The sequence below is a fragment of the Bos indicus x Bos taurus genome, chromosome 15 (genome assembly GCF_003369695.1).
Source record: "Bos indicus x Bos taurus breed Angus x Brahman F1 hybrid chromosome 15, Bos_hybrid_MaternalHap_v2.0, whole genome shotgun sequence".
Classification (NCBI taxonomy): domain Eukaryota; kingdom Metazoa; phylum Chordata; class Mammalia; order Artiodactyla; family Bovidae; genus Bos; species Bos indicus x Bos taurus.
Window position 1 is genome coordinate 24,527,050 of NC_040090.1, and position 144,179 is coordinate 24,671,228.

The following is a 144,179-nucleotide window of genomic DNA, read 5'->3' on the forward strand; positions in this document are numbered from 1 at the left end:
GTCCATAAGCCAAGGAATGCAAATGACCTCTAGAAGCTAGAAAGGGCAAGAAAACAGTCTCCTATAGAGCTTCCAGAAGGGTCCAGCCTGCAGATGCCTTGTCCTTATCCCAGTGAAATTGATTCCAGAATTTCTGGCCTCCAGAATTGTAAGAGAAATAAATTTGTGCTGTTTTAAGCTGCTAAGTTTATGGTAATTTTTACAGCAACATTAAAAATTAATATATGTTGCATTTCCTTAAAATGTGGGAATAAAATTTGTGTGGCTTATAACTTAATATAAAGTTATAAATAAATTACTTAGAATAATATTATGATCTGATTTTTTAAATTAAAAGTTGGCCATTTACTCAAGTGACATTGAATGAATAATAACATTGGTGGGCACATGATAACAAATGGAGGATGTTCAAAATAGTATCATGAAGAATACATAAATTGGGGTAAAAACTATTGTGTTCTACGCCTGGCTGTACTGCTTACTAATGGAATGATGTTATGCAAATTATTAGCTTCTGTAGGCCTCAATTTTCCCATTTTTAAAATTAAAAATTAGTTACCTCCAATAATGCTACAAGAATTAAGTTATAATAATGACAATTTAAACATAAATAGTAACTTTTATGTGCCAAGAATTGTTCTAAGCACTTTCTGTTTATGAACTACTCAATATTAACAAAAACTATATCAAGTAGGGACTATTTACATTCCCATTTTACAGAAAAGGAAACTAAGCAACTCTTCCAAGCTCACCAACTAAGTAACAAAGAGAATTCTATACAAAAGTCTGGTGGCATATTCCAGGCTATTAACCACTGCATTAAACTTGGACCATGGCCCACAGACAGAAAATAACTAGCCTAAAGCTCCTATGTATGAACTTAAGAGTTCTTTATCTTTTCGTCTGAATCTACTTTAAGGGAAATATTTACAGAAACAGAGAAATCTTAAAATAATCCCTGCTAGGTTGATCACAAAGGCCTTTTCAGGCCCAATGACCTATAAAATTGCCACTGTTGCTGCTCCAAGGTACTGGATTGTCCAAGTTCCTGATCCAGAAGATAAAACTCTTCTATGTCCAGATGTTTTGATTAACTGACCACTTCTAGAACTTCCCATGTGGCTCTGAGGGTAAAGAATCTGCCTGCAATGCAGGAGACTCAGGAGATGTAGGTTCGATCCCTGAGTTGGGAAGATCCCTTGGAGGAGGACATGACAACCCATTCCTGTATTCCTGACTGGAGAATCCCATGGACAGAGGATCCTGGGGGGCTACAGTCCAAAAAGTTGCAGAGTTGGATACAACTGAAGTGACTGAGTGCACATGACTGCTTCTATCCTTCTCATGCCACTGAATCTCTAATTAAATTACCAAGGAGAAATATTTTTTTTTAATCTTAGTTTAAAATATCATTATTCCAAAGGATAACAATATTTGTCATTAGAAAAGTCCTTGGTCATGAATTAATTCCAGCTTGTCCTTTCTGGAAACATGTTTATGTTAACACAAGTCAAAGTTTCTGCTTCAGTGCAAGATATAGAAGGAAAAATACAACCACTCCTAAAAAGGTCTTAATGGGATTTTTAGCAGTTTATTTTTATCTTCAAAGGAACTGAGAGAGTATTTCTAAAGGAAACCATAAAATGTGTCCCATTCTACCCAAAGCATTTGCATTTTCAGAGTGGCACTTTATTTAGCCCACTGTGTTCATATTAATTTTCAGTGCTGTGAGCAAGCATGTCAGTGTATATTAACACCTGATCTATAAAGGGAATGCTTAGCCTTACTCAAGGTATTAGTCACCGCACCTTGGGAAGCTGTTGTACTTCTGCTGCTGGCTTCAGTGAGGCAGGATGCACATGCTTTGATTCTTAATGAAACATGTATATGATCGAATTTGTCATCAAGAGCCCAGAAGCTTCAACAACTTTTCCAAAGTTCAGAAGGATTTTCCAGGCATCTTCTGTTTTTTAAATACCATTGGTCTATGCTGTATAAAACCCCACTTCCCAAATAGAATGTCAGAAAAAGAATTATAATGTGAAGGAGAGAGTTCTTTCTTAAAGAGTCTTGTGTGTTTAGTACCCTTATTGAGACGTTCAAACCCAATATTCCCTGATGTTTAGGCTTCACAAATCAGAACTTAAAACTTCAGCTTATTTGTCTCTCATTTTCGAGGTTATACATTATTAAGGGTAAAGACTATACCATGTTCATCTTTGTAACCCAGTCACTAGGAACTGAAGATTCCCCTGTAAACATCATTCAACATTAAGTGAAAAGAAGAAAGAAGCCAGGAATCAAAGAAATTTCTCTTCCTTAGGTAACTGCTATATATTCAGTTCAGTCGCTCAGTTGTGTCTGACTCTTTGCGACCCCATGAATAGCAGCACGCCAGGCCTCCCTGTCCATCACCATCTCCCGGAGTCTACCCAAAGCCATGTCCATCGAGTCGGTGATGCCATCCAGCCATCTCATCCTCTGTTGTCCCCTTCTCCTCCTGTCCTCAATCATTCCCAGCATTAGGGTCTTTTCAAATGAGTCAGCTCTTCGCATGAGGTGGCCAAAGTATTGGAGTTTCAGCTTCAACATCAGTCCTTCCAATGAACACCCAGGATTGATCTCCTTTAGGATGGACTGGTTGGATCTTCTTGCAGTCCAAGGGACTCTCAAGAGTCTTCTAACACCACCGTTCAAAAGCATCAATTCTTTGGTCACAGCTTTCCTCACAGTCCAACTCTCACATCCATACATGACTACTGGAAAAACCATAGCCTTGACTAGACAGACCTTTGGTGGCAAAGTAATGTCTCTGCTTTTCAATATGCTGTCTAGGTTGGTCATAACATTCCTTCCAAGGAGTAAGCGTCTTTTAATTTCATGGCTGCAGTCACCATCTGCAGCGATTGGAGCCAAAAAAATAAAGTCTGACACTGTTTCCACTGTTTCCCCATCTATTGCCCATGAAGTGATGGGACCAGATGCCATGATCTTCATTTTCTGAATGTTGAGCTTTAAGCCAACTTTTTCACTCTCCTCTTTTACTTTCATCAAGAGGCTTTTGAGTTCCTCTTCACTTTCTGCCATAAGGGTGGTGTCATCTGCATATCTGAGGTTATTGATATTTCTCCCGGCTATCTTGATTCCAGCTTGTGCTTCTTCCAGCCCAGCGTTTCTCATGATGTATTCTGCATATAAGTTAAATAACACAGAATGGCCTCTGTTCGTTTCCAAGGCAAACTGTTCAATATCACGGTAATCCAAGCCTATGCCCCAACCAGTAACGCTGAAGAAGCTGAAGTTGAACGGTTCTATGAAGACCTACAAGACCTTTTAGAACTAACACCCAAAAAAGATGTCCTTTTCATTACAGGCGACTGGAATGCAAAAGTAGGAAGTCAGGAAACACCTGGAGTAGTAACAAGCAAATTTTGCCTTGGAGTACAGCAGGGCAAAAGCTAATAGAGTTCTGCCAAGTGAATGCACTGGTCATAGCGAACACCCTCTTCCAACAACACAAGACAGGACTCTACACATGGACATCACCAGATGGTCAACACCAAAAGCAGATTGATTATATTCTTTGCAGTCAAAAATGGAGACACTATATACAGTCAGCAAAAACAAGACCGGGAGCTGACTGTGGCTCAGATCATGAACTCCTTATTGCCGAATTCAGACTTACATTGAAGAAAGTAGGGAAAACCACTAGACCATTAAGGTATGACCTAAATCAAATCCCTTATGATTATACAGTGGAAGTGATAGATAGATTTAAGGGACTAGATCTGATAGACAGAGTGCCTGATGAACTATGGATGGAGGTTCGTGACATTGTACAGGAGACAGGGATTAAGACCATCCCCATGGAAAAGAAATTCAAGAAAGCAGAATAGCTGTCTGAGGAGGCCTTACAAATAGCTGTGAAAAGAAAGAAGTGAAAAGCAAAGGAGAAAAGGAAAGATATTCCCATCTGAATGCAGAGTTCCAAAGAATAACAAGGAGAGATAACAAAGCTTTCCTCAGCAATCAATGCAAAGAAATAGAGGAAAACAACAGAATGGGAAAGACTAGAGATCTCTTCAAGAAGATTAGAGATACCAAGGGAATATTTCATGCAAAGATGGGCTCAATAAAAGACAGAAATGGTATGGACCTAACAGAAGCAGAAGATATTAAGAAGACGTGGCAAGAATACACAGAAGAACTGTACAAAAAAGAGCTTCACGTCCCAGATAATCATGATGGTGTGATCACTCACCTAGAGCCAGACATCCTAGAATGTGAAGTCAAGTGGGCCTTAGGAAGTATCACTTTGAACAAAGCTAGTGGAGGTGATGGAATTCCAGTGGAGCTATTTCAAATCCTGAAAAATGATGCTGTGAAAGTGCTGCACTGAATATGCCAGCAAATTTGGAAAACTCAGCAGTGGCCACAGGACTGAAAAAGGTCAGTTTTCATTCCAATCCCAAAGAAAGGCAATGCCAAAGGATGCTCAAACTACTGCACAATTGCACTCATCTCACAGGCTAATAAAGTAATGCTCAAAATTCTCCAAGCCAGGCTTAAGCAATACGTGAACCATGAACTTCCAGATGTTCAAGCTGGTTTTAGAAAAGGCAGAGGAACCAGAGATCAAATTGCCAACATCCACTGGATCATTGAAAAAGCAAGAGAGTTTCAGAAAAGCATCTATTTCTGCTTTATTGACTATGCCAAATCCTTTGATTGTGTGGACCACAACAAACTGTGGAAAATTCTTAAAGAGATGGGAATACCAGACCATCTGACCTGTCTCTTTGGAAACCTGTATGCAGATCAGAAAGCAACAGTTAGAACTGGACATGGAACAACATCCTGGTTCCAAATAGGAAAAGGAGTACGGCAAGGCTGTATATTGTCACCCTGCTTATTTAACTTATACACTATCTGTTAGATATTGATTTAAATGTGCTGTGCTTAGTCGTTCAGTCATGTCCAACTCTTTGTGACCCCATTGATTTATATATTTCCTGCCTAAATAAATATTTGGATAATTCCAGTCTAAAATATATTCATAAACTTTCCTCAACACTGACAACTTTTGGTTGACTCAGTTCTGTTTCTTTTTCTTTTCACTATCAAATTCCTGAAAAAGCAATCGCTATTCTCTGTTTTCTTCTCTTCAAAACATTTTCACTTCTTAGCTCCTGCCAACTGTTTCCTCTTCTCAATTTTCTACACAATTGTTCTACTCAAGTTTACCAGTTACCTGGTTATCATTTTTTTTTTCTACTCCTTAATCATCCCTTCATAGCATTTTACATTTGCCAACACATGTCTCTTGGAAAAATTTCCACCTCTCTCTTCATCTTTGCTCTCTCAGTCCCTCTCCAACCCCAACTTTCATAAAATAGCAATCTTTCTACAGGTATTTTTAAAGCTCTTACTTCAGTCTTTTGTTCTTACTCTGCAATATCTGCCTAGGCAATCTAATCTATTGTTGTCTATCTTCTATCTTTTTCTACCAAGTTTCAATGCCATATTGAGGGAGAGATCAGGAACTGGATACTCCTCCTTTGCTTCTCCCAGTTAGAGAAGCCAAAACAGTACAGCATGCATCTTGCATAGTAACTGTGCTTTTTTTTTTAAGTGACAATCTCTGCTGACACATCTTTTCAGCTTTTTCTTTCCTCCATCTCCCTTTTTCTGCTCTAAATATTGACATGGTAGCTGAAGACAGAGTGGTCATTTTGTGGCCATGCAGGCAAAGCTTAGGAATGGTGGAACAGGAAGATATATATTACCTGTGTCCTAATATATAAGGTAAGGACCACTCACCTTTTAAGCCAGTTCATATATTTGAAAGCCTTTCAATCCATAAGGCTTGAATAACAAAATTAGTTTAACACTGAAGCACTTACATCAATGACAAAGAATTTTTCAAACAAAGAATATGAAACTCAGTGATCTGTTTTGAATTGGTTACCCAAGCTGGGGATTGTGTACTGCAAATGAGACCCGAGTCATTTAGCTCAGTACCCATACAGACCAAGTGAACATTTACATACGAAAAATTGTATGTCATATTTATAGATTAAAGTTATACCCAAGCTTGTCTTCTTCTCCTTTGTTAAAAAAGTTTCTTCATTGATCAAACTTGTCTTCTTAAAAGGTTGTGCCATTGACTACAATGAATGTTACAGATTATTGCATGTCTCTAATTTATTCATAAATTCCTTCAAAAAACACTGAACACATGTCATTAGATTATATGCTAGGTAGTGAGGATACAGAAATCAGTCAAGCATGAACTCCTCAAACACAGTAGGCAACTCACTTTACCTTGTGTAACACATTGATAAAGTGATGCAGGAATATTATTGACTGAAAGTTAATGTGCTTGTGTAAGTTCTTGGATTAGTGCATGACTATGCATAATAACCTGGTACTGCCAAGGGACCTTTGTATTTCCCCAATAACATTCATTCAGCCCAGATAAGTCTAAATTTACTATTTCTGCTTAGCTGTTTTGTGAGAATATCAAGTTCACATACCAATAAAAGATAAAGAGTTGGATTGGGAACATATTTTGGTTGGAGAAGAAAAAGCAATTGTTATTTATGAAGATTGATCTATTAAGGTTTGACAGAAAACAACAAAATTCTGTAAAGCAATTATCCTTCAATTAAAAAATAAATATATTTTAAGAAAAGATTGATCTATCTACCCATTTATCTATCATCTATACGCCTACAATGTGGGAGACCTGGGTTCGATCCCTGGGATGGGAAGATCCCCTGGAGAAGGAAATGGCAAACCACTCCAGAACTCTTGCCTGGAAAACCCCTGGACAGAGGAGCCTGGTAGGCTACAGTCCATGAGGTTGCAGAGTTGGACACGACTGAGCAACTTCACTTCACTTTCATGTACCCTATAACTTCTTGGGGTCAGTGTCTTCCTTTACTCTGTTATGCATATGAAGAATTTTAAAACTTCTCACTACTTTTCATTTTCTTCATCGCTGTGTGAAATGATTTGCTGTCACTACTGGAGTTTTAGGTCTTTTAGACAAGCTCACTCAAAATGTTATCAAGAGAGGAACTTGACTATACCATGAACTCTTGATAGATAGATAGATAGATAGATTCTCAGCTTGCTACTATAGTGGCTAATGCTCTAAAGAGAAAATAGCCACATTGATATGCTATCTTCCTGGCACAGTTTTTTATGAATGAGTTTATGCCTTTTAGTATCAGGTCTTGAATCAGAATGAGTATTGCTTAGTAATTAACAATTGCAAGTGAAAATTTATTTTTGATTATGGAGATGAAAATGATGGTCACTATCTTATTTGTTCACCTCTTTCATAAAGCTTGCCCAGTAATGTCAGTTCCAAGTATTTTTTCTCTTTTCTGACTTCATGGCACAGATTGCTTGTAACTTCTCACTAACAACTGCAGTTATTAGTATTCCTTTTCTCTTCAAACCAGTGAATATATATTTATTGTCAGTTTTAAGCAAGGGAGTTTCTAGGTATTATGGGGAATGTGGGTTGACCAATGAAGACGTAAAGTGACATATTCATAAGTGATTAATGTAAAAATGGATTATGAGATAAGCTATAAAATACACAAAAGGAGCACTTGACTTTCTAGAGAAAGACATTGTGGAGTCAAAATGTACACTTACAAAATACATTTGTTGCAGATATAAGATTCCATTTCCTGAGAGCTTTACTCTAAGTATATTTAGTCTTATGTTAAACACAGTCATAAGTAACTGGTTCACATGAAATTTGGATTGGCCAAAACTCATGATAGACTTCTAAAATGGTTGAGAATTAAAACTGCCAAGTCTCTCATAGCAACTAAGTGAACTAACTGGAAACTTTATAAGTGGCTGATAGAAATCCTAAGACAAAAGTAGAGAGTAAGTGATAGGTCAAATTGGCCAGGTTCTTTGAAGGAATCCTGTGGAAGAGAAGGTGATCAAGTTCCTTAGCCCCCAGAACTGTTTTATATCATAAGTGACTTGCTAATTTCTAAGCCACTTTCTTGTCTTTTATTGCACAAGTGTTCGTACATTCGCTTAGGCATGATCATCTGGAAAACATTTCTGCCTTTGTTATTTCAACATGCATCTCCAACATATATACACAAATACATACACACACACACACAGAGAGATGCTCATACGTTTATATATATACACACTCACTTCCACACCATACCTTATTTCCTATTCCAAAGACCAACAAGTAGAAAATATTCAAATAGTGCATCAAGAGAGAGAAAAACAGAGAAAGTACCACTACAAAATTATCATTAGGAGTTCCTAAAGATCTAAAGAACACAACTCTCCCTGTTTTGTAACAGTTAACATTTGCAACCACAGTTTTGAATCACCAAGAAAAATGTAATTTATTGATATTGTCATTGATATGGTTAGTAAGGGAGAAGTATATGTATAACACTGCAACTAGAATACCGTTAAACTATTTTTTAAAATCCAGAACACTTCAGTACTTAAAATAATAAAAATCATTTACAATTTTTAGGAGATTACTTCCCAAATTTTTCACAAAATAAGATATTTTAATATATTCCCTTGGAGCTTATAATATCATTTTGAATTTTTACTGACCTCCTGTGTATTTATATCTTGGTTCTCTAAAAGAGATTTTGAGCTCTCTAGGCAGGAACTAATATACATTTACATCATTCTTCTTTCGGAGAAGGTATAGAAGTGTTCATTTTTCAATATCCTCTTAACAGAGATGTAAAAACATAAACCCCTTATTTTGTATTACTTTAAAGCACACAACTCTGAAACACACTCCAGCTCAAATATAACAGAGAACACTTTTTAATCATTAGATTAAGCCTACTCATTGTCAATGACATGAGGATGAGATTGGAAATAGAATATCATTAAGTCAATGATTTAGATGAGGGATAATAATTTGCATGTGTAGTGCAGAGCACATTTCATTCACAAAGGGGATGAGTAACTAGATTTGTTTTCCTTCCTCATAAATTACTAGAATTCAAGTGGCATAGTAATTATGAGTGGACTGATTGCTTTCCATGTTTGCAGCCTGGATTTTCAGAGCTACTTACAGCATTTAATCTAGCATTTATATGAGCTCCCCAACTGGGCTTCAATGATACTTTCCATGTTTTGAAAAAAATCCAACTTTAAGTTAGTTGTACAGTAAAGTATTTGGTCCCGAGGATCAACTACAGGCTTTGTTTATATAGTTTAGACTGAGCTTTTTAAGGGCCAGAGTGTTTAAATAACAAAATTTATAAAATTCTCTCTACCTTCTTAGTGTAGTGAGGTATGAGTGAAATTAGAATATTAAGAGAGACAAAAATTGGGTCATCAATGCACAAATAACCCTTTTGTAATTCAAAAACATTTTCCAAAAGCAGTCAGAACATCAAGCTTTGAACTGAAATCAAATGACTTGGTTTTCCAAGGTGAATTGAATGTTTGAGAGATATTTGTAAACCTCTACCATAGTTTTTCGCCTGTATATTTTACTAAAATTTTACTTTGCATGCCAAAAATAGCAAAAAGCTTTTGCATTTGGGTTCCTGGGGTCAGTCAGATGGCATTATAAAACATATCTGCAAAAGTAGGATAAACAGGTTCACCCACAAAAGGAGGTAATTATCTCTTGATCCTCTTCTTTCTCAAATTATTTCTTAGCTTCTCTGAAAAGTAGAGTTACATGAAGGTTTGCTTTAATTTCTACTATCATTTCCAGTGGACATCTTTCATTATCATGTTGCTCACACATATGACGTACTACATGTATGTTTTGTGTGCCCAGTCATGTTTGACTCTTTGCAGCCCCATAGGCTAGAGCCCACCAGGCTCCTATGTCCATGGATTTTTCTAGGCAAGCATACTGGAGTAGGTTTCCATGCCTTTCTCTGGGCAATCTTCCCAACCCAAGGACTGAAACTGCTTCTCTTGTGTCTCCAGCATTGACAGGCAGATTCTTTACCTGAGAAGTCCCACTATATTACATGGTATGATTTGAAATTACATTAATATAGAAGCTATTGTTTTACTTAAATAGGGCTTTCTGACATGGGCATTTCTCATTATTTTCTTCTCTCTCTCTAAATATATTATATATAATTGACTTTTTTATAAAAACTTTCCTCTTTGAAGTCTGAGATAGTCATTTTCAAACTGCTTTGAAATCTGCACACCTTAGTTAACTGCTAATATCAGTTAAAATCATGATTGGGATAAATCTAAAGATGAATTTATAAAGTCATCACAAGAGAATCTATTCTCTTAAATTTACTGAACAATACACAAAATTTATATTTTCCTATTTTTTTTAATATTTGGTGAGAAAAGAGAAATAAATGTGTCTGAGAGGAAAATATTTTGAAAATAAAATTTGTGCAAATAATAAATTGATGTAAGTAGGATTAACTTTATAAAAAGGTGATTTTTAAATGTTAGTTTTTAAAGTGTTGTATAAAGATCATGTTGTATCACCCCTAAGAAATCATCTAAAACAAAAATAATAAAAATTAGAACTACAATTGCATCTTTAATGAAACTAAAACAAATTTATAATTCTCAGTGGAAAAGGTTGCAAATGTAATGAAGATCAAACAAATAAGAAAACTGCAGCTTCAGATATCAGAAAAACAAAGGCATAGAATATAATCTCCCAAGGCTGATGACATACCATGAGGGGACAAAACTAATAACTCCTTGTTTCATACAATAGGAATTAAATTTACCAGGCAGCAGTGGAATCCTCACAAGCTTCAACTTGATACCAACATAAAGCACAGGGAGATGGTCTGAAAGAAAACTCAAAACTGCCCTATTTGCCCAAAATAATGTCAATAGACTGGATATTAGGTAATAGATATTCCTTGAGCCAATATCTTTGGACTGAGAGGGCATAATGACTTCGATAATTCATTATGAGTCAATGCTCTATCCTGGAGAAGTTAAGTTTAAATACTTTCTATCATAGAACACAGTCCTGGATTTGAAATAGCAAATAAAGCCAGCCCTATGTTACCTATAAGAGAGATACCTAAAACATAATAACTCAGACTGACTGAAAATCAAAAGCATATCTGAAAAATATAACCACCACCACCCCAAAAAAGCATTGGCTTCCCAGAGGATAAAGTGGTAAAGAATCCTCCTGCCAATGCAGGAGACATAGGAGATGAAGGTTCAATTCCTGGGTCAGGAAGATTCCCTGGAGGAGATGGCAACCCACTTCAGTATCCTTGCCTGGAAAATCCCATGGACAGAGTCTGGCTGGCTACAGTCCATGGGGAGGGAAAGAGTTGGACACAACTGAAGCGGCTTAGCATGCATGCACACAAGATGTATTTTGATAGATTACATAAAAATAACATTGGGGAGGCAAATAGTGTGGCTTAGCAAAAGGGAAGGAAGAGAGACTTAACTGTATACCCTTTTACAACCTTCAGAGTTTTGCACTGTATTTACGAATTAACAATTAAAAGGCAATTTATTAAAATACATATAACATAAAATATATAAAGTACAAGTAATAATACAGGCAAGTTTTGTATATGATATAAATTAAATGATATTCTCTCTGAAGGTGGCAGTTTCCTCATCTACATAGTAATTTTTATCCCTGTGTACTTTCCAACTATAAATTTTATCTGTATCTTATGAAATGTTCTTGAGAATGATACATGTACATTATATTTTTGGACAACATGTAATGTGCTGAGGGAGTTAATTTTGAAATAATTAATTTCTTGTTATATTTTGTAAATGTCAATCAAAAAAACTGTCAAATGCAATATAGGCTCAAGTGAGTTAAAATTAAAATAAAAACTGAAGTTCTGATCTTGATATGTTCACTCAGAATTTTTAGCTGGCTTCTAATAATTTGGGTTCAAAATTGGGAAAGGAGTACATCAAGGCTGTATATTGTCACCCTGTTTATTTAACTTATATACAGAGTACATCATGCAAAATGCCAGGCTGGATGAAGCACAAACTAGAATCAAGATTGCCAGGAAAAACATCAATAGCCTCAGAGATGCGGGTGACAACATCCTTATGGCAGAAAGCAAAGAGGAACTAAAGAGCCTCTAGATGAATATGAAAGAGGAGAGTGAAAAACCTGGCTTAAAACTCAACATTCAGAAAATGAAAATCACAGCATCCAGTCCCATCATTTCAAGGCAAATAGATGGGAAAACAAAAGAAACAGTGACAGACTTTATTTTCTTGGGCTCAAAATTCACTGTGGATGGTGACTGCAGCCATGAAATTAAAAGACACTCATTCCTTGGAAGAAAAGCTATGAAAAACCTAGATAGCATATTAAAAAGCATAGACATTAGCTTGCTGATAAATGTCCATATAGTTAAAGCTATGGTTTTTCCATATGGATGTGAGAATGGGACCAAAAAGAAGGTCAAGCGCCAAAGAATTGATGCTTTTGAACTGTGGTGCTGGAGAAGACTCTTAAGAGTCCCTTGGACTGCAAGGAGATCAAACCAGTCCATTCTAAAGGAAGTCAACCCTGAATATTCATTGGAAGGACAGATGCTGAAGCTGAAACTCCAATACTTTTGCCACCTGATGCATAGAGCCAACTCACTGGAAAAGATCCTGATGCTGGGAAAGATAGAAGGCAGTAGGAGAAGGGGATGATAGAGGATGAGATGGTTGGATGGCGTCACAGACTCAATGGACTTGAGTTTGAGCAAGCTCCAGATGGTGAAGGACAGGGAAGCCTGGCGTGCTGCAGTCCATGTGGTCATGAACAGTCGGACACGACTGAGCAACTGAAGAACAACAAATGATTTGGGGTCTAAGAGAAGCAAATCTTATCAGATACTTGAATTAAAAGGGTTTATTTGGACATGACTAAAATACACACTACCATGCATATGTTAGAGAATAAATGAAAATGAACGAGCAGGTGGGTCACAGATAAATGTACCTTATTAATTAGTTAAAAGGTAAGCTAATTAGTTGAGTCAAAGAACAAGAGTTAAGAGGCCATTCAGAGTCAAGATTCTAAATGAACAGAGCTCCGTCTTGCCTCCCTAGAGGCCCCTAGGAATCAACCTCAAGTGCTTTCCAAACCTTTCAATTTGTTGAATGGTTTCTGTTGTTAGGACAAAGTCCAAATTTCTTAACATGGCATTCAATGCCTTTGTGACACTACTTGTGCTTACTGTGGAGACCCATTACAGGTTATTCTCCTTCCAAAATGTACTTTAGCCTTTTTAAATTTTCAATTCCTTGAATGCAACAAGTTCTCAGTTCCTTCTGAGTCTTTGAACTGGTTTTTTTTTTTTTTTTTCCGGTGCTGACCCTCAACCTACTTCACTTCTCCTCTGGCTTATATTACATTTTGGCCTCAGAGTTAATATCAACTGACCCATGAAACCATTCCTGATCCCCCTAGACTATTCAAAGTCTCCTTTTCCTATGTCCTCATTCATAGCATTTTATATACATACATACATATATATATATATATATATATATCTTTTTCTAATGCCACAACTTAATGTAATTACCTGTATAATCACCTTTCCTCTCCAGTAGTATGCTACATGAGTATGTTTGTCTCATTTATTACTTTCTCTCCAAAATATAATGCAACTATCACTATCTATTTCAAAATCACTACCTCTAAGACACACACACACAGAAAATATCCCACTTTTTTACCTTATTTTTCTCCATGTTTTTTTTTTTTTTCATTTAATTTACTATATACTTTAACTTCATTTTATCTACATAGGGCAGGAATTTTTCTCCATTTTACTTACAGCTCTATCCCCAGAGACTGACACAGTGTCTGGCACAAAATAGACTCTCAAAAAATGTTCCCTAAATGAATGATGAGAGGTGCTCAAGAAAACAAGTGTGCTTTGAATGAGTGCATCATGCCAACAGGCAGGGTTGAGAAGAGGGCTGTACTTCAGATGAGCTAGGTTGGATCACCAAGGCTAACAGATACCATGTTCTCACTTAATCAACAGCTAGATTCTCCTTAAAAGATAAAAAGTGATTCCACTTCATAGTGTCACTTGATTCTACTTTAAGGTCAAGGCTTTGGTCCTAATCCTGCTGAACCCCAAGTGTACCAGCACATTGCTTTGCATGTATTACACAAGATACTCAGTAAATGGACAAAAGTAAATGGAATCACCAATAAACTTTCGGCATTGTTGTAATTCTAGGAGTTACTAAAATAGAATGATTGCCTATAAGACCGTTGGGTGGGAAGAAGGTAAATCTAAACTTTGGCCCTGGCTGAAAGGTTCCTTGAGGGCAGCTTATGTCCTCATAATTCCCACACAAACACTGGAGAGGCTAAATGATGACATGAGACAGTTTTTTGACTATATATACATAGTCTTTAACATACAGTTAAGGATATCAACAAGCAAACATCCCACTGAAGGTTATAAACCATGTTGAAATCCAAGGGCTATTCCCATTGACCGGTGAAAGAATTAGGAAAGAGGAGAAATTGATTCTGAGCTGCCACTAGGCACAGTTAAGACTCTTATGTGATCCTTTAATCAGTTATTACTAAATACTGAAAAGAGACCATTCATCACTAGAACCCAGGTTTGGAGTGTCTTCTTAGCAACGGGCAGAAAATAGTTATTCTTCTCACAGATCCTATCAGCTCGTTATAGTCATCTGGAACCGGTCTCATTCCAAAGTTCCAGATGACTCGTTCCCTTTGGTTTGTTGTCCCTTTGAGAAGCAGAAGAGATTACAAGTTACTAATTACAGGTCACAATTTGTGTTATCCACTGTTAACATGGAATATCCTTCTATTGCTTTTTTTCCCCTATTGATACAGGCAATCATAAATGAGAAGAGTTTAAGAGACTATATTTCATTGAGACACCTTTGCTTCCTGCTGCCTCTATTTCAGAAATCAATGGTTTTCACAAGACATTATCAGAGTTAACAGTAGCATTTTCAATAAATGCTTTAAATGCTTATTTTGGAGGAAAATGTTTGGAGAGAATTTGGACCGAATTATCCAGAATAAAAGTATTCACAGAGTCTGCTGACTTCTAAAGAAAACTGTGCATGTTATGTGTCACATCCAAGGGGTGTTGAACTAAAAATGATGAGACATTTTGCCTGAGTCTTATTCTTAATCATTTAAAATTTTCAATCTATGAAGAACTCTTACCCATAGTTATTTAAAACCAGCTTCCATAAGAACCATTGTGACTCTATTCCCACTTTGCAGAGAACACTATGGTTCTACATTGAATCTGGGTATTTGATTCTAAAGCATGTAATAACAAAACTGCTATATGCCTAGTCTCAAAACTAGCACTCTCCAACTTCACCATGGTTCCTAAGAGGCAACAACTGAAATAATTGACATCACAATACCAGACCAGAGAACTCCAGAACTGTATAAACAGCTTATTTGCGTGACCCCAAAGCACTATCACATTACTGAAATATGATGATAAAACAAAAAAGAATTTTTTATAAGTACAGATATGAATATATAATTAGGCACGATCTTTCTGACCATGGATTACCATGCTTTGCCATTTTTCCCAAACATGTCTGGCCAATTTTCCTCCAGAAAATTATTTCCAAGGCACAGAGAGGAATAGCAGAGGAGTAAGACATAAATATATGCATGTGTATGTACACATATAAATTAACAACTTTGAAAGGGGACCAAGTAGCACAGTCAAATCAGATGAAAATTCTGAAGAGAACTCTGTGTGTGAGGACAATAATTCCCAGGGAAAACAGAAGATGAGTTGTTAGAAATAGCCTGAAGGTGGAAGAGAGAATATGTGAATCCACTGGCCCTGGGACTAGGATAAGATACAGCTTAGAATGATAGGATTTAGAACAAAATGTCTCAAAGAACTTTATAAATTCTAAAAGTAAATTGACCTTTAGCTCCCATCAGGAAGACACTGTGTAGCTTAAATGCTCCTTTTCTCTCTGAGACAATTTTGCTTCCTTTTGCCTTTTGCATTCTTCAATGCCAAACCAAATCCATGTAGCAGATTAACCCTGAACAGTTGAGAAATTACTTGCTTTGCAACAGTTTTAAATTGGCTGATGTTACCATGTTTTTACTGTATATGTTACCGTGTTTGACACCTGTATCATCGCTAGATCTAAAAATAAGTCGACATCTGATGTTTTCATTAACAACAATAATGCCTGAATCTAAAATAATGAAAACCAAAATGTCGAAAGTCAGTTTTCTTTGAAAAGCTGTGGAAAGGGTATTAGCAATCTTTCCCAGTGAATCTAAGGAAGCATTCTATTCGCTGACAATTAGTGGTAAACCTGATGAGTTTTTATAGATTATCCTCTGTTTTTGATTTTAGTCACTAAGTCGTGTCTGACTCATGGGATCCCACGGACTGTAGCCCTCCAGGTTCATCTGTCCATGGAATGGTCCAGGCAAGAATACTGAACTGGATTTCCATTCCTTTCTCCAGGGGTCTTCTGGGTGAAAGATGATGAAACCAGTAGGGTATATTTTGCCACTTAAAAATCCACCCCAAGACTTCACATCTTAAAACAACACAGATTTGTTATTTGTCATGATTCTGAGAGTTGACTGGGCAGTTCATAGTGGGCCAGCTCAGATGGGGCTGAATGGTGTCATATGGCCTTGCTGACACACCTGATGATCGACTCTGTGTTTACTAGAGTGATGGAGATAATTTGGTGACATATCTCTCATCATCGAAAAGGCTAGCACAGACCAACTCATCTGGTGGTGGGCTCCACACTCCCCAAATAGCAAGATAAACCCCAAAGTGCAAACACTTTTCAAGACTCTGCTTGCATCATATTTGCTAAGAACCCTTTGGCCAGAGCAAGACATATGGCCAACCCAGAAGTAAGGGGCAGAGTAATAAACTCCACCTCTCTTGATAAAAGTTGCTTTTTGTAAAATTTATTTATGTATGGTTGAGCTGGGTCTTCACTACAGGCTTTTCTCTAGTTGCAGAGAGCAAGGACCACTCCCTAGTTGCCATGTGCAGGCTTCTCACTGCAATGGCATCTCTTGTTGTGGAATACAGGCTCCAGGGCATGCAGACTTCGGCGGTTGCAGCGCATGGGATCAGCAGTTGCAGTGCTCAGGCTCTAGAGCAGGGATTCAGTAATTGTAGCACAAGGGCCTAGTTATTCCATGGCATGTGGGATACTCCAGGACCAGGGATCGAATCTGCATCTCCTACATTGGCAGGTGGATTCTTTACCACCGAGCCACCAAGGAAGAATAAAAGTTGTATTGTTAAAGACCTGCATACAGGAGGAAGAGTCTTTTTGCAATCTACCAGAGGAACAACAGAGGAAAAATGGCATGTGAAACTGACCTTGTTCTAGGTACCCTACAGAAACCCATGTGTGCTTTGTCAGTAGGTCATGTCCAACTCTTTGTGACCTCATGAACTGTAGCCCACCAGGTTCCTCTGTCCATGAGATTCTCCAGGCAAGAATACTGGAGTGGGTTGCCCTGCCCTCCTCCAGGGGATCGTCCCAACCCAAGGATCAAACCCTCATCTCCTGCGTCTCCTGCATTGCAGGCAGATTCTTTATCGCTGAGCCACTAGGGACAGCCAGTGTCCAAAAATTGATTTAGAAGACTTTTTGTGGTTTCTTGGTACCGAAAATTATTCTAGAATTAGAAAAATGTTTTCCTGGCATGATTCAAGGACATATTGCAAGTCATTATTATTCCAAAAAGAAACTTTGATGTGTAGATGAGTACAAGCATAGCCCAATGAAAGACAATGGAAATCTTCTGAATGGAGAAGAGATGCTGTTAGCTAGTTGGAGACTGGCAACTTCTGGACTGCAGTCATTCCATCTGCTGTCACTTGCCCTAAATTGCAAATCCATCTAGCTTAGGCTTGAGATTTTAATGCAGGATCTAAATATGAAGTCTCACTAATAAAATGGAAAAACAGAACACTACGAAAGATAAATATTTATTTCGTCACAATAGCTAAACCTGCTATTAGGTTTAGTAAAATACCCTAGTGAATTATAGGACAGATTTTTGACCCATTTCAGATCCTGTACTCTATAAATTTTAAAAGACTAAACAGTAGTTCCTTTACCATTAACAATATGGTAATGGTCATGTCAGTCATGTCTAACTTTTTGCAACCCCATGGACTGTAGCCTGTCAGGCTCTTCTGTGCATGGAATTTTCCATGCAAGCATACTGGAGTGGATGTCATTTCCTTCTCCAGGGGATCTTCCTAACCATCTCCTGAATCTCCTCCATTGGCAGGCAGATTTGGAGCCACCTAAAAAGATACCATTAACAATATAATTCACAGTTAATGGTAATTTCCTTACCATTCACAATACAGTGTTATATTCATTTACCCTCAATAATTTACAGTTTTAAATCTCAGACCAATACCTTGTTTTTCTACTGTTTGAAGATTAGTCTTTATTAGCTCAGGACTTTCTTGGATTGATGACAGAGAATGATCAGCACATTCAACAAAGAAACAAAGGGTTCCTTCCACATCTCGACATTCATTATGAAAGTGAGTCAAATTTGAAAATATTTTCTTTCACTTCAATCAGCTATTACTGGATTTGATACTTCACGAGTCTATTCACACCTGGTCTAGTTTCCTTCAAATTTTCTAAAATAATTCAACTAATAATACTTCTTAGACTTGGAACTTCAAAGAATATTAACACTTTAAGAAAATATAATTAACCTCTAGTTCAGAAATATTGGCAACATTTACCTCATTTGTCAACTCTAATAATTTAGTAACTGCAGCCAAAACACTGTGTTAAGGATTCTGAGGTCATGTCTGCTCTCAGGAGAAAAGACAACAATGATTGATTAATGATGTCTGCTATGGAAACTAGCATAAAGACATTGTAAGTGTCATCTACCCCCAGTCTTGCTCTAAATCAAATTTGTTATTTTAAAGACTGAGGAACAGGCAACAAAAGGGACTTATCCAAGGTCTCCTAATATTCAAGGATAAAAAATGTTCAATCTAAAAACTACTCATTTGGAATAGAAATTTATCATTCTTCAGCTGACCATAATCCTCTTCCCACTACTTTTATTAGTCCCTCACTCTGTGCCATCATAGTTGGAAGACAATTCCCAGTGCTTGCTTCCTACTGCTGTTCCCCTCTGTAACCACAGGAGCTGGGACCCTCCTCTACCTCTCCTGGCTGCACCACAGAACAAGTCAATGAGCTAGTATTTGCTCATTTTGCTGATCTTACATTTGCTCTGGAACTCTGAATCTTAAATGGACAGTACAAAGAATGAGGAAATGTAGGGGAAGTCAGATGATTCCAACTATTGCAAGAGCCCACAGATCACAGAGTTGCAACAGTGTGACTTTGACTGCACTTCCTGCAGCCTGGTCTGCAAAGCTCCATTTTCTAAGCTTTTAGCTCTGAGTCAATTGTCAGTTATGGGCATCCCTATTGTTTTCCCAATGCATCTCCTTTTGACTAAGGCCAAAGATGTTTTTAACTGCGTCAAACCAGGGACCCTGACCGATGCTTTATTCAGCCCCACAGTCATGAGCAAGTATTAGTGATGGAATGCTTTCCTCAGTCAAGTCATACATTTATACATGTAACTTCCAAAATCAAGTAAAATGTGTTCTATTGAAAAAAAATGGAAAATATGGCCATATGACAGTTAAAAACATCTACAACTATGTCATCTCAGATGGTGAAATCAGCACCATTGTTCAATGGTATTGATCTTCGAATCTCATCTTCTTATTCTTTCAACAATAATCTTTTAAAAAGCAAAAATTAAATAACTGAATTGAAACAAAGTCTTTCTATGTTTAATGAGAACAACCTGGGGAAAATTCCCTCACTTTTCTCTACCCTATCTATATTCAGAATATATCACATCTGTTAGCTATAGGTTGTTGTAAAGACCGTGTATCTCTAAGATTAGAGGCTGGTTTATAGACCCTTGTTCATGTAAGATGTAGCAAACTCATAAAACTCTTGCTAAATACAAAGTCCACGCTAATGTATTTTTGGCAAATACTCTACTCCTAAGCCCTGGTTTACTTATCTGCTGTCAGTAAGAAAAGGTAAAAGGACATGCTGTCCTGGAAACTCAATGTATTTCCATCATGCTGGTATCATTTAGCGGCCAATTCATAGAGTGTATATAACTCTTCTTGGCTATTTACATTAAGACTCCATTAAAAAAAATTTTCCTTTAGCCTTTCTGTCTTCATTAATGAAAAATGCTACATTAAGAAATTTCTGCCTGCTTTTCCTTCCTGTTTCATATAGAGATTCATGTATAATCTGCAAAGTCGTCTAAAAAGAATGGCATAAGCAGTCAAAATATTTACATATTTCTCTGTAAAATATTTCATAGAAAGATTTAACAGGCATAAGTAGCTATGACAAGCATGTTCACTTATCTGAATAAAAATACTTTGAGCTGATTTCTTGGCACTGAGAGGAAAGCTGGTTAAGTGACATCTCCCTTTATGGAATGCAATGATTAAACCCATGAGTTGTGCTTACCTTCTCTAAGAGGGTCAGTTTGATATGATATTGTTTTCAGTAAAGCTTAGTGTGCTATACCTGAAATTATACAATCTGTCACTAACACCAGTAAGGAATGCAAGCTAAACAGTGAAATTAAAACCAAAACAAAAGAAGACATAAAAAAAAGCAAAAGTAATAAACTGTCATCACTAAAAACAAAAATAAAATTGTATGAGAGTATAGTAATATACTGATAATATGAATATATATATACATATATACATATATCACAGAGAACTGAGAAAACAGTGAGTATTCAAATATTAAGAAATATCTTACATTTAAAGATGAGAAATAGGGTATTTCAAAAGCAGGTTTTAATGAAGTGCTTTTTTTTTTCTATTATATAGGCTACATGTTTTGTTTTTGTTCTTTTTCTTCTTCATGAATAGTGAGATAAATATAACTGGAGAAGACTACCATCTCTTGCAGGATTGTTCTTCAATAAAGAGAAGAATAAATGGGGATATTTATTGATCCCAAAATGTAAATGCCCAAGCTCAGAAACTGTGTATACTTTCCAGAGGAGCAAGCTCTACTTTCACAAGGTATGTAGAAGGCTCATAGATTCTCCAGGGCTCTAGTCATCAGAACTGCACATCAAAGACTATTCTGAGGGATGTAAAGTGATAAATACTGGGCATCCATAAAACCACATTCCATCCCAAATTCCTAACCCATCATAATGACCTGAATTTCACCTCTACTTCCTACTCTTCCTTACCTGACAGTTGAAGAAAATTCCTTCCCCTAAAAGTGATTTCAGAAGTTTAATGAATAAAAAATTGATAGCATTTGCAAAGTACCCTACTATGGTAACTTGGAATAAAATTACTGGATCCACTTCCTATTATGCCAAAAAAACTGGCTGCCACAGCCCTCCCACCCACCATCCACCACCACCACGACTACCATAATGTATTGCTTCTTGGTGAGAAGCCTCCTTGTTAACAGCTCTGATCACAGAGGTTTCATTCTAATCTACCTTAAATTGCTCAGCTTGGAAATTCATAGGCAATAATTCTTTTCTAGCAGGATTTCAATAGCCTCATAAATTCTACTTCTGGAAAATATTCAAACCAAGATATCTGTTCACATTCTTCACCACCTTATACTTATTTGCACAGAATAAGATGTTAAATCGGGTCTCTTAGAAGACGCAGTTCTGGTTGTTCAGCATTTGGATTGATTCTCTGCCAGTTAAAAAAATATATATGGTCAAGTGAGACAGGGCTTCCATCCTATCCTAAAGGCTCAGAATTTAGATGATAACAATTTGCCCATTCCAACATGACTCTCTAGGGAGTTGAAGGCAGTTGTCAATTTATGTCTTTCACTTATTCTTCAGGGCATTTTTAAAACCAAATGGAGTTGTCCAAATTTTTAAAAGTTTAAATGTCCTTTTCTCACTGAGTTTAGAAACAGCCATTAAATTTTTTTTAATAAAAGAGGAAATTAAAAAGCAATATGCAAATATTGAACTGTGGTCAAGATTTTTTGAAAATTTGAGGGAAAAGAAATAACCACATTTCTCTGAGTTTTTCGTACCTAATTATTTTCCAGCAATATTTGTATACCATTTGTTATGTGCCAGTACATTTTTACCTATTAACTCCTTGAAGGCTTAGAAGCACACTGTGATATACATATATCATTATGGATCCTCATTTTAGAGGAGAGAAAACCTGATGTTAAGGTAAGAAATTTCCCAAAGGATACTCTGTTTAGTAATAGTAGCAGAACTGAGATTCAAACCCAGTCAGTCTGGGTACCAAGCCAGAGTCTCACCAGCAACCTTACTCTGTTTCTTTGCCTTTGTGTTTTCAATTAAAGTAGCTTGTACACAACAAGATAAATGATTGGAGCCCTTGGCAATTAAGTGACCTCCTACTGCAGTGGCTATATCAGCACTACCCTGACAGGCTGCCACTAGAGAAACAAAATTACCTAATTGCCTAGCCATCTGTAGTTAAAAGTAACATTAACTCCTGGTGGCTAAAATTAGCCTACAGTGTGCCCATGATGCTTATGGAACAAAGACAGGAAATAAAACCCTGAACACAAACCAATGAAGAGGCTATGGAGGCTCTGGCATAACTTCATGCTCAGTGTATCAGTGACCCTTGGAATCAACCATCCCTTCTATGAGCACCACACAAGTGTGCTTCTATAAAATGGGAGAGATTCCCATCTCATAATTCTTTAAGGATCTAATGTTACATGTTAACCTTAGACTGAGACAAAAAATAAAGAATTGTGGTTAATTTATTTCCTTCCTTTATCCTTTTCTCCCCACTTCTTTCTAGTTTTTACTTCTATTCTTTTTTCTTCTTTCCCTCTTACCTCCTACCCTCCCTCCCTCCTTTCCTTTCTTCCCTCACCATTGTCTTCCTTCTTTCCTCTCTCCTTACTCTTAGTCTTTCTGAATTGCCATCTAGTATCTCTTACACTTCCCTGAATGTCTTTTGTCATTGCATCTAGCAATAAGCTATAGTGAGAAAAATAAGAAGTACACTGATTCTGAGAACTGTTGATGATTATTCACAGGACTACTAAATGATTTAGGAAAAAATGTGATGCTCTAATATCATTTTTAAAACTCAAAATCATGGTCAGTATTGAACTATATTCATTCATGGTTCCCACTATGAAATATGTTAGACTCTTAAGATATCAGTTATTATAATAACATACCCCTGCCCCACCACTCAAGGGCAGCTGTTTGTTAACTAATATAATAAGATTATCTTTAAAAAAGAATTTCAACACTGTTACAACAAGAGATTTCAGGATTGAAAGGCATCATGATAGGAATGCATTCCTTAAACTTAGATCAACTTAGTAGGTCTGAGATGGAAAAAAGATACACTTATTCTAAGAAGACCTCTCTTTACCTTAAATTTATACATAAAATCCATTTGGGGAAAAACTTTATGATAAGCATACTCCTAGTTTCATACATACTTATTTAATGACCCATGAATATACATTATATTCATATATATACACACACTATATCAGTGGTAAAAATTTCCACAAAACTAATCTTTTTTTTTCCCTATCTCAAGCCTAGTGAACTATTTATTCTCATTTAGGGTTAGTTGTACAGAGGTTTTGACATTCTAGTATATTATGTGCATTGAACATGAAGTTCAGCATTGAGCAGATAAATGAGCAGGAAAGAAGCATTTTAATGTGACTCTATTTTTGCTTTGCTAACTTAATAGCTAATTTAATTGTTTCAGTTAATTATAGTTGATTTCTACAATAACTAAGGTCAAATCAATAGTGAATATGGTACCCAGAGGAATCATTTTATGGGGATTAAGTGTTTAAAAAAATAAAGCTTATTATTTTAAAGTATAAATGCCTTGTAATATATTCTTAAAGACTTAATGTTCTAAGTTTTGGGGCTTTTTCCTATAAACTTCCAAAGTTTGAAAGAAAAACCTCAGCAATAACCTCTCTTTTGTACCTACTGCTTAATTGCTTCATTAAGCACTGATGCCACAAAACTAGTCTTTACAAGTTTGAAACAGTTTTGATTGCAAAAAGAAGTCATAATTTATCTATTTTTTTTAACATTCTATCCATCAGCTATTTGTCTTATAAATAAAAGTATGAAGCAAATAAGTAATGTATTCATGTGCCATCTCCTTGGGTGTATAAAGGTTAAGAAAAATTGATTACAAACAAATGAGATCTATGACAAAGGCAGAAGAGTAAGGTGACCAGCCCCCCAAATTAATCAGCATATAAATTAAACTTGCTCCCAAACAAAAAGTAGAACAGGAAGCATTGTCATCAATAATCTACTGTGCCAAGACAGTCTCCAGGATGAATACTAATGAGTAGAAGCAAATAGTAGCTAGATGAGTAATATAAATTCTTAAAAAGTTAGAAGTCCAAACACTGTCTAGTCTGTAAATTCTCCATACTTTACATAACTTATTATTGTTATCAGCAATGGTGCTATCACAGTACTTTATTATTATTTACAGGGCACCTACAGAATGCCCTATACTACGCAAAGGACTTTCCATATATTTGTTCCTAGTTTCCACATTCATCTTGAAAGGTAAGTATTACTATCTCATCTTACAACTCCAGAAACTGAATCTCAAATAACTCAACATTCAAAAAGTGTTGTAACTATAAATCTGTGACAATAAATCTAGGTCTCTTTGATTTCAATGGCTATATGCTTTCCACAGTGTAGAGAGAGACTGAAAATATTTTTCAAAAGCATATGATTTTAGTGACATAGAGGGTTTTTATAATCCTGGTACTCACTGACCAGTTGTTTTCTTCAGTTTATTTCAGAATTTATACATATTTTTCTAGAAAGTTCCATAGTATCTTTTAATCACCTAACTTAGGGTGGTTAGAAAAGACCACCACTTTATAGAAAAGATCTTCTATTAAAAGATCTGGACAAGTGAAAGATAGAGATTATCACCTGAGGTAAAAACAGTTTCTAAGAGAATGAACTAAGGAACGAATTTGTTTGATGGTGACTTCACCCCATTTTAGAAAGGTGTTTTCCACAGACCCTCTTATTCTTCTTCTCTGATTGGTCCTCAGTTGTCTTCTATTAAGGATAAGAATACGTGGAAATCCTATCATTTCAAGCCAAACTAAAATATATAATAGTAAAATTTTCTTAAGATAAAGAGTAGCCATGTATGGCTACTAAGTCTTAAATGGACTATCATGCATTAGGGATGTGTAGGAAATTTGCAAAATTTTGAAATATTAACAATAAAATTCCATAGAAGAAATTAAATATATGTGTGACTGTGAATAATCTTTCTAAATCAGTTAAATCACACTTGGCTAATTTCAGGTTGCAAAGTTATTCAAAACATCCTTGACTAATATCTTTTAAAAAATGGAAACTTACATTATCATATGTAAAATAGATAGCCAACAGGAATTTGCTATATGGCTCAGGCAACTCAAACAGGGACTTTGTATCAAGCTAGAGGGGTGGGATTGGGGGCAGATGGGAGGGAGTTTCAAAAGGGAGGGGATAGATGTATACCTATGGCTGATTCGTGTTGAGGTTTGACAGAAAACAGCAAAATTCTGTAAAGCAATTATCCTTCAATAAAAAATAATTAAATAAAAAAATTTTCAATCATTAAAATCTCAAGTAATCTAAACGTCCAACATGGCACATTTTGGTATCTATCCATGTGATGCCATGCTATGTAGTCGTATGTACGGTAATGTAGGACTGTATTTATAAGCAAGAACCATACCTACATTAAATTGTTACGTGGAAAAGTAGATTATAAAAATATTAAACATAGTATGAACCCATTTAAAAAATGAATATTTTCTAAAATTATATTTTTTTCACTAAGGTAACACCACTTTTATAAATTTTGGATGTATGAATTGTTCTAGTAGTTTTTTAAGTTAACACCTCTTGAAATTACATTTTAAAGGGAAAAATTAACATGTGATTATATTAAAATATATCTAAGGGACATTTCAAACCCTTCAGTAGCCATTCTTATTACAAATTCTATTTTAAGAATAAAAGTATAATTACCTACCTATAGTGGTAAATTTTTACCATAGTAAAACAACCAGTGAATCTTTATATTAACTATTAAAATGTCAAGACCATTCTCATTAAAACAAGAGGAATACTGGAATGACCACCATTGAAATAATGATTCAGCATAAGATAATGCAATAAGAAAAACAATTGGCTGTATAATTATTATAAACAAAAGGACAAACATCTCTATATTCATGATTTTATGGTTGAAATAAACTCTATAAAATGTATAATAAATACTAGAAAAATCATAATGAGCTAACTGGATAAAAGAAAATGATTTTTATATATTGCCCACTGGCAATAGTGATAACACTATAATACATTTTGTAATACATTTTAAAAGAAAAGTTATTAAGTATTTTAAATAGTCATTAATAAATAGCCTGAATAAATAGAAAGAATAAATGATGTCTGTAGAGTATTTTTTAATTTTAAAATAATATTATAAAAATATAAATATTTCCTCAAGTTAATATATTTTAGTGTTGACACATATTAACATTAAATTTTTGCTTAAGAAACCTGCAAATTTATATTCAAATCCCACCTTCCCAAAGCTGACAGTCTCTTAAACTACATATCTATTATAATAATATATATTTAATTATATAAGGTAAGACTCTAAGTCATCCAAAATGAAATAGCAATTAAAGAATTCAAAATTTTAAAAAGAAACTGAAGATTATTTTTAAATACATATGAGAAAATAAATATATCATAATTTATAAGAAACTTTTTGAAAAAAAGATGAAAGTGAATACCCTATCACATATAAAATATCAAAGACCAAAAACAAAGTAAAAAAAAAGGGGATCATTGAAAAATAGAAGCAAAAATCCAAGTATTTGTGGAAAAATTATAATTTATTTAATAAATGATCTTAATATAAATAGCTATACATCTTAAAATGAAAGAATTAAATCCCAGCCTTGCAGCATAAAATATTAAATTTCAGAAGGATTAAAATACTATTGCAAAAAGTCAAACAAAAGGATTATAGTAAATGTAGAGAAATGTTTATATAACATAAAAGGTAAGGGGACTTATATTAAGTAACAAATCCAGATGCCATAAAAGACAACCCTGATAGCTGCACAAAAATTAAAAGTTTGAATAGAAAAATATTGAGGCAAAGTTAAAATAAAAATAATGGAGTATAAAGAACTGTTTGAAAAAGTCTTAGCATTCCTTTCCCCACAAAGAACCCCTATAAATCAAAATTAACAAGACAATATCATTTAAAGCAAAAAAAAAAGAAATTAAATTTGCACAGAAAAAAAAGGCAAATTGTCAATGAATGTCATAAAGATGTTCAATTCAAAAGTAAACTGAAAATATCATCAAATCAACACTGATATTGTATTATTAACTCAATATTATTTGGGTTAATTTCAGTTTAATAGACTGTATTATTTCAGTTTATTAAAAATTTTAAATGCTGATTATATTTTCTTCTGGAAGGGTTGTGGAGAAACAGTAATTACATATACTGTTGGTAAAAGAAAACAGCACTATGTAAAGTAATATAGCAGCAGCTTGTTCATATTTACAACATGAAACTTGACTCAGAATTTCTATTTTGGCAAATCCATGCAACAAAAAAAGCATGTGATCATTATAAAAATCAGATCATTCAGACATGTGATCACAGCAAGGTATGTCCATATATAGTAGTTTTTATAATAACTATGTTATTTTTATAGAAGTAGTCAAGTTTCAATAATAAAAAATGACTTAAAGATGGTTACTTAGCTGGAGTTCACGGCTGCCCACAGAGGTAGTATTTAAAGGGGAAAAGCCTGGAGCTGAGGAAGTTCAAAGAAGAAACCCCAAAATCTACATTCAGATTCCTCTTTCCCAACTGCTGACTGATGCCTAAACTGCATAAATATATATATACAAATAATATGTATCATAAATATATACAGATAATATGTAAATTCTGTTATATTATTCAGAGAATAAGAGTTCAAATAGCCCAGAATAAAACACCAGTTGGGAGGCTTAAGACTGAACCTCAGAAGTCACATGATACCAAGAAGAAAGAAATTAAAGTCTAATCCTTGCCAAAATAAAGAAGAATCTACAAAACTTAAGTTGTTAAGTGAGAAGGGTGCCACTCTAGGATTTAGAGTATGGTGTGAGGACTCTGTCCTACATGTAATGGCAAAATTTCCCCTATCGTCTTTCATCCATCATGCAAAATTATGAGATAGGGAAGAAAACAAAAAGCCCCACAGAATCACATGACTGAAAGTTTAAAAAAAAATGGAACAGAATATATGCAATAGAAATAGAGCGATGATTCAGATATTAGAGTTATTCAATAGGGACTTTTAAACAACAGTGAACAATATATTCAAGAAAGAAAACATAAAAAATTGGATAATGTCCATGAAAGAAGAATTTTTAGAGAATTATAATTTATAAAAATGAACCAAATGAACATTTTAAAACTGGAAAATAGGAAATTAAAGATCATAAGAAGTAACAAGCTAAGAATTAACATGTTCAATCTACAAGTAACTATTGAGTAACTACTAACAGAGGGCTTCCCTGGTGGCTCAGCAGTAAAGAATCAACCTGGAATGCAGGAGACTTGTGTTCAATCCCTTGGTTGGGAAGATCCCCTGGAGAAGGAAAGGGCAACTCACTCCAGTATTCTTCTCTGGAGAATCCTAGAGGAGGCGGAATACTAGAGGAGAATCCTAGAATCCTAGCAGAATCCTAGAGGAGAATCCTAGCAGGCTCCTCTGGCATGGGGTCACAAAAGTTATACTCAGCAACGAACAGCAGGAGCAAAAAGTACTAGCAGACACTGTACTAAGAGAAAAGGTTGAAATAGTGAACAAAATAAAAACTTCTTTCCTCTCAGATCTTTTGATCTAATGAGTAAAACAACGTACAGTTCAGTTGTTCAGTCATGTCTGACTCTTTGCAACCCCATGGACCACAGCATGCCAGACCTCCTTGTCCATCGCCAACTCCCAGAGTTTACCCAAACTCGTCCACTGAGTCAGTGATGGATACAACCATCTCATCCTTTGAATCTCCTTCCCCTCCTGCCTTCAAACTTTCCCAGCATCAGGATCTTTTCTAATGAGTCAGCTCTTCGCATCAGGTGGCCAAAGTATTGGACTTTCAGCTTCAGCATCAGTCCTTCTAATGAACACCCAGGACTGATCTCCTTTAAGACGGACTGGTTGGATCTCCTTGCACTCCAAGGGACTCTCAAGAGTCTCCTCCAACACCACAGTTCAAAAGCATCAATTATTCGATGCTCAGCTTTCTTTATAGTCCAACTCTCACATCCACACATGACTACTGGAAAAACCATAGCCTTGACTAGAAGGACCTTTGTTGGAAAAGTAATGTCTCTGCTTTTCAACATGCTGTCTAAGTTGGTCATAACTTTCCTCCCAAGGAGTAAGCGTCTTTTAATTTCACGGCTGCAGTCACCATCTGCAGTGATTTTGGAGACCCCCAAAATAAAATCTGCCACTGTTTCCACTGTTTCCCCATCTATTTGCCATGAAATGATAGGACCAGATGCCATGATCTTCGTTTTCTGAGTGTTGAGCTTTAAGCCAACTTTTTCACTCTCCTCTTTTACTTTTATCAAGAGGCTCTTTAGTTCTTCACTTTCTGCCATAAGGGTGGTGTCATCTGCATATCTGAGGTTATTGATATTTCTCCCAGCAGTCTTGATTCCAGCCTGTGCTACCTCTAGCACAGCATTTCTCTTGATGTATTCTGCATATAAGTTAAATAAGCAGGGTGACAATATACAGCCTTGATGTACTCCTTTCCCTATTTGGAACCAGTCTGTTGTAACCTGTCCTGTTCTAACTGTTGCTTCTTGGCCTGCATAGAGATTTTTCAGGAGGCAGGTCAGGTGGTCTGGTATTCCCATCTCTTTCAGAATTTTCCACAGTTTATTGTGATCCACACAGTCAAAGGCTTTGGCATAGTCAATAAAGCAGACATAGATGTTTTTCTGAAACTCTCTTGCTTTTTCGATGATCCAGCGGATCATCTGGTTCCTCTGTCTTTTCTAAAACCAACTTGAACGTCTGGAAGTTCATGGTTCACATATGGTTGAAGCCTGGCTTGGAGAATTTTGAGCATTACTTTACTAGCATGTGAGATGAGTGCAATTGTGCGGTAGTTTGAGCCTTCTTTGGCATTGCCTTTCTTTGGGATTGGAATGAAAACTGACCTTTTCCAGTCCTGTGGCCACTGCTGAGTTTCCCAAATTTGCTGGCATATTGAGTGCAGCACTTTCACAGCATCATCTTTTAGGATTTGAAATAGCTCAACTGAAATCCCTTCACCTACACTACCTTTGTTTGTATTGATGCTTCCTAAGGCCCACTTGACTTCACATTTCAGGATGTCTGGCTCTAGGTGAGTGATCACACCATTGTGATTATTTGGGTTATGAAGATCTTTTTTGCACAGTTCTTCTGTATATTCTTGCCACGTCTTCTTAATATCTTCTGCTTCTGTTAGGTCCATACCATTTCTGTCCTTTATCGAGCCCATCTTTGCATGAAAAATTCCCTTGTTATCTCTAATTTTCTTGAAGAGATCTCTAGTCTTTCCCATTCTGTTGTTTTTGTCTACTTCTTTGCACTGATCACTGGGGAAGGCTTTCTTATCTCTCCTTGCTATTCTTTGGAACTCTGCATTCAAATTTCCCCCGTAAGTTTCCCCTCTATCTCTTACATTCCTTGTTGTTGGTGGTGGTGGTGGTTCAGTGGCTCAGTTGTGTCTTACTTTTTGCCACCCCATGGACTGTAGTCCCCCAGGCTCCTCTGTCCATGGATTCTCCAGACAAGAATACTGGAGTGAGTTGCCATTTCCTTCTGCAACATTCCTTGTTAGCCATTGATTAAAACACATCTAGATGATATATATTTCTCATTTTCTTCACTGTTCCCATCTTGGTTCAGTCACTACCATCTTGTATTTAAATTACTATAATAAACTCCAAAATAGTCTACCCACTTTTGCTCTTAACTCCTACAGTCTAATGCAAGATGTTAAAAAAAGTACATCTGAGCATGCCATTTTTAACATGAAAAGCTCTGTAATACCTTCTCACCTAACTCAGAATAAAATTCAAAACCCTTGAAAATAAGTGAACGTTGCTCAGTCATGTTAGACGCTTTGTGAGTGGAACTGTATAGTCCATGGAATTCTCCAGGCCAGAATACTGGAGTGGGTAGCCTTTCCCTTCTCCAGAGGATCTTCCCATACCAGGGATCAAACTCAGGCATCCCACATTATCGGCAGATTCTTTACCAGCTGAGTCACCTAGGAAGACCAAGAATACTGGAGTGGGTTCCCTATCCCTTCTCCATTGGATCTTCCCAACCCAGGAATCAAACCTGGGTCTCCTGCATTGCAGGGAAATTTTTTTTTTACCAGCTGAGCTACTAGGAGAGCCCCAAAGCCCTTGAAGTAGTTAATAATCTCATTTCCTACTGTTACAACTACATCAATCTCCTTATTTTTCCTTAAGCAGATAAATCAACCACCCTTCTGGCAGGAAGGTCCTTCTTCAGATTTTATATGTCTTATACTTTTACCTCCTTTATTCAAGTGTAACCTTTTCAGCTCACCTTCAGTTATCATCTTCTGAAAGTTCTATTTACTTACATTCTGTACTTTCTGGCATCAGAATAGTCAACAAAAGAGTCCAAAATGCAGTACTTGGATGCAATGTCAAAAATGACAGAATGATCTTTATTCATTTCCAAGGCAAACCATTCAATATCATGGTAATCCAAGTCTATGCCCCAACCAGTAATGCTGAAGAAGCTGAAATTGAATGGTTCTATAAAGACCTATAATACCTTCTAGAATGAACACCTAAAAAAAGATGTCCTTTTCATTATAGGGGACTGGAATGCAAAAATAGGAAGTCAGGAAACACCTGGAATAACAGGCAAATTTGGCCTTGGAATACGGAATGAAGAGGGACAAAGGCTAATAAAGTTTTGCCAAGAGAACACACTAGTCATAGCAAACACCCTCTTTCAACAGCACAAGAGAAGACTCTACACATGGACATCGCCAGATGGTCAACACCAAAATCAGACTGATTACATTCTTTGTAGCCAAAGATGTAGAAGCTCTATACAGTCAGCAAAAACAAGACTGGGAGCTGACTGTAATTCAGATCATGAACTCCTTATTGCCAAATTCAGACTTAAGTTGAAAAAAGCAGGGAAAACCACTAGACCATTCAGGTATGACCTAAATCAAATCCCTTATGATTATACAGTGGAAGTGAGAAATAGATTTAAGGGACTAGATCTGATAGACAGAGTGCCTGAAGAACTATGGACGGAGGTTCATGACATTGTACAGGAGACAGGGATCAAGACCATACCAATGGAAAAGAAATGCAAAATAGCAAATGTCTGTCTGATGAGGCCTTAAAAATAGCTTTGAAAAGAAGAGAAGCATAAAGCAAAGTAGAAAAGAAAAGATATACCCATTTGAATGCAGAGTTCCAAAGAATAGCAAGGAGAGATAAGAAAGCCTTCCCCAGTGATCAGTGCAAAGAAATAGACAAAAACAACAGAATGGGAAAGACTAGAGATCTCTTCAAGAAAATTAGAGATAACAAGGGAATTTTTCATGCAAAGATGGGCTCGATAAAGGACAGAAATGGTATGGACCTAACAGAAGCAGAAGATATTAAGAAGACGTGGCAAGAATATACAGAAGAACTGTGCAAAAAAGATCTTCATAACCCAAATAATCACAATGGTGTGATCACTCACCTAGAGCCAGACATCCTGAAATGTGAAGTCAAGTGGGCCTTAGGAAGCATCAATACAAACAAAGGTAGTGTAGGTGAAGGGATTTCAGTTGAGCTATTTCAAATCCTAAAAGATGATGCTGTGAAAGTGCTGCACTCAATATGCCAGCAAATTTGGGAAACTCAGCAGTGGCCACAGGACTGGAAAAGGTCAGTTTTCATTCCAATCCCAAAGAAAGGCAATGCCAAAGAAGGCTCAAACTACCGCACAATTGCACTCATCTCACATGCTAGTAAAGTAATGCTCAAAATTCTCCAAGCCAGGCTTCAACCATATGTGAACCATGAACTTCCAGACGTTCAAGTTGGTTTTAGAAAAGACAGAGGAACCAGAGACCAAATTGCCAACATCCGCTGGATCATCGAAAAAGCAAGAGAGTTTCAGAAAAACATCTATGTCTGCTTTATTGACTATGCCAAAGCCTTTGACTGTGTGGATCACAATAAACTGTGGAAAATTCTGAAAGAGATGGGAATACCAGACCACCTGACCTGCCTCCTGAAAAATCTCTATGCAGGCCAAGAAGCAACAGTTAGAACAGGACAGGTTACAACAGACTGGTTCCAAATAGGGAAAGGAGTACATCAAGGCTGTATATTGTCACCCTGCTTATTTAACTTATATGCAGAATACATCAAGAGAAATGCTGTGCTAGAGGTAGCACAGGCTGGAATCAAGACTGCTGGGAGAAATATCAATAACCTCAGATATGCAGATGACACCACCCTTATGGCAGAAAGTGAAGAAGAACTAAAGAGCCTCTTGATGAAAGTAAAAGAGGAGAGTGAAAAAGTTGGCTTAAAGCTCAACACTCAGAAAATGAAAATCATGGCATCTGGTCCTATCACTTCATGGCAAATAGATGGGGAAACAGTGGAAACAGTGGCAGACTTTATTTTTCTGGGCTCCAAAGTCACTGCAGATGGTGACTGCAGCCATGAAATTAAAAGACGCTTACTCCTTGGGAGGAAAGTTATGACCAACTTAGACAGCATATTGAAAAACAGAAACATTACTTTTCCAACAAAGGTCCTTCTAGTCAAGGCTATGGTTTTTCCAGTAGTCATGTATGGATGTGAGAGTTGGACTATAAAGAAAGCTAAGCACCAAAGATTTGATGCTTTTGAACTGTGATATTGGACTGCAAGGAGATCCAAATGGCCCATCATAAAGGAAATCAGTCCTGAATATTCATTGGAAGGATGCTGAAGCTCCAGTACTTTGGCCACCTAACGTGAAGAACTGATTCATTAGAAAAGACCCTGATGCTGGGAATGATTGAAGGTAGGAAGAAAAGGGGATGTCAGAGGATGGATAGCATCCTCAACTCTATGATCATGAATTTGAGCAAGCTGCAGGGGATAGTGAAGCATGCTACAGTCCATGGGGTTGCAAAGATTTGGACACAACTAAGCAACTGAACAACAACAACATCACGTCGGTAGAATTTAATACTGAATGATCTTTTAAAAGCGAGGGTCAACTTTGTAGGATGCTAGTGAATCAACATATTATTTGACACGTGGTAAGTAAAGCGGGAGGGTTTCCTGGTAGCACTAGTGGTAAAGAGCCCATCTGACAATGCAGGAGAAATAAAAGACATGGGTTCAATCCCTGGGTTGGGAAGATCCCCTGGAGGCGGGCATGGCAACTCACTCCTGTATTCTTGCCTGGAGAATCCCCATGGACAGAGGAGCCTGGAGGTCTACAGTTCATAGAGCTGAAGGAAGTCGGACACAACAGAAGCAAGTTGGCATACATGTGCACAAGTAAAGCCTTTCCTGCCAAACTTTACCAGGCAGTAACCAAATGATGAGGAAAGTTTTCCGTAATAATATAATCCCAACTAGTAATACAGAGGAAAAACTGATTAGAATATCACCACCTGACATCCCCTAATTATTAACAAATATAGGCATTGAGAACTAATGACAGCTAAACTGTAAAAAGAGAAAGAAAATGACAATATGGGACTCCTCATTCAAGTAGCCTAACCAAAAGTTAACCCAAATCTTATCACACCAAGAGGTGCAACTACCAATTCACAGGAAATTCAAAAGGCTGAAGGATGAATTAAGTTGATTACTTAGAGGGGGGGCAAAGAAAGGATTGGATTCATCTGAAATGACATGAGCAGTTTTGATAAGAAGGTAACATTTGAGTTAGACTCTGAATAGTAATTGTAATTTAAAAACAAGAAAGGACTTAAAGGGGTGTTTCATGTTAAGGGAACAATCTGAGCAAAGACAAAGAGAATGTGATATATTTGTGAGAAGGCAAATTTTCTTGGTGGCTGAGGAACAATCTTAGCAGAATAGTGTAACCTTGCTTGAAAGTGAAGTTGGGAAGCGTGTGTGTGTGTGTGTGTGTGTGTGTTTCTAATCTGTACTTTCTAAATTTTCTAAAAAGAACAAAGAATTGTTATGTAATTATATTTATATACTTACATAAATTCAAGTTCTTATGTAGTTAAATAGAGGTCAACCAGTGGAAGACTTCAGATACCATGATTAAGTTATTTTACTTTTTCCCCTCACCAGTCCTGGTTGTGTAACAAAAGATACACTTGGCTGCAACTCTGTTCCATTAAATGTTGGTGCTAAGGTTGTCACCAGTCATAAATTTTAGAAAAAAATTAAGTGGCTTTGTCTGGAATCTGAAAATCATTACCATTACTGAAATGTTCAATTCAAAGCCCAGTTTGAGAAATACAAAATCTTACTTTATCTTCAGGGAAGTCTTCCAAGCATACTTAATGTTGATGCCAATAAATTTTACAATACACTGTGACTATAAACAGGGTAAATACAATTTGGTATAGGCTCCAATTAAGACAGATATTGGAGCTAAAACTTGATTTCCAAACTCTTTTTCATTCTGCAGGTTGAGGACAATTTAAATGTTTGGACCACTGATCATAGTGAATGTGTATTTTTAAAAGTTAACATATTCTAATAAAGCATATTTTATTTTATATATTCCCAAAAAATAAAATAAAACTTGAAGATTGATAGAACATGATGAACTAGTCAAATGGAATGATCAAAGACAAACATGTCTCTGAGGACAAACTCAGAGGATGAAAATAGACGGAATGATCAGCTAAAAAGAGAGATAATTTAAAAGACTTGAGAAAGACAAGGACTTAAGAAAAGCGCAAGGCTCTCGGTCTCTGGTTACTGGCAGAGGGAAGCTAAGACAGGGCTCCTGGAGCCAAAGCAGATCTGCTTAGTCTGTTACCCAAACTGGCTAAGAGCAGATACTCTTCAAGGGGTAAGAACAACTTATAGCTGAAAAATGGACCTAAGATATGTTCAAAGAAATGGTGTCCAGCCCAAGAATAGTGTTTAAGTCAAGAAACCTGGGACTCCCCTGCTGGTCTAGTAGTTAAGATTCCATGCTTCCACTGCAGGGGATATGGGTTCCATCCTGGGAAGGGAAACTAAGAAATCTCATGCCATAGTACAAAAAAATAAATAAATAAAACCTAGGTCCTAGGAGGTGTCAGCAAGATGGAAAAACAGGATAGGGACCTCAAAAGGAGACAAAAGAGATCACTGAAAGTTTTGAGGCCAGAAAGGACGCCAAGAGCTTATTCTTACTGGGTTTTTCTGTAAGGGAAGCAATTATGCTGATACAAAGAGGCAATGCCAGATTAAACTCTTACATTTTTACCATAACATGTTTTACTTTGGGAAAAGCCACCCCAATTTTGTGCTTTTTCCACCTTTCTTACTCTCATCAATCAACAGAAACTTGATGCCAAGTAACTAACATGTATCTGTATTTCTCCATGCATATGTTATTTGTGTAATATGAAATTATTCATGGACATTTGCAGTGTATTTCCTGTTGAGGGCACCATACATTCATTCATCCAACAAATATTAATTGGGTACATACTCTGTGTAAGCTCTGTTGTAACTATTGGGTGTGGAGTGGCGAGTAAAGCAGGTTTGCCCTCTGCTCTTATGGAACAAATTGCAGTTGATAGGTGTGAACATTAAATAAATAAGATGGTGACAAATTCAAGGTAGAGAATTGGAACGATGGGGTGTGACCATTTCTGACTGAATGACAACTTTATGTTGGAGTGGTTAGGAAAGATCTTTAAAGAGATGGCATTCAAGCTGCATCCTGAATTATAAGAAACATCCAGCTAAACAAGTAGGATTCAGTGTCTAGATGAAAGATAAGGAATTAAACAAAATTAGGTCTTGTGATCTGATACCTTGGAAAATGTTTTGGGAAAACCACAGGTGTTTGAGTCAAATCTCATGTGTATTTTGAGCTCCTCTTTTCAGAAGTGTCTCTCAAAGAAAAATGACCAGAGGGAGATATTTAAAGTTTGGAATCTTCCCTAAGAGAGAAGTATCAAGAGTTACTACTAACTTGAAAAGAAAATGTAGATTTCTGCACAGCAAAAGGGGTGACGCCATCATGTTTTTATTGCACAAGGTGAATTTGATGTTGCTAACATCCCCCGCGTGCCCAGGTGAAATAAATGAGAAATGCAGGAGATGAAGGTACAAATCCAATTTCCCTTTTGCAACAAGACAGAATCAGGAAGACAGTCTTTGCTGCTTTCTTCATTTGAAAACTCATCCATATTTTATCTTCCTTCATAAACAATGTTTAGATAAACCTGGCGAATAATGGTGTTGAAATTTTGAAGGTCATCTTGATGTATACCCCTTGCTTCAGGCAGGATCACATTCATGCCCACCCAAGAAGCTGTCTTCTTTTCTGTCAGGTTTTGTTTCGGATAATGTTTATTTTTTCCAGGGGGGAGTTGGGTAGGCAGGAGAGTAATGAAGAGCATGTTTATCTTAAAAGCACAAGTAGAGTTATTTTAATGCAGGAGCCCTCCTCTCCCTGTTATACCAGGGGCAGAGTATTCTTCTAACGCCTCATACACTTACTTTCAGCTCTAAATGTATTTGTGCAAATCTCATGAATCATCAAGGCTTTTGAAAATACTTATAGGGAGAGAAACTCTACCCTTTTCATTAGAGTGAGTAAAACTCACATATGTATCTCGCTATTGTTTAAGGAGAACAATGGATGGGTGGATGAAAGAGAATGTCAGCTGGATCAACAAACAGCTGTTCCAACAGAAGTCCTGTTACCCTATACAGCAGAGCAGTATTAATTGCTGCCTTCCCTGGAGTCTCTAAAGATGCTAGGTCAGCACATTGTACCCTATTTAACTAAAATTCAGAAGTTAGGACTAAAATGAGATTTTCATCATCATGACCACTTCACCTCCAGAGAGATAGCTGTAGGCTTTTAAAGCTTTCTTTATTTGATCTCCCGAGAAGACTCCATCACCTTCCAACTTAGTGTCCTCTTCAAATGGCCTAACTGAAACTTCTGCTGTTGCAGCATAACCAGGTGGCCTTGTGTCCAAATTCTGATGGAAGCAGGGCCTCTCGTTTTGTGTATGAGTATTTTGTTCAGTCACTAAGTTGTGTCTGACACTTCGCAACCCCATGGACTGCAGCATGCCAGGTTTCCCTGTCCTTCACTATCTCCCAGAATTTGCTCAGATTCTTGTCTATTGAGACGGTGGTGGCATCTAACCATCTTATCCTCTGCTGCTTCCTTCTCCTTTTGCTTTCATTCATCTCATTAGGGTCTTTTCCAATGAGTCAGCTCTTTGTATCAAGTGGCCAAAGTATACACCCCTTGTAATATTCATAGGCCCTTAAAAGTTCTTATGAAGGTAGTACGGTATTGGGTAAAGGTTATAGGAATTGGACTCAGTTCTGGGTGAAAATCTTGGCTCTACCATTGACTAATTGGAAGATCAACTTAGAGATCCAGTTAACTTTCCCAAAGGTTGTTGTCAGGATCAAATGTGACAATGCCTAAGTCATTTATAGAAATGTGCCTAACCCATATTAGATGCCAATATTTGTTACTATCTAGCCACTTTTTTCCTTTACCAATGGGTGTTTTTCAAGCTCTTAATCTGTTGTTTAAGTCATAGAATATAGATAGAAGTTCAGTCATCTAAGAATTATAAATGACCCAGATAACTTTATGTTTCATTACCAATTCACATATGTTTTGATCTACGAATTCTTTTCTGGAATCTTCTTAAAGCTTATCCTGCATAATATATATTCAGAGTTTATTTTTCTTTTCTTTACATATTAATTATAAATTGTATTACATCACATCTTCAGTTCAGTTCAGTCACTCAGTCGTGTCTGACTCTTTGCAACCCCATGAATTGTAGCACGCCAGGCCTCCCTGTCCATCACCAACTCCCAGAGTTCACTCAAACTCATGTCCATCAAGTTGGTGATGCCATCCAGCCATCTCATCCTCTGTCGTCCCCTTCTCCTCCTGCCCCCAATCCCTCCCAGCATCAGAGTCTTTTCCAATGAGTCAACTCTTCGCATGAGGTGGCCAAAGTACTGGAGTTTCAGCTTTAGCATCAGTCCTTCCAAAGAAATCCCAGGGCTGATCTCCTTCAGAATGGACTGGTTGGATCTCCTTGCAGTCCAAGGGACTCTCAAGAGTCTTCTCCAACACCGCACTTCAAAAGCACCAATTCTTTGGCACTCAGCTTTGTTCACAGTCCAACTCTCACATCCATACATGACCGTTAGAAAAACTATAGCCTTGAATAGAAGGACCTTTGTTGGCAAAGTAATGTCTCTGCTTTTGAATGTGCTATCTAGGTTGGTCATAACTTTCCTTCCAAGGAGTAAGCGTCTTTTAATTTTATGGCTGCAATCACCATCTGCAGTGATTTTGGAGCCCAAAAAAATAAAGTCTGACACTGTTTCCACTGTTTCCCCATCTATTTGCCATAAAGTGGTGGGACCAGATGCCATGATCTTGGTTTTCTGAATGTTGAACTTCAAGCCAACTTTTTCACTCTCCACTTTCACTTTTATCAAGAGGGTCTTTAGTTCCTCTTCACTTTCTGCCATAAGGGTGGTGTCATCTGCATATCTGAGGTTATTGATATTTCTCCCAGCAATCTTGATGCCAGCTTGTGCTTCTTCCAGCCCAGCGTTTCTCATGATGTACTCTGCACAGAAGTTAAATAAGCAGGGTGACAATATACAGCCTTGACGGACTCCTTTTCCTATTTGGAACCAGTCTGTTGTTCCATGTCCAGTTCTAACTGTTGCTTCCTGACCTGCATATAGGTTTCTCAAGAGGCAGGTCAGGTGGTCCGGTATTCTCCTCTCTTTCAGAATTTCCCACAGTTTATTGTGATCCACACAGTCAAAGGCTTTGGCATAGTCACATCTTCACATTTCTCAAATTCCTAAGATATTTTAAATAAAAATCCTTTGGAGTCAGGCAAAATATTATTGGCTATAACAGTATTGCTGGTCACCATTCTGTCACCTAGATAGTAAACTAAACAAAAATAAAGAAGGTCATCAAGTATAAATTTGGGGAGTAGAACACAATATACTCTGTGGACATATTGCCTGGCAGACCCAGTTTTCTTCTACTTGTCTCTAGTGAGTCATGTCACATTTTTTTTTTTTTTTCACTTGCCTCTAGTGTACCAGGCACTGTGGCAAGAAACTTGAATGACATATTCTTGTAGACTTCAATTTTAAGGGGAAGGAAACATTGCATGTTGTAAGTTACAACACCATTTGGCAGATGTTAAAGCAGGTGTACAAGCAAAGTGTCAAGAAGAGCTGATATGGGATATTTAAGACAGTCTAGATGCCGCCTAGTATAATGGATTTACCAGCTGCAAGATTCTAGGCTATCAGTCCACACCTGTGTGGTTCCTTAGCCTCCTCATTGATGAAGTGGAAGTGGAGATTTTTTGCATTGAGGAAATTATAACACTGAGGTATCAGGGTCTGTTATGGAGTCCTTTTCTTTCCAGGGATCCTAGATCCCTGATAAGAGGAAGAAATTTCAAACAACTATCACCCACATGTTATGATTCAAGCATATCTGAGTCTCTAGTTTCTGACCTGAGGATAAACTGCAAATACTACACCATGATTTAACAGCTCTCCACTACATTCTTCTATTGATATGTTCCTCTCCTGCCACATATTTTAAAAAGTCTTTTGGCCATGATGTGTGGCATGTGGGATTGTAGTTCCCTGATCAGAGATTGAACTTGAGCCCCCTGCACTGGCAGCGTTGAGTCTTAACCACTGGATCCCCAGGAAGCCCCTCTCCTGCCTCATGATTCGCTACTTTCCCCAAATAAAGAAGGAAGAAAAAACATTCTAATCAGAGGGAGAACATATGGAAATAAAGTCTCAGAGACATGAAAAGTTGTGGCTTACTAAGAAGTATTTGGAAGTTTAAGGTAGTTGGAGAAGATAGGAGCCATGTAAAGAGCAGCAAGAGGTGGTCCAAAGAGGTAGGCTGAGGTGAGATATGATATCAAAATAAAGAAGGAGACAATTTTCTAGGCAACAGAAAATTAAAAGAGAGACCTGATCCCTCAATTCTTGTTTTATTTTAGATAGAGCCAAGTTCTCATAAGATTTTTTTTTTAAGATTATTCTGATAGTGTTGGGGAAGGTGAACTGGAAGGGTTAACAGGTGGAGGCTGAGAGGTCAGACAGTCAACTATGGCAGAGCTCCAGGTGAGGTGTGATGAAGATTTGATGAAACTCTATGCTAAATTAATCTCCTTATCACAGGGCTAAATGATGAAGTGTTTAGCAATTGTGTGCAACCACCAACTTAACGTTATAATTGGTCATAAGAACATATCTTAGAAATGCAGGTTTGGGAGGGACCAGAAAATATGTTCCCTCCAACTTGCCGTGTCATCTTTGGGGAAGATGACATGGGGAAACCAGTCTTCAGAACCCAATTCTTGGGTTCAATGTGACTGCCTAAACGTACTGTCCAAATATCCAAGGATGATACATAACTGATTAAATCTTGTAATAACCCCTTTGACTATTATGTTATCCTGGAGAGCCCTACTCCATTCATCTCTGAACAATAGGGCTGAATCCAGTGATACTATAACCCCCAGCTCAGTTTTAAGTGCTCTATACTTTGCTAGCAAATTGCCTTCACACAGACTCTGAAACCAACACCAGTTTTAACCCTATTACAGTCTATTGTGGAGGCTCTGTTAGCTTCACTTGTTTTACAGTGGATGACTGTTATACACCATGGGACTCCAGAACCTGGAACTCCTTTCAGATAAAGAAATATAACCTAAGGTGTCTGCCTTATTCAAAGCTCTGTCAGCCACTGATAAAGCTAAGAGGATATACAGACCATCACAGTCATTTCACTTCCCCTGAAGTAAGTCTAATGTTATCTAACAATAGGCTACTGGGATTAGACCATAGATAGCCGGCTGCAATGGTCTATCTTCGCCCTGGCCCAGTCAGAACCTTGTTTGGCAGTTTAAACACCAGTGGTGTCAGAGCATTGTGTGAGTCTATTAAGATTTACCAAGATATTTACACTTTGCTATCTATTAAAATGAAAGCTTTCTTTTTTTAACCTTTCCCTCTGTTTATCTGACATTCTCTCCCAATAAAGCACCTACGCACTCCTTGGGAACAAATGTCGATTTAACATTTTCCACTACTAAGCTTCATGACAGCTATAGATATCTGTTGGCAGGTAACGTTAACATTTCAGCAGCACTTTAGGATATTTTCTCAAGGAGCAGTTGGTGGAAGTGAAAAGGAAGCAATATACTTTTTTTTTAATTGGGGTATAGTTGGTTTACAATGTTGTGTTAGTCTCTGCTGTACGATGAAGTGAATCAGCTATATGTATGCATGTATTCTCTCCCTCTTGGACCTCCCTCCCATCCTTCCCGCATCCCACCCTGCTAGGTCACCACCAAGCCACAAGCTGAGTTCCCTTTACTGTACATCAGGTTTGCATCAGCTATCTGCTTTACACATGGTGGACATAAACCCTGAGAAAACAATATACTTTTCAGTAAGCAGTCTGTACCTAACTGTCTACATTACTCTCTCTCTCTCTTGTCTCTTTTCTCTTCTGGGATGTTTCCCAGGCTATGTTTATTGTGAGTACTACTGTTTACAATTTAAAATGAAGCATATACTTATTACAGAAGATCTGGGGGAGAATACAGAAAGCTAGGAAGATCAAGAGCAAACTGATCTCTAATAAATCAATAATCATTGCTTTGGAACTGTTTCACATAGTGTTTTTTTCTATGAATAAAATTTTAGAATTCTGTTGGATTTTAATTTGTTTTATATGTGTTTTGTATTGATAGGATCTATAGTAACTTGTTGCTTGCCAGGTGGCTCAGTGGTGGAGAATCTACCTCCCAATTCAAGAGATGCAAGAGAAACAGGTTCAATCCCTGGTTTAGGAAGATCCCCTGGAGTAGGAAATGGCAACCTGCTCCAGTATTCTTTCCTAGAAAATTCCATGGGTAGAGGAGCCTGACAGACTGCAATCCATGGGATCACAAAAAGTTGGACCCAACTGAGCCACATATAGACACACACACACACACACACACACACACACACACACACACACTCACACACGCATACTAACTTGTTATAGGCAGGAATCTTGGTTGCTAATGACAAAAATCCAAATCGAATAAGCTTAATAAAGATATGTTATGGAAAAAAAAGAAGGAAAAGCTTCATTCATGTAACTTAGAAGAACAAAGGTAGATGAGATGTTTTTCTCAATGATTACAAATAGGAAAAGCTCACATAAGGTGAAAAGATTAAGAGTCACAAGTGCATGCTCATTTCAGTCATGTCCAACTCTTTGAAACCCTGTGGACTGTAGCTCTCCAGGCTCCTCTGTCCATGGGATTCTCCATGTAGGAATACTGGAGTGAGTAGCCATTTCCTTCTACAGAGTATCCTCCCGACCCAGGGATTGAACCCAGGTCTCCTGCATTGCAGGCAGATTCTTTTCTGGTGAGCTAGCAGAGATGAATCAAAATTTATATACCCATTGATGTATTACTGGAGATTTAGGTTTGTTTTCATTCTTTTACCATTCTAAATAATGCTACTTAGAAATTTAAAAGTTTTCTATATTTAGAATTATATAAGACCCATTTTTAGAAATAGAATTACTGGTTCAAAGAGTAGAAGACACTGAATATTAGGCCCCTGAATACTACTGAAACAGTATTAGGGATGCATTTTCCTACTGCTGGCTGGGCCAGCTGGTTTATTTTACTGTTAATTATCCAATGGTCTGCTGTAGCAGCTTATGTATTTACAGTTGCTAGCACTAAGCTCAGTGTCTTATGTATGAAATCCATTCAACAAATGCTTCTCAATGACGAACAGGAAGATGCTGGTGCTGAGAGTTCAGGGATTTTTCTAATTAATCTGTATTTAGGATGAAGGCATAAAAAGGAAATTCCTCTTATACACAAGCAGTACACTAATGACAAATGGTTGGGAGAGTAAAGTAACAGACCTCACTCATTGAATAAAAAGGGTAATTTAAGTTTTACCTGCCTGTCTGCTGTTTGCAGAAGCTTAACCTATTCCATGTGTCCAAAAGAGATTATGCAAACTTCCTCATGAAAAGCCATTTGATGTATATGGTGGAAAGAACTCCAGCTCTGGAGAGACTTAATCTCCAGTAGAGGCTTATAACCATCACAGGTGTTAGTTTCCTTATTCGATCAATAGAGCCAAGAGTGCCTGCCATGGCTGCCTCTCAGGGCTGCTGTACAGAATGAATAGGTAGTGTGCGAGGAAATTCTTTGTAAAGTGTAAAATTCTGCACAAATAAATTATTCTCACCATTATTATTGCAGCTCAGAATCGCTCTTAAATGATTTGAAGTTGTAGATCTCTTTGAAATGCAATTCAAGTTATGAGCTCTTGCTCCCCCGTCAAAAAAAGGAGGCACATACTTTAATTATATACATTTTCATTATATACAATTATATACAAATTATATACAATTTCAGGCCATTTACGAAATTCTCAAACCAACAGTACATGAAAATAAAACATGAAATGCTCTCCCTGCTCACAAGCTACTTGAACTCTAGTTAGACAGACATATATTTTAAAGATGAGAGAGAGGCAAACACAATGTGGTCGTTATGGATGATTGCAAAGAAGAGTCATCTCTGGAAATCTAAAGCCGTGCAGAAAGTCACCATGGAGACTTCCATCATGTGGGATGGTTCCTGACAAAGGGCAAATGAGGTACACAACAGCAGTCATGAAACATTGGGTTGGCCAAAAAGTTTGTCTGGGTTTTTCATAACATCTTATGAAAAAACTCAAACATTTGGCCCACCCAATACATACCCTATTATGTCCAGGCAATATGCTGAGTCTTGGACACATAATTTAAATGAATTAAACATATTTGTTAATCTTAAGAAGCTCCTGAGAGTGAAAAGTGAAAGTCACTCAGTTGTGTCCAACTCTTTGTGATGCCATGGACTGTATACTCCATGGAATTCTCCAGGCCAGAATATTGGAGTGGGTAGCTGCTCCCTTCTCCAGGGCATCCTCCCAACCCAAGAATCAAACCCAGGTCTCCCACATTGCAGATGGACTCTACCAGCTGAGCCACAAGGGAAGCCCAAGAATACTGGAGTGGGTAGCCTATTCCTTCTCCAGGGGATCTTCCCAACCCAGGAATCAAACGGGGGTCTCCTACATTGCAGGTGGATTATTTACCAACTGAGCTACAAGGAAGTCCCTAAGAAGTTCATGCTATAGAAAAAATATAGATAGAGTACAAATAAAGAGAATGTGGTAAGAAGTTTAGTACTTTTTCTAGGTCTTAGGAAGCATTACTATGAACAAAGATAGTGGAAGTGATGGAATTTCAGCTAAGCTATTTAAAATCCTAAAAGACTATGCTATTAAAGCACTGTACTCAATATTGTCAGCAAATTTGGGAAACTCAGCAGTGGCCACAGGATTGGGAGGTCAATTTTCTTTCCAATCTCAAAGAAGGGCAATGCCAAAGAATGTTCAAACAACTGGACAATTGTGCTCATTTAACATGCTAGCAAGATTATGCTCAAAATCCTTCAAGCTAGGCTTCAGCAGTACATGAACTGAGAACTTCAGATGTATAAGCTGGGTTTTGAAGAGGCAAAGGAACCAGAGATGGAATTGTCAACATTTACTGGCTTATGGAGAAAGCAAAGGAGTTCCAGAAAACATCTACTTCTATTTCATTGACTGTGCTAAATTCTTTGACTATGTGAATCACAACAAACTGTGGGAAAATTCTTAGAGAGATGGGAGTACCAGACCACCTTACTTGTCTCCTGAGAAGGTCAAGAAGGTCTCCTGTAATGCAGGTCAAGAAACAACAGTTAGAACTGGACATGGAGCAATGGGCTGGTTACAAATTGGGAAAGGAGTATAATACGGCTATATATTGTCACCCTGCTTATTCAACTTATATGCAGAATACATAATGTGAAATGCCAGACTGGATAACCACAAACTGGAATCAAAATTACCAGGAGAAATATCAACAAACTCAGATATGCAGATACTATCACTCTAATGGCAGAAAGTAAAGAGGAACTAAAGAGCTTCTTGATGAAGATGAAATAAGAGAGTGAAAAGCTGGCTTAAAACTCAACATTCAAAAAACTAAGATCATGGCATCTAGTACCATCACTTCATTCCAAATAGATGGGAAAAAGTGGAAGCAGTGACAGATTTTATTTTCTTGGGCTCCAAAATCACTGCAGACAGTGACTGCAGCTATGAAATTAAAAGACATTTGCTCCTTGGAAGGAAAGCTATGACAAACCTAGACAGTGTATTAAAAAGCAGAGACATCACTTTGCTGATGAAGGTCAATATAGTCAAAGCTATGATTTTTTTCCAGTAGTCATGTACAGATGTGAGCTGGACCATAAAGAAGGCTGAGCACCAAAGAACAGATGCTTTCAAATTGTGGTGGTGAAGACTCTTGAGAGTCCCTTGGACTGAAAGGAGATCAAATCAGTCAATTCTAAAGGATCTCAACCCTGAACATTCATGGGAAGGACTGGGACTGAAGCTGAAGCTCCAAAATTTTGGCCACCTGATGCAAAGAGCTGACTCATTGAAAAAGACCCTGATGCTGGGAAAGATTAAAGGTAAAAGGAGGAGGTGGCAGAGAATGAGATAGTTAGATAGCATCACCAACTCAATGGAGATGAATTTGAGCAAATTCTGGGAGCTAGTGGAGGACAGAGGAGCCTTGCATGATGCAGTCCACAGGTTGCAAGGAGTCAGATACGACTCAGCAATTCAACAACAACTTTTTCTGGAAGGGTGAAAAAATGTTTTTGACAAAATGTGACTTGAGATTGGTTTAAACTGTGACTAGAATTTAAGTAGAGATAATAATATTTGGAAAGAAATGGAGAAGCAAAACAGTATGTTACTATTACTGGATCATAATGCAATGCATGGCAAATGAGGCCATGTACAAAAGAGTGGACCCAGAGTACTTTTCTAAGGAAAAAGCACTTTACCCTGGAGATAAATCTAGACTTGCTAAAGGATAAGCATAACAAAATGTTTTATTAAAAACAGACTCCCAACTCCCATCTCCTAAGATTCTCTTTCAGAGGATGAGCAAGAATCTATAATTGTTTATCAGTGGCCTGGGAGAATTACTATTTCCAGGCAAGTTTAGAAAATAATACTGGAAGTAACAAATATTCAATGAGGGGTTTTAAGCTAGAAAAAGGTATAATCAGTCCTGGAATTTGTAATCATTCCTTTGATGGCAGTGTGGGCAATTATTAGATGAAGTTTGAAGCAGGAAAGTATTCTGATGCTCCATAGTAACTCACTGCAAAATGGAATAGCTTTTTTAAGCCTTGCTTAATCCTTGTTGTGTCTATTCTTGCTTTATTCCTACTGGAGATAACCAATAACTGGTCATGATCCTCTTTCTCAAAGCTCATCATCTCATCATCTCACATCTAAACTTCCTTTTGAATTTCCTTTGGTCTTTGTGGACTTAGCCTCTATTTTCTAAATGCTTGATTTAAAAAACAATTTGCTTTGATTTTAAGAAGCATTTGCTTTAGCTTATGCTTTGGTCACCTCAGGTCTTCTCCACATTTACCAAGTTCTGGAGCTGATTTACAACACTAAACCAATTTCTTAGATCGATTTGCATACTTTTTTATGGCTTGACAGTCTCTTTACACTCATGTCTCAAACAGCTAAGCAAAAATGATGACAGAGTTAACCAATTCCATCATTTATTCAGGTAACAAATATTGCTTGACTACTACATGCTGGACACTATGCTATGTTCTTGGAACACAAAGGTGAATAAAAATGAAAGTTTATGCCTTTCTGGAGTCCATAGTGTAGGAGTGGGCGGAGCAAGAAATGAACAGAATTCCTCCCCCAAAGTAATTTACTTTTAGAGTAGATGGAAATAAACTATTATGGAAACACAGATGATAGAACTATCTAACGCTGATTTGTGGGGTCAAGGACAGTTTCACAAGGGTGACACTTGAACTGAAGGAATAACAAAGTTTCAAAGTGTGTGGGACTGTAATGGCTGCACTCTCAGTGTTCTATGCCATCCTTGGGTTCACTGGTTCTTCAGTTCATTAGGTTCTTTAGTTTATCTGCAATCCCTGTTAAACTTTTCCACAGACATTTATGTTCACGTTTCCTTTTTGCTTCATAAAAGTTGTAGCTAGGTAGAATGGCAAACATTTCCCCTGGCTTAAACCAGGAGAATTATACAAACTCACCCAGGTTCAGTTGAACATTCTATAACTATTGTCTGAGTCTCGCTTTGGAAACCAAACATGAAACCAGATAATTTTCCCGTGGTTTCAACTTTCACCATCAACAATTCACATGATACCAGGTTCAATTCATGTATAATATAAACAGGTGTAAAATTTCAACCGCAAGTCACTATAGACGTATGTTGGATGGGCCTTGAACTTGGCTTCACACAAATGATTTGAGCCTCCAAAGAGAAAACATTTCCATTTGTCATCATTGCAGGTATTCTCCCTTCCAACACAGACACCAATAGCCACCGGTCTAAATTGCGGAAATAACACTTTCTGATTTTCAGAGCTCAGGCAACAGATGCGCCATCTCCAAACTGACAGGCTGGTATGTCAAGGCATAACAGTGGCCAGTCACAAGCTTGGTGGAAACTAACACATTTTAGAACAATGGGAGATGATGAAATGGGTCTGCAATGAGTACTTCATACGTGACTTTCAAAACTACTAACATATGAGGAAACTTTCCATCTTACAACAGTGTGGAAAGTGATGCAATAATATGTTTGATTAGAAAGTACTTCAGGATGTATTAACATAAGCACTTAGCAAGTCTCTCAAACATATCATTCTGTAGTGAGCATATAGATTTTTCAAACATATCCATTTCCACTTAGGTTGTGCTCTAGCTGATTGCTGTAAATGCAAGGGAAGTTCTGCAAGCTCTTTTATGTACACTAAATTCAAATCCTTTGATCTTATTTTGTTTTGATAATTTTAAATGAAAAAAAAACACAAAACATAAAATCTCTGTATTTCTTCATGACATGCACATTAGTAGGGTTCTGAAAGTACCTTTCCCTTTTGAATCCTTGTAAAACAGTCATTTAACACTATATTCTTTCCCTCTGATTCTCTGGGGATTTTGATTTGTTTTAAATTCAAAAGGGCAACAGACTGCATCAGATAATAAATCAACAGTTAACCTGGAACTACTTATGTTTAACTAGTTTCCTTGGAAATGTTTGAATTCAGCAGATTTGACATGGGGAGCAACACTTGAGAGCCAGGTATAGTGGGGGGGCGGAAAAAAGCAAGACCCAGGGGGAAAGAAAAGGAGAGGAGAAAAGAGAAAAGAGGTTGTTTTCTTAAAAAAAAAAAATAATTGGAAAGCATGGTAAACCTCAGGACTAAGTACTGAAGGTGTGTTTGGGAAAACAGAAAGATATAATAGGTTTGGGAAAAAAAGAATGAGAAAAGTTTGCAGTTGTAAAAGTAAACATAGGTTTATCACCCCTGGATAGAGCCTCATCAGCATTGGAGGAGGAGGCCTCGTGAACTCCCACTGTTATCTGACCATTAGCTGAATGCACACTGAGAAGAAAAGGCAGCATGGAGGGAGCTGGCACCACCCAGCCTGGGGCCTGTCTGAAGCTTTGTATAAAAATACACCTGCCTGCTCACTAATCTGGAAATCCAGTTCTCAGTTGTAAAGTGTGGACTGCCCCCCTAGTTCTACCACAAGAATCTGTATCTTTAAAAAAATACATACAACTAATCTCAAAAATATACAAGCAACTCCTCCAGCTCAACTCCAGAAAAATAAACGACCCAATCAAAAAATGGGCCAAAGAACTAAATAGACATTTCTCCAAAGAAGACATACAGATGGCTAACAAACACATGAAAAGATGCTCAACATCACTCATTATCAGAGAAATGCAAATCAAAACCACTATGAGGTACCATTTCACACCAGTCAGAATGGCTGTGATCCAAAAGTCTACAAATAATAAATGCTGGAGAGGATGTGGAGAAAAGGGAAACCTCTTACACTGTTGGTGGGAATGCAAACTAGTACAGCCACTATGGAGAACAGTGTGGAGATTCCTTAAAAAACTGGAAATAGAACTGCCTTATGATCCAGCAATCCCACTGCTGGGCATACACACTGAGGAAACCAGAAGGGAAAGAGACAGGTGTACCCCAATGTTCATCGCAGCACTGTTTATAATAGCCAGGACATGGAAACAACCTAGATGTCCATCAGCAGATGAATGGATAAGCAAGCTGTGGTACATATACACAATGGAGTATTACTCAGCCATTAAAAAGAATACATTTGAATCGGTTCTAATGAGGTGGATGAAACTGGAGCCTATTATACAGAGTGAAGTAAGCCAGAAGGAAAAACATAAATACAGTATACTAACACATATATATGGAATTTAGAAAGATGGTAACAATAACCCGGTGTACGAGACAGCAAAAGAGACACTGATGTATAGAACAGTCTTATGGACTCTGTGGGAGAGGGAGAGGGTGGGAAGATTTGGGAGAATGGCATTGAAACATGTAAAATATCATGTAAGAAACGAGTTGCCAGTCCAGGTTCGAGCACGATACTGGATGCTTGGGGCTAGTGCACTGGGACGACCCAGAGGGATGGTATGGGGAGGGAGGAGGGAGGAGGGTTCAGGATGGGGAACACATGTATACCTGTGGCGGATTCATTTTTATATTTGGCAAAACTAATACAATTATGTAAAGTTTTAAAAAAAAAATATATACTACCCACAGCAATTCTCTCACTAGCCACGATTGAAAACCTTTCCTTTGCGTTGTCCACAGTCTTTATTAGTGCCGCTACAGTCTGTCTGCAGAGCCTCGCCAGCCCCTGGATGCAACAAAATATCTAAATCTCTGCCCCTAGATGTGTTAGTTTCCTAAGGCTGATGTAACAAAGTACCATACACTTAGTGTCTTGGAGCAACATAAATTTGTTGCTTCACAGTTGTGAGAGCCTAGAAGGCTAAGAGTTGTTGGTAAGGTATGATCCTTCTGATGACAGGGTGAATCTGTTCCATGACCCTTTCCTACCTTCTGTCAGTTAGCTGGCAGTCATTGGCATTCCTTCACTTGTGGCAACATGATTCAGTCTCCACATGGCATTCTCCCTATAGTCTCTCTCTCTTCATGTCCAGAGGTCTACACTGTACACAGTCATGTTGCAACTGGGCCCACTCTAATAATCTCACCTTTATTTGATCATCTGCAAAAACCTTATTTCCATATAATGTCTCATTGACAGGTACTGGGGAGTAGGACTTCAACATCTTTATTTGGTGGGGGAGGGACACAATTCAACCCATAATGTTATTTTTTTATTCATTTAGTCAACAAGTGTTTATGGATCAAAGTCTATGAGGTAGCAACCATCTTAGACAATGAATGTGCCAAAATTATCAAGAACTTCAAGATAACCGAATTTTCTATGATATGTTGATATGAATATATATAAATAATAAACACACTGCATTCCTGAGAAGTAGCTTCTTCATTCATTAATTCATTGGTAATTTCTATCATGTAGAATATTGTGTTAGCAATCATATATGAAGAGAGAAAACACAGTTTCTGCCCTCAGGATGCTTATCCTCTAGTAAGGAACATGGTTTCCCGGTGGCACAATGGTAAAGAATCTACCTGCCAATGCAGTAGACTCGATCCCTGACTTGGAAATATCCCCTGGAGAAGGAAATGGCAACCCACTCCAGGATTCTTGCCTGGGAAATCCCATGGACAGAGAAGCCGGTGTGCTATAAAGTCCATGGGGGTCACAAAGACTTGGCCATGACCGAGGGACTAAAAACAACAAGGAGCACACACTCACAGGATCATCTATTCCTGCGTGATACATGCTAGAAGACAGAAATATGCATCATGGGAGAACAAGGAAGATACATGTAACTGAAGCTCGAGGAGCCAGGAATTGCTTCCAAGAGGATACTTAAATGTGTCTTGAATGGTATGGGGAGGGAGGAGGGTTCAGGATGGGGAACACATGTATACCTGTGGCGGATTCATTTCGATATTTGGCAAAACCAATACAATATTGTAAAGTTTAAAAATAAAATTAAAAAAAAGATATGTTGGGTTAGAGGCTGAAAAATTAAGAATGTTCTGGAATAGAGGTATAGGAAAGAACATATACAAAATGAAGGAGATAGGAAAAAGCATGGAACATTTGGGGAACTGTGAATGAATCCTTTCGTGAATGTGGACATGAGGATTTGCTGGGAGAAAAACCTATGAATTTGGAGTCTGATCATCGTCAAGGATGAAGTGGATTCAGAAGAAGGAAGTGATGGGATGTGTTTTAGGAAACTCATTTTGAGAAAAGTGTGAATAAGAAGATGAAGGAAGGTAAGGCTGGAGGCATGATAATCCAAAGGAGAAAGAAGCTGAACAAAGGCAGTGACCACAGCACAGAAAAGAGAGGTAGGCAGAGCTTCAGGAGGTATTGAGGAGATCAAATGTACAGCCATGAAATTGAAAGACGCTTACTCCTTGGAAGGAAAGTTATAACCAACCTAGATAGCATATTGAAAAGCAGAGACATTACTTTGCCAACAAAGTCTGTCTAGTCAAGGCTATGGTTTTTCCAGTAGTCATGTATGGATGTGAGTTGGACTGTGAAGAAAGCTGAGCACCAAAGAATTGATGCTTTTGAACTGTGGTGTTGGAGAAGACTCTTGAGAGTCCCTTGGACTGCAAGAAGATCCAACCAGTCCATTCTAAAGGAGATCAGTCCTGGGTGTTCTTTGGAAGTGCTGATGCTAAAGCTGAAACTCCAGTACTTTGGCCACCTCATGTGAAGAGTTGACTCATTGGAAAAGACTCTGCTGCTGGGCGGGAAGGGGGGCAGGAGGAGAAGGGGATGACAGAGGATGAGATAGCTGGATGGCATCACCGACTCGATGGATGTGAGTCTGAGTGAACTCCGGGAGTTGGTAATGGACAGGGAGGCCTGGCATGCTGCGATTCATGGGGTCACAAAGAGTTGGACATGACTGAGCGACTGAACTGAACTGAACTGTACAAATGTACAGTAACTAATTAAACATATGAAGAACATTTATACTGGGGTAGAAATGAAGGGAAAGGATGAACCTAGATCACATATGTTATCAGAGAATTTAAATTTTATTTCTGACCTGTGGATGCTTTGTATGCTTGCTCTCTACCTGAAATGTGTTTTCTTCCATTAACAAGAAATAGCTCATTATTAAAATTCAGTCCAACATCACGTCTGGAAGTTCCCCAGTTCACCTCTCCCTCGTGTATTCTCACAGCACCTTTTCTGCCCATTTTCTTGTGAACTTTCTGTATGTATTTCTTGAAACAGCACACTCTAACCCCCACACACTGACTCAGTCACTGGCAGAGACTCAAAAATTGTTGATGGAATGAATTTATATGTTTAATAAACTTTCCACTTGGGCCATATAAGTTTGGCAATTTAGACAGTTTTCTATTACAATGAATGAATTTAATAAAGTCTAAACTTTTATTACTGGAAGAATTAAGCTACAGTTATCTGAAACGAAGGATAATTCTAGCTAAATGTAGCATTTCTCATTCTCGTATTTGATTGAAATTAATTAGTGTTGTTATTTGCTGCTGCTGCTGCTAAGTCACTTCAGTCATGTCCAATTCTTTGTGACCTTATGAAATGTAGCCCACCGGGTTCCTCTGTCCATGGAATTCTCCAGGCAAGTATACTGGAGTGGGTTGCCAGGCCTTCCTGCAGGGGATCTTCCCAACTCAGGGATCAAACCCACATCTCTTGTGGCTCCTGCACTGACAAGCAGACTCTTGACCACTAGTGCTACCAGGGAAGCCCGTGTTGTTACTTAGCATTAATCCTGGAAATAATTACAGCAATGTTTCTGCCTCCCAGTCCTTGAGTCTTTATACTTCAAGTGAGAATGCGGGAGTAGGAATACTTTATTACAAATAGAAGTGGGTTGGACACACTTTTTCAAAATATAGCTTTAGCAGCCATTGTACCATTCTCCCTTTTTAATATTCTTCCTAGCAGATCTTCCACAGGAGAGTGGTTCCCTGTATGACCCCATACTTATACTTTAGCTAGGATTTTAACATGTTAATGAAGTTAGTTGTTGAAGAAACTACAACACTGTCCCAATGGTTAATGCTGGAAGTGAAGCCAACTCAGCTTCTTTAAACTTTGGTTCCAAAGGCATTACAGGAATCTATGAATGAAATGAAAATGTTTTGAAATTCTAGTCTCTTTAATAGCCCAAGCAATCATCAGTAAATTGCAGACTTTACAGGTATAATTTTCAGTAAGGGTCAGGGAAATTCATTCATTAGAATTACGGGAGATAAAAATTTAAATGTCTCTGTAATATTTATAGGAAAAGTGTCATCAGTATAAAGCAGCCTTAAATCACATTCATTCATTATTAAGCACTCCTCTACATTTCTGAGTGAAGTTTCTAATGGGATGAAATCTCCTCAGCTGCGATAACGTCATGACTGTCTATTTATATAGCCAAGTTGTCTTTGGTTATGGAAGTGCCATTTTAGGTTGGGTATTAAGGCAGATTTTTCCTTTGAAGGGATATATCTAAATTTCAATGAAGGTAGTACATTACTTAGTAAACAAGAGAGTTCACTAAAATTGGGAATACCTACTAAATAATTATGTAACACCTGGCATGTGAGCATAGTACTATGATTTATCTGAAGTCCACTCTTTGCTTGTGTTTTATTATGTTTTGTTTTTAAGAGCCAGGGTTCCATTTTCAATTTTAAAATGGAAAAAAAAAAGCCCAGAGACCAAAAGGATTTATACTTGTATGAGAAAATCTGGTTGAATGTGTTTCTTCTTTACCATTAAGCGCTCTGGAGGTCAAATGGATCATTCTTTCTATGTATCATTAAAGATCAATTATCACTCAATATTAATTTCCTTCCACATATACCTGAGCTTTTGACAATAGTAGCCCTCTCATAACTCATTAATAAATTGAGCACATGCTGTTTAAATATACAAACCTGAAGACTCTTCATAAACAATATCACCTATGTAATTATTTGCTATTCAATTTGCAAATTGTGCCGTTTGCTAAGAAAGCCTCAGGGTGCAGCCAAATCATTAATTATGTTATGTAAAATATTTAAAGCCAATGACAGCACTAGTGAAACATAAGAACAACGCAGCAGGAGCAGAGCTTAAAAATAGCAATAGGCAGCATTCTTTGCTGTACTTCCCCATCCCAATTACACAGATAATTCAGGCATGAGCAAAGATAATTGAGTCATTCCTCCACTTTGTTGTAAGTTGTAGATCTGGCCAAATATCAGCATCTGTCATAGCTGATTGGGATCTTCTTTTAAATACGCCCAGAGGCTAACAATGATAAGTGAAAAGAATAATGAGATGTGCCCTCAACAATTGGTGGGAAACATTCAATTTCATACAAGAGTTATTGATTCAAGATATAACTTTCTTTATTAGACCAAATTAGCAGGATTCTGCTAAAAGTTTTATCTCATGGAAGAGTTTAAGAGCCAGCAGCTCAGCTGAAGAAATTCCAAAATGTGTAACTATAAAAGAAGAGAAAGGTAGATTGACAGTACAGACTATGAAAAAAATGGGAACTAGAGGATCTAAATTATAAACTTTGGAGAAATGAGATCAGTAGAGGTTAGACAAAAACTTCATGAAGCTTTTGGAGGTTGTTGATCAATATGGATCTCATGATTTTATTCCAAGTGAACTGATGACTCAAAACAGGAACGCTATGGACCCTCTACCAAAGAAAGCATCTAAACAACAGTCGTGTCCAGCAGCCTCAAAATAAGGACCACGATGGGTGAACTAAGGGGAAAAGTCAAGGAAGATACAAATAAAATCCCTTTTTGCATGTAACCTTTTTTTAAAACCAAAATGCATGGATAAGACCACTCTCCTATGGTAACTTTGCACTCTTTACACTGGAATGGTGCCCCAAACTAAGGTAACAGGAGTTCTCATAAAACAACCAAAATTGCTGTTAAATTGAGAAATTTTAAAAAAGGATAAACTGAGGCTAAAGCTGAAGTTCCAATAGTTTGGCCACTTGAAGGAAAGAACCAACTCATTGGAAAGGACCCTGATGCTGGGAAAGATTGAGGACAGGAGGAGAAGGGGACAACAGAGAATGAGATAGTTGGGTGACATCAGCAACTCAATGGATATGAGTTTGAGCAAATTCTGGGAGATGGTGAAAGACAGGGAAACATGGCATGCTGCGTTCCATAGGGTCACAAAGAGTCGGACACGACATAGTGACTGAGCAAACAAATTAAAAAACCTCTAATACACATTGAGAACCTACTTGCCCTAAACATAAACATCTTATCTAATCCTCACAAAAACCCTGTGAGATGGGTCTTATGTACAAGGAGCTAGTCAGAGCATTGAGAAGATTTAAATAAAAAATGGATTCCAAAGCCTTCTATGCTTAAAGGAATTGTTTTCATAAAAAATTAGTTCTTCTTTTCTAATATCGGACACCAGATTTTTATTGGCAATTATTACCCTGGCAAGGCATCACTCACACATACTATATCAGTAATTAAAACTCAGAACTCCGTGTGTCAGCACTCATTGCATTTAACATTGGTTTTCTACCACAGTCTGCCATCTCCCCATGTGAGCATAACCAGGCGCACAGGCACTCAGGCCTCCACGCCCACCGTGCTCATCCCCTTCTGTGCATGCAGCTGTCAGCATCCCTCCCTCATCTCAGGATCCCAGTGCCTCATCAATACTGAGATGCTTTTGTTGGTTTATCTTAATTCATGCTATAATGTTGTCAGCCTTTTTAAAAGCTCTCTCTCTAGAATGAGTTTTCATCTCTTTTCATAAGAGATTCTTTCTACTCATTGCTCAAGGCTCAACTATCAGCATTTCACAGCAATCTCTAGCACACTCTGAGGCCAGTGGCTTCTCTGGAGGGGTACTAGATAAAGGGTGGAGTGTGCGTGCGGTAGGCCCTGAGGTTCTAAGTTACATAAGAGAGAACCAAGAATCCATGCAGATTGGGGACTGTATACCATCACATTATTCATGCTTTGTCAACAGCAAAGTTTTATAAATATAAGGAAAATATAAAGTTCCAGGTAGCTTCCCTGGTGGCTCAGATGATAAAGAGTCTACCTGCAATGCAAGACACCTGGGTTCAATCTCTGGGTTCAATTGCTGGGTTGGGAAGATCCCCTGGAGAAGGGAATGGCTACCCATTCTAGTATTCTGGCCTGGATAATTTCATGGACAGGGGAGGCTAGCAGGCTACAGTCCATGGGGTCGCAAAGAGTCTGGAATTATATCTCTATACCAGTGTGAAACTACAGAATAATTAATATATTACCTTCCTCCCTTATCTTGGTCTTCACTTGGAATTAGTTCCTCACCTGAAAATTTCCCAGCATAAATGTTTCTATGTTAGCGCATTCTGCAGCTTTTTTGGCATTTAGAAGCCAAATCATAGCCCACTGTAAGTCTGGGAACCATGTGTTTAGAGAACAAACACTTCTCACGCAGGGTACATCAAGTCAACAGCTACAGCTGACCCACAGTACATAATCACCAAATGTGTTCGACAAAACCCATTCTCATTCACTATGCAATGTACGAGCAGTAAATTCTGAAAACATTTTTAGCCACTTTTTTTTTTTTTTCACTTAATGCTGGGAAAGTTTAGATGGAAACCAAATGTTCACTACAAAGATCTTGTGGACTCCAGCTTAGTGTAATTGGGGTCTTTATTCTTTCCTTGTGGTCATGCTGTCGGCCAAGCTAATTCAGAGCTGAGTATCTCTTAGCTCTCCTTGTTAGTGCTTAGAGATGTATTCAGTGTCCGGTTACAGAGCTTGGCTCCACCAAGGGTAATAGAAATCATTCTACAGAATGTGGCGATTCTTCCACCAACCAGCTCTTTTAAGTCTTTATCAGGGCTGGCACATTTCACTGTAGCTCTGAAAGTATGTTTCATGTCTTTAAGTGAAAATCATTGCAGGTTTTATAGGATGGAACTTAGCTTCCTTGGTACACGATGGCTTTCTTGGTGAAGATGAAGTCAGAACACAGGAAGCATTGCCTCACAAGAGAGTCAAAAGGGTTTGGTGACAACTGGAGCTGATCACATGATAAGCATAACCAGAAACAGAACTGAGTCCAACATTCGGGCTAGAAGCAGAAGGCTCAGAAGAGGCCTGGAGAGGGTGACCAAGGGTTCATGGTGAGCTATACAGTGACTGGAAATGAATAAGACAGATGCATTTGACAGTACGACCATCAAAAGATCAATGGTCCTGTCTGCATAAAGAAGTATCCAGAAAGGTCATATACTTTTGGAAATGATTCTTAGAAACTGTTTTCACCTTCCTCAGTATGAGAAAATGCCTGAAAAACTGGCACTGATTGAAAACTTTTCAGTTTTGCTAGTTTGGCCAAAATCAATTAGTGCTAACAATTTGTCTCAAGGGAAAGCTAATTTGACAAGGGAAATGTAGGAGAAGAAGAATTAATATATTGAAAACTTTCTATGCACATGTACACACACATACACATTAGCACATATAAATATTTATGAGACTTGAGAAACAAAAAGCCAATTGATATTTTATAAATAGTTTAGGCAAAGAAATAGTCTGTATTTGGATTCAGCTTTTACTTCTTTTGAAAACCATCCTATACTTTTCACCATATGATATCAGAATTTCTGCACTCCTCTAAAAGACACCTATAGAAATGTCCTGTTGATCACATTTTTTATTCTCCACTTAGATCATTTGTCTTTATCAAAAGAAATGATTATAAAGTCTGTTATGCAAATTAAGATAACCTCCCTAAAATACTATATCTATGCTTATTCCTCAAAAATAAAAGATATATTTGAATAATTTTTTACATTTGCAAATTCATATCTTCAAGTAAACCAGCAGCATGTTCAATCTTTCTTATTATTTTCACCTCAGGTTTATTAGAAAAGCAAAGCTATGTCAGCAAATGTCTGCAGCCATAACTTTTACTATCATGAAAAGTCATGCTAATTAGCCTGCTCTTTTCTGGTCTATCCACAGAAAATTCTCAAAGCCCTCAGTAAACTCTTGAATTGGATATCACAAAGAACCAGCATTCTCTTTTACAACCCATGCTTTCACATCTGATGAGACAATTCCAATTTTATAATATTGTAATTTCCTATTACAGACCTAGTGTGATTTCACCAGTTTTTTGGTTTCTATCTTGGCAAAGTACAGAAATACATTGAAACCAGAGAAAAAGAGAGTAAATAATAAGTGTGACAATAGCTATCCCAAGAGTCGTGAGAACTATGTAGGATAATCTATGAAAACACCTTTTAGCATTTATATATTAAAGATATCCATAATTTCCCTCTATTATTATTTGCCTTTCACAGTGCTCTCTATATGTTTATTACCAGAGACCGCATACTCTAGTGGCTAAAAATACTCACTTCGAAATCAGAGAAATCTGTATCAAATCTTGATTCTGTCAAATGATGTTGAGCAAGCATTTAATCTCTTTAAGACTAATCTCTTTATTTTTCCTGGCTATGAAATAGGATAATGCTTACTACCCAGAGTTTTATTGACTATTGAATAGAATAACACACTCAAAAGTCCCTAACCTAGGCACTTGCTCATGTAGATGCTCAATAAATTGTACCTATTACTTTTATTCTTGTCATTTTCCGCCATGTCCCTAAGATCACTGTTTGCAATGTATACATAGGAAAACTAATGTCAAAGAAGTTAAGGGATTCCACAATTTCTAGAAAGAGGAGGAAGAATACATGAATAAATGTCTTGTGGCCTCTGACTAAGCCACCTCTTTCCCAGGGGAGGGAAGCATCCTGGTAGTCTAGATATGGAGATATCATCTGGACTGCTTTGTCCAGTCCTAGCAAAACTAGCGGACTCCAGGACAGTAAATAAGGAGTCCGAACTGCATTTACCACATGAAGACATTTATTTCAATAAGTGAAAAGCCCACTGCTCATTTAATGAATCAAAATTCAGCAAAGTAAATATTGAAGGGAGAAAACTCACTACAATTTTTAGTCTACTGTGAATTTAATGACTTGAGGAAGAGCCATGTTGACTTTTAGACAAACTTTACAATCAACTGATGAAATAGCCTCCTTAAGGTCACTCAGGTTGGTTGTTTGAAATTACAGTGCTGAATATTTAGATTTTCTATAATTTTTCTCTTGGTGTGCCTTTTCAGAATTTCTGTCTTGTTTAGTCCTCACTGCGTCTAGTGAGGATATGAGAATCTATATCTAAATTATTTCCAGCACAGCCTAAAAATGGACAAGTAAATGCCACTCTTTGGGTTTTTACTATGATCTAGTCCCATGCTTGGCTTAATAGTAATCATATTCATTTTAATGAAGTAGCATATGTAAAACACTAATTTTTACATCATTTCAAATCTGGTATTAGCTATTAGCTCATTGAGTAGGCAGATAGTAAATTTCACCAATAAATATGTCAAATAACAAATTATATAACGGCAAGATCCAAGTATCTGTTATTGATTCAACAAAACTACCCAAGCACATCTACACATCATTCTTTAACAAACCTTATCACTTTTATCACAAGCTCATAAATTACCTTAACAGGCACCAGAGTGAAATAAATCCTTTTTTAATAGCTTCAGAAACCTATCAAGCCCATGAACTAAAGCTAAGATATATATTTCCATTCCTCCTAAGTTACACCACAAGTATTTAACTCCCGAGAGTAGATCTAATCAAACATGTTTGGCCTATTTTAATATCAGCTTGATAATTATTTTAAATTGTGTTAATTCCATGCTACCAATAGATTGTTTTCTGCTTTTATGTCTTTCCAAAGCAGTGAACATCCAGGACTAGCTCTGCCACAGGTTACCTGGATAACAGTGGGAAAATCCTGTCATTGTTCAAACCTCAGTTTCATTATCTCTAAAATGGAGACATTAAACAAGATGACCTTTAAAGCCATCTTCCAGCTCTAATGTTCTTGGATTGTGCCTTCATTGAGGAAGCCAAGAATAAACTCTGGAAGTTACTAGGAACCTTTTGGAATCCACTTTTGGCTCCCTATATCCTCTTAGTTTTAAGTGCAGTTTCTCCAAGGCCTTATAGACATGCTTCATGGGCTTGTTGAATCAAATAATTTCTCTTAGGTGTAATATGATATAGAATACATAAACAAGTTGGTACTTGAGTAGCATTGATGAGAAGAATAGTTTGGGGGCCAGATAATCTGAGATCAGAGTCCAGGCTATATCATTCAGTTGGTATCTGATCTTGGGTGAGACATTCAATCTTTCTAAATATCAATTTCCTTATATGGGGCTAATAATATTACTTACTTTATGGTTAAATCTTAAATGAGATGTTGGACATAAAGTTCTTAATAGGGTTCCTGGAATCAGGACCTAATTCTGAATTTTCTTCTTTTTTAAAAATTTTAATATCTTTTCTTTTTATAAAGGGGATTTTTTTCCAAGTCTTTCCCAAACTAGTGAACATATTCTTTTTTCCATTGGAAGCCCCCACAATTTATCCCCAAAAGTAAAGTGTTCTGGTTTCTTTTGTATTGTGCTTCTACATTGAGACTTGTGATACAGGAAATGTTGGGGGAGGACTCACCTTTATAAATGGTTCTAAAGGTGGCAGAGAACTGTCCCATAAACCCTTGAATTCAGGTAGAAAAACAAGCTATTTGAGCTGATCATGCTCTGGAAGAAACTTTCACCTTTTACCAAGACTTAACATACATCCAGCAAATACTTAATGAGTTCTTACAATGTACCAGCAATCCTGGGTCCTGCCCTCATGAAATATACATTCTAATAAATAATCAAGAGAATTCAGAGGAGTACAATGCATGCACCAAGGTGAAGGCGACTGTCATAAGAAAATGCATGGAAGGAATATCCATTCCCAATTTCATGGCACAAGTAAAGGCTGCTGGAGACCTAAAGGATGCATGAGAGACCTAAAGAATGCATATTTAAAGAGAAAGATTGTTTTGGGGAGAAGAATCAATGAATCTCCTATGTTCACTGTCCCATATTCACCTTTTTCAAAGAAGTAAACTTAAAAAATTTCATTAGATCATCTAATCAATTGATTCTCCATTCATGTATTTAACATATATTTTACCAAGAACGTCCTACATTCCAGACTCTGTACTCAATGAACGGAGCAAAACAGCAGTGAACAAAGTAGCATATGTCCTGTTCTCTTCAAGCCTTATTAATAAAGCAGGAGTCAGACAATAATGAAGCTAATTAGACATACAGCCCTAAGTTAGTTACTGGAAAGGTTTACAAGGGGAGATACAATGGGGAAGGAAACGGACAGTTTTTGTAATACAGGTGGAAAAGACCTCAGAGGAAGTAGCAGATGAGTAGATCAGTCAGAAGTATGTTGCCCTACAAATATCTAGAAGAAGAATATTCTAAGCAGAGGGATTACAAGTGCAGAGGCCCCAAGGCAGGAATATGCTTAGTCTTCAAGTAAGAAGGTCATGAAACTGGATTGCATCCTGTGCACCATGCATGTGCTAGGCAGTGAGCAGTCCAGGGAAAGACAGAAAACTCTGGTGATCACAGAGTCTGGGGATTAGACCAGACAGAGTCTAAAAGACAGAGGCAGATGTTAGTCGAGTAATAAATAATAAAATAGTTTTTAATTTATATTAAAAAAAAACTATGAAGGAGATAGGCACTTAGGATAATGACTGCACACAGTAGTCAGAAGATTCACAGCAGACCTTGCTAAGGAGGGTGAAAATTAACTTTGCCTAGTTTGATGAAATTATGGGATCACAGAGTCATAGAATACAGGAACCAGATCTCTGCTTCAGATGACTCCTTCTCTGACGGTATCTCTCTATGTATACATATTGGTAAGCTTTGTGGTTCAGACGGTAAAGTGTCTGCCTACAATGTGGGAGCTGCTGCTGCTGCTGCTAAGTTGCTTCAGTTGTGTCCGACTCTGTGCAACCCCATGACTGAAGCCTGCCGGGCTCCTCCGTCCATGGGATTTTCCAGGCAAAAGAGTACTGGAGTGGGGTGCCGTTGCCTTCTCCGCAATGCAGGAGAACTGGGTTTAATCCCTGGGTCGGGAAGATTTCCTGGAGAAGGAAATGGTAACCCATTCCAGTATTCTTGCCTGGAAAATCCCATGGATGGAGGAGCCTGGTGGGCTACAGTCCATGGGGTCGAAAAGAGTTAGACACGACTGAGCGACTTCACTTTCATATACACATATGTTATAGACTGTAATGTGTCGGCTCAAAATTCATATGTTGAAGTGCTAATCCCATCCTCCATAATGTGATCATTTTTGAAGATAGAGTTTTTCAGAAGATCACTAAGGTTAAATTCCTCATTTAACCTTAATTATTACATAAGGGTGTAATCTTAATTGAACAGAACTAGGATCATGAAGAGGAAAAGACACCAGAGCATACCCCCCTCCCCACCTCATGTATCAGGGAAAGGCCCTGTGCAGACGCAGAGAGAAGGCCAGGAAGAGAGGCCCAACCAGAAATCGACCCCTAGGGTACCATGATCTTATATTTCCAGCCTCCCAAACTGTGAGAAAATCAATTTTTGTTATTTTAACCACCCTTGTTATGACCACCCAAGCTGACTAAAACACTACCTATGTATCTATCTGGATATGCTTGTGTGTATGCGGGCATGGTCAGTCGTGTCTGACTCTGAGACACCATGAACTGTAGCCCACCAGGCTCCTCTGTTCATGGGATTTCCCAGGCAAGAATACTGGAGTGGGTTGCCATTTCCTTCTCCAGCGGATCTTCCTGACCCAGGGATTGAACCTGTGTCTCTTGCGTCTCCGACATTGGTCAGTGTGTTCTTTACCACTGCACCTCCTGGGAAGCCCCTCTGGATATGAGATTTGTCTCCTATTCCCCTTGCCTCTCCTGGACTTCTCCTTTTGGCTACTTCAAAGGGCTGGTGTGCTTTGAGTCGATTGATGAGTGATCTGCTCTTGCATTCATGTGAGTGAAATCCCCATCCCAGCATGGACTGCAGCTGATGCAGCCATGAGCAGCTGCAGGAGGTTTTCTTCAAATTGAAGTCATCTAAACCTCTGTTTACTTAGATGCATAAAGGGAAAAATGAAAAAAAGAAAAACAGATGAGGAAGAATTCTGTGTCCCACGTCTAGGTCAAAGTATGGACACCAAAGGATTGTTAGCAGCATCATTTTCTGAAGTCAGCATGTTCTCTCTACTAAAGCAAGAAAAAAGTAAGAGAAATCCTTCATCTTTATATACCTCTAGAGTGATGAAGTAAAATAGCTTTCTTCAAACCAAAAATACAGGTGAAAAGTTTCAAAATAAAACCTCCACTTCCTGCCGAAGACAATAATAATAAAACGGCTAGTGTTTATCAGATCCTTTCTATGTGCCAGACACTGTGATATGTGCATAAGAGATATTATCTCATTTAAAGCAAACAAAGGCCAACTAACTTTCATAGCACTTAAAATGTTTCCAGAGCTGTTCTAAACACTTCTCATCTATGATTGCATTTCTTCACAGACCAACCCTACGAGGGAGGAGGAAAAGTCCCATTTCACAAGGGAACTGAGGCTTATAGAAAGCACAAGTATTTGTTGAAAGTGCAACAGTTGGCGACCTGCAGAGCCAGCATCCCATCCCAGGGAACTTCTTTATAACTCAGCAGAAAGTGGGAAAGGTAGAGAGAAACTCAGAACATGGTCTCTCCACTCCTTGGTAGAGGCTAGATCCAGAAGAACTACCAACACTGTCTCATCAGAGCCTCTCATTCTACCGGAGAACAAAGGGCCAAACTTGGGAAAGTGACACAGCTAGAAATGGTCCCAGGTTCCCGGATGGACTCACCTGTCCGCCTGCAGCACAGAGCTCCATACAAGACAGAACCTGACTGGAGCCACAGTTCACAGAAGGAAAGGAGGCCTTGCTCAAAGACATGGATAGGCCTTAGAAAGTGTGAAGTCTCATCCCTTTCTCTATCTCACACAAAATGGCATCCCCAGACATATTATCCAGGACCTAAATACTGATACATGATCCCAGTCTCAGAATTGGGGTTGGGGGTGGATTGAAATGGCTTTGTTTCTTGAGGGAATCTGTGTTGTCTATTAGCATGAAAAGATGGGGGACTAGACACCACAAATGCTTGTCAAATTAGGGCGACAGTAAATCAGAGACCCTAATCTCACAAGCAGTTTGTGGTGTCCAGTCCCCGTCTTGTCGTGTTAACAGGCAACACAGATTTCCTCAACAAACAAAGCCATTTGGACTGTAAATCAAAGACAGGCTTCCCCAGTGACTCAGCTGGTAAAGAACACTTCTGCTAATGCAGGTGACTCAAGAGACATGGGTTCAGACCCTGGATTGAGAAGATCCCCTGGAGAAGGAAATGACAGTCTGCTCCAGTATGCTTTCCTGAGAAATCCCATGGACAGAGAAGCCTGGTGGTTTATAGTCCCTGGGGTCGCAAAGAGTCGGACATGGCTGACTCGCATGCATGCAAATCAAAGACAAGCCTGTTCTTACTATTTGAAATCAGATGCCCTTGTGTACAGAGATGTTATCAAGTTTGCTATCTGTTCTGATGTTATGGGGCCCAAGTGAAATTCTAGGGAGAATATCCAAGAGAATGCTTCACTTTTTTTCCCCTGTTTTTTAGGTATTTGTTTGCAAGCCCAAGGCCTGGGGATACAAACCAGAGGAACACCCATCCACTGTTGCTCCAGTCCTGGCGTTCTAGCTTGCTGGTGAGTTGGCACCTCCCCATTTCTAAGGACCCACTGGGGCTTAAAGGTGGTCCTAACCCTCACCTTCAGGAAGCAGCTTTTGTGCCCTGCTTCAGGGACCTTCTGGGTGCCACACAGACGTATTGGTATCAGTAGGAATTTGCTACTTTCCATCATAAGAGCCATAAAATACTTCTTGTCTGCATTGATTCTGAAGACAGATACAGAAGTACATTGAGAAATATACAATGTGTTTTTTTTTTCTGCCTTTACTAGCTCCCCCAAACTAGGGTCCAAATAAAAGATTTCCTTTCACACTTGGCCAGATATAAAATGACATAAACAGCTGAAAAGACTTTGGGGAATTATGTGAGTCCCTTGAAGATGGCTGTCAGAGTTTGCCACTAATTGTGTCAAATTTTCTATTGCTCTGCAAGAAGAGCATTTTCAAAATAATGAACATTTGCATTGAGGGTTAGCTGGAAGAGTTTATTATTGTTGATGATGATTGTTTTCTTCTGTTTTGTGTTTTTAATAAGTGGAAGGTTGTGTACATCCAGCCTATTAAAGAACCCTTTCTCACCTCAAAATATCTTCCAAAGTAGACACATCAACCCCTTTCAAAATTATCCTTGTTTACTTTTCTCAGGAATCCATGCTATAGAAACATGATTTTTAAAAAATGAATTACCAAGGATGCATCAAATTGGTGAAAGCCTACAAAATATAATTTCAGGAAGGTAGAACAGAGGTTTGAAACTATATCCTCAAAGGCTATGCTGCTGCTAGGTCGCTTCAGTCGTGTCTGACTCTGTGCGACCCCATAGATGGCAGCCCACCAGGTTCCCCCGTCCCTGGGATTCTCCAGGCAAGAACACTGGAGTGGGTTGCCATTTCCTTCTCCAATGCAGGAAAGTGAAAAGTGAAAGTGAAGTCGCTCAGTCGTGTCCAACTCTCAGCGACCTCATGGACTGCAGCCTACCAGGCTCCTCCTTCCATGGGATTTTCCAGGCAAGAGTACTGGAGTGGGGTGCCATTGCCTTCTCCATCAAAGGCTATACAAAACTCTAAAGAAAAGACCCTCTTTGCACAAGAGAACAAATTTATTTACATAAATAAAGGATGTGTTAGATTCAGAATATAGATAATCTCTGCTCTCCATGGCCTGGGACAAAATATTATATGAAAGGTAGAAGCTCTCTAGTGAGTTTAATACGTTTTAAAATCTTATTTGCACTAAGAAAGTTTTGAACACTCCCCAAATCCAGAACATTTGGTGGAATTTGGTGTGTTTAAGCTGTGGTTGAGTTCTTGTTTTGCCTAGTAATGCTGTGCAGTTCCATATGTTGTATGTCAAAACTGAAGATAATTTTTATTTTGATTGAATAAACAAACAAATCCTTCTTCTCAAGGAGAGAGTTTTACAGAATTGGGCAGACTGAAGCTTTGTGTGCGTTAAGAAGTATTAATAATCTGATAAAACACACCTGCGGATTGTGAGTGGCAGCGTATGGCATGCAGATGTATGAAGCACCACCTCCTAGGGCGTGTTTTATTGGCTTAGAAGAGCAAAGGAGATGCTGACAAACCTTGTGGATGGAGGCAGGGAATGCATTTCATCTCAAGAAAGCAAGATGTCACAGATTGTGGTAGTAAATGCAATTTCAAAGATGTAGATAGACATGATGAAAATCAGACTATCCCAGGATCTCATTGTGTGAGCCATTGGAAAAGAGTGTGGATAAAAATAATCTAAACTTAGGTGCCCAGTCTTCCGAATGATTGAAAATCTAGGCTTGGCTTTCTAAGGGCTCACCCTAGCTCTGCACACTGGCAGAGCTTATCTTATGTAAGAGCTTATGTAAGCTTATCTTCCTCAACTAACTACAGATAATCATAGTACCTATTCACTGAGTTGACAAGGAGATCAGAGGATCTTATTTTAAAATGTCCATCACATCATTTAAACTATTAAATATCGAAAACTCTAACAAGTCCAATGATAAGCGATCAATCCATGTAATATTATTTTATAATTCAATTAGTACATTCACTTTATAGATCACAGTACAATTTGCAACTATATATTCATAAGCTTATATATTTAGTAAGACTTACAAGGAAACACAGCACAATGCTAACTGAGCTTTTGTCTGGTTAGTGAAACTTTGAGGGGACTTGATTTTTCTTTTTTTTTATGTGTCACATCTTCTGTAATGATCTTATTTTTTATCAGAAAAAGATTACCTTATAAAATGAATAAATTAATTTTGCTTTCCAGAGATAAAATTCAAAATTTGTAGAAATAGTTCTCTATCATTGTACATAGTACCAGATTGTGTTGGTTGAAATTCGGACCTTATATCTGAATCTTTGCTCTATTACCTACTGACTGTGTTACCTTATGCAACTCAGTAAACTCCTGTCCTTGTTTCCTCTTCTATATAATAGAAATAACAATAACTACTTCATGAGGTTGTTGTGAAGATAAAATAAAGCTATCCATGAAATCTCTTGTTGCAAAAGAGATGCTCAATAAATATTTAATAAATTCATTCAATTATACTGCAGCATTTTAAAAGCCTAGGAAGATCTTCCCTTAACAATTCTTATCCATAGTTTTATTTCCAATTTAAGAAAAATCATTCAAACTTGAAAATAAGGCAAAAGCATGACTCTATTCCCTTTCAGAGCCATACAGGACTATTGAACAAACCCACATGAGGATCCATTTTTTATCTAGGGAAAGACAACTGCCTTTGATTTGTAATTGTCTCGATTAGGGCCTAGAATTTGTTAAGTTCCATCTTAACTTGTACAAGATGGATAAGCTGCAAATTATTTTTGTCCAGTAGAGACGCAAATAATTTCCGTTCAGTAGGAAATATAACTCCAAAGGTTAAGATTTTATTATACTGCAGGACATTAATCAGTTTGGAATCCAATTTTGCAGCCTTATTTTAGCATTCTTTTTTACACTGACTATAATTTTTTCACATTTTCTCCTTTGAACTAGGTTTACCATCCTGCTATTTCTTTTATTAATGAGGCAAATAAATCTCTGATACAGGCTTACTATATATTTGTATTAGATCCATGTTTTTTAACTCATTTAAAATTATACTTTAACATTGATATTGGACATTTTTTTCATTAGCAATTTAAAATATATAAACAGACATTTACCCTCGTAGCATGACATATAAAGCCTTACTAGGGATGAATATAGCCCTGAAAGGGAAGATGCTACATGGAATCTTATATCAGGAATTGTTGTTGCTTAGTTGTTAAGTTGTTTCTGACTTTTTTGTGACCCCATGTACTGTCCATGTATTTTCCAGGCAAGAATACTGGAGTGGGTTGGTGTGCCCTCCTCCAGGGGCTCTTCCTAACCCAGGAATCAAATCCATATCTGCTTCATTGGCAGCTGGATTCCTTACCACTAAGGTAGGTAAGTAGGTAAGCCTGATCTGGCCATGCCTCAGATATGAACATTCTCAAAATGTGGCCTGTGGACCCACAGAAGTGCCCAAGAAGTTTTTAGGCCCAAAGTCAAAATGATTTTCATAATACCACTATGACACTTGCTTTTTCACTGATTGCTCTAAAGTACTGGTGAGTAACACTGTTAGCCCCTTAAAGTGACAGTAAACAACTGATCATTACAGTCTTTCCCAAATGAACTCAAAAGAAGAAAACCAGTTTTTCTTAATAATGTCCTTGATGAGGCAGTAAAAATTGCTAATCTTATTCAATCTCACCCCTTGAACATGTTTTTTAAAATTCAGTGTGACAAAATAGTTGTTGCTCAGTTGCTCAGTCGTGTCCGACTCTGAGACCCCATGGATCGCAGCATGCCAGGCTTCCCCGTTGATCACCAACTCCCAGAGCTTGCTCAAACTCATGACCATAGAGTTGGTGATGCCATCCAACCATCTCATCCTCTGTTGTCCCCTTCTCCTCCTGCCTTCAATCTTTCCCAGCATCATGGTCTTTTCTAATGAGTCAGCTCTTCGCTTTAGGTGGCCAAAAAATTGGACCTTCAGCTTAGCATCAGTCCTTCCCCTGAATATTCAGTACTGATTTCAGTAATGACTGGTTTGATCCTTGTAGTCCAAGGAGCTCTCAAGAGTATTCTCCAATACCACAGTTCAAAAGCATCAATTCTTCAGTACTAAGCCTTCTTTATGGCCCAACTCTCACATCCAAAATAGAAAATATGAAAAAACACTTCTGCTAAATACTGAACATGTCTCAAGAAAAGGTACATGTGTGATTGAGTTGCAAGCTGAATTAGCTGCTTTTTTCTCATGGGCTATCATTTTTAATTGGTTGAAAGGATTATCTGTCAAATCACAGGTATTCAGACCTGGGGATCTGGCAGACATTTTCTCAAAAATGAATGAAGCAAGCCTGTCACTTCAAGGAAATCAACTGGTAGTGTCTATTGTCAATGAGAACAACTATACTTGCAAATACTAGGATTTTAGAGAAGCTGTATCATCACTGTAAGCTTGACAACTTCTTCAAATGTAAAGGCTTTTTTGGTGAAGTCAGTGGTACAATGTTTCATGTTATGGAGTGGAATAAGTCAACGTTTAGAAGAGCTACATAATTCAGTGAACTAATATTTTCCACAAGACTATTGAATGATGTTATAAAATTACGTATGGTAAAGAAAAAGATGCAGTCAAAGATGGACCAGTGGGTTTTAATATACAAGATACCACCTGTCAAGTTTTGATGTAATATCAAAGAAGAATGTCCTCAATGATAAATGTAAAATATTTAAAACCAGTTACATACAGCTCTAGTGGAGAAGAACACTATAGCCAGAGCAGAGCTTAAAAGGAACATTAGGGGAACTTCCCTGATGGTCCAGTGCCTAGGACTCCATAGTTCCAATGTAGGGGCCCCAGATTCAATCCCTAGTCAGGGAATCCCTAGTCAGGGATCCTTAGATCCCACATGTCTCAAATGAGTTTGCATGCCACAGCAAAAGATCCCAAGTGTTGCAATTAAGACCTGGCATAGCCAAATAAATGATAAAAAATAAATATTAAAAAATATAATTAGGCCTTAGGCAAGAATATCCACAATGATCTGAAAAGGCTATTAAAATGCACTTCCCTTTTCTAACTGTACTTTCTGTGTGATGCTGAATCTTCTTCCTATTTTATAACTAAAACCATGCATCCCAGTAGATTGAGTGTACAAGCAGATATAAGAACCCAACTATTTTCTATCAAACCAAATACAAGGAGAACTGGAAGAGTTGAAAATGATGCTATTTTCACTAAATATGCTTTGTTTTGGAAAATACATTTTACTTTAAAATGTTATTTATGTTAACATGTACTGTGTTTAGTATTGTTTTAAAATTATTTTAACATAAATATGTATATTTAAAATTGCTAATATAGAAGATATCAATACATATGAAACACATTTAAAAAAAAAGCTCTTTGGGTTTCTCAATAATTTTAAGAGTATAAAGAAGGTTCTGGAGACAAAAAGTCGGACTGGCACTGCTCTAATATACAGAAGCACAAAGATCTCTCCATGCTCAATTAGGTTTATCTAAAGAACAAAGTAATCTTTTAGCTAAAGTTAAAAGAATAAAAGAATGAGAAGTTTAGGAACTTGGGGCATTATATAGTTTGAGAATAATCTGAAGTATAAAAGTTCTGTGAAGTTTTCACAACAGGTTGGAAGGCAAACAATGAAACTATGGTTTGATGAATAATCTTTGTTTGTTAAATGTCTGGGAAGAGCTCATATTAAGGTTCCATTTAAATAGACACAATGCTTATTTTAAAAAATATTTACTTTATGAGTATCTACATAAAAGGCCTTCCTTTACAATACTGTTGATACTAATTCTATTTTTGTGTGTTAATCCATGACCAAACACACAAATGTACCCAAAGTTTACACAGATGTCTTGATAGGAGGTTGAGGGGCTGCGTTTGGTTTTCAGTTGGTTCCCAAATGGAGGCAATATCTTTATCAACCTGGTGATAGAACTTTCAGAAAATCATTAAAACTCCTTTGTTGACTTAATATTGATGAAATTCTCATCATAGTAAAGAAACAATGTTTCATTCAAGTGCCAGGTTAAATTCTGGAACGCTATAGGTAAGGTCTCATCTACAGATTAGCTTTCCTAATATGTTGGTTACCACCTTTTAAAACTGATTTTATGTGTTCTTCAAAAGCCAAGAAATAATCCCTGAGAATCTGAATCCAATAAGTTGACCCATGCTGCTTGGAAAAAAAAAAAAATGTAAGGAAAAAAAGCACAAGGGTATCCAATTTCATGTTGAATGAAAATGTCTTTTCGCATTTCAGTTGCACACTTCAGTTTTCATAGTCAAGTCAAACTAAAAATTATGATGAAGGTGATGGAAGGAAGAAGACTATGAGATGGTGGAGGAGGAAAATACAGCAATTCTTATTTCCCATTTTGTCAAGTAAAGACATTGAAAAAAAAGACTCTTCTAAATCCACTATGTTGTGAAATTTTAACATCAAGAGAAGTGTGAAGGATACAATTTCAGAATAAATGGCTTCCCTTGTGGCTCAGCTGGTAAAGAACCCGCCAGCAATTCGGGAGACCTGGGTTTGATCCCTGGGTTGGGAAGATCCCCTGGAGAAGGGAAAGGCTACCCACTCAAGTATTCTGCCCTGGAGAGTTCCATGGACTGTACAGTCCATGGGGTCACAAAGAGTCGGACATGACTGAGCAACCTTCACTTTCACTTTTCATTTCACTTTCTTTAAGATAAGCTAACCAACAACCACCTTACACCTGATTGGATGGATAGATACAGATAGATAGATAAAATGTATATGCATGGTTATATACTCTTTATATATAAGTATATGCACACACATACACACAGAACAATGCCTGGCACTAAAAAGTGTTTATAAAATGATATTATATTTAGGTTTTACACAGTTAGCTTTTTAGTAGAGGATGGAATGGCAGCTATAACACTAATGGGAAATGGTGGTTATAATTTAAAAATATGTATGAACTTCCTGGAATTTTGCTTCATTTTATATTTTATTCAAAGTTTGAAGATATTTGAATAAACATCACAGAAGATAAAACTTCATGTTTCCCATGAAATCTTCTCAACAGGCCTCCAAGAGGAGACAGTGAGGAATCTAAAATAATATTAAATATTTCTAAGAAGCAAATCTTTCAACAGGCTTAAAACACGAGGTTATATACAAAACAGGGCTTCCCAGGTGGCCCAATTGGTAAAGAATCCACCTGGCAGTATAGGAGAAGCAAGAGACACAGATTTGATCCCTGGGTTGGAAAGATATCCTGGAGTAGGAAATAGCAAACCACTCCAGTATTCTTGCCTGGAGAATTCCATCCATGGACAGAAGAGCCTGGTGACTATAACACAGGGGGTCGTAAAGAGGTGGACATGACGGCATACACACCCAGAAACACACACATACGTAAAAACATATATGTAGTTATATAGTATACATATGATTTCTATAGAGAGACATAAATATAGATATCCAGCTACCTTAATATTGATTTGCAATGTTAAAATGAAATCCCAGTCTTCTACTGATCTGGCTGATTGCTTTGATTAGGCTGGCAGATGAACATTTATCCAGATTTACCTGTTATTTTTTCATTTTGTGGAGGATATTGGTGCTGGTGGCAATTCTATACTGATAATACAATTGATAGGAGCTACAAGACCTTCTTTTGGTAGTTTTATGCCAACCGTTTTACAAATTCTACACTGGGATTTTTACTCATAGCTGAAGTAATTTAACCTTCATGATATAACACTTAAAAATATATCATAATCTAGTTAGTCACTGAACTAGAAGAATCCAAGAAATATGCCCTGCAATTATCAGGGTATCACTCTTGGAGTTGGGAACCAAATGATCTGTAACTATTTCCCTGGCTAAGCCACTTAACAGTACTGAGCATCAGCTATGTATCTTTTTTCTAAATGAGGCCAGTGCGATGTTCCTAGTAGAGCTGCTGTAGAGACTAAAGAATCATGATACTTAAGGCAAGACTTTAGGAGCTCTTCTCTCAAAGTTGCCATCTCTTGATAGGTTATGATTTCATCCTTACAGTTTCTCACTTTAAAAACTTTGGATTTGCCCTTAGCATTTTTCTTTCTTTCACACCCACCCAATGTCTGGTCAGTGAACAAATCCTCTTGACTCCATTTTCCAAATGTATCTATAATCTCACCCTTTCTCACCTCCACTGCTACCACTCTGACCCAAGCCAGAACCATCTCTCACCTGGATGATGCAGCAGCCTCCTTCCTCGCACAGTGGCTGGAGTGGTCCCATTACTGTGTACCCCAGATACATCTCTGCTCTGTTCAAAACATCAATCCTGCTCTTCACTAAAGCCCGAGTCTTCACAGTGACCTACAGGGTCCTTCCTGATCTGACCTCCTGTTCTCATTGAACTTCTCCCCCTAATTCTCTCCCTTGCTCCTTCAATTACATTATCTAGACCTTATAGCTGTTTTGCAAACATGTCAAGAATACTTCTGCATCAGGGCCCTTACCTTGGCTGTCTTTCTGGACCAGAAAACTCTTCCCCCAAATAACTACAAGACCATCACTACCCGTTACTCCATTTCCCCACTTAAATGTCACCCAATCATTGAGGCCCTTCCTGGCTGATCTGTCTCAAATAGCATTGTCTCCACAAGTGGCCCCTAGTCTCTACTGTCCTGCTTTATTTCTCTCTCAGGACTTCTCTCAGTGTATGTGATCACATTCAGGGAAGTTCTGTACTTCTTCCAAGCAAGTGTCAGCCAGATACTCCCTACAACCTTTGACATTAGGCACAGATATTTGACTTGCCTTTATCAGTGAGATGTGGCCTCTCTTCTTGCTAGAGGCCTTTAAGAGTCATTGCACATATTTATGTGTTAATGTAGGATATTTGTTTTTCTTTCTGACTTACTTCACTCTGTATAACAAGCTCTTAGTTCATCTACTTCAGTTCAACTGACCCAAACTCATTCCTTTTATAACTGTGCAATATTCCATTGCATATATGTACCACAACTTCTTTATCCATTCATCTGTTGCTGGATATCTAGGTTGCTTCTATGTCCTGGCTATTGTAGGATGGGGATGGGGAGTGGGACGGGGGTTCAGGAGGGAGGAACATACATATATGCTTATGGTGATTCATGTTGTTGTACAGAGAAACCAACACAACCTTGTAAAGCAATTTCCCTCCTATTAAAAATGAAAAAAGAAAAAGAAAGTCATTGCACAATACCTCATGTTTCTTTTGAGGATCACAGTGCATGAGTCAAGATGGAGACTTTGTCCTGAATGCCTATGCAAGTGAATTGCAGAGTTGCTCTGCTAACTTGCTTTAAGTATATAGCATAAGTGAGAAACAAATGTGTATTGGGTTAAGCCACAGAGATTTTAAATTATTTTTTTTACTGTAGCACAACCTAAAATCTTATACATTCAGTTCAGTTCAGTTCAGTCCAGTTGCTCAGTTGTGTCTGACTCTGCAACCCCATGAATTGCAGCATGCCAGTCCTCCCTATTCATCACCAACTCCCAGAGTTTACTCAGACTATGTCCATTGAGTCGGTGATGCCATCCAATCATCTCATCCTCTGTCATCCCCTTCTCCTCCTGCCCCCAATCCCTCCCAGCATCAGGGTCTTTTCCAATGAGTCAGTTCTTTGCATCAGGTGGCCAAAGTATTGGAGTTTCAGCTTCAGCATCAGTCCTTTCAATGAATATTCAGGACTGGTTTACTTTAGGAAGGACTGGTTGGATGTCCTTGCACTCCAAGGGACTCTCAAGAGTCTTCTCCAACACCACAGTTCAAAAGCATCAATTATTCAGTGCTCAGTTTTCTTTATAGTCCAACTCTCACATCCATACATGACTACTGGAAAAACCATAGCTTTGACTAGATGGACCTTTGTTGGTAAAACAATGTCTCTGCTTTTTAATATGCTGTCTAGGTTGGGCATAATTTTTCTTCCAAGGAGTAAGCGTCTTTTAATTTCGTGGCTGCAGTCACCAACTGCAGTGATTTTGGAGCCCAAGAAAGTAAAGTCTCTCACTGTTTCCATTGTTTCCCCATCTATTTCCCATGAAGTGATGGGACCAGATGCCATGATCTTGGTTTTCTGAATGTTGAGTTTTAAGCCAACTTTTTCACTCTCCTCTTTCACTTTCATCAAGATGCTCTCTAGTTCTTCTTTTCTTTCTGCCATAAGGGTGGTGTCATCTACATATCTGAGGTTATTGATATTTTTCCCAGGAATGTTGATTCCAGGCTGTGCTTCTTCCAGCCCAGCATTTCTCACAATGTACTCTGCATAGAAGTTAAATAAGCAGGATAACAATATACAGCCATGATGTACTTCTTTTCCTATTTGGAACCAGTCTGTTGTTTCATGTCCAGTTCTAACTGTTGCTTCCTGACCTGCATACAGATTTCTTAAGAGGCAGGTCAGGTGATCTGGTATTCCCATCTCTTTAAAAATTTTCCAGAGTTTGTTGTGGTCCACACAATCAAAGGCTTTGGCATAGTCAATAAAGCAGAAGTAGATATTTCTCTGGAACTCTCTTGCTTTTTCCATGATCCAACAGATGTTGGTAATTTGATCTCTGGTTCCCCTGCCTTTTCTAAATCCAGCTTGAACATCTGGAACATAATCCTATACATTACCTGACACATATTTACTGTTTTCACTTGTGTATTATCTGATTTGCTCATCAAAATGTAAATTTCATGAGAGCAAGACCTTCATGCATTTTGTTCACAAAATTAGGACATAAGCTGCATGCCCAATTGCTTAAGTGAACTGGTTGAATAAATGTATATATGGATGCCTTAGTATGAGGCTAGCATTGTTCTGTGTACACTTTGAAGCTATTATTTGACTTCCATACCACTGTCCTATGGGATACACTGTGCAGGTAAGGGAACCGAGATAGGCACAGAGTAGAGAATCAGGAAACATTTCCTGAGAAGAGGAAATAGTTTTCAATTCTTTCACCAATAAGTGCCCCAGTAATGGTGATTAAAGAATTTGGATGTTAAAAACGTAGTATAATATAATCTGGTGATGCAACTTAAAAGATAACTAATTTCTACCTTCATTGTTCTCTTTATTATAATGGACTATTTACATTCAAATTAATATTCACCCATAATATGCAGAGCCTTTCTACATAGGTATGGATTTCATGTTTAGGCTAAGTTCATGACAGCAGCAGAATAAACAATTAAAAAAAATCAATTGAGGTGTCAGGAAGGTAGATATCTCTGGATTTGAATTCCAGCTTGGAACTTTACTATACATATGACCATAGATTAGCAACTTGATAGCTCTAAGTTTCCATTTCTTCACTATAAAATAAAGATATTAATATCTTTTAATAACATCACTGAGAGAAGTAAATGAAATTATGTTTATAAAGTACTTAACAGATAATTGACTAATAAAGGGCAGTTAAAAGATAAACAAATAAATGTGAGTTCCTTCTCCCTGCTTTGTGCTTCTCTGTGACAATGTTTCCTAAAATGTATTTTTGGAAACACTAATTCTGTGGAATTTAAATAGCTGTTACAGGAAAGATGTTTGCTACAATTGTATATTTGGGGGATGTATAGTCTTATAGCCAACTTCATGGGTTCTGGAGGTCACTGCTGGGTGTGAGGATCCATCCCATTTACTGGGTGTGTAATATGGAGCACCTTATTAACCTCCTAGTGACTCAATTTCTGTCATCTCTAAAACACAGATTATAATTTTATCTAACTTTTAGGATGATTTTGTATATCAAATGAGGTCATATTAGATAACCACAGACTCTATCATCCAAACCAGGACATTTTTTCCCCAACATCTTATACTGAAATATTGAAAGTGAAGTCGCTCAGTCATGTCCAACTCTTTGTGACCCCATGGACTGTGGCCTCCCAGGCTCCTCAGTCCATGGAATTTTCCAGGCAGGAGTACTGGAGTGGGTTTCCATTTCCTTCTCCAGGGGATCTTCCTGACCCAGGGATCAAACCTGGGTCTCCCACATTGCAGGCAGACGCTTTACCGTCTGAGCCAATACCATCATTTATATATATATAAACTTAAATTTTATAGTTAACATTTTTCTAGATTTCTTATCACACATATATTCATTATCTATCCTTTATTTTCCCCTTCTGGAACACTTTTGGAAGTGAAAATAGATAATGCTTATACAACAATAGACAGGTAATAATGGAATTTGGGGCCTCCCTAGTGACTCAGATGGTAAAGAATCCACCTGCAATGCAGGAGACATGGGTTCAGTCCTTGGGTTGGGCAGATCCCCTGGAGGAGAGCATGACAACCCACTCCAGTATCTTGCCTGGAGAATCCCCATGGACAGAGGAGCCTGGTGAGCTACAGTCTATGCTGTCACAAAGAGTTGGACATGACTGAGTGACTAAGCACAGCACACATTAGGACATTCCTAGACACACCTGGGTACATGGTCTTTCTATGTATAATTTACATAGGACAGTAATTGGCTGTGGTAAACATACAATAAATGATAGATATTATCAGTTCAGTTCAGTTCAGTTCAGTCACTCAGTCCTGTCCGACTCTTTGTGACTCCATGGACTGCAGCACACTAGTTAAGTTCTGAAAATTCTGAATTAAAGACACATAGCATTTTGTCCTGCAGGAACAATCCTGAATAACTTTCTGATTATTCAATACTATTCTGAGATTGCCTCCATATGACTGCAGCTTTTATTTTATAGTAACTTAAAGATTCAATGATTTTTAGTGGTCACTGTGACATCTTTGCTCCACCTCTGCAACCTTGAGAAAATTGATAAAACCTGAAGTCCATCTTGACGAAGATGCTTCAGATGATGGCTACACAGTTCACCCCATTGTAAAATAAAGTTCACTTCTATCTGCAAAGTTTCCCAACTGACAGTTCAACAGTTGTCCTACTCAAATGCAGCTTCCAGAATCCAGACATTTGTTTGATTGTTTGCAGCTGAATGGTTTATGGGGAGGATTAAAGAATGGACTCACTAGCTGGGTTTGTAGACATCAGCCAATTTGGTCAAGGGGAGATATGCTTACAAATCAGTGTGATGTAGAAAAAAACAACAAAAGTAATAACAAAATGCAAGCATAATGTATTAAGCAATTAATATATGTCAAATAATGCATTCAGCACTCCACATGGAGGATCTCTGAACTTGACATCTAAAGTCAGGTTTATGTTTCCTCTCTTACAATCTGTAATTACAAGGTTCTTACTAGGTCACTTAACCAGCTCATCTGTAAAATCTGGACAAGAATATCCTGACCATCCTCCTTCTCAGGACTGGTGGAAGGATTGAATATGATACTGCAGATAAATGTACTCTGTCAACCACAGATTGCTATCCAGAATATACTGTTGTATGTTGGTTATTAGTTCTCTACCAGTATCTACCAAAATGATTTATGGATTCCACTAGCTCAGTAATAGATGGTAATATTAAATTTATAAGTCCTGGGTAATTTTTACTTAGGAAGGGAAAAAATATACTTCTTTATTATAACTAATAATATAATAAATATATAATAATGTAATAAAGAAACATATTTTCCCACCATAGGTGACCCTTTTGACCCATCAGCTTGAGGTACTATGACCTTGGATAGCTCCTTGTTGCTGTTCAGTCGCTAAATCATGTCTGATTCTTTGTGACCTCATGACTGCAGCACTGCAGGCTCCTTTGTCCTCCACTATCTCTAGGGGTTTGCTCAAATTCATGTCCACTGAGTCAGCAATACTATCTAACCATCTCATCCTCTGCTGCACGCTTCTCTTCCTGCCCTCAGTCTTTCCCAGGATTATGGTCTTTTCCAATAAGTAGGTTCTTCACATCAGGTAGCCAAAGTATTGGAGCTTCAGCTTTATCATCAGTCCTTCCAGTGAATATTCAGGGTTGATTTTATTTAGGATTGACTGGTTGGATCCCCTGCAGTCCAAGGGCCTCTCAAGAGTCCTCTCCAACACCACAGTTCAAAAACATTAATTCTTTGGCACTCAGCCTTCTTTATGGCCCAACTCACATGGCTTCCTCAGCAGCTCAGTGGTAAAGAATCTGCCTGCAACACAGGAGATGCAGTTTCAGGAAGATCTGGGTCGGGAAGATCACTTGGAGGAGGAAATGACAACCCACTCCAGTACTCTTGCCTGGAAAATTCCATGGACAGAGGAGCTTGGTGGGCTACAGTCTACAGGGTCACAAATAATTGGAAGCAACTGAGCAACACACACACACACACACACACACACACACATATACACGCATGCACCTTGGTCTCATACCATAGGTATGAGATGGTAGGTCCTATGATCCTTAAATTCTTCATCTTTAAAAAGGGGATATTATCAAATACAACACAGACCTGTTATGAGAATCAAATAAGACAGGATATGTAAAAGCAAGTTATAAAGCTGAAAGCATTACCCAGATATGGCATAATTATTCTTTCTATGTACCTGAATAAGTTGCTGTTTCTACAATGCATATAAGCTAGACTCTAGAACTTACAATTAGTACTTATGAAACTCCCAAAATAAATACATTTTATATTCCATTCAAGACATTTCACTTATTTTTAATAGTCTGCAGCATTTCTAGACAAATCTAAATGGGGCTACAAAGAAATGTAGTTTGTCATAAAAGGATCTGCAAATGTACGCTAAATATTCCAAAAACCCTCCCCGGGTAATGTTTGTAGCCCAGTGCCATTTAACACTACTAAGTTACACTAGTTCGAAATATACCCCCATCCCACGCAGGACATGTAAAATTCTACTAGCTGAGAGATCGAATTTGCAGGCTAAATTAAATATGAGACATAGTGATGTTGTCTTATGTCCCCACCCAATATGTTGTTTTAAGTTATGAAATACGCTTTCAGCAGAAATCCATCCTGCCATGCAAAATAGCTTCTTGCCTGTGACCCTGGAGTGCCTTGCTAATAAATACCTTTACAGTCATCTTGTACTGACATTATAACTAGTAAAACACATTAAGAGAGAGGGAAGTAAGGAAAGAAGAGAGAAATAGAAGAGATAAAACTATGAGAGATTTTGGTGCATAAATTCAAAACATCTTTCGAATGTATTTCCTTCTTTCACCTCTTATTTCTAGTCCAGAAAGAGTCTGACGTGGCAGAAATAATGCAAATTTCTGCATTATTAGAGTTTTGAGGGTTTTAGTCCCACCTTCATCTCTTAACTTTGAGGCCATCTGTTAAACTCCCCCAGCCTTATCTATACAGTGAATGCTGTTTGTTCTTCCTTGTTGAAAGCTCCAGGTTAAATCTTGAGGGACCCAGACTACAGACAATGAATGAATACAATGAATGAATATCAGTTACCATCTATTTCTCTTTTTTTTCATTTAGTCATTAGCCCATCCATTCTTTTTATATAATGTAAACAAAGTACAGTATTTGGGGACACACATATTAATTTTTTGTTATTTACTACTTGTATGAACTGCCTCTGAACTTCAAATTCTTCATGCATCACGCTGGGATCCATGGACATGCCTCAGAGCTGCCCTAGGGATAAAGGTAGGTGGGCTGAAAGAGAAGGATAGACACATGGCAAAGTTCAGGGCTCCTCCCCTCTATATCTAACCATAAAGAGTGGCTCTACATTTATCCTCTAATATAGATTGAGATTTCCTACAAGATACTCTTGTAAAGAAATATTATTGATATAAAATGAAAGAAAATAAACTTCTAGACCAGGCAAATAGCTAAAAATAGCTTTCCATTTCTGTTCTAATTTTCAACGATTCAGTGTATCCTTTGGAGGGAGGCTTATTAAGTGTGAAATCCTAAAGACTCAGCTTTTCAGGGAGCTATCGAAGCCATGGAGCTTAAAACACGGTTCCTACTCTAAAGGAACTCATAGTCTTATAGAGAAGTCCACAGCTGGCCGTGGACTGTGGAAAAATCATGAGGCTATACAAGCACCACTGTGGATGGTGTAATGGTTAGACGTGGAGTCCCAGGGACAGGAATGCGTCTCGAGGTCTGGCGTACCAAGGGATTTGGATTGGATAGCAGAGGGAAAGTATTGGGGTTGGTCGAGAGGAGTGGGAAGGCCACATGTAGTGTGAATATAGCACAAGCAAACAGTATGAGAGAGAAAAGAACATGAGAGGTACAGGAACCTCTAAGAAACAAGCCTTTTCTTACAAGACAGTGATGAGCAGAGAAGTTTTATAAGAGATTGAATGACAAGCAGAGGCATTTGGGCTTTGTGTGTGTGTGTTAGTTGCTCAGTTTTATCAAACTCTTTGCAACCCCATGGAGTGTAGCTCACCAGGCTCCTCTGTCCGTAAATCCTCCATTCAAGAATACTAGAGTGGATAGTCATCCCCTTCTCCAGGGGATCTTGCCAACCCAGAGATCAAACCCAGATCTCCTGCATTGCAGGCAGATTTTGTTTACTATCTGAGCCACCAGAGAAGCCCTTTGGGCTTTATTATAATAATTAAATCCACTGGGAGTTGCTTTTATCAGGACATGATAAAAAAGTCATGTTTGTTTAATAGTATGGAGAAATTTGGGGTAGAAAAACCAGAATTCTAGCTGAGGAATATTTTGATAATCCTCATCTTACTTTGAAGCATTTGGCATTTGAAGCATTTCACCTCTTCCCTGATAAATTTTCTTCACTTGTCTTACAGGAAACTATGGTCTCCTGATTTTCCTTTTGTCTCACAAGCTGATCTGGTTTCCTGGTTCCTCTCATCTCTCCAGGATCTTGACCATTGAATGCCTTGGGGGTCAGCCGTTATACCTCTTCATTTTTCTGCCTCCATTAACTTTCTTGATCATTTTATCCAGTCTCATGACTTTGATACCATCTATACGCTGGATCATGGAAAAAACAAGAGATTTCCAGAAAAACGTCTATTTCTGCTTTCTTGACTATGCCAACGCCTTTGACTGTGTGGATCACAATAAACTGGAAAATTCTGGAAATGATGGGAATACCAGACCACCTGATCTGCCTCTTGAGAAATTTGTATGCAGGTCAGGAAGCAACAGTTAGAACTGGACATGGAACAATAGACTGGTTCCAAATAGGAAAAGGAGTATGTCAAGGCTGTATATTGTCACCCTGCTTATTTAACTTATACGCAGAGTACCTCATGAGAAATGCTGGACTGGAAGAAGCACAAGCTGGAATCAAGATTGCCGGGAGAAATATCAATAACCTCAGATATGCAGATGACACCACCCTTATGGCAGAAAGTGAAGAGGAACTAAAAAGCCTCTTGATGAAAGTGAAAGTGGAGAGTGAAAAATTTGGCTTAAAGCTCAACATTCAGAAAACAAAGATCATGGCATCCGGTCCCATCACTTCATGGGAAATAGATGGGGAAACAGTGGGAACAGTGTCAGACTTTATTTTTCTAGGCTCCAAAATCACTACAGATGGTGATTGCAGCCATGAAATTAAAAGACGCTTACTCCTTGGAAGGAAAGTTATGACCAACCTAGATAGCATATTCAAAAGCAGAAACATTACTTTGCCAACAAAGGTTTGTCTGGTCAAGGCTGTGGTTTTTCCTGTGGTCATGTATGGATGTGAGAGTTGGACTGTGAACAAAGCTGAGTGCCGAAGAATTGATGCTTTTGAAGTGTGGTGTTGGAGAAGACTCTTGAGAGTCCCTTGGACTGCAAGGAGATCCAACCAGTCCATTCTGAAGGAGGTCAGCCCTGGGATTTCTTTGGAAGGAATGATGCTAAAGCTGAAACTCCAGTACTTTGGCCACCTCATGCGAAGAGTTGACTCATTGGAAAAGACTGTGATGCTGGGAGGGATTGGGGGCAGGAGGAGAAGGGGACGACAGAGGATGAGATGGCTGGATGGCATCTCTGACTCGATGGAGGTGAGTTTGGGTGAACTCCGGGAGTTGGTGATGGACAGGGAGGCCTGGCGTGATGTGATTCATGGGGTCGCAAAGAGTCAGACACAACTGAGCGACTGAACTGAACTGAACTGAACTGATATACCGATGATGCCCAAACTTAGACCTCCCACCAGAACCTCATTCTGAAATTTTATATTGTTGTAAGCAACTGTCTACTTAACATTTCTAATAAGCATCTCAAACCTAAGTGCCTCAAACATATTCCTCTTACAAAATGGAGTCCATTTTTTTAGCCGCTTAGGTTAAAACTTGCAGATATCCTTGAATATACTTCTTTTCTCACATCCAATGTCCAGTTCATCAGCAAATTCTCTTGAGCCCTACCTCCAGCAGGAAGCTGGAAACTTTTCCCAACTTCTACCACTCCTATTAAGTTAGCCAAAAAGTTCATTCAGATTTTTCCTTCAGCTGTTACAGAAAACCCAAATGAACTCTTTGGCCAACCCAATACTGTTTCAAGCCACCATAATTTCTCATGTAGATTACTTCAATAGTCTCTGTCTTTTACTTTTAATCTGCTCTTTTTAAAACTTATTTTTTAATTGGAAGAAAATTTCTTTATAATGTTGTGGTGGTTTCTGCTATACAACAATGCAAATCAGTCATTATTATACATATAGCACCTCCCTTTTGAGCCTCCCTCCCCTCCCTCAACCCAACCCTCTAGGGCATCACAGTGTGCCAGGCTGGGCTTCCTGTCTCACACAGGAACTTCTCACTAGTATCTCTTTTACACATGGTAGTGTATATGTGTCGATGCTAGTTTCTCCATTTGTGTCACTTTCTCCTTCCCCCATTGTGTTCACAAGTCTGTTCTCTATACTGACTCTATTCCTTCCCTGCAAATAGGTTCATCAATATCATTTTTATAGATTCCATACATATAAGTGGTGTTGGAGAACACTCTTGGGAGTCCTTTGGACTTCAAGGAGATCCAACCAGTCCAACCTAAAGGAAATCAGTCCAGAATATTCATTGGAAGGACTGATGCCGAAGCTGAAACTCCAATACTTTGGCCACCTGATGCGAGGAACCGACTCATTGGAAAAGACCCTGATGCTGGGAAAGATTGAAGGTGGGAGGAGAAAGGGATGACAGAGGATGAGGAGGCTGGATGGCATCACTGACGTGATGGACATGAGTTTGAGTTGGCTCCGGGAGTTGGTGATGGACAGGGAAGGCTGGCATGCTGCAGTCCCAGGGGTTGCAAAGAATTGGACACAACTGAGTGGCTGAATTGAATTGATATTGTATATATGTATATCTCATATATATGCCAAATATCATATATCAATGCATACACACACACACACACACACACACACACATATACGTCCATATTTGGTTTTCTCTTTCTGACTTACTTCACTCTTCATAACAGGCTCCAGGTTCATCCACCTCACTAGAACCAAGTCAAATTCATTCTTTTTATGGCTGAGTAATATTCCATTGTATATACAAACCACAGCTGCTTTATCCATTTTCTGTCGATGTGCCTCTAGTTGCTTCTGTGTCCTAGCTATTGTAAATAGCGCTGCAATGAACATCGGGGTACATGTGTCTTTTTCAGTTATGGTTTTCACAGGGTATATGCCCAGTAGTGGGATTGCTGAGTCATATGGTAGTTTTATTCCCAGGTTTTTAAGGAATCTCCATACTGTTCTCCATAGTGGCTATATCAATTTACAATGTTTTGTAAATCACCACCAGTAGTGCAAGAGGGTTCCCTTTTCTCCACATCCTCTCCAGCATTTATTATTTGTAGATTTTTTTTTATAATGGCCATTCTGACCAGTGTGAGGTGATACCTCATTGTAGTTTTGATTTCATTTCTCTAAGAATTAATGATGCAATCTGCTCTTTTAAAGTATGTCTCAAACCAGCAGCCAAAATAATTATGTTCAAATATAAGATAAATCATACATCTTTTCTCATCTCAAAATGCTCTAATAACTGCACATCTCATTTGGCATAAAAGCTACAGTTCTTACAAAGGTCTTCGGATCCTTGTTTAATTGGTCCCTGTGCCTGCATCTCCTACTTCCTGTTTTATTCATTCTCAACTCAGATCTTTTACTATAAACTGCTCATACTCCCTGGAATGTTCTTCCACCAGATAGCCATGTAATTTGTCTCTGACTCTTTCAAGTCCTTATGCAATGATTAGCTTTTCTTATTATCTACTTAAAACTATAGCCATCACTCCCAGTGTCCCCTAATTGACTTTCCAAGCTTTATTTTTCTCCATGGCTCTTATTCTTCCAGTATAGAGTTTGTCTTCTTTTTTAAATTATTTTATTTTCTGACTTATACTAGAAAGTAAGCTTTATGAAGGCAGGACTATGTCAGTTTTGTTGCCTCCTCTAATCTTGGTGTCTAGAATAGTGACCAGAGTGAGAACTCAACAAAAAATTGTTTGGTGAATAAACATTTTTAAGCTGAAAAGGATTTGGCTATTCAAACAGTAATTTGAAAGAAATAAAAGCAAAACAACAAAAAAAGGAAAGATAACTGAGGAAAAAGTTAGAAATGCTAAGTGGCCTGCTGAAAATAAGTGAAAAAAAGGAGAAAAACTGAGGAAGTCACCCTAGCAACTCATTGTCATTCATACTCTTATTGTAGTTACATAAAACTACCATTCACATTAGGTGTCCCCTTCTCTGAAAATAAAAATTACTTAAACAAAGAGAAGAAAGCATCCTATGTTCAAGAAGAGATCACTTTTCATGAGGCACATCCTCTCCATGAGTTAAGAAAGACAAAAAAACAACTCAGCACTTCCCAATTTCAAAAAGTTTTATATTTGTTTTCAAGATAAAATTATTGTCCCCACTATTTGGGAAGAAAATAGATCTGATTGTTAAATCACTTACTTACTGACAGCATAACCATTCCTTCAGCATAGGGAGTTCAAGCTTTCTGGTATTTAGGATGTTGCCTGGAACTTACTGAGCACTTAATATATACTTGGAGAATTGAGTAGGACTAAAATGCATGGAGAAAATAAAAAATTCAGTCTAAATAACAACATCAAAATGCTATGATCTCCTCTACTTTGGTGGTTTACCAAGTAAGAGTTTTTTCACCTGATAACACATGCTACTCAATCAATTGTTAACAAAGGGTTTTGGCAACACCAAAAATTTATGCAGCTCAGTCGGTAAAGAATCTGCCTGTAATGCAGGAGACCTGGATTTGATTCCTGGGTCAGGAAGATCCCCTGGTGAAGGAAATGGCAATCCACTCCAGTATTCTTGCCTGGAAAATCCCATGGACAGAGGAACCTGGTGGGCTATAGTCCATGGGGTCTCAAGAGTCGGACACAACTTAGCAACTAAACCACCACCACCAAAATTTATGCTAAGTACAGTACAACAGAGAGAAATAAACTATACTACATCATAAACAAAAAAAAACTTGGTGAAAATGTATTTACTTATTTAAAAGCATGTGGCCTCCTGCCCTCAAGAAACCTCCAATTCAGTTGGGAAGGGAAAAATTGCATACCAGGCAAAAACTATTTAAAAATCTGATAACCCAAACAAATTATTTGAAAGATGAGACAGACAGTACATTGTACAGACATTCATGTTAGGGAAAAAATAAGGTAGGCAAAAAGGCTTTAGATTAAAAAAAATGAATTAGTCCCCTTTGGGGAAATAAAATGGAGGAACTTAGGAACTGATGAAGTGGCAGATGGGGATGGGGAGGTCAGAAAAGAACATTCTAGAAGGGAGGATCATCAAGAAAGGGCATTCCAGAACACACCACAAAACAACAGAAAGAAAGAACATGTCTCTTCCCCAATTCCAAAGGAAGGCACAACCTCCCAGAAGACACAATGACCAGCACTTACTTGAGAAACAGCCTCTGGATCCTCAAGTCTTGCCAGTCCCCTGGGAGAGCAGACAGCAGTCAACTCACGTTTAACTTCCCCATGTTACAGAGAAGAGCCAGAGTCACAGAGAGGCAGAGGGAGGAAGCAGCTCTCTGAAAGCCCTCTTGCAAACTAGAGGAAAGAACATCATTGAGAAGGGAAGAGAGCTAAAACACCTCTAAATCTTGACTTTCCTCAGCCAAGCACCTTGCTTTAATAAAAATGAAATCTTCACAAGTTATACATATTTAATTTACTGATTCAAAGATGAGTCAGAAGAGGAAAACAATAGTTGTGAACCTTTCAGTGGTAGAGAGAAGCTTTCTAAAGTGTTCCCAAAGCCTCTCCGAGGTCAGACTCATCCTGAGGCTGCAGGAACTCAAAGGATTTGTATTCAGAGATGTGGCTTGATGAGACCAGAACAATCATAATTCTTGTGTAGTAGATGTCATTAATCAATAAAAGGGGATATAAAAAGTCACACACCTCCCTCCCTGTGCCAGGAAGGAGGATGGCAGCCCATTTCCGGATGTATGCCACAGCCGGCAGAGTGACTCATCTTGTGCCAAAATACCAGAGGGACGTGAGAGGAAAAGGAAGCAATGAGCACAGTGACAGGCCAGGAAAGCAGTGGCCACCACAGTCAATCTGAAACAAGCATTTTCTAACAGCTACAGTAATAAGGGCTTTGCTGAATCAGAGGTTCTTTGAGTCAGAAGGGGCTTCAGTCCAAACTTTTCATTCTTACAGTCAAGTATACTTGGTAAAGACTCCTGGGTTGGGAAGATCCCCTCCAGAAGGAAATGGCAACCCACTCCAATAATCTTGCCCGGGTAAGAGGAGCCCATGGACAGAGGAGCCTGGTAGGCTACACAGTCCATGGGGTCGCAAAAGAGTTGGACATGACTGAGCTGCTAAACTAAAACAACACTGGGTCCCAGGGAAGGATATGGCAGGTCCCAAGTGAGAACGCAAGGGAGGGACAGAGCTCAACTAGAGCCCGAATCCCCAGAATGAGTTTTCTGTACCTCACATAACAATTGTTCTCACAGTAAGAACATCTCAACCAGTTGTAGTCCAGAAACCATTTGCATATTGGTTGTTGAAATTGAAACTATTGCCCCTCTAGATATCACAGTGTGTGTGATCATAGTTTGGGAGCAGTGGTAGAGATTTAAAGAGACAGGAGTGAGGGATGGAGGGTCATGATAATATTTTCCAGGTTAACTTCGAAGCTTACTTAATTCATAATCTATTGGAAGAGCAGTCCTAGAGATAAAATCTCATGGCTATCAACCCTCTTCCATCACATGTCTATGGGACGGCGCAGTCGGAATACTGGTGCAGGAGGCAGGCATATACATCAGATCCTGAGAACAAAGCCAACCACTCTTCCCAGAGTGTCTTGGGGGCCAGAGGCTCTAGATGGAGAAAGGGAGAGAAGATAGCCATGTGTTCCACTAGCATATTGACCCCCCACTCACATCAATAGGAAAGGCAAGTCTTTCCCTAGCTGTCCTGATAAGAGGGTTTTTAAAAGAAAAGTCCATCAAGAGGAAGAGCCTGGCTATGCCAAGTTTCCAACCGGATACAGGCTTTATTAATAATTCTGGTTCTCCAAAGCCAAGTGTTTGACAGTACATGAGCTTTATACTGAGCTGGATTCTTTCACATGGTCTATTGTTATTCAGTCACGAAATCCTGCCCAACTCTTTGCAACCCCATGAACTGCAGTGTGCCATATAGCACACAGCCTAACCTGGAAACAAAAGCTAGTCTGGCAAGTGACTGGGAAGGATTGAGTCTAGTACCACTAACAAAAATGATAAAAAGTAAAAATCGCTAAAGATTTTTTACCTCATATGTTAGGAAGTATGCTAACCATTTTATATATGCTATAAACAGTCTTCACAACAAATTTTAGGTTGATGATACCATCTCTATTTTATAGAGGATAAACTTGAGGCTCAGGGTAGTCAAACAATTTATTCAACATAGCTAATAAATAAGAGATAGAAGATTATAACTCAGGACCATCTGGCTCCAAAGTCTAGTCATCCAAATATGACATAAAATAAAGCCACTCAGGCCATATTGGATTCTGCCAGCCAAATGTCATTACCTGCATTTATACTTTAAGTGTCACTGAGATAAGATGTGGCAAAGTTAGGATGAGGTGTACTTTTATTCATCAAATATATTTATCAAATGACTGGATGACCGGTTTAAAGGACCTAAACGTGATGAGAGGTGCTAGAGCAATAAGACAATATCCTGCCCTCATAAAGTTTCAGAACCTTATCTTTGCCAAACATATTCTCCTGAAGTCATAGCTCTTTGTAATCCTGTACTTACCGATGAAGAATTTGAGGCTAGAGAGTTGAGGAAGTCAGTCAGAGCATCACAACGAAGGAGTGGTGGAGCATGAATTGGAGCCAGGGTCATCTGACTTCCATCTCATGCTTTCCCTCTTACCTCCCATTCCCATTCTGGAAGCTGGACCTGAGTGGTCATAAATGCACAGGTCGTAGTTCACAGAGGAGCAGTGTAGACACCAAAGTCTATTTTTAGCTACAGAGGATACGCACCTATAACTTCTGAACAGGCCCACCATTCCAGGGAGAGGAGGCAAACACCAAAATCCAGAATGGAAAGACAAAGATTTTTTGGAATGAAAGAGAAGGGGCACTAGAACAAGTCTTCTCGGAGAAGAGGGGCACAGGATGGCAGCCATAACTCACTCCGAAGAAGCAGTGAACACATTCTGTTAACAAGATGGCAGAGGTTGCAGAACCTCCCAGCCCTGGAGCCTGCACAGAAATCCTCTTGACCAAAGAGAGCCACTGTAGTCTCTGAAGTCAAGACACTAAATCTCTGAACTTGACTTCTAAGTACTCCTCTGTGGTTCCAGTTGGTTTCTGTTTGTGGCTGTGGTGTTACTGTTTGTATTACATCTTCCTGAGGCTGGGGACTCTGGCTTTCATTCCTCTGGCTCTCCATGAGGAGTCGCTTACACAGAGGAGGGGACATTCTCACTAAATGTTTGTTCACTGACTTATCAACTGGGTTATTCACAAATCAGTCAACACAAGAAGCCAGATTGTGTTCTGAATAGAAATACAGAGGTGCCTATCAGTGACTGTACTACAATGCTCCCCACTTATTAAAAGATTTATGGCAGCATCATCTTTCTGAAACATAGCCACAAAGCAGAATTCAGGAGGTGGAAAGTATGGGAAAGAAATAAAAACAACTCTCACCAAGGTCATGTACTTTCTTCCATGGAATGAACCTCAGGTCACCAAAAAGGGTCAGAGGGCTTCAGGATTTTAAATGCTTCTCTTCAGTGCTATGGAAAAATTAGCATTCATGTTGCTTTCCCAATACAAAGTTTAGTATCAGCAAATAAGAAGTGGGAGGGGAGTGATTTTTGCAACAGAGAGGACAGAGAGCTGGCAGCCTGTCAGTTGGATAAGTAACAGAAATGGTAAAACTTACCTTAAAAAAAAACAAAAAACTCTAAAAATGATCACTTAAGCTCAAAGTCATTTTGTATTGGTACAATTAGTGTTCTGCCCCATGCGGTCATCTCTGAGGCTATACCTTTGTACAGTGAAGATTAGAATGTGGAAGGACCTTAGAGATTGAATCCAACCATTCATTATTTAGGAGGTACAAAGGAAATAAGTATCTTGTCCAATGTCCTCCTGCTGTTTACCTAAATTTAATAGGCTTTTTGTACAAATACACTGCCTTTGGTGTATATTTATATACAAAGAAAGACATAGAAAATTAAGAAAATAGAACTCCATCTTTGCCCTCCAGGGGCTCAGACTTGTTCAGCTGAAGACTGATACTACTGTACAACCACTTGGCAAACACGTCTCTGTCTCTGCGTGGCTAGAGAAGGAATTGACACCACAGCAAGGGCAACACTATGAAGAAAAGGAAAGGGGTCATAGAGACATCAACAAAGCCTAAACTGGCAACACCAATGTGATCAACATCTGCAGCATTTCACTAATCCAGGCTAGTATTTCTAACATGAAAAAAGATAGGGTTAGCAGGGTTAATATGTTTCATGTGTATTTACTGATCCAGTTACTCATTCCACATGACCTTGAGTTCTTTCTAAATGCTCACAAACCACACATTTAATAATCCACTTTGGAATTCTACTGGCGGAAAAAATAATGTGACCTTATTTAAATTATACTCCCCAGAATCTATTTTCTCTTCTGTAGAGAAAACTAACACAAAATTTGAATTTGAGGGGTTCACACAGCCATCAAAGGGTTAATGAACACACCTCCCTCCCCCCACTGTAAAAGTAAAAAGGTACTGCCATGAGGTGCCAGCAGGGGGCAGCAAATAGCAGTTGAGGATGGGAATTCAGAATGAAGGATGGGTAGAGATTTGGGGTACCCAAAACACTGTAGTTATCTCAACACAGAATGAAATGGAAAAACTAAAAAAAAAAAAAAAAACCTGAAACTCAGAGTTTATGAATGTACCCCAAAGTCATAATCTAGGTAGTGGTGGAACTAGAATGTTTCTTGTACTCTAAGAAGGCAGAAAAGTGTACCAGACATTTAATTTCACAAAAATTAATTAGTCTTTGTATGAAAGTATGAGTGTGTATGCATGCTCAGTCACATCCAACTCTTTGAGACCCCATGGACTGTAGCCTGCCAGGTGCCTCTGTCTATGGAATCTTACAGCCAAGAGTACTAGAGTGGTTTGCCATCTCCTTCTCCAAGGGATCCTCTTGACCCAGGGACTGAACCAGCATCTCTTGTGTCTCCTGCATTGGCAGGTGGATTCTTTACCACTGCACCACCTGAGAAGCTTGACAAGTATGAAGACTTGACTTTCTGTGATCCAGAAAACTCACTTTTATGGATCACACCAATTGCCAAGGTCTCTATTTCAATGAAGTCTCACTGAACTGAGATTCTACATATGTGTATACAAGTATATGTGTTCCTACTTGATAGAGGAAGGAGGGCAGAGGGAGGGAAAGAGATCCAGAGAGGTGGTCTACTCTAAATCTCTTTTCCTAGTTTTCCCACAGTCTCCTCAAAAATATGTTCTTCTTAACCTTAAGGGGTCCAACACTTCATCTGAACTCTACGATGAATTTCTTTAAAAAGTTGTATGTGATTCCATTCAGCTAGTTTTTCAGCTATATCAGGATGAATAAAATAAAATTTTCCATTCTTAAAAAAAAAGACAAAAAGCCTTCAATTTTTTTTTTTCCTTTCCACTCCTCTAGCTTAACAAATAGTAGAGGTTAGTAAGTTCAAGGCTGGCAGAATCTTGGTGCTTCTGGAAGAAGGAAATCCATTGCCAAACACTCAGTAAAACAATGGTTAAGTATTTTGAACATTATGAAAGCTTGAAATGATAGGTCTCTGCACAGGAAGAACACTTCATTCTCAGGGTTGTGGGGAATTTTGGAAAGTCAGTTCTACTGAGGCGTTCCATGGTGAGGGTGTCAGCTATTCCGGTAAGGCTCAAGTGCTGCTTAGAGAAAAGGACAGAGATATTAAAAACAAATAATTTTAGAGAGGGTTGTCAAGCGTGAATTTGCTGTGATAAATGGCCTTCATTTGGTTTCCTGAAATTATGAAAGCAGAAACATCTTGGTCATTAAAGATTTAGGGGGTTGTGGGAAAGGAGCAGAGGTGAAAGGGAATTTGTTCAAAATAGATCCTCCATGTGCCCTTCTACCTCATCTCCCACCTCTTGCCAGGTCCTCTACATTCCAACCACACTCTTTTTCTTCCCAGACTCTCACAGCCTTCCTCTCTCCCTGCTTTTGCTCTTGCATGAGTGTATCATGCTCCCGCCCCCAACAGACTCACAACGCTCTTTCTGGCAAACTCCAGAAACTCCTACTCATGTTTCAAAGGCTTGTCTGAACATCACCTTTTCTGGAAGAATTCCTTGATTTTTCTGAGACAGAAATAATCACAGAACTCTAAACACACCACTGTTATAGTACCTAAAGTAAGTTATTATAATTACCTGGGTATGTTCTCTCTCCAGTTAACTGGAACTTCTTTAATGTCAGGAACTCTGTCTCATGAATCTCTGTATTATCAGCATTGTATTGTGATGTGGCAAAGATCATATGCTTAACAGTTTGTGAAATTAATGAATAAGTGATGTTCTGTTAACTACTTCATATGAGTATGTAACATTGAACATTCAATCAACTGATAATTCCAAAATAAATCGGTCAGATTGCATCTTTTAATATAATGAGAATTAATACTCAAGTATTCTGAGTAGACATCATTGCATCTTGAGGTACTGGATGGCTTCTCAAAGAAGATTCTGTTGTATTCTTGAAAATTTAGTATTCTAGGATTTAGAAGACTGATGTGACCACATCCAGCCAAGATAGAATGCTTTGAAATATATGAGAGAGCATCACTGGAGAAGCAGGATGGAAACTCATTTGTAGAGATGGCCTCAACTTGTGTCATCCAGACCTCCATCTCTCTAGCTGAGCTGATTATTGCCTTTATCTGCCATACTTACTCTCCTCTGCCTTTACACCTTCAATACTGCACTACACTTAACCATTTGCCTCTCTTGTCTCCTCTCCTGGACTTAATCTAGTACCTATTAGGAACACAATAAATATTTAATAAAGGAATAAATAAGTAACTGGGGAATACTCTGGGAAGGGAACAGTGCTTTCTGTATTCTTCTCCCCATTAGGAATCTAGACAAAGATGGTTATCATGCTCTTTGCATAAAAGGGCAATGAGTGGGACTTTGGCAAACTCTTTGAACACTTGTCATAAAAGCCTTAAGATTCACCAGTAGGACTTAACCTACCAACTGGAAAGGTTTCAGTGTTCAATAGGAGTGCTTATGAAAATATAGGTTTATCCAAAATAAACTATGCCAGAAGCAAGTAAGACCATAGAGTATTTCATAATAAAGGGTGAACTTCAGCAAGTCATTTACATCTCTGAGTTTCAATGTTCTCCCATATTAAGAAAGAGTTAATCATAGTAACTTTTCAAAAGGTTTATTGTGAATTAATTGAGATAACCCCTATGAAGTAAATAGCACAGGGCCTGAAACATAATAAGCACTCATGTACTAGCTAGCCTTATTTAGGACAACAACAGTAATAATAAACCTCAGCTCCGAGAACACCTGTAATAACTGGCCTACCCTTACAAAGCAATATGCAATTGTTTTAGTTTGGTATCCCTCAGTGATCTAATTCCAACTCCCTGTATAGTCTGTTTCCTTGGAATCTGCTGGACTCGAGGTGACTTTTCTGTTTGAATTTTTTCCATTGACATGAACCAGGAGATTGAGACAGATCAAAGAGTTTCACAAGTCCTTTATTTTCTATCAAATGTGAATCCAAGTTCCACCCTCTCTAACTCAACCCACTGATAGAAGCTGAGAAATCTTCACTAGCTGGCATTGCTCAATGGGAAGTACTCGGAAAAATAGTAGCCGATACATACAGAGGCTTTGTCTGCAGCTTATAGCTTGAGCTACTCTATAAGTACCTCTCCAGCAAAAGAAAGAGTGCTAATCAACCTTTTTCAAAACTTTCCTTGAGGCAAGGATTATGGACCCATAAACTGGATTTGATTTTCAGAAACCATCGACTCCTACATTAAAATTTTATTACAACCTCCCTTTAACTTATTTGCTTCAGATATTTTGAATTCAAAGAAACTAATTCTCCCTTAATCTATTTAAGGAAATATACATACTGAAGAGCCTAAACAAAGGAAGCTCAAGTAGGGAAAACATTATATGTCCCATGTTCTTTTCTACTGTAGTTATAAGCATATCATACAGAAAAAAGACACAGCAACCATGGCCTAACTGAATGTGTCTATTTAAATGGTATTCAACTTCATGTAATAGGAACTGGATTATAACAGCTTAACCAAATAGGACTTGTTTCTCTCCTAGCAGCATAGTGTCCATGAGACTTTTCGAAAGTCTTATACAATGCATTGCAGGCAGAGTCTACCAACTGAGCTATCAGCGAAGACCTGAGACTTTTCAAAGACCTCATCAAAAATTCAGGTCCATTCTAGTATCTTGCTCCACCATCCATGGCTTTTGTCCTCATTGGTAAGATTTTTCCTCCTGATGTTGTTTCTATGTTCATGGCAGAAAGAGGAAAGACAGGAAAGGAAGGCGGGGAAACTTGTTTGCCAGTTGAAATGCTCCATTTTGGTCAGGAACAGAATTGCTTGCCTAGATGTTTCCCCACCCCCATAGAATGTTGCTTGAATTTCATTGGCTGGAACAATGTCTTATAGTCTTGCCTACCTACAAGGTATCAGGGGAGGTGAACATTTGTAAATGAACACATTGACACTCTACCAAAACAGAGTTCCAGTGATTAAAACAGGAAGAAGGGGATAGAGTGAAATTAGATAGCAGCTTAAGTACCTCACACACTTTAGAACAATAGTAATCCATTTGTTCCTGGAGGAGGGAAAAACTGTCACGGGATAAGTGCTACTCACCAAGTGTCCTTAGCATCTCCAATAACATGAATCCTCTCTTCATGACAGATTATCTACACGATGCCTTTCCTTTCCCTTGACATTCACAATACTGCCTCTCTTCTCCTAGGAAGGCTTCCCCCACCCCCACCCACCGCGTTTTCTCCACTGAAATCTTTCTCACGCTTTATGAGCCAATCCAAAAGCAACTCTGAAGCATGCTGTGAACACCCTATCCTACTTCATTCACAGAGTCAGTCAGTATGAAGCTTCCTATCTTCTCCAATTGTTGCAGAAGAATATACTAACATGTTACTGCATTTGGGTTTTACTTCAATCACTTGTTAATAATTAATTATTAATAACCAATATTTATTGAGTGGTATGTTCTGATGCTGTGTGCTTCATATGCCTTAGTTTATTTTCTCTTCGTGACAACACTTGGGCTTCCCAGATGGTGCAGTGGTAAAGAATCCACTTACCAATGCAGGAGGCACAACAGACAGAGGCTTGATCCCTGACTCAGGAAGATACCCTGGAGTAGGAAATGGCAGCTCGCTCCAGCATTCTTGCCTGGAAAATTCCATGGGCAGAGGAGCCTGGTGGGCTACAGTCCATGTAGTCACAAAGAGTTGGACATGACTGAGCAGTTGAGCATGCACTCACATTCTTATCTTCATCTTACTGGTGAGTGGAGAAGCTGAGGTTTGAACCCAAGTTCAACTCCAGGGTCTGAGCTCTTCATCATTATTTATAAATTTCTCTCATAAAATAATCATCCTTTTTGAAGACAAAGACTAATTCTTAAACTTGAGCTTTCTCACTACCTTCTTCACAACACTGAGCTTTGTTTACTATAGAAGCTCAGTTAATGTTTCATTTTACTGATTTAACAAACTGAGAGAGAGGGATGTTATTAGTCACAGATCCTGGGCAAGAATCATGTCATTTTGTCCCTTACTTATTTTTACACCATAATGAATTATCCAACCTTTCAACAAATATTTATTACACACCTATCATGATCCAGGCAGATGCTACCTTTTGCTTAGGTTGAGAGTCCTAGTCTAAAGGATTACAATCTTATTCACTGGGAGAAAACAAAGCAAAGTAAAATCCTGGAAAGGATGAGATGAAACATTTTCATCTTACAGCTTGGGGCTGTGTGAAATTGTTACTATTGTTGTTTGGTGTCCAAGGGAATCCTGGGATGAAATTTATCAGCTTTGAGGTCATTTATCATTTTCTGGGTTTTTCTGCCCCTGGTTTCTCCTCTGCTCCCTACAGACCATTTCCAATGTCATAATAGCAAAGCAGCTCTACAGAAGACACATGTCTGGAAATCCTCTGTTTTTGCTCTCCTGTGCCCCGAGTCACACCACCTCTCCCCACCAGCCTCAAGATAAGAGGACCTCTCAAGACTTTAGGTATGTCAGAATTGTCATTATTTGCTATGCAACATTTTTTCTGGGCTCTGCAGTCTTTGAAACCCTTTGCAAAAAGAACTTCAGACAACTCAAGCTTTTATGCCAATGAAAGCATAAATGGAAGCCTTTGCTCCTTGCCTTTGGGTAAGCCAAGCCCTCCATCCCCTCTGACATCCCAGAGTGCCCCACCAGAGGGTAGCTTGCATTGAACTCCATCTGTAAAAACTCTACACTGCAGGGGAGCTTGCTGACATTGAAGTAGGCATTGAGATTATCTGTTTCTTCAGATCTGAAGTCAATGTCCAGGTATACGGATGGGGAGATGGGAGGAGGAGAAAGTCAGCATGGCCGGTGGTTGCTTGTGGCCCTCATCAAACTCCCTACAGAGAAAAGGACAACCCGGTCGACTGTGCTTCATCGTTATGAACATGGCCTCCAAATCTCCTGTTGTGGCCATTACATCAGTGATAAAAATACACTTCTTCCCTCTACAACATGGATAAATGCTTTACTTCTTCTTTTTCCTGGACCCTTTTAAGAGAAACTCAGGGGATAAAAATGCTGACTTATTGAATTATACATACTTCTAGAAATATGTTTTAATAGTAATTCTCTTCTTTGAATCTTCATGTCCATTTTTGAGAATACAGGGGAATTTATGCAAGGCCAAAGAAGATGATTTCTTTCAAAAGATCTGCTTTGATTTGACACTTGCTGTGAGGGAAAGAGGATAAATAAGATGTCTCAAGAGGAAAATCTACGTGTGTCTTTAGAAGATGCTTTTGGTACCTCTCTTCATGTCCTCCAGACCCACCCCTGATTTCAGCTGCAGCTGTTGTGGGTGAGTTCCTGAGAGCCAAGGTTCATCTCTCTCTATGAGCATCCTGTTTTCAGCTCTGACAACTTTCTCTGAGGTCACAGGAGTCCCTTCACCTGGAATTGCAGCCTAGCAATTCCCTGGTGGCTCATGTGGTAAAGTGTCTGCCTGCAATGCGGGAGACCTGGGTTCAATCCCTGGGTTGGGAAGATCCCCTGGAGAAGGAAATGGAAATCCACTCCAGTACTCTTGCCTGGAAAATTCCATGGACTGAGGAGCCTGGTAGGCTACAGTCCTTGGGGTCACAAAGAGTCTGACAGGACTGAGCAACTTCACTTTCAATGCAGGAATTAACCGCTGGGGTTAACCCTCAAGCAAGGGAGGCAGGAGATAGTGGATACAAACAGGTACCAGCCTGCTTCTTTCAGATGGACAATTCCAGGGGACAATCTCAGACCTCTCTGCTGCTCTGGCAGCTTCTTCAATAACTTGCTCTGATTTTGACTTTTTCTGCTTCCCACAGTCTTCATTTCTGCTTCCTGGGACTACTGCCTAGGCTCAGAAGTCCTTGTCTTAAGTTCTTTTTCCAACAGAATCCAAACTTAGATACTACCTAGAATCAAAATCACTGGTCAGTAGATTTAGGTCAGTCATCTGGATAAATTTAGTACAGGAAGGGAAAAAAAAAAAGTCATACTCATTATTTGACATTATATAGCCTTAGGGAAAAAAAGTTTGATTAATTTTCCAGTCATCATGTTGACAGCACTTGAAAGCAAGCTATACACAATGGGGTACTTAAAACAACGAGTCCAGCATAACAAAGGATTATGCTAAATTTATTAGCAAGAAGATTGCAGGTACTAAGCCTCCAAGGAGTCAAGACTCCTTTCTACTCTTACCCTAAACAGACCTTTCTGCCAAGCATAATGTCCTCCAATTTGGTGGCCAGGCACAAACAAAATCATGTAACCTGAAATTTAACTGATTTCCATGGTGTAGATATATTCTATACTATCAAGGTATTTGAGCTTCCCTGGTAGCTCAGACAGTAAAGAATCTGCCTGCAGTTCAGGAGACCCAGGTTTGATCCCTGGGTTGGGAAGATCCCCTGGAGAGGGGAATGGGAACCCATGCCAATATTCTTGCCTGGAAAATTCTATGGATAGAGGAGCCTGACATGCTACACTCCATGGGGTCACAAGAATTTGTAATTCCAACAAGAAAATGCAGTAGGCCTCTCTTTGCCATCATCAGGCCTTTGTCACATGCTGTTTGTCACGCTTTAGGACTCTGATTCAAATGCAGCCTGGCTGACAACATGTAATAACACATCGGTTAAACACAGTTCAACTGCACACCCATAATTATCTTCATCTGGTCTGGACACAGAACAGAAATATTGTGATTGTCCTATTTGTCTTATTTTGTTGAGTCAGAATAAATTGAACATAGACGAGATTAAAAACATGTCACTAGTGTCTTTGTTTTTCCCTAGTATCTCCCCTCTCAGAGAAGGCAATGGCACCCCACTCTAGTACTTTTGCCTGGAAAATCCCTTGGACAGAGGAGCCTGGTGGGCTTCAGTCCATGGGGTCGCTAGAGTCGGACACGACTGAGCGACTTCACTTTCACTTTTCACTTTCATGCATTGGAGAAGGAAATGGCAACCCACTCCAGTGTTCTTGCCTGGAGAATCCCAGGGACGGGGAAGCTTGGTGGGCTGCCATCTCCGGGGTCGCACAGAGTCGGGACACGACTGAAGCGACTTAGTAGCAGCAGCAGTATCTCCCCTCTAGGGCCACCTGTAAATGACATTTCATAACATTTAGTGCAACAACTTTTACTATTTTATTTACTTATCCTACTTAACTCACATGTTGAGGGACAATATATCTCATCTGGAATTGGTCAATCAATGGACTCAGTCAGTGGACACTGAATGTAAATTAATCCATAATAAACAGCCAATAAACCAGATAGAGAGTCCACTTGAAAACTTGTGAAATCTCAGCTAAGTTCTAAACAACAGAAAGAGTCAAAAGTATTGTAGTCTGTGTATTTCTTGCCCTCAGAGTAGGGAGAAAAAGTCCTCAGAACTGCAGAAGTTTCTCAGTTAGAGCCCCATTTTCTTCTGTCCCGAACTATAAATATGTGTTCTCCTCAAGTCCCAGAGTCAGCTCCCAGGCTGCTGAGCGATCCCGCCCATGGCCTCCGGAGCCTGTCTGTCTGGGACCAAGAGTTACGTTGAATGAAGCCAGTTGGCAATCCAGTCTGCCCCCAGCGTGAACAGCTTTGTTATGTCAAAACGGTTCCTCTGCTTATTTCTCCTGAAGATTTATTTCCTGAAGATTTTGCCAGTCTGGCCAAATTTGCTGAGCTGGGATATACTTGGAAAATCTTGGGACGAATGTTTCTACTCTGCCATTGTTGAATTTTGTCTCCACTTAGAGAATCCAGCGGTACACCCCAAAGTGCAATGTGTTCACCAGCTTCTTGTAGCCACGGTGTAAAGTCTGCCCCTGTAATCAAGCTACCAGTTCCAAAAGAGGATTGCGAGAGCCAAACAGCTCACAGATCATGATGTTTCATTTTCTTCTGTAACTTAGTGCTTGCCATAGCTCAGAGCTGAATGAACTTTGCATGGCTTATTTCATTTAATCTTCACAACATCCAATAAATTGGCTCTATTCTCATTATTTCCCTTTAGGAAACCCAAGGTGACAAATTAAGGAATTTTGCCCCAAATAATATAGTAAGAAAGAGGTGAAGACAGAGCTGGGATATCTATGAGGTTTGGGTGTCTGACTTAAGGTGGGTCTTTTGATTTGATTGGGTAAGGATTATGCCGCAATGCTTTAGAACTGGTAGTTATAGCAAAGCAAGGATTTCAAGGCAAGGGTTTCAAAGAGTCTTAAAGAGTAAATAATTATTTTATGCTTCCACAGTCTTGGAAGAATAAACCCATGTTAATATAGAACAGGAAAAAGTGTGTGGATGTAGACAGTTTTGGTTCTCATCAATGTCAGAAAATTGGTCTTGACTTATTATTTGGAAAATATGGTTACAAGGCTTAACCTCAAAGAATCAAAGAGTATATGGAGATGGACATTTTTCAGGCTGAAGTCCTCCCAGGTGAAAATTAACCACTTGCGATTAGAATCTGTTTGAGTAATAGCTTCCAAGTTCTCAGCTACCACTCTGCCTAAACTTACCTACAAACCTCCAGTATGAATATCTCTCAAAGGAGAAAAATACTCTCCCAGACTTAGAGATTGAGAAGGAGTAGACTCCTGAGAAGAAGGAAGAATCCATTATATTCATTCAATCCATTCTATGCACTGAGGATTCCCAGACCCAAGAACTGTGCCTGCCAGGTAACATCTGCTCAGAAAAGATTTGTTGAATGCATGTTGAAGGAACTGCAAGATGATGATAAGAGTAAAAGTTGATAATGTTTAATGAATGCTTACTCTGTACCAGGTATCAAGCTAAACAAGAGTATGGATTACTATATTCACTTCATCTAGCCACACCAAGAGATGGGAACCATTTAGTTCCTATTTTTCCAGAAAAGAAGATAACATTAAAGGAAAAAGGAAAACATCCAAAGCTCACAAACAAAGTTGCAAAACCAGGATTGGAAACTAAGTTCTAACTGTAGAGCTGAGAATGCTGAGTCTGGCATCTTACTTGCCACACTATGAAAAGAAGAAAGCAAAAGCATATTAAATTATGAATTGGGAGAAAGAAAATTCCAGAGTGGAGACCTTGACTCTAGGATTTCTATAAGTGTTTGAAGTATGCAAATTCTTAGCCTTGCTATTTCCATCATGACTTTTTTTTAGGTTTCCCTCATACTTATGCAAACATTTATTGTTATAACAGACGTCATAGTGCAAGGCAGTTCTTGATTTATGAAGTCCTTCCTGCTGCTGCTGCTGCTGCTAAGTCGCTTCAGTCGTGTCCGACTCTGTGCAACCCCATAGACGGCAGCCCACCAGGCTCCGCCATCCCTGGGATTCTCCAGGCAAGAACACTGGAGTGGGTTGCCATTTCCTTCTCCAATGCGTGAAAGTGAAAAGTGAAAGTGAAGTCACTCAGTCGAGTCCAATTACTTGCGACCCCATGGACTGCAGCCTGCCAGGCTCCTCCATCCATGGGAGTTTCTAGGCAAAAGTACTGGAGAGTGGTGCCATTGCCTTCTCCGGAAGTCCTTCCTACTCTACCATAAATGCTTTGAGGGAAGGAATCTTATCTTTGCATTCCTAGGACCTGGCATAATACTGAGCACAGATTTGACACACTAAAAATGTACCTGTTGTATAAATATGCCTTTCTTTTTTGTTGTTGTTGTTGTTGTCAGAAGGTATTTATTTATTTATTTTAATATAAATTTATTTATTTTAATTGGCGATTAATTACTTTACAATATTGTATTGGTTTTGCCATACATCAACATGAATCCACCACAGGTATACACGTGTTCCCCTTCCTGAACCCCACTCCCACCTCCCTCCCCGTACCATCCCTCTGGGTCATCCCAGTGCACCAGCCCCAAGCATCCAGTATCATGCATGGAACCTGGACTGGCGTTTCGTTTCATATATTATATTATACATGTTTCAATGCCATTCTCCCAAATCATCCCACCCTCTCCCTCTCCCACAGAGTCCAAAAGACTATTCTATACATCTGTGTCTCTTTTGCTGTCTCGCACTTTAAATGTTTTTAAATGCCTAGGATGTTTCTATTTGCTGGGGCTTGAAAGAGTATAATACATAACACTGTAACTCCTACCTAAGTTCTGAACATATTGAAAATCAGAAGAGATAGATAGGCACCAATGTATCATCCTTTTAATTGAGAAAGCTGTTTTTGGAGAATGTGGCTTATATGTATTGGTGGGTAGTTTACTTAGCTCCAAAATTAGCACACATCTGCAAAGAGCAATTGGAAAAGACTTTGATGCTGGGAAAGACTGAAGGCAAAAGGGGAAAGGGATGAGATGGTTAGATAGCATCACCAACTCAATGAACATGAATTTAAGCAAACTCCTGTGGATTGGAGGACAGAGGAGTCTGGCGTGCTGCAATCCACGGGGTTACAAAGAGTCAGACAGGACTTAGCTACTGAATGACAATAACAGATGCAGTGATAGATAGTTCCGAAACACTGTAGGCATCTGCCTGTAGGAACAGAAACTTTTTCATTAAACCCATGCCTTCTGCAAGTAAGTGGTCTTTGCCGAAGGAAAAGGAGAGAAAGGGACTGAATTATTCACCCATCAGTTTAAGTCTCCTCAGTCCTGGGAAGGAGCCAGTGAGAGACAGGAGGATTGTGCTAGTGAAGTTGCAGTCACACAGAGGAAAACATCAGGAAGAGAAAACCTGTGGTTTCACCCAACTGTATTCTGAGCCAACAATGATAGCATCTTGAGACTGCAACAAATTGTGTAATTACTTTGATACACCATAAGAAAATCAAGGAGAGGGTGACAAGTTTCTGAAGAAAAAAGGAAGAGAAAGAGCTATTTGGAATCCTAAAAGTTTGAAAAGGAAAGAAATGACAGTACAGGGAGCCTGCAAAAATGAGCGTGAACTCTTCCACTGATCAAATAGCGACCGATTTTCCTGATGAGGTTGACAATGAAGAACTCCTCTTTTAGATTTTATATAAAATATACTTATTGTGGTGTTTTTGTTTAGTTGCTAAGTCACGTCCAACTCTTTTACGACCCCACAGACTGTAGCCCATTAGATTCCTCTAATCATCGGATTTCCCAGGCAAGAATACTAGAGTGGGTTGCCATTTCCTTTTCCAGGGGACCTTCCTGACTCAGGAATTGAACCCACGTCTCTTGCATGGGCAGGCAGATTCTTTGCCTGCAGATTCTGAGCCACCTGGGAAGCCCCATAAAATATAGAGGATGCCAATCTTTTCCCTCATAACTAGATTACCCTAAAGTTAGAGATGATTTTTTGCTCATCCTATGTAGGTGCTGAATTGTATTTTTGAAGGGCTACAGCAACCAAACGATCCATCAATCCATTCATCATTTACAAAGCCAACCTTGCTTGTGATACAAATGGCTGCAGATTAGCTCATATCTGGTATTTTCTCATAGAAGTGGCTAGACAAAAATTTTGACCACCTTGGAAGATGAGTCCCGCAGGTTTTCACAGCAGTGGCTTCAATTTGGGGAAAGCGCTGGTACCATTTACTGGCATTTCAGCAAAAAAAATGAGTGAAGGAAGAAAAGGCAATTTTATTTTTAAGTTAGAAAATCCTAAAACCAGCATCACAGGGAGACTTAGAATTCAACTGTTTCCCTTACTGGAAACCATCTCTTAAATAATGCAAAGAGAAAGCTGCATGTACATCCTCAAAGAGTGAGTGTTATGAAAAGGCAAAAAGCAGGCGATCAGATCCCGGAAAAACCCAGTGCTGCTCTGGGACATGCCCAGGCTGTGGGGTGGGCTCTGCCTGGGCAGGAGGTTGTGCCAATAAGAGGAGTGCTCAGTGCTCAGTGCTCAGGCCAGGAAGTAAAAGGATAACTCAAGCATCCTTATCACCTCAAGGTGCAAAAGCACCAGATTCTGAACACATTAGCCTTTGTTCTTAGGGCTCCTTTGTTTGTTCAGAGATTGGAATGACACTTTGAGAAGGGAGACACAAGAAGTCAGCATAAGAGGAGGGGAAATGGAATGTGGACTTAGAAAACCCAAGCGCTAAGTTCTAAATCTTCACTGATGGCCTGTTGGACCTTGGGCAAACTCCTTAACCTCTTGAGCCTCAGCTCACAAATTTGTAAAATGGGAATACTAACCCCTGCCATGGAGAAGGCAATGGCACCCCACTCCAGTACTTTTGCCTGGAAAATCCCATGGGTAGAGGAGCCTGGTAGGCTGCAGTCCATGGGGTCACGAAGAGTCGGACACGACTGAGTGACTTCACTTTCACTTTTCACTTTCATGCACTGGAGAAGGAAATGGCAACCCACTCCAGTGTTCTTGCCTGGAGAATCCCAGGGATGGGGGAGCCTAGTGGGCTGCCGTCTATGGGGCCGCACAGAGTTGGACACGACTGAAGCGACTTAGCAGCAGCAGCAGCAGCAGCAGCAGCCCCTGCCATGTAGGACCATTGAGGTGAACAAGTGAGAGAATCATGTGGCTGAATTTTGCATAGTCCAAGGCATATTAAGGCTGTCTGTGGTCAGTGTTCACAGAAGGCTAACAAGGCAGCTGCCTAGGAAAGCTCCAGAAAATAGATCTGATGTCACAGTCAGGTCTGTCTTTGACAATAGGTAGAGTTGCTGACTATATAAAAGACGCTTCCTCCTTGGAAGGAAAGTTATGACCAACCTAGATAGCATATTCAAAAGCAGAGACATTACTTTGCCAACAAAGGTTCATCTAGTCAAGGCTATGGTTTTTCCTGTGGTCATGTATGGATGTGAGAGTTGGACTGTGAACAAAGCTGAGTGCTGAAGAATTGATGCTTTTGAACTGTGGTGTTGGAGAAGACTCTTGAGAGTCCCTTGGACTGCAAGGAGATCTAACCAGTCCATTCTGAAGGAGATCAGCCCTGGGATTTCTTTGGAGGGAATGATGCTAAAGCTGAAACTCCAGTACTTTGGCCACTTCATGCGAAGAGTTGACTCATTGCAAAGGACTCTGATGCTGGGAGGGATTGGGGGCAGGAGGAGAAGGGGACAACAGAGGATGAGATGGCTGGATGGCATCACTGACTCGATGGACGTGAGTCTCAGTGAACTCAGGGAGTTGGTGTTAGACAGGGAGGCCTGGCGTGCTGCAAATCATGGGGTCGAAAAGAGTCGGACACGACTGAGCGCCTGATCTGATCTCTGATCTGACAGTTGCTGAGCTTTGACTTGGACCTTCCTCCCTTGCCCTTCTTGTGACTTACCTATTTGTCTTAGCACTCCTATAGGTCCTGCCTTCAGGATCTACTGCCCCTAAAGTTTCCCCTTGGTATTTGCCTTAGGTGATTGCATCTTAACTGTGGAGTGAGTCGCTTTCCCTTCTTCCCTTCCTCCCTGAATCAACACTTAACTGTTTGTCGTCCCATTGCCTCAGGACTTTTGTGTCAGGAAGGGGGGATGGATGACTTAAACTGAGTAAGGTGCTCACTAAACTAGACACTGTACACACATTATCAAATACAAATGTTTTCAAAGTGGGATCCCTGGGCCAGCAGAGTCAATCTCTCCTGGGAACTTATAAAAAATTCAAAACCTCAGGCCACATTCCCCATTTCTGACCAGCAGAATCAAAAACTCTGGAATGGGGTTAGTGCTCTGTGTCTTAACAAGTCTTCCAGATGATTTTGTGAATGGTCCAGTTTGGAAACCACCAATCTTAGGCAACTCTCCGAACAAACCAGTCAGATGAGCATGATCAGTGTTATCCAGATAAGGAAACTGAGTCTGAGAATTTAAGCAGTTTACCTGAGGTCAGCCTGCTGATAAACAATAAGGCTAGGATTCAAACCAATCTGGCCACAGAGCCTGACTCAAGTCAATGTCATCTCTCATAATACCATAACGATTGTGACTGAAAATGGACATCCCATTGCTCAGAGATAATAGCTGTGTTCCAACAGCCACCTGGTATAAGGGCTAGAATACATGTATGCCAAGTCACTTCAGTATGTCTGACTCTTTGCTACCCCATCGACATAGAGCCTGCCAGGCTCCTCTGTCCATGGGATTTTCCAGGCAAGAATACCGGAGTGGGTTGCCATTTCCTCCTCCAGGGGATCTTCCCAACCCAGGGATTGAACCTGCATCTCTTATGTCTCCTGCATTGGCAGTCATGTTCTTTATCACTAGCACTGCCTGGGAAGCCCCAAGGGCTAGAATACAGGGTGTGTAATCACCAGGACAAACATTCAAAACCTGACTATGCATTTCCCAGCTCTGTGACTGAACGGAGTTATTGCAACATCTGAGCCTTATTTTCTTCATCTGTGTAGCTTTAACTTGTTTGTGTTTTCAAAATTTCTCTTGTAATTTATGGAAGAGCGCATGACACTGAGGCACTCGTGCAGACAAACCTTTTGTGTTTTGAAGCTCTTTAGAGGCATTCAAGTTCTATTGTCCAAGAAAAGGAACATAATCAGCTGTTGTGTGTAAAGGAAAAGAGGGGGAAAAATCTTTAAAATAGATGTGCTACCCAACCCCCATAGCCAGTTACCAACAAACAAACTTGGCTTCTTAATGATCTGAGCTCAACTGGAGATAATAAGATCTCTTATCCAAGAGGAAGTGGAATGAAAACTTTTGTGTTTAGAAACAAAAAAGGAAAATAGCCAAACCATTAGCTGATGTAAAACAGAAAAAAAAGAAAAACATGTTCAAGTCTGCAGTGGACAGACACTAGAAGGGAATCTGACTTGGTATTTCTCACGTGGCTGGAGCTATGAAGCTTGACCCCTGCCTAGGACTGATGGGCTCAAGGACTTAGAGTTGTCACTTGCAATCCTCGGAAAATAAGCAAGGACACTTTTTTCTTAGCTCAGGTCTAAATGAAAAAAATATCTTTCTCATTCAATAAATCCCAATTTCCTCACCTATAAGAAAGTGAAAGTGAAAGTCACTCAGTCGTGTCTGACTCTCTGTGATCCCATGGACTATACAGTCCATGGAATTCTCCAGTCCAGAATACTGGAGTGGGTAGCCATTCCCTTCTCCAGGGGATCTTCCCAACCCAGGGATCAAACCCAGGTCTCCTGCATTACAGGCAGATTCTTTAATAAGTGAGCCACCAGGGAAGCCCAAGAATACTGGAGTGGGTAGCCTATCCCTTCTCCATCAGATCTTCCCTACCGAGGAATTGAACTGGGGTCTCCCACATAACAGGCAGATTCTTTTCCATCTGAGCTACCAGGGAAGCCCTCCTTACCTATAGACTAGGAATGAAATAAAATAATGTTTCTAAGATTGTATTGAGGAGAAAAAAACATAAACTCAGTATCATTGCCAATTCATATTTTAAAAAAAAATTTTAAGATTTTTTCTTTAATATAGACCATATTTAAAGTCTTTTGTTACAGTACTGCTTCTGTTTTGTTTTGGTTTATTTGACTGAGAGGCATGTGAAATCTTAGCTCCCCTACCAGGGATCAAAGCCATGTCTGCTGCATTGGAAGGCAAAGTCTTAAGCAGTGGACCACCAATTCATTTTTCTTGGCTACAAAGAGATCTGTGTTGAGAATTCTAAAGCTCATTGTCATAACTGATCAGTAAATAATAGGGACATGGTAGAACTGGGTAGGAGATTGCCTTTGAGATAATGGACAATATTACCAATATGAAGCACTATGTCTCACCCAGAGCAAGCTGGTAAATACTGCTAAACTGACCAAATCACTGCATCGAGTGACACATGTGTAAGAGGGTAGAACAGAAAGGAAGCAACTGGAGTCTTTGAATACTTTCTAAGTATGCCTGAAGCTGTATGCAATTAAGTTTATAAGTTTGTGCCTTAGTTTCCTCAGCTTTAAAATGGAGAAATAATAGTATTTACCTAGCAGTGTTGTGAGTAAATATACAGAGAATACTTAGAAACTGCTAGGCACTTAGCCTAACAAAATGTCAGCTACTAGTGACTGAATGCTGCTGCTGCTGCTGCTGCTGCGTCACTTCAGTCGTGTCCGACTCTGTGCGACCCCATGGACAGCAGCCCACCAGGCTTCCCCGTCTCTGGGATTCTCTAGGCAAGAACACTGGAGTGGGTTGCCATTTCCTCCTCCAATGCATGAAAGTGAAAAGTGAAAGTGAAGTCACTTAGTCGTGTCCGACTCTTCGCGACCCCATGGACTGTAGCCTACCAGGCTCCTCTGTCCATGGGATTTTCCAGGCAAGAGTACTGGAGTGGGGTGCCATTGCCTTCTCCGAGTGACTGACCAGCTGTTTTGAAATCATCAATATAGTAGACAATTTGCTAATCTTGATCATAACAAAATAATGAAATTTAGCATGTGAGAACCTTTAAAGTTAAGTAGTAAAACCTGGAAGAGGAAATGGTAAGCCACTCCAGTATTCTTGCCTGGAAAATCCCATGGACAGAGGAGTCTGGTGGGCTTTAGTCCACAGGGTTGTAAAGGGTCAGACACGACTGACCATGTGCATGCACCCATGCACACACAGTAAAACCAGGAGCAGTGACTTTCACATCTAATTTAAGTGTGGGCTCTCTCCACTGATGTTATATCTGCAATAACAAGATCACCTCATCTCACAGGCACTTAAATATTATGCATGAGGAATCACACAGTAAATGGAAACTGATTACAGCATAAAGTGCCACATAGGATACAACCAGGGCACAGAGTTTTATTAATATTTAAACACATGTTGTTTTCTACCTTTGCCTGCTCTAGGCTAGCAGACAAAACCAGCGCCTTATATTATGTATACCACATATTGATACATTAAAATATTAAATAATTGTGACTGTCTATGGCCAATAAATCATTTTCTCACTTCATCATCATCTAGTATCACCTGTATTATTAGGATTTTAACGTGCTTAAAATGCAATTACTTAACAATATTAAATACATATATGGTACTGGACTATGGAGGAAAGTAGACATTGACGTCTTGGCTGAAATCTGGTCCAAACCTAACTCTAGGGCTCTCCTTGCACTGATGTTTAAATTCAGAATAAACTGAAACTCTGAACTAATGATATGTTTTTATTTCACACAACACATGTAAAACAGCATCAACTGAGGAGTATTGAACACTTAATAAGCTTAAATTCAGATCAAGATTCTCATTTTTTGCCACTCTATGAAAATGACATAATGTCCAGGTTCCCTGCAGAATCAAAAGTAAATAATATCTCATGTACTAATAATATATGAAAACCTCCAATCTATAACTATCAATCTACAAAAAGTATAGATTATAAACAGAGTGAATGAATGAAAGCTCCCATTGACCATACACAACTGATAAAGCTATAAAGTTGTATCCTCTCACCAGTATATAGGGGTAAAGAATCCACCTGCCAATGTAGGAGATGCAAGAGACACGGTTTTGACCGCTTGGTCAGGAAGATCCCCCAGAGAAGGAAATAGCACCCCACTCCAGTGTTCTTGTCTGGGAAATTTCATGGGCAGAGAAGCCTGGCAGGTTACAGTCCATGGGGGTCTCAAAGAGTCAGACATGACTGAGCACACATACACACACACATCAGTATATTTGTTTTAAGTAAGTTTTCTAAAAAATAAAAGCTGTGCTTTTCACAAAATTCAAGGTGTAAGAGAAGAACTACCAGCTTCCAAAAATTGAGGGACCAGCCCCATAACCCTTCAGCAGAAACTATCTGATTGATCTTATCAGATGGGAGAGGCACATAGTAGGTCCTTAGGAAATGTCTGTTGAGTAGCTATTAGAATGGCAAATATCTGATTCCTTATACAATTGGTGGTGGTGGTTTAGTCAATAAGTCATGTCCAACTCTTGTGATCCCATGGACTGTAGCCCACCAGGCTCCTCTGTCCATGGGATTCTCCAGGCAAGAATATTGGAATGTGTTGCCATTTCCTTCTCCATGGGATCTTCCTGACCCAGGAACTGAACCCGGGTCTCCTGCATTGCAGGCAGATTCTTTACCAACTGAGCCACTTCTAATCAGACATGCAATTCATTTCAAAATATCTCTCCAGTGGTGCTTAATGTCATAAACTGTTCCATTTTCTCCATATAATGGCTTTCAATTTGAAAACCCAACAAGTCTAAATCTAAGATTTATCATTACAAATGAGTTTCCCTAAACTAGCATAGAAGGAATCAGAGCCCATTACTAAATAAGCATTGAAAATAAAATTCAACTCTCAGAAGAACTTCATTTTCTAAAGAAAAATGAGTTTGCACCTGTACAATAGAAAAAGTAAATACCATTGAATAAATAAGCAATGAGTAGGGAATACTGATATCATTCATGATGCCCCATGAAGAAAGAATATGGAAGGAGGGAATACCAGGCAAGTTCACTTCCACAGAACCCCAAGTATGATATTGATACCAGTTAAGCTAACAGGAGGACCCAAAAGGATAAAAGACTTGGTTATTATAAAGGGAAGACTGGACAAGTTCATTTCCACAGAACCCTGAGTATGATATTGATACCAGTTAAGCTAACAGGAGGACTAGAAAGGACAAAAGACTTGGTTATTATAAAGGATCTGTAAGCCTACAGAACCCTGCAGATCCCACAGAATCCACTTGAAAAGGTGCCGAGTACTGAGCCTGTCACTGCACATGCTCCAATGACATATGGCCAATAGGTTGTTGGTAATATTTAATACAGTGAAATGCAAGACTCTGATGCTAACCTGCTAGGGTTACAAAGAAGTGGAGCCACGCTGACAAAGCCGGGGCCTGCAGGGGACAGTGGTGCTGTGTTACAGAGCTCATATCTGCAGACTAAAATTAAAACTCACTCTATTCATATAACACAACTCCCCGCAGGAGATCTCACTAGATTTTCTCTTTAGTTAAAGCTGTCTTCTATGGTTCAGCAGCTTTAGTGTGGAGGGAAATTATACTGTTGGACCTGAGCATCTGTCCTACATACTCTACAGTAACTTGAGTTGCTGTTTGGTTTTGGAATTCTCAATTCCCCAATCCAATAGTACTGTTTACTTTCTGTCAAAGTTGTCACACTCCCCTTTTACTCTGGTAATGTGAGAAAGACTGTATTGACTGGTCCAATGTGAGGCAAGAAGACTGACTAGTAGTGTATTAACTTTTTAAATCAAGGATCTGAATTTTGGATGATTAAAACTATGGCTCAACTGATGTATAGTCCTGAAGAAGTTTTGGAGGACAGCATACTTCATTTCGTTGTGCTTTGCTTTATTGTGCTTCAGAGGTACTACATTTTATTTTTTTACAACTTGAAGGTTTGTGGCAACTCAACATTGAGCAATCTACCCATGCCATTCTTTAATAGCACTTTCTCACTTCATGTCTCTTTGTCATATTGGTAATTTTTACAATATTTCAAACCCTCCACCAGCAAAAAGATGATGACTCTCTGAAGGTTCCAATGATGGTTAGAATTTTTTTAGCAATAAAGTATTTTAATTAAGGTACATACACTGCTCTTTTAGATATAATGCTAACACACACTTAATAGGCAATCTACTCCAGTATTCCTGCCTGAAGAATTCCATGGACAGAAAAGCCTGGGGGGCTACAGTCCATGAGGTCGCAAAGAGTCAGACATGACTGAGCACACACACAGGATAAAGTTTTATATTCACTGGGAAATGAGAAACTTCATGTGACTCAGTTTAGTCACTGTTCACGTTATTGTGGTAGTCTTGAACCAAACTCGCAGTATTTTCCAGGTATGCCTGGTAGTCAGCAATCCACTAATTTGGAACATTCATCTCTGATTCCAACCACCCAATACTACTTAAACCAAAAACTAAAGGTCATAAGGAAAGAAGGTGGAGAAGGAAAGAAACATTAATGAATATTATTAGCTATTATTTCTGACTGTTTTATACTAGCCTCACACTAAATGCAGTGTGAATTACTTCCTTTAATCTTCACAATAACTGTGCAGTGGGCATTATTATCTACATTTAATAGAAGAGAAACTGAGACTCAGAAAGCATTATCTGTCCCAGTGGAAAAAGCCCAAAATTAGAACATAGGTTTGTCTGATGAAACTCTATGCTCTTTGTCACCAAACTATGATGACAGAATCTCTGAAAAGTCCTCTGAAAGGAAGGGTCCTGTGGGATGAGTCAGGTGATACAGATGTGAGAACCAGGCTGAAAGTAAGAGAGACAGAACTATTTTAACTCTAAAGGAAAAAAAAAGATTAACCACAATTGAAACTTTGTCTTAATATCAGGGATACAACTGGGGAGTGGAGAACTGTCATGAAGCAGAACTGGCAGAGAAGGAGTGAGTCTCGTGAGATTAGATCATGTCCCAGTGCTGATCCTGTGCTGAGGTCAGTCCAAGAACAAGAGTCCCAAGACCAGATAACAGAAGTCTGTTATTTATCTGGAATCAGCACATACCAGGAAGCGAGGTCAAAGTTTAGAACAAGGAGTGAAGGACAACAGCAGGGATGTGCAAAGCCGAAGGGGGAGAAATGTGGAGAAGTTGGTGCAGAGGCCACGTTCCACTAGTAACGAACTTAGGTTTTTGCTGGACAGGCTGGTTCTACACTTGAAACTATACACTTCAGTCCTGCCATAAGGAACATCTTCCAAGATCACTGGAGGGAGTGGCCACACAGTGTGACTCAGTCTTTCCCTGTTTCCTAGGTACAATACAGTTTCAAGACGCACATAAATGCATTTAGCTGCTCATCGATGAAGGCTTTTACTTATTATTTATGCCCCTCCTAGTGTCAGACCTTGGCATCTGTCCTGATTTCTTTGCAAGGGAATGCATACCCTGTCTTTCTGTCTGTCTGTCTGTCTCTCTCTCTCACACACACACACTCACACCTGGACCAGCTAGCCTGGTCAATGCAGTTGTCTTCAGAACCAGTCTGACTTATAGTCTCAAGGTTTTCACTGGGATCTTAGCTCTGAGCCAACTAGCCCGGCCGCCTGGAGGTCAGGTGACCAAGTCTGTGTTGCATTACTCATTGTCAAAATTTCAGCCAAATGAGGAACATATGTAAAACTTATAGGCATTCTGGCATCACTCTTAATTAGTAACCACGATCTGAGCATTTGTTATTTAAGCTCATTTAATTCCAGCCAGATTATAGCGTGTTGCAATGCCGGCTGCTTTCCTGCATCATCATGCGAGGTTCCATTAGCAGGCTTCGGGGAAGCATGAAAAGTCACATTTAATCAGTTTGCAGAGCAAACTGCCCTAAGCTGAAAGTCATGTGAGCTCCAGGGCTGCAGCTCTGGCCACAGTGGAACAGCAGGTGGCGCCCTTGGGGAGGAACTGCTGACCAAAGCACCTCTGCGACAGTGGCAGGCCTTTTTAATTTCCCACCACATGTTACATAATAAACATCATTTAAGAACTGCACTCTTGTGAGTGTGTATACTTATTCATCCAAGTGATCAGAGAAGAGAGAGAATATTGTTTCCGATAAAGATGGTGGGGTCAGGAAATGCCATCATTGACCTGAGCGGAGAGTATGATGCCTTAATGAAGATTAATGAATTTTTAAAAATAAAAACAAGTGTCAAATGACAGGTTCAAAGGCTCTCAGTTGGCCATGTGGTTGCATGTTGGAGGGCTTAATGTACTGTGGTCAAACTGTTACAGCTCTTTCTAATAAAATCCAAAATTTTTGAATGCAGAATCTGGCAGGGGTTGTCTCTCCACACACGCAGGGTAGTCTGTGCCAGGGTGCAGAAAATCAGGGGGAGCCTAAGGGGTCAGGAAGGAGAAAGATGGTCCGGAAACTCTCTTTTCTCTTCCTCAGCAAGGAAGGAGGTTGTTTTAGGACTCTTACCTTCGAGAATGACATGGCTGCAAGGTCCATGTTTTGAATGAGGTAAAAAATAAAAGGAGCCCTGGAGAAGCATGGGATGGAGCCCAAGGAGAGGAGAGGGGTCCTCTAAATGCGGTTGGGAACAGTGTAGTGTCAGTTCCTCTCAGCTCCTACTTGGGAAGTGTGAGCCTTGGATTCTAGTCCTAATTCTGCTCCTATAGAACTGGGGCCAAGTGCTGGGTTTTACTGGGTATCATTTTCCTTATTGGTCAAATTAGAATTTGAATGGTATGGCCTTAAAGATATTTTCAAATCAGAATATCCTATTGTTATTTTAGGTGTTAAAGGCTGATTTCTCAGTAATTGTTAAGTGTTTGAAATAAAGCCCTGTGTGTTTAAACAAATGTCCTCTATTTTAAAGCAGTATGTAAAACGAGCCTTTTTTAAAAAGGCTTGTTATAACTTAAAACTTGCTTCAGTGAGTCAGTGTGTATCTGAGGGCTTCTTTGTGCTCAGTCCACTGATAAGAGCTGTTAGAGAGATGAGAGATGTACAAAGTAACTCCTATCCTCAAGGAGCACACAGACCAGTTCAGAGAACACACAGGTACACGTGTAGGGATGAGTAAATGAGACAGTGCAGGACAGAGTAGAAAATGGTGAGAGGTCAGTGCAGTGGATGTCAGAGAACTGAGTGGTCAGCGTGAGCTGGAACAATCTTAGACAGATCTTGGAGGAAGTGGAACTGACTCTGGGCTTTGAAAAATATCTACAGAATAGAGATCAGGGATAACCTAAGTGAGGGTGGAGAAGCCATTTACCATTTCCATGCTGCACACAGGCAGGGTGAGGGGCAGAAAAGTAACTTAGATTGTCATAAAGCAGTGGGAAATATGAGAATGCTATGAAGTCAAAACAAATGGCTCAGATGCCAGCCAAAGTCTCTATCTCTCCATCAGATATACTCTACATATGGTTGGTTTTGAACATAGCTTTGAATTAGACTATTGCTTTACAATGTATTGGGATATTTTAAAATTTTTATAAGCATTTCTCATGTATTATCTCTAGGTTGGAAAGAGCCCCTGGAGGAGGGCATGGTAACCCACCCCAGTATTCTTGCCTGGAGAATCCCATGGACAAAGGAGCCTGGCAGGCCATAATCCACAGTGTCACAAAGAGTTGGACACAACTGAAATGAGTTAGCACTCACGTACATCATGTATTATACATCCTGAATAAACCTATTATTAAATATCTTCAGAATATCCCTTTAGTCTACAGCCACCTATATTTGAATCCCTTCCTTGCCACATGCTGAGCTTCCCTGATACTTAGTTGATAAAGAGAGTTAGATGCTCAGTCGTGTCTGACTCTTTCCAACCCCAGGGATTATAGCCTATCAGGTTCTTCTGTCTGAGGAATTTTCCAGGCAATAATACTGGAGTGGGTTTCCATTTCCACATTGCAGGAAACCCCAGTTTGATTCCTGGGTTGGGAACATCTGCTGGAGAAGGGATAGGCTACCCACTCCAGTATTCTTGGATTCCCTTGTGGCTCAACTGGTAAAGAATCTGCCTGCAATGTAAGAGACTTGGGTTCGATCCCTGGGTTAAAAAGATCCCCTAGAGAAGGGAATGGCTACCCACTCCAGTATTCTGGCTTGGAGAATTCCATGGACCCTATAGTCCATGGGGTCGCAAAGAGTTAGATACAACTGAGCGACTTTCACCTGCCATATACTACTTGGGTGACCTTGGGCAAGTTATTTATCCTCTCTGTGTCTCAGTTTTCTCATCTATAAAATTGGAATATAACAAAGTTTCTGTGAAAATTAAATGCATTAAGACATCAAAAGTGTCTAGAACAGAATCTGGCACCATTGAAACATTCAGTAAATGTTAGCACTTAAGTAGACTTACCATAATTTACTTAATCATTCTTCAAATTCAGGAATTTACATTGCTTTCAATTTTCCACCATTAAAAAAAGACACTGCTGTTCACCTCAAAAATCTTTTTTGTTATTTAGAATTAGCTATTTCTTTATAAGAGAGGTTCTCAGAATTGGAATTACCGGAGTCAAAGGGTGTGAATATTTGAAGATGCTTGTTATATCTTGCCAAGTAACTCCCCAACAGGCTGTGCAGCCTTGCTTGCATGAGGAATTGTCTTTACAAAGAAAAGAGAAGTTGTCAAGTTGATAGACAGGAATAGTGTATCAGTGTTCTTGGTTTCATTAGCATTCCCTTGATTACTAGTGAAAATGAACATCCTCTCATCTTTGTAAATGAGTGATATTTCACTTTGGTGAATTAGCTGTTTATGATTTTTGCTTATGAATCTGTTGGTCTTGGTCACCTTAACACTGCTTTTTCTTAGTGATAATATATTGTTTGTATTTGGATGATATTTATTAGATACTTGTGCATTCTTCCATAACTGACCTCGCATCATTTAATCCATGTGCTTCCTCTTCTGTGTGGGTGAAACCATTATCTCATCAGTCCTTAGCACCTATTTCAGACACTTCTTAGTATCTGAATCAATACTCTGTATACAGTAGGGATTCAATAAAATAACAAATGCTAATGAAATGACCCGAGTGCTGAGTCATTTCATGTCATTTTTCTTCTCTACTCTGATCAATAGTTATCCAAAATTTGAAATTCCTATGTATTTGTCACCCTCAGTTGCATGACCCTCAACTATACTCACATGCTTTTTTCTCTTTTTAGTGTAAATGCCAAGCCTGAACCTTTTTACAAAGAATGGGATATGGAGGCTTGGTCAGGGAAGAATTGTGTCAGTAAGCAGCTGTAACAAAACACCAAAGACTGGGAGGATTTAACCAGAAACATATATCTCTCACAGTTCTGAAGGCTGGGCAGTCCAAGCTCAATCTAAGATCTGACAGGTCTGTGGCCTGGGAAGGGCTTGCTTTCTGGCTTGTCAATGGCTGCCTTTTCACAGTACCCTCAAAAGGCCAAGCAGCAAACTCTCATCTGTTTCTTTTCTAATAAGGACATTTATCCCATCCTGGATGCTCTACCCTGATGACCTTATCTAAATTAATCATATTCCAAAGGCCCCATATCCTAATACCGTCTCATTAGGAGTTAGGGTTTCAATATATGAACCTGGGAGAAACATGACCATGCTGCCAATAGCAAACAGTGCGTGCATGCGTGCTCAGCCTCTTCAGTGGCATCCAGTTCTTTGTGACTGGACCCTATCGACCCTACAACCCTATTGATTGTAGCCCACCAGGCTCCTCTGTCCATGGGACTCTCCAGGCAAGAATACTGGAGTGGGTTGCCATGCCCTCCTCTAGGGGATCTTCCCAACCCAAGGACTGAACCCACTTTTGTATTGCAGGCAGATTCTTTACTGCTGAACCACCAGGGAAGCCCATAGCAAACAGTATTCACTGATAAATCCAAACAATATAATCAGATCACCTGGCCCTAAAGAATCAATGTCCGTATTTCAAAATCTTAAGTCCATTATTTAACAAGCTTTCCAGCCTGAAAACAAAAAGGAAAAATCCAAGGCACTATTTCCCCCTAATACTTTTTGGGTACAAAAGTTCTGATGGATAGGAATGAAATAATGAAGAGCATATTCTCCTGGACAGTCTGACGTAAGCAGGAGAAGCAGAGTGGCCTATATTTCATGAAGTGAAACGTTGACAAGGGCCAAACTGCATGCTCTGAGCACTCGGGTCATTTCATTAGCATTTGTTATTTTTATACATTGGTAGTTATGGATGTCAATGGCATTTTAATATCCCAGAATGGTCATAGCACCAACACACTCACTCCCACTAATATTTCATGGCTCATGGATCATTTCCAAATCAAGAGCCTGGCTGATGATATGTCTTAACACTTTCCATAACAGAGCTAGGAGGAAGAAAAAAAGGATCCTCTCTCCTGGGTACATAATATACTCTCCCACTTAGTTTATGATAACCAGCATTATTTTTTCATTTATTTTTATGAGATTTATAGGAAGTATTTCCTACAGAGAATTCTGCTCAGAATTGAAACTACTTAGGTGGTTTGCTTGCATGCTATTAATTTTTACTTACTGTATTATATTTTAAAGTATTTTAGACCCAAGGGATTACTGTGCCATATCTTCCTAAAGACCCTGACCAAATACCAGACCCCTCTGTAAGGTCTTTATTTATGGCCAACATCTCCACACCGTGCACCTCAAAGCAAAATTGATAAAAATTAAGCTCTCGTTCCCACTTAAACTTTGTTGCTGTTTGGTTGCTAAGTCATGTCCGACTCTCTGTGACCGCATAGACTGTAGCCTGCTAGGCTCCTCTGTCCATGGGATTTCCCAGGCAAAAGAACTGGAGTGGGTTGCCATTTCCTCCTCCAGGGGATCTTGCCAACCCAGGGGGTGGAACCCATGTCTCCTGCATTGGCAGGCAGATTGTTTACCACGTAATCACCTTAGAAGTCCCACTTACACTATATTACTATACTATACATTGTACCTTATTGTGTCGAAGGCATCTATTCCTTCAGGTTGGGTTCCTAATTCTTTACCATATGACAAACAACATCACGGAGAGTAGCGGATCGCAGAGTAAGATTCCCAAATCCATCTTTCACAATGGAACCCACCTTGTCTGCAACTGATGTGGCTCAAAGGGAGCCACCTGATGAGCCCGGCCAAGAAGAGCGTTTTTTTTTTTTTTTTGTAGGAGCTTATAGTGTTTATTAAGATTACAGTATGGCTGGAAAGTACAGCTTGTTAGCAGCTGGAATGGGGCTTTTTAATGGTTATTACACTCAACACTACAACATGACTTTGTTGTCGTTCAGTTACTAAATCATGTCCAACTCTTTGTGACCCCATGGACTACAGCATGCCAGGCTTCCCGGTCCTTCACTATCTCCTGGAGTTTGCTCAAACTCATGTCCATTGAGTCAATGATGTCATCCAACCATCTCACCTTCTGCTGCCCCCTTCCCCTTAAGCCTTCAATATTTCCCAGCATCATGGTCTTTTCCAGTAAGTTGGCTCTTCATATCAGGTGACCAAAGTATTGGAGCTTCAGCTTCAGCATCAGTCCTTCTAATGAATATTCAGGGTTGCTTTCTTTTAGGATTGACTGGTTTGAGTCCCTTGCAGTCCAAGGGACTCTCAAGAGTCTTTTCCAGCACCACTCTTGGAAAGCATCAATTTGGCACTCATCCATTTTTATGATCTAACTCTCACATCCATACATGACATGACTACTGGAAGAACCATGGCTTTGACTATACAGACCTTTGACAACAAAGTGATATCTCTGCTTTTTAATACACTGTCTAGATTTGTCATATCTTTCTTTCTGTGAAGCAAGCGTCTTTTAATTTCTTAGCTGCAGTCACTGTCCACAGTGATTTTGGTGCCCAAGAAAATAAAATCTGTCCTGTCTTCCACTTTTTCCCCTTCTATTTGGCATGAAGTGATGGGACCAAATGCCATGACCTTAGTTTTTTGATTGTTGAGTTTTAAGCCAGCTTTTTCACTCTCTTCTTTCACCCTCACAAGAGGCTCTTTAGTTCCTCTTCACTTTCTGCCATTAGAGTGGTATCATCTGCATATCTAAGATTATTGATATTTCTCTCAGCAATCTTGATTCCAGCTTGTGATTCATCTAGGCTGGCATTTTGCATAACATACTCTGCATATAAATTAAGTAAGCACGATGACAATATACAGCCTTGACATATGCCTTTCCCAATTTTGAACCAGTCCATTGTTCCATGTCCAGTTCTAACTGTTGTTTCTTGACCTGCATACAGGTTTCTGAGGAGGCAGGTAAGGTGGTCTGGTACTCCCATGTTTTAAAGAATTTTCCACAATTTGTTGTGATCAACACACTCAAAGGCTTTAGCATAGTCAATGAAGCAGAAGTTGATGTTTTTCTGGAATTCCCTTGCTTTCTCTATGATCCAGCAAAAGTTGGCAATTTGATCTCTGGTTCCTCTGCCTTTTCTAAACCTAGCTGGTACATCTGGAAGTTCTTGTTTCACATATTGCTGAAGCCTAGCTTGAAGGATTTTGAACATACCTTTGCTACCATATGAAATGAGCACAGTTATAGGGTAGTTTGGACATTCTTTGGCATTGCTAGAAGAGCCTTTCTTAAGAATTTAAAATTAGGAGGGCAAGTGCTGTGTTTTATTCCTCGTGAAACTGGAGCTACACAGTAATAGAGTAATAGAAGTTTTGATGAATCAATTGACTAACAAATTATCCAATCTCTAGTGAGTAGTAGACAAACAATGGCAAGTGATGTTACTTACAGCCAGAAAATTCTCACATCTAACTTGAGGCCTTCTCTTGTTTCTTCTGTACTCACCCCAACCCCTTCCTAAAGATACTGCCAGCATGATGATGACAATTCTGTGTAGAAGAAGGGGCTGCAACAGCACCAGGCCAGGATACCAAGTTTCTGATATCATATTGCTATTTACAGGGCATACGTACCTTGGACATATTATTAACCTCTCTAGACGTTTCCCTATGGCTCATAGGGTTCTACTTCCCAGGGCAGCGGGAACATTTAATAGTATATGATGTAAGTGGGGCTTCTCTGATGGCTCAGCAGGTAAAGAATCTGCCTGCAATGCTGGAGACCCAGGTTCAATCCCTGTGTCAGGAAGATCCCCCAAAGAAGAAATGGCAACCCACTGCAGTGTTCTTGCCTGGGAGAGTCCATGGATGGAGGAACCTGGCAGGCTACAGTTATGGGATTGCAAAGAGCTGCACGTGACTTAGCAAGTAAATACACACACACGCACAATATGAATGAACTATTAAGAACTGAATGAATGAAGAGTACTGCGTGAAATGATAAAGAATCAGTTAAAATAGACAAAGCCATTATTCACACAGCATTTTCAATGATGTGGACATAGAAGGAGGAGATGAGCATAATCAGGAGGAAACAATTATTTTCAGGCACTTTCCAAATCCTCTACGACCTGTGTCTTTTAATTCCTCAAACAGGCTTTAACAACCTCAGGCTACATCTCCAGGGATGAGGTTGTGTCTTTGGGGGTAAAAGTCAAGATGAAAATAGCATAGCTAACCCATCTCTTCAACTCAACCATCTTCTATCAATAGCTACACCTTGGGGCTTTGGGGCAACCCAGGGCTATTGGCTGGAAGTGTCTTCTCCCCATAAGGGTTGGCATATTGAGCCAGGTGCCCCAGCAGAGGAGAGAGTTCATCTTCTTTAGAAATGTCTAAAATAGACACTTGCCAAAGGCAGGACATTAGGCTGCAAGGCCTGCTGGCCTGTGAATTGTTTTGAGAACTGAAACTGTGTCTCCAAAGTTGACATTAGCAGAGAAAGAGGTGTTGCTTACTCCTATTGGCCTAATCTCCAAAAGAGTCTATAAAGTCACAGCAAGGTTAAACAGAAAACTGAGGAACCTAGTGATAGGGCTTCCTAAGCGGCTCTAGTGGTAAAAAACCTGCCCACCAATGCAGAACACGTAAGAGATGTGGGTTCAATCACTGGGTCAGGAAGATACCCTGGCGAAGGGAATGGCAACCCACTCTAGTATTCTTTCCTGGAGAATCCCATGGACAGAAGAGCCTGGTGGGCTTCAGTCTATTGGGTCGCAAAATCTGACACGACTGTAGTGACTTAGCATACATGCGATAAAGGCAAACGAACACTCACATCCCACCCCTGAAATTGAGAGATTTACTTCCCAGGCTAGCCCACCACTTATTAACCTGGGGTCCTTAGGCAAGTAATGTAGGGTCTGTGGACCTCTGTTATTTCTTACATAAAATATAGGTTGCAGGGATACTGGATGTAGGGATAAGCAGAAGTAGACTCTGGCTAACTTAAGTATAAAAGAAATTTACTGGAAAGACTCAGGTGGCTCACAGAATTGAGAGAGGTTCTTGGGAAATAGGCCAGGAAAGAACAAGCACCAGAGAGGCTCTTGGGACCTCAGGGGTAGGAACTCCCACACAGCCTAACCAGGACACTCATGCCAGAGCACATGAGCACCCAACGTTCTTTTTCCTTCCTCTTCCTCTTCTTCTTCCTTTCCCTCCTCCTTTTTTGAAGGCTTCCTATGTAAATCACTTCATACATTTTTAAGAGATAGAACACACTAACCTAATTTATCATTCTGCTTCCCACTGCTAGGTGAAAGCAAGAGTAAGTCCAATTAAATCTGCACATGACAGAGGAAAGATCAATTCCTAAAAGGAAACAGGGCTGTTGTGATCAATAAGGTAGACTTAGGGTAACTCCAAATCCATAAGAATCTACTTCAACAAGTGTTAAGTTCTTTATAGCAGTAATATCATGGAGGTCCATTTAGCCTTCATTACACTGTAAAAGAATTCTGATGGAGGAAACTGACAACACAATGGGGATATATACTTGGGATATATAAGTATATAGGCAAATGGTAGCTCCCCCAAGGGTCTGATTTAGTGCATCTTGGGTGAGCCTTTGAATGTGTATTTGGGAAAATTCTGGTTCCTCAAGAGATTTTGATGCCGGATCAGGTTTGGGAACCACTCCTGTCCTGTTTATTTATTAGGAGAAGATAGAGACAGAGATAAGCTAGAGATGGCTATCATTATGTCATGAGATAATATGAAAATTCCCAGGTGAAGATATATAGGTCGATCACTCGATCGATCTAACTGTCTATACCAAACACCCGACACCATAGTTTGCAGATATCACAGTTCCCCACCCACCTTCTCTACCTGCCACACTAGGCCTGGGGGCAGGGAGAGGAGTATTACACAGTACCACAGTACAGTTGAGCCCCAGCAAAAAAAGCAAATACTCTCCCACTCTCCTTTATTAGAAACACTGGATTTAGCACTCCTCCTTCCTCCTGCTGTGCTCACTGCTCCCCCTCCCCACCTCATATGCCATATGTTTTTAATCATGCCCCCACGGTTTTTCTTCCTGCAATGTCCCGGGCAAATTAAACTTGAAAAACAGAAATCTGAGAACTTGGAGCAAACATGGAAACTCATGACAATGGTGGTAATCAGCAGCAACCAGGCTGAATTCTCCAGCCTACAGGCAGGCAAGGAGGTGGTGTGGGGCCGCAGTATAACTAAATCCATAGGACACAGACTTAACGTTGAAAAGCGTCAACTGCAATCCTTGTGACTTTTCTTAAAAATAGTTTCCTCACAGGCTTGTGAAAGCCCATTCTGGAATATACTCTTAGAGAAAATCTAGCTTAGATTTGGGGATTTTCCTTTTTTCAGTGTCTTTTTGTTTTTTATCCTGAAATTCCAATCATTACATTTTAGAAAGTTTATGAAATCTTCACACTGCCTCCAAAATATTGAGTGATTGTAATCATATTTATTTTTTGATGGAAGATACATCATAACTTTCATCAGATTTTCACAAAGATTTCAAAAGCACAAAATCACTCACCTGAAAGACTATAAATGTCATGGCTAAAGTCTTTAAATCTTTAGGTCAGAGATATCTGCTTCAATTCCTTTCCCCACCACTTCCAAGACACGAGACCCAAGGCAAATTACTTCTGAATCTGTTTCCATAGCCACTTGTGGAAATAATAACACCTAGTTTATAACATTGTCTTACAAATTAGATGAATTAAAAATATAAAGTGACTGGGAACTTCCTTGGCAGTCCAGTGGTTCAGACTCTGCGTTTCCATTTCAGGGAGCATGGGTTCAATCTCTAGTTAGGGAACAAAGATCCCTCATGCCATGTAGCACAGTCAAATATTAATACGTGTGTGTGTGCATAAAGTGATCGCACAGTACCTGGCTAACTTAGTCCATTCAGGCTGCTATAACACAGTACCATAGATGAGGTGGCTTATAAACAATGGAAACTTATTTCTCACAGTTCTAAAGGCTGGGCAGTCCAAGATTATGACACTAATAGATTCAGTGTCTCGTGAGAACTTATTTCCTAATTCATAGATGGCTGTCTTTTTACTAACTCCTCACGTGGTAGAAGGGACAATAGAATTCCCTGGATGTCTCCTTCATAAGGGCACTAATCCCATACACAAGGGCTCTGCCTTTAAGACCTCTCAAAGGCTCCACCTCAAAATATCACCACATAGGACATTAGATTTCAACAAATTAATTTGAGGGAGCCACAAACATTCAGTTATAGCAATAGCATGCTATGAATATTAGATTTTATTCTTGTTCTTACTATTATGTATAATAATAATAACATCATTATTAATGATAGATGGAGAGCTTTAAAGCGAAAGGTGCTCAGTATCATCAAGTGATCATGGAGTCAGAACATGAAGGCAGGTCTTCTTATTGCCAGTAAAATGGGAACAGATGCCTAATTTTACTCAGCTGATTGGGATCCCCTGGGTAAGAAGGGAAAGAAATCATAATATCAGAAGAAACATATTTGCAGCATGGCCCGTATCACATGTAACAGGTTTTGCGTCTCTTACAGATTAATTTGACAAATAGCTTCACAAAGATTCATGGGACTTTAGGAATTGTTTATCCTCCACACTTCGTTTCACAGATGGGAAACTGTGGTTTAGACAGGTCAGGCCACTAAGACACCAAGGTCGCTGGGGAATAAGCTAAGGGACCAGTTTATAGCAACCAAAATGATCACCCGGAGTCCCTGTTGCATTGTCTACGACTCTGCCTGAGTTTCAGAAGAACTGAGCTTGAACTGAGAGCTGCAATATATACTAAATGTTCCTTCTCAGAATATCATCACATATAAGCCATGTGAACACAGGAACTGGGCAGTAAGACAGACCAGGTCTGTGTCCTTAGAGAACTTACATTCCAGAAAAGACGATACACACTAAACAACAAATCACAGAATGGTACTTTAGCGCTGAAACAGCTGCGTGGGTCTAAACACACTTGCCTCACACACGAGGTTAGTGTGAGCATTCCATGCGCTGATACATGGTGGGCACACAACGTATGTGTGAAGTCAGTGCTTCACACTCATCAGCTATTATATGAACGCAGCAGCTTCCATTTCCTACACTCTTTGCCAGTTACTATTTTATGTGTCAAATGCCTCAAGTCAAGAAATTTTATCTCACAAAAGTGAGTTGGTTTTGTCTCCGGTTTGGCAGAGGTCACCAGGACTTTCTTTTTTTTTTCACAGATATCACTGAAACACTTTCATGCTTTAGAGTTCTTTAGTGATCTTCTCTAGATTTTATTCATTTCCCCCCTAGTTCTGAGAAAGCGTGTCCTTTGACAGGGGAAATCATGAGTGACTTAAAATGAAATGGCTTGAAAAAATTTAAACAGAGAAGGATGTTTCTTTTTCTTCACTATTTAAAGAGCTGGGGCAGAGGGCAATGGTCCAGGAGGTTCCTTTTTTTTTTTTTTTTTTTCAGTGTTGGCCTAAAAGGCCAGGACTCTGTGAAGTTAAATTTTATCCACACTGTATCTCTAGCGGCCTGGCTAAAGTGCAGCCATGGCTCTATTCAACTTTCAACCATCTCCCAGCATCTCCATTCCACTCTCAGCTCCACACTGACACTGAATCTTCCTCCTATGCCATCCTTGTGAAATATCCCTGCCCTGTTCAAACCCCCACACCCACCCCCTACCTATCAACCTATTACTGAAGGATCAAGTTGAACCTGTGCAGACTTTCTAATCCCAGCTCTGCCTTGCACTCTTGTGTGGCCTTGGGCTGGCTCCTACTTGTTATAAGCCTATTCTGTATGCATATACAAGGGACAAATACCTACCCCAGTCACCCTCTGGGATTAAATACAATGCCCAGAAATGGTTGGCAGGCTGCATTCAGAAGGTGTTAAGATGTAATTACCTGAGCTCTGGCCAGTGATGGGGGTTTTTCGAGGGTATGGGCTTAGTCGGAGACCTCAGGACTCCCCAAGGCAAGTAAGAGAAAGGAACAGGAGCAAGATGTGGAGTCCATGGCCCGCTGCAGTGACAGCAACTTTTTCTACATCAGTTCTAGGTAATGGGGTTTCATGGACCCTTTTGCTTTAAAAAAATAATTTTAGATTTACACTGAGTTGGAAAATGAGAAAGTTCGCCAACTGTGAAGATAGCAGAAAGAGTGTGCCCATGACTTTCCTCACTTCTTACAGTACCTGCAAATTCAGAGGGTTCTCAAAACCAGCCTCAGGTATTGATACAATTCACTTGAAGGACTCATAGGACACTCGGAAAGCAGTGACATAGTTTGTTCACAGTTATAGTTTGCTGCAGCTACTGGATATAGATTAAAATTCAGCCAAAGTAATAGGTGCACAGGGCTAAGTCCAGGGGGATTTCAAACACATAGCTTGAAATCATCCCCTCCGGTGGAGTCAGGACAGTGTTACTTCCCTGGCACCAATATGTGACAATACTCTCAGAACAGTGTCAACCTGGAGGCTTTATCTGTGCCTTGGTAGCCAGTTTTTACTGAAAGTCCATCACATGTAGGGGGGCTTCCCCGGTGACTCAGAGGTAAAGAATCTGCCTGCCAATGCAGGAGACACAGGAGATATGGGTTCGATCCCTGGGTCGGGAAAATCCCCTGGAGGAGGAAATGATAACCCATTCATGCATTCTTGTACTGTATAATCTCTAAAACAGAGGAGCCTGGCAGGCTAAAGTCTATGGGGTTGCAGAGTCAGACATGACTGAGCAAGCACACATCACATGCAGACATGATTTTTTTTTAATTTGTATTTATTTATTTCTGGCTGTGCTGGCTCTTCGTTGCTGCACACAGGCTTTCTTTAGTTGCAGCAAGTGGGGGCTACTCTGTAGTTGTGGTGCAAGAGCTTCTCATTATGGTGCCTTCTCTTGTTACGGCTTGTGAGCTCTAGAACACATGGGCTTAGTAGTTGTGTTGCATGGGCTTAGTTGCTCTAAGTATGTGGAATCTTCATGGACCAGGGATCGAACCTGTGTCCCCTGCATTGGCAGGTGGATTCTTAACCACCAAACCACCAGGGAAGTGCACGTTTAGGCATGGTTAACTCCTTGTATAGTGGATCTCAGTCTCCAGTCCTTCTGGAGGTAGACTATACCATGTGACTCGAAGCCTATACCCTGAATCTCTTTGTGAGACCATCCAGTGTGACCCAAGGTCCCCAGGATAATAAAGACATTCCTATCATGCATGACATTCCAAGGCTACCTCTCAGAAGCTGAGGATGAGGCTAGACTTCTCTTTGAGCAAGTTTAAATTCTTTGCTACACAGAAGCCTCCTCTCAAATGCACACTCTAGCTAAGTCACTCACGATCTGCTCCACCTGGATCTTTTATTCATTCCCCCACATGGAATTCTCTATCTCCTTCTCTCTCTTTACTCTTAGTTCAGGACCTATCTCAAATAACACAACCCCTACTACAGCTACTGGTCCATATTGTTCTTTTACTTTTTGTACTGCAGTGATGTATTCTATCTACATCCTTTCTGCCACATGATCTCAACAAACATTTATTATATACACAATGTTCAAGGAGAAAAAGAAGAGAGCAAGTGAGAGAGAGGGAGTGATGACTGACATATTGATCTCAAATTTAAGGGAGTTTAACATCTAGTAGGGCAAGCAAGTTCTCTTCATCCATTTAATCAATGAATATTTATTGAATATCTACCCTGTACCAGGATCCAAACTAGTTGTCAGAATACATAATTAACTAGAACTACAGAACAAGAAAAGTAAGACCCAGTGAGAGAGAATGTGAATGATATGGTCAGACTCTAGTGGATCTTGGTATCACATTAAGGAGTTAAGCTTTATTCTAGAGTCCTGTGTTTTCTACATGCTGAAACATTTACCCTAAGATGATTTTAGATGTTATATTAATAGCTCTTTTAAACAGTTAGTACTTAACGTACTTAGTTTAATGATTCTCATATAAAAATGTTATGTGACCAGCATATTCCAACCTGTGGTTTTAGTTATTATTGCTTAGAACAAGGAAAATTAAAAAGAGTCATTTTACATTATTTAACAACCACTGTGGCCATATTTGCTTCACCTCAGCTAAATCAGACCTGAGTGTAGATAATCTGCAGCTATGACTAAAATCAGGTAATCAAGACTAGGATAGCTGGAATTTGGGGATTACTGCTACAGTAATTAGAATGGTATGCTCGGATGTGGCTTTAAAGAAAGTCTCCAAGAGACCACGATGGAAAACAGATCAGATTGGGATTGAACTAGAGACCAGTGAAGATGCTTTTGGAACAGTTCTGGTGAGATACGAGGAATACGCGAATTAGACAGAGAAGTGAGGTTGGAGAGAAGGGGCAGGTCTTTAGTAAACTTTAGGATTTGGAGGATGAACAGAAGAGTTGAGAATGAGAGGGAAGCTTAGGATGACTTTCAGGTTTCTAGTTTGTGTGATTCAAATGATAATGGTGATAACCAAGATAGAAAGGATGGAGAGACAAACAGGTTTGGAGGCAGAGAAAATGAATTTGCTAAGAAGGGACTATGAGTCCTCAGTATATTTAAATTTATAGAATACCATCTCATTGTTTCATGTGCCTACATTTTCTGTCCAGTGAAAATGTAATCAACACAAGAGATAAGTGATATTCCTTTTTTATATATGCCAGAGAAATGTTTAGTAGAAGAGCACCAGCTTTTTATTGGAAGGCTCTGAGCGTCCCAATACCAATTAAGTGTGTGATCCAGACTAAATGGTTTAATCGGAGTCTGTTTTCACATCTCCACGATGAGATAATAATAAGGATACCTGCATGTGCAAAGTAAAGAGCTATATGATTTCTAATTAGGTGGGGATTGGGAGGTGGTCTTATGCTGAGTAAGAATTTCTTCTTGAATTGTCTTGAAACACTCAAAATACCAGTAGTGAGAATCTGTCTGTGATGGGATCAAGTTCCATAACTAAATGTATAATATTTCTCTCCCAATCTAACTTTCAAAAAGTAAAGCTGCCGGGTGACTATATCCAGATATCAAAAAGGAAACAGATGTTTATCTACTTAATTCCACATTCTTCATCCTTGAGAACAACAAGGCTCCATACCTCAAGTTTACTTGCATAGTCAAGAGGGCTTTCTCTCCTTCCTCTCCCCCAGTCACCTAAAACTATGCCCAAGCCTGGTTCTGATTTTTATTATATATTTTAATGCCTAACTGCTGGGTAATTCACTAATACAAAAAAGTCAGGCTCTCCAAGTGTAAAATAAAATCCTCCCAAGCACAACTTAACCAGTGTGTTTCCAATGTGGGGAAAATGTCAATAAAAGGCTTCCTGGTGCCTCTTTGTGGGAAAACAGAAGGAAAAGTTCAGACTACCCAGAGAGAAGAGCAAGGATTCACTATGCATGCTTCCCTCAGTAGGTCAAAGACCTCAGGGTTAGAGAAGCCAAGTCATTTCTAGTTGCCAGGTAACCCTGCAGATCCGTGGTCTGTCCTTCTACACCAACCTTAGTGGATTACATTAACAGGTTCTCTCACCTTCTGGCTTTCTTTTGGGTCCAGCCAATGGGAATCTATTATTAAACTCTGCTCAAATTGTCCAATCTCTGTGCAGTGTCTGTTTCCTGCTGAGACCAGACTGATACAGTGAACTCAGGAATTAAATAAGGCTCAGGATGTGCCATACCCTCAATCACAGTTTCCTTTTGCCAGAGTATCTGAAATCCCCACACTGCTAAATCCTTCCGATCATAGAAAGCAGCACTGTCCAAAAGAACTCTCTGAAATGATGGAAATGTTTAATTCAGTGCTGTACAAATATGTAGCCACTAGCCATATGTAGCTATTGAAAATTTGAAATATGGCCAGTGCAGCCAAGGAACTGAATTTAAATTTTTATTTAATTTTAATCAAGTAAAATTTAAATAGCCACATATGACTAGTGCCTATTATGTTGGACAGTGAAGCTCTAGAGAAAATGCAACTATTATTTTGAAAGAACCCTACCTTAACTTCTTGCTGCTTTTTAAGTGTTTATTGCTAGTATATCAGGTCACCTGTAATAATAAAGTCAAAGGCAGGGGCAAAGGGATCAGTCCTTATTCCTTCTCATATATATTTTCTTCATCTTTCTCACTCAGTCATGTCCAACTCTTTGCCACCCTATGGACTGCAGTCCGCCAGGCTCTTCTGTCCATGGGATTTCCCAGGCAAGAATACTGAAGTGGGTTGCCATCTCCTCCTCAGGGCATCTTCCTGACCCAAGGGTCTGCGTTGGCAGATGGATTCTTTACCACTGAACCACCTGGGAAGCCCTCTTCATCTTTATCTTCCAGGATTAAAACCCAAAACTGCTCAAAACCCAAACTGCTCAAACCAGAATGGGCTGCTCTGTTTGCTGTGCTGGTTTACCAAATACTTCATCACCAATATCAGCTCCAGCTTTTACAAACTTGCTTTCTTCTTTCTGATTGTAGACATAAAGTCTTCATAGACACAAGACGTGAATCAAAGTCTTCACTGTTCAACTTTCTTTGCTGGACCACCCTTCAGTCGCTTACCTACTTCACCTACAGTTGCTCTGTAAGAGGCTCCCAGATTTGTGTCTCTAGCCAAGAACTCTCTAGATGCATTCACCAGTCCGCTATTCTTTCAACAAACACTGTTAAGTATGTGATATATATTTGGCTTTTAATAATAATTAGTACAGCTTAATAACAATAACATCAACAACAATAATGGCTAACATTTACTTAGTATTTTCTTTTTTTTTTAATTTTATTTTTTTTTACTTTACAATATTGTATTGGTTTTGTCATACATCAACATGCATCCTCCACGGGTGTACACATGTTCCCCATCCTGAACCCCACTCCCACCTCCCTCCCCATACCATCCCTCTGGGTCATCCCAGTGCACCAGCCCCAAGCTTCCTGTATCCTGCATTGAACGTGGACTGGCGATTTGTTTCTTATGTGATATTATACATGTTTTAATGCCATTCTCCCAAACTTAGTATTTTCATGTGTCAGGCATCATTCAATAGCTTTACCTGTATAACTCATTTAATTTTCATACAATACTGCTAACTAACTAACTAAACAGGTAGTTGCCTGAAGCCACACAGCTAGTGGATAATAGAGTCAACATTTAATGCAGATAGTTAGGTTCTAGAATTGACCCTCTTTGATTTGCTCTACTGCCAATGGCCATGGCCCTGGAATGGCAAGTCACAAGAGTCTCCCATCTATTTCTTCTTAGAAACTATGGACTGGTATCCCTTTTACTAGGCATATTCACAGTGTTTCCAAATCCAGAGGCTAGAACCCTTTTTATAATTTTCTAGAAGTCATAATACCTGAATCAAGCTTACATGGAAGAGTTTTTCTTTTTCCTAAAATCTTTGGTGATAAATATTACTAATGTGGATCAGAGTCATTCCCTTAAGCTCAGAAAATAGTATTTGTGTTACGGGAAGCACACTGATTGAAACCGCCCACCTTGGTCAGGCACCATAGTAACCATTTGCATGAGTTGTTTTATAACAGGAGATCCTGATAAGGAATACGGAATTAATAAGCCACCACCAACAGGAAGAGTTCGGGAAAGGTCGAAAGGAGACACCGCGTGTCTGTCCACTTCCCAGAATCCCTCTCACTAGCATCCATCTTGGCTGAGTGATGCCTGCGCCACCAGGAAAGATTCTGAATTAGAATGATTGTCCAAAGACCACCCGGAAACTAATCCCATCACCATAAAGCCCGAGACTGCTCAAGCCACGCAGCAGAGCTGTTCTCCTGGGTTCCCTTACCCTACTGCTCTCCACCCGGGTGCCCTTTCCCAATAAAATCTCTTGCTTTGTCAGCACATGTGTCTCCTCAGACAATTCATTTCCGAGTGTTAGACAAGAGCCCAGTTTTGGGCCCTGGAAGGGGTCCCCCTTCCTGCAACATTTGGATGGGGGCAATCAGACATTATTAAGACAGAGTATTGTGATAATAATACCATCCTCCCCACCTTGGAAGGCAGTTTGCCATGATGTATAAAAAGTTGTAAAAATATTCATACTCTGTGACTTGGCAATTCAATTCTAGAAATATATTCTGGGGAAATAATCAGAGAAATGTGCAAATATCTATAAACAAGGATGTTCATCTGCAGCACGATTTATAATAATGTCAAACTTGAAACAAATGTGTAGCAAAATGAAATTAAATAATTTTGTATCCATTAATTGTGTATTAGGCAGTGATTAAAAATGAATCTATGTATATACTCTTAAAGAAAATAATCATAATTTATTTTAAAAATAGTTTAAAGAGTCTGTATAGTATAATCACATATTTTTGTTTAAGATTTATACATATGCATAAGAGAATTTTAAAAATCAGAAAGCATGTATACCAAATGTTATTTCCAGATTGTAGTGTTGTAGGTGGGTGATTTTTATACTCTTCCCTTTTCTTATCAGTATTTCTAACGTTACTTCAATTAATAATTCAGTTCAGTTCAGTCGCTCAGTCGTGTCTGACTTTTTGTGACCCCATGAATCACAGCCAGGCCTCCCTGTCCATCACCAACTCCTGGAGTCCACTCAAACTCATGTCCATCGAGTTGGTGATGCCATCCAGCCATCTCATCCTCTGTTGTCCCCTTCTCCTCCTGCCCTCAATCCCTCCCAGCATCAGGGTCTTTTCCAGTGAGTCAACTCTTTGCATGAGGTGGCCAAATTAGTATACCTCAATTAATAATTATTATTTTTCTGAATAAAAAGTCACTAATTTACTCCATAAAATACTTATTAAATTTTCTACTGAAGTCAAGGCAGAAGTATGTTAGGGCATTCTTATTTCTAAAGGTCATGGTTCCATAGAAATCAAAAACAAGTCTGTCCATTGTAAATTTAAAGCCATCAATTCCATAATAGATTTCTATTTAAATCATCAGGGTCTAATTTATGGAAATCTTTCATTGTTTTTTCCCTTAATTAAAATTTTATAAAGGAAGGCCAGCCAGCTGTTCCCTAATTGGATGCATGATAAGGGAAACAAACACATATAAATAAATAAAAATAACTGGAATGCAGATATCTGTTCTGGTATTTTCTGGAGACAAGATCTCAGAAAGGGTTATTTAATCTTTTCTAACCTCAAATTGGTTTCCCTGTATGTGGAGATGAAAATAATAAATAATTTAAATAAATTTAATAGTGAAATAAGACGTATTGAAGAGGCATTCTGTAAACTTAAAGTGTTACATAAACAATACCCAGCAATGGGTAATGATAATATTGGTTTGTTTTTCTCTGCCACTAACTTGTTCTGAGACCTTGAGCAAGTCACTTAACCTTAAGGACCGTCAGGTTGTTCATCCTTAAAACAAGGGTTTGAACGGGAGTGACTTCTTGGGTTGTTTTCGACTCTGTCATTCTGTGATTCTACTGGCCTGTTTGGGGTCATGACAGTTTCTTCCAGAGGCCTGGAAAATGATATGGAAATTGAACTTATAGAGTTTGAACTTATAGAGTTTGGCAGGAAACATGAAGCTGACTTCAGTGCTGATATGACAGTGGGTAGGATGCCTTCAGAAGACATGCTCTGTCCCAGTGTCCTCTGAATCATTTCCTCTCCAAGTGAGGGCAAAGATGAAGAGTAAAGAAATTCTGCAGTGACTGTACACATGGAGACCAACTCACTGTTCGTCCCCAAGGAACTTCATGGAGAAAGCTGTGCCCACAGGTGAGCTCTGACCCCTCAAAGAAGGCTGCCTGTGCCTTTCCCAAAGGCTCTGGCTGACTCTCCTGCTCTGCTTAACTTGTAAAGCCCTATGGTGAAACTGAGTAGTAATGACTCTTTAAATGTATTTATGGGAGCAAAAGAAAAAAAAATGTGCATGAGAACACTGAGGAGAAGAGTTCTTCTGACCAGAGGATATGTTACTTACACAAAATAACTTCTGGAAAGTAATGCCATTTTCTTCCCTTGTGAAAGGTATAAAAATGTCCAAAAGAATGGAATTCAAAGAAGGAAAGGTATTTTAGTGATCAGTTGACTCAGCTCAGCCTGCTATAAAGGTAGAAACCAAGACTAAGTGGGAGGAAGGGGGAGCAATAAGGAAAATGGTTTACTCAATACCTATGGTATTCTGTTGTGAACAAGACCTTAGTCAAATTCTGTCATGTGTGTGAAAATATATATATATGTACACATATACATATGTATATACATATTTCATATATATATACATATATAAATATTTCAGTGGGTATGATACTGAGATATGTAGACAGATTTTGTGATGCCGAACAATAAAATAGATATAATTAACCATCTGTTTATTCAACAAAGAAGCAGAGGTTAAGCTGGATTGAGTGACCTCTCAAGGTCACAAATCTAATTAGTGGCAGAACTTGGGCCTTTTGTCCTTGATGATCAAAATCAGAGGAAAGCAAAAAAAAAAAAAAATTTTTTTTCCAGCTTAGAACATCCGGCCCAGGGATGAGTAAGCAGAGGCTAGGTACTTTTTTAACTTCCTAAAGATATAACAACTTGGATGCCTCTAAGTATCAGCCAGTTATTCCTTTATAGTCTTGCTTTCTATCCTGGCCACTGGCAAAGTGGCATTATTATCCTGTGAGTCATCATGCTAATAAATAAATCTAATTTGAAGATACCCCGTGTTCGCTTTCTGGCACGATCTAACTCTCCTCACTCCTTCCCATCCCTTTCCTCTCCCAGCAACAGTCCCTGGTGTCTAAGAACAAAATGTCACTGAAGGAGTTGCAAGAAATAAAGAGAGGACAGTAAGATCCTAAAATATTGCAAAACCATGACTTTGAAAAGGCAGATTTAGAGCTGTTTGAGACAACTTAGGGAAGGAGTGCCTTTGATGACAGAACAAATACAGAATGAATATGGCCAAGAATATACTAGACTGCAAAGAGGCTGTCATCCGAAAATTACTGGGAACGGTCAAGGAGGAATGTAGAGGTGGGGTGGTCAGGATACTAGTCCATATTTTTTTCAGCACTTCATCTAAGCTCCCAAAGTAATTTCTACCTTGGTTTGTGATTTTATTTATCTTTCTCCATTTTGGCCATTTTTCTTCATATCTGTATCTTCAAGGTCAAGGATTATTGATTCAAAAGATAATAGTCAGGTCCTATTCCAGAGCTAGGCATCGGGAACCCTCTTATAATATTTACTTTCTGCAAAAATAAGGTTTATAGGAGTAGGGGGAGTAAAGTGAGGTGATTGAATAGTTTCTGTCCTTGTAGCATTCCTTCCTTCAGGGAAGTGAAGAGAGGCCTCCAAGGCTACAATAATTCTCACTTCACAAGATTCAGGCCCATACTGGCCCCAGGGATGTGAACTCTCCAAGGGCTCACTCGCCCTCCAGGCCTCCTGGCTCAGGTAAACATGTGTGTAACCTAAGCCAGACCAATCAGGGCTGTCCTGGCACATTTGACAATTACCATCAGGACAGTTGTTCTTTCTTTTCCTGACTTCATGCACTGCAAAGATCAGGTGACTTGGAACTATTATGAGGCTAATAGTAGAGAGGGAGAAATTAGCAAAATGTCTTCTGCTAATGAGAGAGGGAGAACATGAGAGAGGGTCTTGCTGCAATCCTACAAATACTTCAGTGCAACTCTACATGAATATCCATCCATGTTTTTTTTTTTCCAATTATATAAGCCAATAAATTCTCTTAGCATTTGAGCCGAGTTTCTCTCACTGACAACCAAAAGAGAACTGGCCAAGACAATAATTCACACAGCTTCATACAGTCCCTTTCCACATTTTAGATTTGTCATCCCATTCAGAGATAAATGGAAAGGAGGGGTTATTATCTCATAAAAACTCTACCTAAAGGATCCAACTAAAGGTCTCATGGATGATCTATGTTAAAGAAAAATCATAAATGTGTTGATAATAATTTTTTAGGCCCCTGAGAAGAGTCTCAACAAAAGCAATAACAGAATATTTTCTATCCAAGTTTCAAGTGATGTCATTTACATATTTAACCTCTAATCTGTTCTCCTAGCTACTGGGAAGTTCATGTGTAGTGGAAAGATTATCAGAAGTGGACTCAGAAGACCTGGGATCTATCATCTGCTATACTGTACCTCACTATGCCTCCAGATAAAGACACATTAATCCTTTCATGACTCCCATTGCATGTTGCTAACAAAGGGGTAGCTATTTCATGGTTGGTAGGAGTTAATTGAAATTATATACAAATATGAAAGTACAGTCTAGTATCAGACAGAAAACATTTTGTGTGCATACACCTATTATAGCTATTGAATTATGAAAACATTTACTGAATGCCTACTATGAACCAGGGTATATTTTAGATGCTCCAGTAAAGTAGTAATCAAATCAAGGCCTCTGCCCTTGTGATGCTCACATACTAATGGGGAAGAAAGACAATAAGAAAAATAATATGATATGATATCAGAAAATAGTAAGTGCCATGAAGGAAAATAAAGCAGAATGAAAAAGTTCCACTTTACCTAAAGAGGTCATGGGAGACATTACTAAAAAGGTGATTCAAGCAGAGACCTAGATGAATGGATAGATATATATCTCTGCAGGATAGAACATTGCACTGACATATTTGAAGACAAGGAAGGAGGCCTCTGTGACTGGGAAAACAAGGGAAAAGGGTAGGAAATAGCACCTGTGTCTGATTTTTTTAAAATAATTATCCCACTACTCATCTGTTTGCTACATTCAGTTGTAAGCTCCTAGAAAGAAGGGGCAGCATCGTCTGAATCCACATTTCCACTGCCTAGCATAATATCAACAAAGGGTAGATGTGAAAATGCTCAGTAAATGTTTGTGATAAAGTATGCATGTATAAATGAATTAGTGGGATCTCAATAAATGATTTTTCAGATTTGAATCTGAATGATACATCTGTCTAGGCCAGAGTGACATGCTTAAACACTCATAACTACAGAAGCAATACCACAGGAACTATAGTCAGTGTTGTGCTTTGGTGCTCTTTATTCGAACGAGATCACCTCTGAAAGGTACTGAGTTGCTACAGAATTGCTATTGGGCATATTTAAGTGACAGTCACTCAGTCATGTCCAACTCCTTGTGACTCTATGGACTATAGACTGCCAGGCTCCTCTGTCTGTGGAATTCTCTAGGCAAGCCTACTGGAGTGGGTAGCCTTTCCCTTCTCCAGGGGACCTTCCCAACCCAGGGATCAAACCCAAGTCTGCTGCATTGCAGGAGGATTCTTTACCATCTGAGCTACCTGTAGTCTGTGATTAATTTAATTTGCTAAATATGCTAAGAATGTTATCGTATGGCTTCTGTGAAATTCAGCTATGTTAAAGGCAAGAGAAAACATAAGCAATAGCAGAATATGAAGTGAGGTAAATCCATAAGAGCTGATCTACACAAAGTCATCCCTGTTGAAAGAGAAAAATGATAATTACACAAACAACTCCTTTGTCACTGATATGACCCAAGCAAATACTCATTTGTCTGATTCTCTCATTTCATCTAGATACCACCCAAAGATGTTTTTCTAGACATTCTTGGGAATGGAGATTTTTTAAATATTTTAATATACTTTGAAGTTTTCAATAATATTTTAGTTAAATCTCAAAATATTCTTTAAGCAAGATTTGTTCAGAGAGGCTACATGACATGACTAAGGTTACAAATCAGGAAAGAACTTCAACTCAAGTCTTATAATTCCTAATCTACTGGGTTTTTTTCCCATTCAAGAAGGATTCAATCACTAATATGAATTGAAAAAGCATCTGTACTAAAGTAAATGTGAAATTTAACATTCCAAAAGTAGATAAATGTAATCATTTAAAAATACCTGAGGTAGGATTATTTTAAGTAGGAGACAGATAATCATCTTAATTGTATAATATTGAAATAGCCATGAAAAATGTAATTATACTCAAAATATAACAATTTTTACTATTTAGAATTTTATCAGAATAGAATAAAATCCAATTTTAGTTAACTTTAAGTAAGCATTTATTTTCCTTGCTAAGCTATACTTTCATGAATTTACATGTTACCTAAACAAGAGAGTTCAGGAGATCCTTTTCACATCAATATACATTATTTAAATCCCTTTAATTACAAGACTGTGTAGGAAAGAAATTCATCATAAAATGACAATATCACAGGTTAAAAAAATTTTCCACTTTAACATTGCTTCCCTCTTACTAATAATCCCTTTCCTACACTTTATATTACCTATGAAGGTCATTTTTGTCTGTTTGTAAGCTATTAAGCATCCAAAATGGAGAAGGAAATGGCAACCCACTCCAGTACTCCTGCCTGGAAAATTCCATGGATGAAGGAGCCTGGTAGGCTACAGTCCATGGGGTCGCAAAGAGTCAGACACGACTGAACAACTTCACTTTCTTTATTTTTTTTTTTAATTTAATTTTATTTTTAAACTTTACATAATTTTATTAGTTTTGCTAAATATCAAAATGAAATTCTTTATTTCTATAGCTCCTTTTGGAGAAGGAAATGGCAACCCACTCCACTGTTCTTACCTGGAGAATCCCATGGACAGAGGGGCTTGGTGGGCTACAGTCTATGGGGTTTCCAAGAGTTGGACACAACTAAGCAACTAACAGACACACACACAAGCATCCAAAAATCTAATACAAACACAATACAAATTGACTACACATAAAATCACAAACTTGCAAGAGATTCATGGTTCTATGAAGTATGCTAAGTTCCTATTGTAGAACTTTTCAAACTCTACTAGTCATTGACCCAGGACAATCTGGTAAAATCAGACTAGTTAATCAATACAAAGAAAGAGATCAGTGTGGATGATGAGATATGCATTTCAAAATAGAAGCAGTTGAATATCAAAGGATTAAGAGCAGTCCTATGGAAAACTAGTGCAATTCTGGAATGTTTTTGTAAAAGTAACCCTCTGAATTATCATACTGCTAAAGTCAAATGTGATGTAAACATTATAATATCATACTATCACACAATGATGCTGGAAAAGTATGGGAAAAACTGAAATCAATACTCAATATATTCTTTGTTCTGACACTGAGCACACAGCTGATTGCAATTATAATTTAAATAGTATTAATTACAGATAAAATAAGCTTTCTTCAAGCTTTAAAAAATCATATAAAATGTAGAAACGGCTTCCTGATTCTTCAAGAAATCACCACCAAAGTGCAAATGTAACAGAAAATCTTTGTTCAGCAAAACTATAGCTATCTAAAATACAAACCAAAATATATAACCAAGGAGAACAGATCCATTAAAAAGCATACTAAGGCCTGGAAAGACACCAAATAAAAATATACATAGCTTTAAAGTTCAAACAAAACTTCTCCAAAGTATGTGGAACATTTTAAGAAACAAAACTCATCAGAACCCAAGAAGGGAGAAAAACATGTAAGTGGCATTGGGAGTTCCCCTGAATTAATTTAAGCATGAAGTTTACAGAAGTTGGGAAGAACAAAATCAAATGTAAGAAAAAAAAAAAATATATATATATATGGAAAGTAGCCTGCCATTGAGGATAAAAAGAGAGGTAGATTTATATTATGAGCAACACTAGAATACAAACTTAAGGCTAAGAAAATTCACTCATACTTCTATGATAGTTCAGACTGCAGGTTTTGACTTTCTCTCATATTAACCACCTGCAAAACTCACCTAAAAGCCCAAAGCTATCATATGGAAATGTTAGGTAGTTGGCTCAGACAGTAAAGCATCTGCCTGGAGTGAGGGAGACCCAGGTTCAATCCTTGGGTTGGGAAGATCCCCTGGAGAAAGAAATGGCAGCCCACTCCAGTACTCTTGCCTAGAAAATCCCATGGATGGAGGAGCCTAGTAGGCTATAGTCCATGGGGTCGCAAAGAGTTGGACATGACTGAGCGACTTCACTTTCACTTAGAATACGAAAAAGGAATCTAGAATTGCGGTGGCTAAAAGACAAGGAAGGGAAAAGCCCGAGAAAACAGAACAAAGGAAGGTCCCCGGACGACTGGAGTGAGGACCTCAGATAGAACAAGCAGCACTCCTGGCTAGCCCAAGTTACATAGGGCAGGCCCAACGGGGAGGAGAAAAAACATATAAAAGGAGGAGCCAAAGGGCCAGGTCTCTCTCCGTCTCTCTCTCTCTTCTCTTTGCATCTTTTGGGTCGGCATGCTCTCACGCCTCGAGGATGTATTTTCCTTTTATTTTCTAAATAAAACCAAGCTGTAACACAAAGCTGTAACACTGATCTGTCCGAGAGCTGAGACATGGTCTGTCTGACGGCTTTAACATCCGTCGCTTCAAATTTTTGTTGTGACGAGACAGAACCGAGGAAATTACACACTCCCCTGACAGAAAGATGCTATAAAAAAATGAAAAGCAACAGGAAAATTGTCAAACAAATATCATGCACAAGAAATTTTGAAGCAGAATAAAATTTTAACAAATATATAACTAAGATTAAAAAAAAAAAACACAGTATAGCTATAACTTCTAAAAATCAAGAACACAAATGGAAAAATAGAAGGGTTTAGGAATGCTATCATAAGGTAACAGAACATAAAACATGATGTACAAACTTTAGAAAAGAGTAGAAGAAAAATAAAGGTCAAACTAAAAGTTGCACAAGAAATAGCAATGTTGTTGAAAACATGTTACAGACAGTGTGCCGGAATGAGAACAGTAAAGAGATTAACTATAAATGAAGAGATAAAAGTATCAGAGAGAAAATGGTAGATATGCAGATACATAAACACGTGAATAGTGATCCCAAAGAAGAGAACAGAAATAATAGATATTATATATACTTATCATTTTAAAAATCCAGAAATTACAAAAAAAAAAATAATTTTATGGGTTAAAAGAATATAATGTGTCCCAGGTAAACTTGACACAAAATGAATAATACATTTCAATATATTTCCTGGGCTACAAAAATAAGAAGTATTCCCTTAGATATCTGGGGAGAAAAGATGAAGTTATTTATAAAAGGAAAAATATGGGCTGGTCTTACACTTCTCCACAACCTCATTTAAAAATAGAATATAAGGATTTGATGCCTTTAAAAATCTTCAAGGAAAAAAGAAAAAGAAGGGCAGAAAAAAAAAAAGGAAAGGAGAAAGAGATGGAGGGAGGAAAGGAAGGGAAAAAGGAAGAAAAAGAAATAAACAGACTAGAAATTAACAACAAAAAGAAAGTGACAAAATTCCTGGCAGAAAACGTAAACTCTCCTGACAACTATTGGATCAAAGAAGAAATAAAAATTAAATCTGTAAAATATTTTGTGAGTAACCATAATTAATGCTAAACATATTGAATTCATGGAATAAAACTAAAGCAGTTTTCAAAGAAAATTCATAGTCTTAAAACTTATGTTAATAAAAAGAAAGAATGAAACAAGTGAGTCACTGGAAAATCTGATTAACCATTATTTGATAGATAATAAGGGTAAAAACAAAATTATTTCTGTAGATACGGCAAAGGGTAAAACTTAATATCCACTCTTGAAAATACCTCTTAAGAATATAGGAATCGAACTCAGGGCCAGCATCTCTATTAATGGAAACAATAGAATCATTCCCATAGAGTAAAACTAAAGTAAAAAAGTAAATAAGAATGTTTTTATCATCATTAGTATTTAATATTTTTGTGGAAGAACTAACAAATGCAATTAGGGAATAAAAGAGAGGTATATAGATATTTAAAAGGTAAACATAGAATCACTATTACTTGCACACACTAAAATATTTTGTAGGAAAACCCAGAATACAGATGAGAATGTATTACAAATTTAAAAGAACTATTATGGTAGTTATATACAAAATTCACATATAGAAAACAATGGCTTAAATATATGACAATAAAAACCATTAGAAAATAAATGAATGAAAATATGTCATTTACAAAAGAAACAAAATAGATAAATTCCAGACTTAAGAAAACATATGTAAGATCTACATGAATAAAACTTCAAATGCTAATCAGGGACTCAAAAGTAGTAGGTAAACAGATAGAGATATTTGTCATGATCTTGAACAGAAAACCCAACATCACAAACTCTATTTTTCTTTAATTAACCAATAAACAATGTATTTTCAATTTTACAAAGACAAAAATAGTTTGGGAGAAGAAAGAAAATAGAAAAAAAAATTATATTTTATAGAAACTAAACAATAATAATCTAGTATCTTTTTTTTTTAAAGAAGAGTGCTGAAAGGGTATAGCCCTATCAAATATAAAGATAATCAAAAGATGTTATAATTCAAACAATGTGATGAGTTCCCTGAGACAATCCTTTCTGTATCTTTTCTTGAAAAGAAACAGTGTAACTTTAGAGCTAAATAACCTGGGATCCATTTAAAAGAAACTCTGGGACCTGGGAACAAAGAATATCCATCTTTTGACCTGCTGTGGCTTAAGAGTAACTTCTTAAGAGTTGATGAAAAGAGAGAGAATTATCTCTCTTTTGATTATTGAGTCAATGATTATTGAGTGACTGGATCACTTTTCTCAACAATTATTTACTGGGCAGCAGCAAACCCCATATCAGGCACTAAGAGACAGCTGTATAGCATATACATGTTTCATCTATTTCAAAACAACAAACAATATTATCCTTTTAAGAATGTCTTTCATAATGTTGGAAAAGCCAATTACCTACTTTCTCAGCCCTTTATGCAGGGGTTGTCATGAACAGTCATTATGAGGGGAAGAACAAGGCGGACTTTCAGGGAAACATGTTATCTA